Source organism: Spermophilus citellus (assembly GCF_964194105.1).
Source record: "Spermophilus citellus genome assembly, chromosome: 3".
NCBI classification, from domain to species: domain Eukaryota; kingdom Metazoa; phylum Chordata; class Mammalia; order Rodentia; family Sciuridae; genus Spermophilus; species Spermophilus citellus.
Window position 1 is genome coordinate 116129941 of NC_138184.1, and position 142859 is coordinate 116272799.

At 47.4% G+C, this 142859-nt stretch overlaps 2 protein-coding genes across 9 annotated transcripts in view; both read left to right on the forward strand.

Moving 5' to 3' along the window:
* The first annotated feature begins 697 nt into the window (after positions 1–697).
* On the forward strand, positions 698–69677 carry KREMEN1 (kringle containing transmembrane protein 1). 5 transcript variants are annotated; one of them, XM_081283646.1, is made up of 10 exons: positions 698–965; positions 22423–22585; positions 26818–26909; positions 49401–49525; positions 56895–57048; positions 59649–59783; positions 61720–62052; positions 62860–63021; positions 64313–64397; positions 66694–69677. In XM_081283646.1, the coding sequence occupies exons 1-10, from the start codon at positions 869–871 to the stop codon at positions 66860–66862; spliced, it is 1515 nt and encodes a 504-aa protein (XP_081139772.1). In that variant the 5' UTR covers positions 698–868; the 3' UTR covers positions 66863–69677. The 5 variants fall into 5 exon arrangements, with proteins under 5 accessions (XP_081139772.1, XP_081139771.1, XP_081139773.1 ...); XM_081283645.1 differs by having other exon boundaries at positions 699–965; positions 62860–63069; XM_081283647.1 differs by having other exon boundaries at positions 699–965; positions 62860–63018.
* Positions 69678–112827: 43150 nt separating this feature from the next.
* Positions 112828–142859, forward strand: part of EMID1 (EMI domain containing 1) — a 42683-nt gene continuing 12651 nt past the window's right edge. For 2 of the 4 annotated variants that reach the window (XR_014020887.1, XM_081284741.1), the window contains exons 1-13: positions 112831–113044; positions 120218–120331; positions 120675–120778; positions 129431–129514; positions 130455–130516; positions 132204–132324; positions 132598–132648; positions 132730–132819; positions 133387–133533; positions 134464–134553; positions 134685–134737; positions 135156–135218; positions 135318–135362. Coding sequence is in view for 3 of the 4 variants with exons in the window: in XM_081284741.1 (XP_081140867.1) it covers positions 112944–113044; positions 120218–120331; positions 120675–120778; positions 129431–129514; positions 130455–130516; positions 132204–132324; positions 132598–132648; positions 132730–132819; positions 133387–133533; positions 134464–134553; positions 134685–134737; positions 135156–135218; positions 135318–135362 (1125 nt within the window). In the remaining variant the exon portion in view is untranslated. Of the gene's footprint in view, positions 113045–120217; positions 120332–120674; positions 120779–129430; positions 129515–130454; positions 130517–132203; positions 132325–132597; positions 132649–132729; positions 132820–133386; positions 133534–134463; positions 134554–134684; positions 134738–135155; positions 135219–135317; positions 135363–142859 lie in introns of all 4 variants that reach the window. The other 2 variants (XM_081284739.1, XM_081284740.1) reach the window with 2 other exon arrangements.

Genomic DNA, 142859 nt, shown 5'->3' on the forward strand with positions numbered 1-142859 from the left:
TTCTATTTTGCGAATGGCAGAGGCTCAGGTCAGGAAACTTGCCCTAATTGACATAGTGCGTGATAGATTCTGAACAAGAGCTCACGATGCCGCCTCCTTTGTAACTAGACTTGACTTGGAGAAAGAAACTCCACATTTACCGAGTCCCTACTGGGCGTGCATGAATGTTTGCATGCATTATCTCATTGAGTACAATCGCTTTGGGGAGTAGTTGCTTATCATCACTCCCATTAAACAGAAAAGAAAATTTGAGATGAGAGTTATATTTCCTTCACGCCGGTCCAAGATCTTACAGGTGACTGAGTCAAACATCACAGGCTGACTCCAAAGCACCCTTTTGTTAACCACTACGATAAGCCAAGCAGGAGAAAGAGGTTTGCAAACTGCCGTTCTGATTATTACCGCTGTGGTTGATCCCGCGTGGGTCACGACCCGAGTGAGGGTGGAGCAGGGATCACAGAGCGCCCGACCCGCTTCAGCCGGGTCAAACGTCCGCTAGGGGACTCAGAGGCAGGGCCCTGACCCCGCCCCTCACCTCCTGGCCCCACTCCTTGGTCGGTCGAACAGGTTGCACGGTGGGGCGGGTCCAGGTGAGGGGAGGTGGGCTTGGCCCATAATGTGAGTGGCAGGCGCGGGGCGGGACGTGCGTGCGTCGTCAGCTCCGCCCCTCGGGCCTCGCCGCGGAGCCAGGCGGGCCCCGGGCGGCCCGGGCGGTGGCGGCGCTGGGGAGGGCGGGCCGGGGCGGGGCAGCCGGCGGCCGGGGCGGGGCCACACTCGGGCCCCGCGTCCGGCTCCCATGGCCGCCCCCGGCTCCCGGCGCTGCCCCCTCTCCCCCGGGCCGCGCCCCGGGGCCCCGCACTGACGGCCCATGGCGCCGCCCGCCGCCCGCCTCGCCCTGCTCTCCGCCGCCGCGCTCACGCTGGCGGCCCGGCCCGCGCCCAGCCCCGGCCTCGGCTCTGGACCCGGTGAGTGAGCGACCCCCGGCATTTGCCCGGTGTGGAGCCCGCCCGAGGGGCGACTCGGGCCTGCGGGTCTGTGGGGCCCGCTCTCTCCCTCGCGGGTGCCTCCCGGGAGCACTTCTCCAGGCTCCTCAGCGACGCCCCCAGGCCCGGACGTCCTCTCCTCCTCAGTGCCTCCCGGACCCCTTCGCCAGGCTCCTCAGTGACGCCCCCGGAGGAGACGTTTCCTCTGCCTCGCAGCTTGGGACCCGCTGCCCAATCCCTTCAACGATTACCCCTGCGCTCGGGATCCAGTCCCCAAGTCTCGGCGACGTCCCCGGGCCGGGACGGCTGCCCCTCCTCGAGGCGCTGCACCCCTTCCCCAGGACCCTCAGGAACACTACCCGGGGCCAGGATCCCCTCCCCGAGCCTCACTACGACGCTCCCTGGTCCCCCTTTCCTCCCCTCCAGCCTACACCGGTGTATCCCGGCGCCTCTCCGTGCAGGAGCGGGTGCGGAGGCGGGAGGAGCGGGCACCGAGCTCCTCTGCTCGTGTCCCAGCTGTCCCAGCTTAGGCGACACTAACTTCAGCCTCGAGAGCTGGTTTCGCGTTGACTAACCTGCCCTGCTAGAGGCAGGTCCGGGTCCCGGGAGTATCCCCTGTTCCCAACCAGGACGCCCCCTGCCTCCTTAGCCCCTGGGGCTCCGCTTTGAACTTCCCCAGGACTCAGGTGACTTCCGATCAGTGAGAGAAAAGAAGAAACAAGTGATGGGAAACTTCTCCCTAAAGAACCTAGGGTGCTTCTCCTAAGGGTGTGCAATGATGAGTCCAACTCTTGGGTAACCCTATAGTTTAAACAGGTTACCTGCTCCCCAAGCCAAGGCTAGGTCTTCCTGAGGTGGGTCCCTGAATCAGGACGGAAACTGGGACTTTGCTTAGCTTCCATACACACCCTTCCTTGTAGCAGAATCCTTTCCAAGTTGAGCAGGCAGGAGGATGTTGGCTGGCTCGATTATGTTTCTCTGCAGGTTGTTTGGGTGTTGAGTACATTTGTGAAAGGGAAGGAAAGAGTTCATTACCAGTCTGCCTGAGTAGGGAAACCGGTCTCTGGTTCTTCATCCAAAATTTCAAGCTGTGATATTTGAAAAAGAATATTTTGCTGGTGGAAGATAACTCCAAGTTCCTTTGTTTACTCAACTTGGATTACTGAAAATCTAGGACTTAGTGTTGTCACTTACTGTAGTTACTTTGGGCCGTGCTTTTGGTTTTCTGAGCCTTACATTCCTCATTTGTAAAGGGGGTGAATGGTGATAATTCCCTTGCAGGGTATTGTGAAGATTAAATGATATACTGTAGGTAACACCCACATACAGATGGCAGTCAATAAACATATTTTAATAATACTTTTTATAATGCTTCACAGTTCACCTCATTTACCCTGGGAATGCTTGTGAGCTTCCTGTCTTATGAATCCTGTAAAAGGCAAAGTTTGTCTTTAGATCAGTACAAGGGTCTCAGAGCTGTAAACCTGAGGCTCAGTAAGTGGTTTCAGAGAGATTGCTGCTTTCTATGGGACTTCTACAATCTGATCACTTCTAGTGTTTGCTTTATGTGAGGAGTGAGGGAGGGACATTCTGAGAGCCAGGATATGTCAACATAACTGTAACCTAGTAACCCCTTAGCTCCACTTTGCCATCTGTGTGTTCAGGATTTAATGTCCTCTACAGAGAGGGGGGGGGGGGATAGACTGGTTCCTCTTCTGGAAAGGGCAGAATAATGGCTCTGGAAAGTGTAAAGTGAGCCAATTCTCTATGCTTGTTGCAAGGTGAATCTCCCTGGGTACCTTTGCTTTGCTAGGTCAAATGAAGCAACTCTTACATAGTTTAAACCCCCAATCCTGTTATGCTTTTATTAGGAGTCTGGGGTAAAGGCAAGTAAATGCCATTGTGAAACAAGTTGTGATAAGAGGCCCAGGTTTTCAATTCAGAATCTCACCATCTTGGTTTCTTACCATTCTGATTCATGAGTGCTTTTGTGACCTTTCCTCTCCAGTTCCAGAAGCAGTTTTAGAGATATACCACATAGTCTTCAGCATCACATCCCGTCAAAAGCCTACCCACTAGTTTTTTAAATCCTTTCCAATAAAAAACACGTTTTACACTGAGGATATGCCAAGACTGCCATTTCATATTTTGTGATACTGTAATTTTCTCTAAAATTTTGTGGATGGAAAAAATTATTCCAATAGTTATATTCTGCACAATTTTGTAATATTTAAATTACTGGTGGTTTGCATTTTTGAATGCTGACTTTATAAAAACAGTTAGCTCATTCCCCATCAATGCTACTTCTAATTACAGTGTGTAGGCAACCCCAATTGATCTCCCTTCTCTCCATTCTTCCTTTGAGATTCTCTTTCTTCCTTCACACTTATAAGAAGTACAATAGAGGTTAATGGTAGGATCTAGACTGTCCTCTAAAAGAGGAAGGCAGCCAAGACCAGGGGACCAATGGGCTTCATGTACTGGGCTCCCCTTGGGAATTTACTGACATTTAATGGAGAGTGATAAGTTTTTGTGATCTTGCTACTTGAGTTCTTTGTATAAGGCACACTGCCTAAGGCAAACCACTTTCATGGGTGTTTTACCACACTGGGAGCTATTAGGTCTATATCAACAGAGCTCCTCTTAGATTAAGATTACCTTTTATAAGTATGTAAATTGATGTTCATTCCTCTCTAACTCTTCAACTGGCCTGCAGTATGTCTGGCCATAAAACCTATGATACCTAACAGAGAAAGCTTCATACTCTCTGTAAAGTCCAGTCCCACTCAAGGACTTCATTAGTGCTAACAACATTACCTTTGCACGATATGGTGTCTGAAGTAGAGGGGCTGGGGTGGTGGCTCAGTGGTAGAACACTTGCATAGCATGTGTGAGGCACTGGGTTCAATTCTCAGCACTGCATATAAATGAATGAAATAAAAAGGTCCATCAATATCTTAAAAAAAAAGAAACACAAATACTTAAAAAAAAAGAGTGGAGCAGAGCAAAAATGCATATCAGTTACTTGTGTGCTCTGAGTATTTTAAGATACACCATTTTGACCTGACACCAGAGATCTCTGACCCTTTTGTGAAAATTTGTTTTGGCCCTTAGATAACTTACATGTTTGACCTATGAAATGAGCCCTTTTATAAATCTTAAAGCAAAAAAGCATTTCATTTAGGCTCATTGCCAATCAACAGTGAGTTGGTCCACTCAATCTAGATATTATTGATATACTCATGGTTCAGTATAGTTGGACCAAAAGTAATAAATGATTAAGGTAGAATAGATTGCTTTAAGTAGCTTCAAGATCTCCAGATTGGATTTATTTTATTTTACTTTATTTTTTGTACCTGAAATTGAACTCAGGGTGCTCTACCACAAAGCCATATTACTAGCCCTTTTTCCTTTTTTTTTAAGTTGTAGATGGACACAATATTTATTTATTTTTATGTGGTGCTGAAGATTGAACCCAGTGTCTCATACATGCCAGGCAAGTGCTCCACCACTGAGCCACACCTCCAGGCCCCTTTTCCCTTTTTATTTTGAGACAGGGTCTCACTAAATTATGCAGGCAGGCCTCAAATTTTCTAAACTTCTGCCTCAGCCTCCTGAGTCATTGGGATTATAGGCATGTGCCACCACACCCAGATAGATTAGAGATTTTGATATATCATCTTCAGTTTAGAATTTTGGGGCTTGGAATGCCACCTGAGGCTCTAGGTCAGATGTAGGCAAACATTTTTGTAAACAGCAAGACAGTAAAGTATTTGGGTTTGGACCACATACTGTCTCTGTTGCAGTTACCCAACTTTGACTTTGTAGGGCAAAAGCAGCCATAAACAGAATGTAAATGAACAGGCCTGATTGTATTCCAATAAAACTATATATATTTAAATATATGTGTGTGTGTGTGTGTGTGTGTGTGTATTTTTTTTCAGTACTGGGGAATGAACCAATGGATTTTCTACCATTGAGCAATAGCCCCAACATCCTTTTATATTTTACTTTGAGACACAGTCTTCCTATGTTGCCCAGGCTAGCTTTGAACTTGCTGATCCTCCTGCCTCAGCCTCCCAAGTAGCAGGGATCACAGGCATGTATCATTGTGTCTGCCTTCATATAATTTTTTATATATCACAGAATATTACCTTTTGATTTTTATTTTCAAAATGTAAAACCCAGTCTTAGCTTGTGGGCCATATAGAAGCAGGCAGTGGGCCAGATTTGCTATAGTTTACCAAGTCCTGCTCTAGGTCCATGTGTACTGATTTTTTTTTTCGGCATGCATTGGTCTGGAAAAGGTGACTAGGAGGCTTGATTTTGGTAGTGGATAAGCTTTGTACCATTTACTGTTGGCTAACCTTAAGATACATGTAGATCCAGGTGTAGTGATCCAGGTATAGTAGTTCCACTTACTCAAGAGACTGACAGGAAGGTGGTTTGAGGCCAGCCTAAGCAACATAATGAGACTCTTAAAAAGGAGAAGAAAGGGGCTGGGATGTTGGCTCAGTGGTAGAGCACTTGCCTAGCATGTGTGAAGCACTGGGTTCAATTCTCAGCGCTGCATATAAATAAATAAATAAAATAAAGGTCCATTGACAATAAAAAATAAAAAAGGAGAAGATCGTAGCAGATCGGGAGGCTGAAACAGGAGGATTGCAAGTTCAAAGCCAGCCTCAGCAAAAGCAAGGGGCTAAGCAATTCAGTGAGACTCTGTCTTAAAATAAAAAAATAGGGCTGGGGATGTGGCTCAGTGGTCAAGTGCCCAAGTTCAATCTCCAGTACCCAAAAAAAATTTAAAAAGGAGAGAAAAGATACAGACTGGAGAAATAGTTAAAGTGATAAATTCTATATTTTATCACATTAAAAAAAAGTTGCAGTTGGGGGAAATGCTCATACATTCGGATCTTTAATGACTTTCAAAAAATACTTTAAAGGGAAATTCAGTATGGTTCAGTGTTCGCTACATAAAGAAAACAGTGCCTGCCTGAGAACCGACTTATAGTTTGTCCAGTTAACTATGGCTACAGATGTTGGTTGGAACAGACCCTTGAGAGATCTGTTTCTCAGAGAAAAGCCCAGGCAGCAGGTGGCATCAGCCTGGAGACCTAGAAAAACAGCCAAGAAAGAAAGAAAGAAAGAGAGAGAAAGAGAGAAAGAGAGAAGGAAGGAAGGAAGGAAGGAAGGAAGGAAGGAAGGAAGGAAAAACAAGTATCTGTCACTTTTCTAAGCCGTTTATTTTTCTTTGCATGGTTCTATTGTCATATTTAAAGTGGTCTTCACAAAACAACAATGTGCTTAGCATGGCCGATTATTTTGTTTTAATTAAAACATTTTTGAAAAAACAAAATGAAACATTCAAACATACCAAGTTGATTGTGTTTGTACTGTGGAACAGTTAATGCAAAACACTTGAGAGAGACGGAAGTTTGGATCTGTAGTTTTTGCCTCCCAAATAAGGACAACTTAGCAGGAATTAAATGTGTCCCTTAGAAAACTACCTATACAGGGTTGGAGGTGAGATCTCCTCAAGCCCTGGCACCACTTGGCAGGCCAGTTTCTGGTTGGCTCACTGTGCAGCCTCTGCGTGACTGACAACCATGACTGACATTTCTACTATATTCCACTTGACCTTGAGACTCCAGCTAGAACCAGGAGGTATTGTCCAGGAGGAGCCTTCCTCAGTCACTCTAGTTTTTCCTCCCTCTCTTGTCATCATTGTCTTCCTCCCAAGGTGACAGCACTTTTTCCCTAGACCTCACTTTCTGAAACACGGTCTGGATTCAGACTGAACAGGGAAAGTAGAGAGGCCATTGTAGAAAAGTTGAGAGGGATGTCCTTATAAATAACCACTCTACAGAATCTGCCTTCTCCCTCTAAGGAGATCTCCACCCCCCCTCCCCCAATCCTCTTTCTAGGTAAACACTGCCTTAGCCTGGACTAGTCTGGAGAGGAATGAAGTCGGGGGTAGGAAGCACCTGGGCACACAGGGGTTTTTAGGCCACTTCACAGGCAAAGTTGCCTCTCTCCCTCCCACTTCTACAACTGTACCCTCTTGGGGCTGCCCCATCCGCTGGGCCCAGATTCTTATTTCCCTTGCCATGGATTTAATTCCTGGCAGGGAGCCAAAGCATTAAACTTTTATTGTTCAATTTACCACAAGGGCGGGGCCCTGCTTCTAGTGGGCTGAGGAGGCTGCAGCCGCTTCCAAACCCGAGTGTCACACCACATTAGCAATTGCAGACTTTGAGGGCTGGATTTCTTTCAATTTGGTTAGATACTTGGTTAGAACCAGAACAGTATACTCACACTCCAAGTTTTAAAGCTAGGAAATGGTAAAAACAGCGTAAGCAACTTTTAAAGATGATTCATGATGGTTGTAGCCATGTATGGCTGACCCTGCATGGTCTCTTTATATCTTCCAAACAGATAGATTAAATGGCTGTGCAGTTTCTTTAGTGTCCTAAAGTCGCATGACAACATGGCAACCAAGTAGTTCTCTTTTAGAATAGCAGGGACTGTTAACCAATCCCATCACAGTATGTAAATTACTTGCTGCTGTTCAATCTATAAAAATTCATCTTCAAAGAAAATTATTGGGCTGGTAAAAATATTTTTAATAATGACCACAGAAGCCATATTTGTTTTTCTTTGATGTTCTTCCGAAGACTCTTCTGGTTCTAATCAGATTGTTCCCACATAAAATACAGTGGAAATCTACAATAATAAAATCCCTATTCCTATGTCTATGGGGAAATAAACAGGATGGGACTGTCTTTTTAAGGGACTTTCCCCTCGCCTTTCCCCAGACTCAAAGCCTCTATTACTGGTGGGTGTTTTGGCATCAGTTAAGGGCCTTCAATCCTTCCCTCCCTCCATGTTTTGCTCTTTCATTAAAGTGTTTCTGTTGTCTAATTATATCCTTTCAATCAAATTAGAGACTGCAGCATCTGGTGAGGGCCCTAACTGCTGCCATCTGCACCTCGTATATACAGGCCTTTTCAGCTGAGAATCACTCAACTTCCAAATGGCAGGAAGAGATTTAGAAAGAGTTTAGTTGGAGAGGAGGTTAACTTAAAAGGAACGTCTTCAAAGGCTGGGTGCTACGCCCTGCTTGCTATGATGTATGCACAGCCATGCAGAGCTTCCTTGGCTTACCAAAGAATCTTCCCTAGGCCTTCTGCAAGATGAAGAGGTTTCTGATTGTCTTAGCTGAAATGACAGGCCCTCTCCTCCCTGTTATGATTTTGGAGGAGCCTATACCAAGCTGAGAATGTCTCCCTTGAGAACAATCTTTTGTTATGTGAACACTGGTTAATGAATGTGACACTTTTTGTTTATTTGACCATTTCTTCTAACTCAGTGATTTCAACAGAAGGAGATTTTGCCCCTAGGGGACGTTTTGCAATACTTGGAGGAATTTTTGGCTGTCACAATCAAGGGGGTGCTATTAGCTGTCTATCAGCTAGAAGCCAGGTATGTTGCTAAATATCCTAGAATGCACAGGGCAGCCCCCCACACCAAAAAAATATCCACTGTAAAATATCAGTAGTGCTGAGAGTGAGAAACCCTCACTATTATTATCATTATTATTATTATTATTATGTCCTTCCTTTCACCATGGCCTAGGAGCAGGCAACTCTGATTAACATTTTTTTTTTTCCCAATCTTAAGAAAGTAGATTCTTCATTGTCCACATCTGGTTTCTTTAGCATTTCTATGGACAATGTTTCAGAAACCTAAATGGAGTAACGAGGCCTGTGATTGACTTTTCTTTCCACTCTCTAGAGTAAAATTGCCAGATTAAATGAAAGATGTTCAATTAAATTTGATTTTCAGTATTTGGGAATACTTAGCTTAAATAAGCATCCATACCAAGGTTGGGTGCTTGGAGTTTAAGGTGATCAACTTCTCCAAGATCTGTAGCAGTAGAGACCATGAGACTTGTTGTAGATCCCCTGGCTCCTATGGGAGTATAGTGCTTTTTAGCCTTGACACAGCCTTGCAAGTTCACCTTTTGTCATTTTTGGTTTTTTGTTTTTAGTTGTAGTTGGGCACAGTACCTTTTTTAAAAAAAAAAAAAACAAAACTTTTTTTTGTTTAAATATTTATTTTTTAGTTATAGGTATTGCAATATCTTTATTTTATTTTTATGTAGTGCTGAGGATCAAACCCAGTGCCTCACACATGGTAGGTGAGCGCTCTATCTCTGAGCCACAACCCCAGACCTGGGCACAATACCGTTATTTTGTTTATTTATTTTTATGTGGTGCTGAGCATCGAACCCAGTGCCTCACACATGCTAGGCGGACGCTCTATTGCTTAGTTACAACCCTAGCCCCTCATTTTTTTTTTTAAGAATTGATTTATAACAAATTGAGATATTACCCATCAGAAAGCTGGACTTGGCACTTTAAAAATATCTCATGCTTTCTGTTTCCTTATGTGAGAGCTATCTACTGTGAAATTATACTTCAAGATTGAGGAGCTATTTATAAGTAAATATATAAAGTAGATCCATTTGTTGTCACATATTACTTAAGTAGATAAATGCTTCATATCATCAAAGGGTGATAGAATGTGTTCCCTTACTAGCAGTCAAATCCATCAAGGTACTTTGATTTTCTTAGATTTCTGCTGAGCCAGTGACTTCTCACTGAGTCCATTCTTCAACTAAATCTTGATTTAGTCTCTCTGTATATGTTATAGATTTAGGGGCCATTAGATTAATGGTCTTCGTTTTTTCTTCTTTTTTTCTCAAAACTGTCAGGCCTGGGGTTGTGGCTCAGTGGTAGAGAGTGTGCTTAGCATTCATGAGGCCCTGGGCTCTATCTCCAGCACAGAAAAGAGAGAAAAAAAAAATGGGGATGGAGGGAAGAACCCAACTATCTTTTGGGTTTTAGTTTGATAACTTTATGTGTTTATAATATCCTAAATGATAAACAGAAATTCTTCAAGTACTACTGCATATGCGTGGTGGCTATTCCTGGCAAAAACACATGTACTTCACAATGACAGCCATGGCGTGTTTTCCAGTGGGCCCTGCTTAGGGAGAAGGGGAGCGTATTCAAGATGAGAGACAGATGGGAACACCAAGCCAGATGGGTACCCAAGCCACTGCATTGTGGCCTTCTCTGCCTCAACAATTATTTGTTTTTTAAATTTTTACTTAAAAAATAATAATGCTCTTCTGTGTTTTCATGAGTCTAATGAAAAACTGTACTTACTCTAAGTCCTATGCTTACTATAGGTCCAGTTTTCTTGGAATGGTCTTTTGAATAATTAAATATTTCATCTGTTAATAGAAATGAATAAATTAGAGATTCAAATAGAAGCCCTCAAGTCCCCTTCCAAAAGTATAAATTCCATAGTTAAAATAATTTCAGGCTGGTGCTGTGGCTCAGTGGTATGTTTGCCTGGCATGCATGAGACTCTGGGTTCGATTCCCTAGCACCACACAAAAAAACAAACAGAAAAACCAACCTTTAAGAAACATGGTCTTTTTTTTTCCTTGTTACTGTTTTTTTTTTTTTTTGTGTGTGTGTGTGTGTGTGTGTGTTTGTGTGTGTGTGTGTGTGTGTGTGTGTGTGGAGGGGGGGTGCTGGGAATTGAATCCAGGGCCTTGTGCTTGCTGTGCGCGCATTCTGCCTTGGAGCTGCACCCCCAGCCTCCTGTGAGTGTTTTAAGGACACTGTCTCCTTAAATGAAAATAAAGATCTAAAAGGTATTTTAATGGAAAAGCTACTGATGCTTAAAAAATTACAGTGATTATTTATGTGGTAATTCTACTTTGGGCAAAAGTGCAGCTGGTTCGATGGTCATTTTGCACAGTTAATACATAATCCAGGAACATAATACATGAATATCTGTCTTGATTTTAGATGGCTGGATTTATGGTTGATTGAATTTATGGTGCTTAAAAAGAAACTAAGGTAGATTAATTATAAAATGAAATGTTAGTAATTGTTTTCAAGATGTCCTTTAAAATTTTTCATTATGGCAAATTTAGATCATGTACCAAAAAATAGGAGAGTGTAAAGGAAGTCATATATGTTCTTTTCCCAGCTTTCACAATTATCAACCATGGCCAATAGCTTTCATCCGTGCACCCTGACCTTCCCCCAGGTTACTTTGTAACAAGTCTCAGATAGCATATCATCTTATCTGTAAATATTTTATGTATCTTTAAATTAGGAAAACTTTTTTCTTTCTTTTTTTTGGGGGGGGTACTAAGGATTTAACATAAGGGTGCTTAACCAGGTTGACTTCAAACTTTTAAATCTTCTACCTCAGCCTCCCAAATCAATGGGATTATAGGCATGTTCCACCACCCCCAGCAAGAATTCTTTAAAAAAGAATAATAATAAATAGTACCATTATTGCGCCTAAAAAATAAATAATTCCTCAGTGTCATCAAACATGCAGTCAGTATTCAAATGTTGCTGGTTGTCTCATCAGTATTTTTTTATAGTTCAGTCAGGATCTAAACAAGGCAGTATTTAGATAGTATGAGTCTTAAGTCTGTATTAACCTTTAGGTTTCCCTTTCCCCCTCTTTTCTTTCTTTCTTTCCTTTTAGTTGTAGATGGACACAATACCTGTATTTTATTTATTTATTATTTTTATGCAGTGCTGAGGATTGAACCCAGTGCCTCACACATGCTAGGCAAGCACTCTACCACTGAGCTACACCCTGGCCCCTTCCCCTCTTTTTTTTTTTTTTTTTTTTTTGTTGCAATGTATTTGTTGAAGATGCAATTTTTCTTTAAGCAAAAGGAAGACTTAAATGCTTCTTCAGAGGGAAGGCCCTCCCTCCATAGAATCTCCATAGAATTCTTACTTCCATTGGAAAAGCAGGTAGAATAACAAAATTTTAAGCCTGGAAGAGATTTTTAGTCATCTGTTATTTCCAGTTACGTCACCCCGGACTTTTGAATCTTAGTTCCATTTTGTTAGATCTTGAAATTGTAGATGTTTGAGTTTAGACTAAAGGGACATTGAGGACTTTCAGGGTCAAATCCTCCCATTTTGCAAGTGAGGAAACCAGAGATAAAATCTAGGACCCAAGTGTCTGGGTGGTTTGCTCAAACCATACCTTGTCAGCTTATGTCTCATTATCTAGTGTCATTTCTCCTTTATGCTAATGATTCTCAGTATGTACTGTGTGTGTAGCAGGGTCCCTCCCTACAGCTGTCTTCTCCCTATTGTAGATCTGATAACCTCCTCCATGTGATCACAGAAATCACTGCTTTTGGGGAACAGAGATGTCACCTCTGTAGTGTGTGGAAAAGGGTTGGGAACCACTGCCTTCCCAGGGTTATTTGTCCCTATATCTATCATAGGGTTGTTCAGAGCAGAAATCAGCATCCTGTAGTGCTTTGAAGTGTCTCAGGGTAGGGGCAGCTTATCCAGGAGTTTGGGCCTTGAGGATGACCCCACAGGTTCCCACTGGGCAGCAATCTGTAGTTGAAAGCCAACAGAGAGTAGCAGGTGTGTTGTTGAACATTTGACAGCACTGTCAGGCTGCACTCTAAACAGTAAGAGGAGCTTTTCCACCTAAAGCTTTGCACTTCTGTAAACTACTTACCAAATGTCATAGACATTAAAAAAAAAAAAAAAAAAAAAAAAAAAACAGGAGACATTCCCAGTGGAAAATGTTGTTTGCTGTCTTATATTAAGATGCTGGAACTGAATTTAATGTGTATTGCTTCATGTTGATTCTAAAGTAGGCCAATACCAGCCAGATTCTTCCAACGTAATATCAATAGAGAAGCTAAATTGTCCCAAGTAGGACAGAGATTAAACTTTAGTGGCCTAAAACAAAGATTCTCACAAGCATCACATATAGAGATCCAACCAATTCTATCAAAAAATCAGGAATCTTCTAGACTCAATATGAGAAAAATATTGTTTCTCAGTAGTATGGTTTTAGACAAATAATGTGTTGGTCAGCTTTCCATTTCTATGACAAATACTTGAGATAATTCACTAATAAAGAGAAAGATTGCTGAGCACAGTGGCGCACGCCCGTAATCTCAGTGGCTCTGGAGGCTGAGGCAGGAGGATCTGTTCAAGGCCAGCCTCAGCAACTTAGTGAGGCCCTGTTTCTAAATAAAATACAAAAAAGGGTTGGGGGGCTGGGATTGTGGCTCAGAGGTAGAGCGCTTGCCTAGCACATGTGAGGCCCTGGGTTCCATCCTCAGCACCACATAAAAGTAAATAAGTGAAATAAAGGTATTGTGTCCAACTACAACTAAAAAATAAATATTTTTTAAAAAAAGGGCTGGGGATAAGGCCCCTGAATTCAATCACTGGTACCAGAGAGAGAGAGAGAGAGAGGAGATTTATTTTGTTTTAAAGCTTTGGAAATTCAGTTAATGATCACTTGACCTTGTTTTGGGCCTGGGGTGAGGCAGCCCATCATGGCAGTAGCATTTTATGGGGCAAACTGCTCACTTCATGGGTAGGAAGTAAATATAGGAATGAGGGCATGTCCCCAGTGACTGAAAGACCTCCAACTAGGCCCCATTTCTTAAAGGTTCCACCACCACTCAGTAATGCCCGGGGCTGGGGACCACACCTTGACCCTTGGGGGACATTTAAGATTCAAACTAGTCAGGCATGATTACAGGTATTGCACACCTGTAATCTCAATGGCTCGGGAAGCTGAGGCAGGAGCATCATAGTTCAAAGCCACCCTCAGCAACTTAGTGAGGCCTTAAGCAACTCAGTGAGATTCTATCTCAAAATAAAACATAAAAAGAATGGGGATGTGGCTTGGTAGTTAAGCTCCCCTGGGTTCAATCCCTGGTACCCCCCCAAAAAAAAAGGGATTCAAATTACAAACTGGGTGTGGAGGCGCACACCCATACATCCCAGCTACTTGAGAGGCAAAGCAGAAGAATCACAAATTTGAGGCTAGCTTGGGCATTTAGGTAGACTCTATCTCAAAATAAGAAAATTTAAAAAGTCCTGGTGTGTAACTCAGTGATAAAATGCTTATGTAGCATGTGGGGGCCCCAGAACTGAAAAGAAAAAAATTATAGCATTATGTTCAGGACTGACTTAGTTATAGAGCTTCATAGAGAATATTTTCTTCAACTGTATTAAGTCTTATTAAGGAGCAGATTGTCTTTTAGATTAACTGCTGCACTAGCTCACATGTCAAGTTTTAGTTGTTTTAATAGAACACCTTTGTACAGTTTTATTACTTTCTTTCTTTTTAAGTCCGGAGGTCTTTTAATTTTTTTGTACCTCATATTCCATGAATTCATAAGGACTAGGTTCTAGCAGCTCAGTTTCTTTCATTGTTTCTCACAAAGCGAGCTTCTCTGTGAGGGAGCAGGCTGGTGCTTCAGTTGAACCCAAATACGGTTCACTCTGGCTTCCTTCCTTTTCTGTTCATTTTCTTCATACATTTAAGGACATCATCTCTGCTCTTGGGGTGGTCAGTGTGCTCAGTGCTCATATTAACCCTCTCGGCAAGAATATTGCCCTTCACTTGTTTGTTTCTGACAATGCCAGTGCATTGGGTCATCCTGTAGAGGACAGCTTTGCTAGGGTCCTGTTGTGGGTGTGCCTTTTTGAGTATAGCCCTTTCCCTCCATGTCTACCATGTCACCTTACTTGTAGATTTGCATGTACATTGCCAAAAGAACAATTCCATGCTTTGGAAGGCCTTCATGTTCATCATTTAGAGGAATTACTGGAAACCGTGGTTCCAGCTGAAAGGATTTATTATAATTTTAAAGAGATGAACTTTAAAAATATGGTCCATGTACTCAAGAGGCCAAAGCAGGAGGCTCCCAAGTTTGAGGCCAGTCTAGACAACTTAGGAAGACCTATCTCAAAGTAAAATTTAAAAAGGGTATAGGGATGGAGCAGGGGTTGTGGCTCTGTGGCAGAGCTCTGGCCTTGCACATGTGAGGCACTGGGTTTGATCCTCAGCACCACATAAATAAGTAAAATGAAGGTATGTGTCCATCTATGACTAAAAAATTATATATATATGTGTGTGTATATATATGCATATATGTATGTGTGTGTGTGTGTATATATATATATTTTAAAGGGTATAGGGATGTAACTTAATGGTAGAGCATTTGCTTGTACCAGGCCCTGGATTCAGTTCCCAGTAGGAAGGGGACGTGGATGTACATGTATAATTTGACTGTTTTTGTTTTTCTTAAATACTAGGGATTGAACACAGGGGTTTTCTTCCACAAAGCCACACCCCCAGTCCTTTATAGAATTTTAAAAAATTCTTATTTTGAGACAGTTTGAGCAGCTCAACTCTCGCTGAGTTGCTGAGGCTGGCTTCAAACTTGTAGTCATCCTTCCTCAGTCTTCAGTGGCTGGGATTAAAGGTATGTGCCAACATGCCCATCTTTTTTTTTTTTTTTAATTTTAATATTTATTTTTTAGTTCTCGGCAGACACAACTTGGTATGTGGTGCTGAGGATCGAACCCGGGCCGCACGCATGCCAGGCGAGCGCGCTACCGCTTGAGCCACATCCCCAGCCCTGCCCATCTTAATTTAACAGTTTTGCTCAACTCAACTTGTATTTTCCTCACGTACAAGTATAAGTATTGAATTTTGTGATTTTAGTAGCATATATAAATGAAAATATATTTCATCATATTTACAGCTGAAAGTTTGATTAGGAAATGCCTGTTTGCTGCATTATATCATTTAAAAAAATATTTATTTATTTATTTTTTAGGTGTAGATGGACACAACACAATGCTTTTTATTTTTATGTGGTGCTGAGAATCGAACCCGGGTCCCGCCCGTGCTAGGCGAGTGCTCTACCGCTGAGCCACAATCCCAGCCCCATTATATCATTTTTCTTACCTCTTATTTATTAACTGCTAGTATTAAACATAGGATCAAACCATATATGTTTTCCACCCTGATGGCAGCCTGATAACTTTAAACAAAATTGTGATAGAATGATGTGCCAACTGCTCATTGTTACACTGTATTTTTATAGCTAACTATTTTTATGCATTAGAATAAGCTAAATTATTAAGATAATTTTATTTTCAAACTTATAATACAGTCTGATTATTTTTATAAAATTACATAATAATAATTTTTGTACGCCCTACTTTGTGCTAGGTACTTTACTTACACATCCTCCAGGTTTTATATATATATATATATATATATATATATTTTTTTTTTAGTTGTAGTTGGACATAATATCTTTATTTTATTTATTTATTTTTACGTGTTGCTGAGGATCAAACCCAGAGCCTCGCACGTGCTAGCGAGTGCTCTACCACTGAGCACCAGCCCCAGCCCCACATATCCTCTAGTTCTTCCATCTCCCTTGAGCTACAGATAATTTAGCCCCCACCACCTATTTTGCAAGCAAAGAATCTAAAGTTCAGTTTATAAACCATAAAACTGAGTGAAGCCTGATTCTTGAGCTCCTAACATGTGCTTTCCATACTGGGTCACTTTGTTGCTAGATGGCTTCTTGATAAGAGCTTTCCTGGCTTTTCCCCTAACTGGGAGGCTGTACTTTCTCAGTCATTGTTGCTAAGTTGGAAATGCTGGAGGGCCCCAGGGCTCCAGCCCCAGATGACCTCTCTGTCCATACACAGTAATCTTGTTTTGTTCACATGGAAGTGCTGGGGATTGCCACATTTCTAGCTCTAGCCTTGGCCTCTTTCCTCAGTTCTAGCCTCGTGTAGCCATCTGCATACTCATGTGCTCTCAGCTTTCTGAAAGGTGTCTCGTACTTCACCCATCCTAAACCAAACCTTCATTACACTCCCCAAACTCCGCCCTTCTGAGCCCTCTGTAGTATGGTAAATGGCATCCTTCCTTGCTCACTAGTTTCTCAGGCCCAAATCCTTGATGTTCTACTTGATGCCTCCTTCTCTCAGACTAGATTCAAACTCCTGGCAAATATTTTTTGGCTCTACCTTCAAAATATATCTAGGGCTGGAGGTATAGCGGAGTGGTAGATCATGTGCTTAGCACGTGCAAGGCCCTGGATTTGATCCCTAGCACCAAAGGAAGTAAAAGAAAAATATGTAGAGAGTGAAAGAATATATTTTGGTATCCCACAGCTGTCAGCCTAGTTCAGACCACTCCTTCTAGCCTGTCCTTCTACAGAAAGCCGCTCACTGGTCTCTCTGCCTCTTACTCTCTATAGTTCTCCTCCCAGCAGCTAGAGTTCTGTTAAAAGATAAATCAGATTATTCTGCTTCTTTGCTAAAAATTTCTAATGCCTTCCCCTCACAATTAGAACAAAATCCAAACTCTACTTTATTTAGCCCTCAAGACCCTCCGTATCCCCACTCAATTATTCCACTGCAGATAAGAGGAACAGATGTATAGTCCCCCAGACCTGTGAGAACTTTGCCCTTGTTTGGGGTCTTACTTTTGCCACGCCTTCTGCCAGTAATGCTCTTCCCAGCTCCTTCTCTCAGTTTGTTCCTCCCTCACCCACATCTCTGCTCAGATACCTGCTCCCCTCTAGGCCCTCTCTTGCCATCCTGTCTTATAGCCTTACCACTATAGGATATTAAGTTTGATTGGTTTATTGTGAGCCTGTCTCCCCTGTTAGCATATGAGCTCTGTGAATATGCGGTATTTGTTCACCACTGTGTTTCCAATGTTGTGAACAGTGCCAGACACATGGTAAGTTCTGAATAAATATTTGTTGAATTAATGAATAATATCCTGGATATTAGGTCTGTTGCCTTCACTCATTCTCTTTCACTGGATACATAAATATACAAGGAACCCTGTGCTTTTTTTATTTGTTGGTTGTTTAAAGCCACTCCTTACATAACTAGCCAAAGATTATGTCAGCTTCGTAGCAATAGAAAATAAGGGAGGGGAGGGTCCTCATTACCTAGTGCACACCCCAGTGTTCTGATGAAATCAAGATGCAGAGATAACTTTAAATCCAGGACACCCTGGTTTGTTTTTCTTTTTTTCCCACAGTGTATGTGAACTGGACAAGTCTGGTTTAAAAAAAAATAATAGGGGCTGGGGTTGTAGCTCAATGGTATAGAGCTTGCCTAGCACACCGAGGCACTACACAAAAATAAATAAATAAAAGTATTTTTTAAACGTGAATAACTTGGGCTGGAGACACACCTCGGTGGTAGCATGCTTGCCTAGTATTGTGAGACATTGGGTTCAATCCCTAGCACTACATAAAAATAAAGAAAATAAAGGTATTGTGTCCATCTATGACTAAGAATATTTTTTAAAAAGTGAATAACATTTAAAAATAATAATAGGGCTGGGGTTGTGGCTCAAGCGGTAGCGCGCTCGCCTGGCATGCGTGCGGCCCGGGTTCGATCCTCAGCACCACATACCAACAAAGATGTTGTGTCCGCCGAGAACTAAGAAAAAATAAATAAATATTAAAATTCTCTCTCTCTCTCTCTCTCTCTCTCTCTCACTCTCTCTTTAAAAAAAAATAAAATAAAAAAAAAAATAATAATAATCATTAAAATCTGGCACAGTACCTCAATTTCCCTAGTGTAATTGAAAATAAGATTGAGTTCCAGGAAGACAGACCAAAACAGACAAGCCTGCACGTTCCCATTCCTGCTTTCAGATGACATCTTATCCCCATTCATGAGTATGGTCACATGTATGGATGGCTGCCACATTCTTTTGTATTACAAATCAAGTCATCCGAGCCTCTGGGAACATGACCTACAGGTTGCTGTGGATTGTGGGGCTGCCCATTGGTCGGCCTGCATTTCTGGCTCCTCACCACTTCTTTTTTTTTAAATTTATTTTTTAATGTATGTGTTTAAAGTGTAAAACATGTTGTTTTTATATGTAAGATCTGATAGGAGAAAAAGATATATTAACACATGATAATTAAAATTCTAGCAATTGGCAAAGGTTGGCTTGGTGTTCTTAGAATCATCTAGTCTTAAGGCTCCCAAAGCTGATGATGTACCAGAATCACCTGGGCAGCGGGTTTTTTTTTTTTTTTTTTTTTAGAATTTTTTTTATATTTATTTTTTAGTTCTCGGCGGACACAACATCTTTGTTTGTATGTGGTGCTGAGGATCGAACCCGGGCCGCACGCATGCCAGGCGAGCGCACTACCGCTTGAGCCACATCCCCAGCCCTGGGCAGCGGGGTTTTGTTGTTGTTTTGTTTTTGGTACCAAGGATTGAACCCAGGGATGCTTAATCACTGAGCCATGTCCTTAGGCCCTTTTTATTTTTATTTTGAGACAGGGTCTCACTGAGTTGCTTAGCACCTCACTAAGTTGCTGAAGCTGGCTTTGAACTCTCGATTCTCCTGCCTCAGCCTCCTCAGCCTCTGGGATTACAGGCATGCATCACCATGCCCAGCCAGGCAGTATTTTAGTAATGCAGGTTTTCAGATTCTACTCTAGCCCTGAGGTTGGAATAGGGCTGTGGTTTGGTCCATACCATACATGTTCATATTGTTTCTTTCTACTTTTCCCACCTCTCTGTCAGATCAAATGCAGTTGCCCCATGGTATCCATAGGGTATTTTTTCCAGAACCCTAAGGATACCAAAATCTGCTGATACTCAAGTCCCTCATATAAAATGTCATATAACTTGCATGTAACCTGTACATATCCTCCCATATACCTTAAATCATGTTGAGATTATTTTTATTACCTAGTACAATATAAATGCTATATAAATAGTTGTTATACTGTACTTCTTAGGAAATAATGACAAGGAAAAAAAAGGTCTGCACATGTTCAGTTGCAGATGCAATGTTTTCTCTGAATATTTTGGTTGGTTGACTTGGTAGATGCAGAACCTTTGGATATTCAGGGCTGATCTTCTACTCTTATTTTTTTAATATTTATTTTTTAGTTTTCGGCGGATACAACATCTTTGTATGTGGTGCTGAGGATCGAACCGGGGCCGCACACATGCCAGGCCAGCGCGCTACCGCTTGAGCCACATCCCCAGCCCCTACTCTTTAAAAAAAAAAAAAAAAATTTTGTTGTAAATGGACACAATACCTTTATTTTTTTTATTTATTTTTTATGTGGTGCTGGAGATAGAACCCAGGGCCTCACACATGCTAGGCGCTTGCCTCTCTACCTCTGAGCCACAACCCCAGCCCCTGATCTTATATTCCTAGTGATAATAAGTGCTCTAAACAAAGGGCAGGAAAAGATCAGTGGAGATGATGGAAGGGCTTTCTGAGGAGGTGACATTTAGTCTGCAACAGGAAGTATTAGAGGAAGAACATTTCAGGCAGGAAATAGCATGGTGTGTTCACAGAATTAAAAGCAGACCAGTGTGGCTGGAGCATGGCCAGGGACTAAGGGAAACCTCAGTGCCAGGGGAAGAAGGGGCTGGGGCCACATCACACAGGCCCTGCAAACACCGTGAAGAGTTGGGATTTGTTCCAAGGGCTTTTGTTCCCCTGATATATTTGAGTTCTGTCTGGAGAATAGAATGTAGAAGAACAAAAGGGGGAAATTGTGAGGCCTAGACAGTTCTGTGGCAAGTGGGACTAAAACAGTGGCACTGAAGGTAGAGGGGAGGCGGCAGTTTCAAGGTACAAGGACTTGCAGGTGAATGGGGAGCGTGGGGAGGGAGAGGATGGAGAGTAGGCAGACTCAAGAGGGTACTGCTAGAGGTAGTGTAGGGTGGGTATCCACTTGCCTCCTTTGTAAATGGAGTCACTGAAGGGTCCCCTTCTACTGGGCTGGTGGTGAGTCTTCATCTGTAAAGCTCCTAGAATGGAGCTTGGCACACAGTAAAGCACTGTGTAAATATCAGAGCCGATGTGGATGACAGTAATTAGTCCAAAGTTGCACAGCTGGTCAGCAAGTCCCCAAGAAGAAGCCAAAGCTGAGCCTCTTGGTTAGCGTTTGCTGTGCTGTGCTGAGCTGCCTCCTTCAGTTACCTTTGAACTTAGCTATGCACACCCTGTGGAGGCCTGGCTGTCATGGTACACGACGAGTCCCACTTAGTGTAACATCTGAGTGTTGCACCAAACTTGATTAAATTGCTGATGTTTTCCATGTAGCCTAGATTCCAGATTCTTTTGGCTATCCATAAAATTCTGCCATTCCAGACAAAACACAGGTCCTGCATGGTGGGAGGAAGGGGGAACTGAAGGGGAGATGTGTGGATAGTTTTTAAATATTAAAAGAAATACATTCCAGGGGCTGGGGTTGTGGCTCAGCAGTAGAGTGCTTGCTTAGCACGTGCAAGGCGCTGGGTTTGATCCTCAGCACCACATAAAAAAATGTAAATAAAATAAAGGTATTTTGTTCAACTACAACTAAAAAAAAATATTTTTAAAAAAGGAAATACATTCCATAATATCAGTGTGCTCATGTCGTCCACACGCTGCATAGGCATGGGTAGGCATGTACCCTCACCAACAGGAGGCATTGTTCAGAGTCCTTAGGATCGGAAGTTACAGGTCACTGCATGACAGAAGAAGGAAACAAGGAAAGCTAAGAATGCTAGGGTAACTCCCCCAGACTGTCAGGTTTCTAGTGATACATCTTGGAGAAGTGTTTGAAGTGCTTCTCTCTGTCAGTTTCAACTAAGTTAATTTTAAAAAATCGCTCTTTGTACTGTGCCTTTCTCATGAACCTCTGTGAGTTTAATGCATACAATATGTGGGTGGAAGCCTGTCAGCCTCAGTTCCCATCCCTCCAGAGTCTGACAAGCAGATTTTAGAAGCACATGATTGCACCTGCAAGGATTTGCCACGTTATGAAATGGGGCCTGAGACTACTTTCTGTGCATCCTATAGGAAAGACTTTCAGAAGGAGGTGAGAGAAGATTCCCCTCTGGTCTTTCCTTGCTCGGGCCCACTGCCTGTTTTGTTGCACCTATCTCCAGACAGCATGGGGAGGACTGTTCTTCATTATCAGGGAATGTGAGTCAGTCCCAGATTTGTGTGATTGGGATTCCAAAGCATTGCTGTATCCGATGGTCTTATTAAATCCAAGTGTCAGTGCAGCCTTTTAGACTGTAGGGGAGAAGAGCTCAGTTACAGCTGGTGACCTGGTTCTAGTTACCACACAGAGACACTGGCGAGAGCAATGACCCCCTCCGAGTACCCAGAATTCTACAGGCATGGCTGTTACCAACTGTTCCCAGATTTGGGGGTTTCCTGGTTCACTTTATAGGCTTCAGTACATCTCAGCTTCCTGTTTATATCCTAGATAGGATCTGTATACTTTAGGGGAAAAATGTCCTAGTGTCCCAACAAGCTAGTGCCAAGATTAGCCTAGCATTTCCAGGGACCTTCTTTCATATTTACTCGGCTCTAGCACTGTTAACTGTGGAGTGTTCAGGATCTAACAAAGCACTCTTCATTTCCAGTTTGGTCCAAACAAAACAGATAAAAAACATCAACCAGAGAGGGAGTAGACTATAAATGTTGCCAGGAAATTAGTCTGCTCTGTCTTTTCTTTCTCTAGAGTGTTTCACAGCCAATGGTGCCGATTATAGGGGAACACAGAACTGGACAGCACTGCAAGGTGGCAAGCCGTGTCTGTTCTGGAACGAGACTTTCCAGCACCCGTACAACACTCTGAAATACCCCAATGGGGAGGGCGGCCTGGGCGAGCATAACTATTGCAGGTAAGAAGGGGCCACGGGACTGTAGAGATAAGTCTTTTATCTCTTGTTCTAACCCTGCTCTTGCTAAGGAAAATGTTCTTGCTTCCTTTGAGCCAACTTAGAAAACCTTTCTTGTCACGATTTTCTAAATCTTCCCACACCATAGACAGACAGACAGACAGACACATGCGCGCGCGCGCGCGCACACACACACACACACACACACAAATAATCTGTGACTATTTTCAACCTAATTGCTTTGATATTTACTAGCTTTTAGAGCACTGCTGTCCTGTCTGATCACTAACTTGTCACTTTGGGAGGGTTTTCCTAGTTGGCTACCAGTGGACAATTCACAGACTGCAAAGCTTCTGAGGCTGGTGAGAATGTACTATTCAGACTGTCTAGGACCCGAACCTCCCTCTGCTTCTTAGCAGGAGAAGCTGACTGCCAGCCAGACAAGGATAACTTGGGAGCAGCTGTATCCATCGGATTTGTGCTCTTTATTCCTTTTCAGTAGACTAAGGTGTTTCTTTACTTTTCATCTCCTGTCTGACTTTAGCAAGGGTCATGTGGCGTCATCTCTCCCCTACACACACACCTGCAGATGGGGTTTGGCTGTGTTGCCGAGGCTGGTTTCTGCCTCAGCCTCCCCCTCCCAAGTAGCGGGGCTATGGGTGTGTGCCACCATGCCTGGCTAGCAAGAGCTCTGGATTTCACATCCATTGTGCTTCAGATGTGTATTCATGATCTCCTGGGGAGATGATCCTTGGCTTTGATCAGGTTCTCCAAGCTATCTGCGATGAAAATAAGATAAGAATCACTGTTATGTAGGGACCAGAGCAAAGATTCTTAACACCTTTGGTTGTATCTTTTAGCTACTTACCCCCAAGATCCTGATTACATGACTCATGGTTCAGCAATGTGTTGAATTTAATCATTATTAGGACAGGTGCAAAGGCTGCCTCTTGAGCCATGAGGCCAGGGGAAAATGATTGCTGAGCTACACTCTGTGTCCCGGGTTCTGTAAGTATGTTGGCCTCTCAGTCATATGGCCCTGTTGACCCAGCTGAACCAATACCTACCTGTGTTCCTGCATTGCAGGGGCCACGCTGTTTACCTCTGCCCTCATGTGCCTTTGCTGACACTCTAGGGCCCTCGTGGTTGCCTGGCGTCCCCAGGCCTGCGGTCCCTGTTTTCTTCATATTGCCCCTCAGCTCTTGCCATCACTTCTGTCTTGGCTTATGTCCAATGACCATCCCCCCATAGTTGCTGCTGCTTTATTTTTTCATTTATTACTATGGAAGTATTAAAATTTGTTCCAAAATCACAGATATCTGTTGCTTAGATAAAGTCTCCCATTTTACCTCTTTCCTTGAAACCCTCCCCACCCAGTCCTACTATTGTACATGTGCTACCTTTCAATTTGCTATCTTTGTATTTTATAGTTAAAGTTATATATGTTCACTGAACAATTGTTTCATTTTATTTTCAAAGTTGTACATATTTAATTTCTTGCATAAATAAAAAAAAATTAGTCACTCTCTATTTCTGGCATATTACCTTCCCCTAATTTGCTATTCATAGGAATAGTTGATTTGGGCTGGGAAGGATGTTTAGGCAGAGAAACAAGTATTTATTATTTATGTTTACATAGTTACTTATCTCGTTGAACAGCGAATCTCCTTTTCTTTTTCTTGTTTGTTTTGTGTTGTATTTTTGGTGATTAAGTCTTGCTAACCCTGGCCCTAACCCTTAGTGTCCCAAGTGTAGCTGAGATCATGGACAGACGCACTGTGCCTGGTTGCTGCTGCTATAGTTTCTTCTCCTTCTAGTGAGCTGGAGATTGAACCCAGGGCTTCTAACATGGCAGGGCTTTACCACTGAGATATACTCCCAAACCTCTAAAGTGTCTCTTAGTAGTAGACTTTTGGTTTATTCTACTACTCTCTTGCTTTCTGTCAAGCAGGTCTTCTCAGAAGAGCTCCTGTTTTTGTTTTTTTTTTAGGGTACTGGAGATTTAACCCAGAGGCCCTTAACCACTGTGCCCCAGCCCTAGCCCTAGCCCTTTTTATTTTGAGACAGGCTCTTACTCAGTTGCTTAGAGCCTTGCCAAGTTACTGAGTCTGGCCTTGACTTGCAATCCTCCTGTCCTAGCCTCCCAAACTGCTGGGATTACAGGCATGTGCCACCACACCCGGCAGAACTCCTGTTTTTAAATTTGACTTTCAGTTAAATTTTAAATTTCCAATGAGACTTTATTTATAATTAAATAAATTTATAGTTTATTTATATGAAAAAGTTTTGTGTCTTTTTTCCCCTGGTAGATTAGTACCCATTTCTACTCACAGCCTTCCAGAAACACACAAGTAAATATCTATTAAGAGATCAGTGAGGGCCAGGAGCACCTTTCTCCTGAGCCCCAGCCAGCTGCAACCCTCTCCTTTGATTTTATGGAATGTACCAGACCTGAATTACCAGTTTATACTTCAAAAAAGGGAGGCTGAAATTGTTGATTATTATCCCATCAGAGAGTCCAGGCCTTTTGTTTCAGCACTTAGAGTGAAGTAAGGATAAATTTGCTTGTTCTTTATTTAAGCTATTCTGATGCCTTTCAGAGTGGCTTTGACATTGATAATAAACAGTTGTTTTCTAAGGGCTTTACCCAATACTACATCAAAGCTGAACACTGAATGGAGGGAGGAAAATGACAGTGAAATACTGTTTAAAGAAGGGCTTTGTACAAGTTCTCCTACTTTGATTTCTCAGCTGTCACCCGACACCATGTTTGTCTTGTGTGACTTTTCAGACCCATCACATCTGAGATGTCTGAGTTGGCAAGTGATGGGAATGTTCTTCCCTGGGCTGGGCTGGAGATATTTGGATTAGAGGGAAAGGCAGAGACTGGGAAGAGCAGAGTTGGGGCTGGCACCTGCCTTTGGGCACAAGAAATAAAGGGACCCTTTGTGCCTCAGGGAAGCTTATCTTTTGGACCATACAATAGGCTTATCCCGCTCAAGCTTGATAGGGGTTGCTCCAAAGCTCCCAGCAGTGGGGTCTTTATGCCCATTTCCGTCCTAACTGGAGCGTTAGGTTTCCAGTATCCTGAGTCTAAATAAAAGAACCTTGGGAAGTGGTGAAGAGAGGCGAGGCTTCTCTGTGTGTCCAGTAGTCCTTGCCATTATTTGATCCACTTCAGCGGCATCACATGATGTCTCTGAATTGAAAAGATCCTAAAGGGCATTTATGCCAAGCTGTTCTTATTTAGAAATGAGAATAAATAAATCTTTAAAAAATATTGCTATATTGTAAGTTTTTGCCAGGATGACAAGAACACAGGTTCTAACTGAAACTTGGCACTGTTTTCTTCAGAATTTCTAAGTAGTCAGTGTTTGGGGTAAGAAATAGGACCCATTTCTGTCAAATGTGAGATGACCAGCTTGTTCCTAGTGGGAACTTGCCAGTGGGGTCTATATTTTGTGAATTCTTATTTTACCTTTTAAATATTATACTATTGGAGTCAGGCATGGTGGTGTACAACTGTAATCCAAGCAATTCGTGAGGCTGAGGCAGGAGGATCACAAGTTCAAGGCCACCCTAAGCAACTTAGTGGGACCCTGTCTCAAAATAAAAACTAAAATGGACTGGGGGGCTGGGGCTGGGGCTCATCAGTAGAGCACTTGCCTAGCACGTACGAAGCACTGGGTTCGATCCTCAGCACCACATAAAAATAAATAAATAAATAAAGCTATTAAATAAATAAATAAGTAAAATAAAGGTATTTATTTAAAAAGAAAAAAAAGGACTGAGAATATAGCTCAGTGTAAAGTACCCTGGGTTAATCCCCAGTACAAAACAAAAACAAAAAAACACCTCCAAATGCCAAAATGCCATTCTGTGTCAGTTCACATCCCATTAGCTTTGTGTTCACTCAGCTGTTGAACCTCCACCTTCTGTGTTCCCAGTGTCTGGCACAGTTGGTTTAGTGATCAGTTGTCCTCATTATATCTTGGTGAATTTTTTGGAGCTTTGCTCACTTCTCCCCAGCCCCAAGAACATGTCAGAGTGGATAGGCTTCTCCTTGTAGTATTAACCTGTTTTTCCTTCTTAATAAGAGAGGACATTGAGATATATGCCAATTATTAGAAATAACCAGGACCCAAAGCAATTCTTTCTCTGTAAAATAGAAAAGCAATGAGCCAGTAAACTTAAAACATCAGCAATGTTATCAATTGTATCCTTTTCCCCAATAGAAACCCGGATGGAGATGTGAGCCCCTGGTGCTATGTGGCAGAGCATGAGGACGGTGTCTACTGGAAGTACTGCGAGATTCCTACGTGCCAGAGTAAGACTAATGTCCCACTGATGATGTACAGGACCTGTGCACTAAGTGCAGAGTGGAAGGTCACGGCCAAAGGACAGGTAGTTCAGGTTGGCGGATTTCCTGAAGTAGGTGCAAGGAGAAGCCATCCTGGGCTGAGGAGTTTTATTTTTTGAGGTTTTTCAGAAATAGGGATGCCCATTTCCTCAGCACCCTATTCCCTGGGTTCCTGGGATGGGTAAGCCTAGTGAGAATTCTTAGTTAATTTCCTCATGTTAATTCTTTCATAGTTAGAGAGGGCAATAGCTCAATATCAGGCTGGTGTGGGGGAAATTTGCACTTTTTGTAATGAATTTGGGGAATAAATTTTTTTGGAATGAACCTTCTTAAGCATTTTGAAGCTAAATTATGAAAACATGTTATTATTTGGTTTTGAAAAGATCCCCTGAAAAATGATACTTAGTAAATAACTTGTTAAATACTATACAATGCCCATACTTTACCCACATTAGGGTAAAGTATTCTGTTGATTTTTATGATAATAATTCTTAATGACTTTCTTTAGCCTTTTTTAAAAAGACCTGTTTTATAACTGTTTCATTCATTTATTCCTGTATTCAGTGTTATTATATGCAGGGTACCAAGGCAAAAGGACACTTAGACCTTTTAGAGAGTATATGGTATAGAAGAATCTTAAAAAGAAACAACATCTGGGCTGGGGTTGTGGCTCAGTGGTAGAGTGGGCTTTTGCCCTTGTAGGCATGAGGCACTGGGTTCAATCCTCTGTACCACATAAAAATAAATAAATAAAATAAAGTCATTGTGTCCATCTACAACTAAAAAAATATTTAAAAAGAAACAACATCATCATCATTATCATTATCATTACTTGGTATGGTACCAGGGATTGAACCCAGTTCATACCTAACAAATCTAAGCCACATCCCCAGTCTGGTTTGTTTTAGTTTCGAGACAGTGTTTCTCTAGGTTGCTCAGCTCCTCACTAACTGCAAAGGTTGGCTTTGAACTTGTGATCTGCCTGCCTCGGCCTCCTGAGCCACTGGGATTACAGGCATGTGCCACCCTGCCCAGCAAAATAATCTTTAAAACAATGTAGAAACAAAACAAAAGAAAAACAAGATAGAAAATATTGTAGAAAGATGTTTCAGAAGGTTTAAAGTATGGAAACTAAAATGAATCTGGTGCTACAGTTATCCCTCAGTCTCTGAGAAGGACTGGTCCTAGGAGCCCCAACAGGTACCAAAATCCGTGGACACTCAACTTCCTTATATAAGATGTGTAGTATTTGCATATCATCTATATACATTCTCCTGTATGCTTTTAAATTATCTCTAGATTACTTATAATACCTGATACAATGTAAATGTTGTATAGGTAGTTGTTACATTGTATTGTTTAGGGAATAATGACAAGAAAACAAATGTACATATTCACTGTGGATGCAGTTTTTTTTCCCCAAAAATGTTTTTCATCCATGGTTGGTTGAATCCATGAATGTGGGACCCTCAGGTATAGAACCTGAGGATAAAGAGGGACAACTATATAAAAAAATTAATAATGTAGTATTTAGAATACATACAAATTTTTGATATTTTGTGTGTGTTTGGCTCTAGGGGTGGAACCCACTTCACTGTGCTATACCTCCAGCCCTAGAATGTATTTTTAAACAGGGAATTTAGGAACAGGGTTGTGAGCTTCCTAAAGCCGAAGAAAAAGACAGTTCATTCCTAACAAGTCTGCAAGCTTATTTTTTCCTTGTTGTTTCATATTTTTCTTTGCCCTGCAGCTCTCTCACTGCTCAGATCAAGAGGCATGTGCACATAGAGTGACAGGGCGGTTTGCAGGGGCCCTGGGCCCTGGGCCCCTTCTCCCTCAGGCCCCGAGCAGCAGTCTGCATTCTCATGCTTCAAGGAAAAAGAAAGGGCTGCTGAAGCTGCTGCAGGCCAGCTCTTGCCTTCCCTAACTCAAATGCCACTACTGCCTGGCCTGAGGCCCCGCTTCACCATCTTCCAACTTGAGTGTGCCTTAATTCAGTCCCCAAATTGAGAAAACTGTAAAGACCAGAAGAGTGGGCTTTTGCCCAGTCTGCTTAATCAAATTTCTAAAATGAAAAAACATCTCATTCCGTCTGGCTCTAGTTGTGTAAAGAAGAAAGGGGCAGGGGAGAGGAAAGTAGATTTTCCTCGGTCCATTTGTTCTACACAAAGATGGTCTTTTACTACCAGTCTGTGTCATTCTCTCAGGAATGACGAAGAGTGGATTTCAATCTGGGCACTTTTATGTGGAAAGATAATCTTTAACTCACATTTATAAAATATAATTTGGGCCAGTAGGAGCTGATTCATGTGGTCATTGAAACTAGGTTCCAAAAGAGTAAATTATAGCAAAATAATACATACCACCTAGCATATCTCTAATTTGTAATATTTCCTCACTGACCCAAAGAAAAAAATTAAATATTTTTTTTCCATTTTTTTATTGCACTTTGATAACCTTCTCAAATGCTCTAGGTAAAGAGACTTGTAAAAGTTGGGAATAAGAATAGCACCTCATTGTGGGGTTGGAGGGTAAGTGGTGTCTAGCTTTGGTTCTTTGGAAAACCCTTTGGTTCACCTTGTGGTCACCAGGGCGCTCCCCATTAAGCCGAACCTCAGACCTGGAATCTGGCAGAATATTGTGCTTCCAGTGTGTCTGCTTAACACAGATGAGGAAAACCTCTGTGCTCTCTGCAGCAAGAGAGCTTGGTAATAGCCTGGTGGATTTAACAGAGATGCAGTTTGCCTCTTTTAGGCCAGTGTTGCCCTATTTCTGGATGTGGAGTCATACTTTTCATGATTAATACTAACCCTCTGTGTAAAGCCCACTGTTCATGATTAGCACTGAACTTGTCATACAGGAAAAGGCCTGTGACATGATCAGGTTCCTGGAAAGTTCATATCTGAATATAACAGGCCCAGCAGGAGCCAAGGGGAATGAATGTTTAGGGACAAAGCAGAATGGGGTTGAATGGTGGGCCATTGTGTAGAGACCGGAATCTCTGCCCCTTGGCTTCTTACGAGAAGGCCTACAACAAGCAGGAGGCAGTGATGAAGTACGGTTCAAAAGGGGCAAAGAGAAGTTTGAATGGTGCTCTTGACCTACGGAGCATGGATCAGAACTTACTATTAAAAGGAGAATAACTCTGAGGTAATTGGATTTGGCCCTCAAATTGTTTCTGCCAGTATGTTTCTTAGAAAACTCAGTTCTTATTAGAGCCAGGAAAAATAGATTTTAAAAGCAAATTCCAACATCATCGACTTTAACATCCCTCTAGATCCCATCCTCTAGATTTCATGGTCCTGTTGGGTTTTTTTTTTTTTTAATCTTTATTTTGTATATTTATTTTTATGTAGTGCTGAGAATTGAACCCAGTGCCTCACATGTGCAAGGTGGGTGCTCTGCCACTGAGCTACAGCCCCAGCCCTGGTTTGGTTTTTGAGGGGGAGGCCTAAAATCCTTTCCATATTTCTCTTTTATTACATAATCATCCTCACCATTGTAATTCCTTTCATTTCATTTCTTTTGAGGGACATTTTGTGTGGACCGTATATGCCTTTGCTTTACTCTTGTTTTACCTGTGGGTTCTTCATAAAAGTTTTGTGATGATTTTAAAAAGTGAATTGCATAATTGTGAGTGGGGGAGTGGTCTATAAATAGCATTTAAAGGAAAATATTGTTTTCTTCACATAGCTGATTTGATCCTAAGGACACTGGCATGAGAAATTTACCTTCTCTTTTTTTTTTTTAGGTTTATAATATTTCTAAGTAATTTTATTTAAACGGGCAAACTAGAGGGCTAAGTGATTGCATTTGGAGTGTTGAGACCATAGGTGATCAGTTTTCTCCCTCCTAGTATGCTGTGCTAGGGTATAAGTATGTCAGGAGGTATTAATCCCATCATCAGACCATGGGGTGTCCAAAGTCCTGGGATCATTTACCACTGCCAACAAGCAGACTTGACCGGGAATCTTCAAAAGGAAATGGCATGTATGCAGAGTGGGGATTGATGGTCCATTCCTGTTCAACTTCTGACAGATTTGGAGGTCTAGTCCTTGATCGGTTTCCCCTGTTGCTTTAGGGCTGCATAAATCTTGCTTGGTCGACAGTATGTAAGACCATATTAGTAGACTGAAAAATAGGAGGATGAAGCAGGGGAGGCTTTTGGAAGCAGCATCAGTATTTCTCAAAAGTCAGAATGATTGCCTCACAAGGTCCTTATGATGCTGAAGCATCTCCACAAGTAAGGGTGGCCCCTGAGGTGAGCGAGGTTCCATGGCCGGAAGTCCCCCCTACCTTCTCATTTTTGAAGCTATTTTTTGTTTGCTAAAAAACATTCACCTAGGGCTGGCGTTGTGGCTCAGTGGTGGAGTGATTCCCTGGCACGGGTGAGGCACTGGGTTTGATCTGCAGCACCACATAAAAAAATGAATGTATGAGGGACTGGGGTTGTAGATCAGCAGTAGAATGCTCACCTCGTACATGCAAGGCCCTGGATTTGATCCTCAGCACCACATAAAAATAAATAAATAAAGGTATTGTGTCCAACTACAACTAAAAATAAATATTTTAAAAAATAAATAAATGAATGAAATAAAGATATTTTGTTCATCTACAACTAAAAAAAAATTTTTAAAAAAAGAAATTCAGCTATAAAAATTTCTTTTTTCTTCTCTCTCTCTGTCTTTTTTTTTTTTTTTTTTTTTTTTTTTTTAGAACCAGGGATTGAACTCCAGGACATTAGCCACTGAGTCACATCCCCAGCCCTGTTTTTGTATTTTATTTAGAGACAGGGTCTCATTGAGCTCCTTAGGGCCTTGCTAAAATGCTGAGGTTGGCTTTGAACTTGCAATCCTCCTGCCTAAGCCTTCCAAGCCACTGGGATTATAGGTGTGCACCACTGTGCCTGGCAAAATTCATTTTTGAGGTACAGACATTTGACTATAGACTGATTAAAATTTTAAATTAATGTTATAATATTTTATTTTATATTTATTGATTTACAACTCGACTGGGAATTGAACCCAGGGATGCTGTTATCAGAGATACATCTCCAGCCCTTTGTATATTTTATTTTGAGACAGGGGCTTGCTAGATTGCCCAAGCTGGCTTCAAACTCATGTTCCTCCTGCCTCAGGCTCCTGAGTATCTGGGATTATAGATGTGCATCACTCCACAGCTTAGAATATTTTAAATATTTTTAAAAATACACAAGTATTCTAGGCATAGTGGCATATATGTATAATCCCAGGGACTTCAGGAGGGCGAGGCAGAAGGGTCAACTAGTTTAACACCAGTCTCCGAAATTTAGCAAGACCCTAAGCAACTTAGTGAGGCCCTGTCTCAAAATAAAAGATAAAAAGGGTTAGGGATGTGGCTCAGTGGTAAAGTACCTTTGGGTTCAATCCACAGCATCAAAGACAACAGCAACAACAAAACATAAATGTAACATTCAGAGTATTTAGATTGAAATATGTAACATGATTAACCTAAATTATGTTACTTTTTTTTTTCTTTTTCTTTTTGGCCATACTGGGGATAGAAACCAGAACCTCACCCATACTAGGCAAGTGTTCTACCACTGTGCCACATCCTCAGTCCGGTCACATATTACTTTTACGTGTTGCTCACAAGGATCTGAATTCATTGTTATAGTTCGTTATTAAAGTTTTAGCTATTAGCTAGGTTTGGTGGCATATGCCTGTAGTCGCAGCAGCTTGGGAGGCTGAGGCAGGAAGATTGTGAGTTCAAAGCCAGCCTCAGCAATTTAGCGAGGCACTTAGCAACTCAGTAAGATCCTGTCTCTAAATAAAATATAAAAAGGGCCAAGGATGTGGCTTGATGGTTAAGTACCCCTGGGTTCAATCCTCAGTACCAAAAAAAAAAAAAAAAAAAAGAAGAAGAAAAAGTTTTAGCTATTAAACTTATTAAAACTATTAGTTATTTAAAGTTATTAGAACTATTCATTATTGAAGTAGTTATTAAAGTTAGATATTAAAGGTCAAGGTTTAAAATCACAAAAACTTGAAACATATTTAGAAGTTAAGCTCCTTAAGCTCTGACCATATACCAGACCTTGTATCCATGGAGGATAAAATGATGGTGTAACCTGCCACTTGTAGAGAGCCACCATTCTAGGACATAAGACAGATCCATGAACAGAGGAGCACATACAAAATACTCCATGGTGACGTGAGCAAAAGGTTGGGATCACTAAAGAGTGGGATCTGCCCAAGGAGGGGGAAACAGGGCCACCCGTTTGTCCAAGAAGTAGGGCCTTAGCACAGAGCTTCTTAACTTTAAAGTGTATTCAGTCACCTGAGATCTCATTAAAATTCAGATTCTTTTTCAGTAGGTCTAGAGTGTGCCTGGGAGTCTCCATTCCTTACCGACTTCTGGGATGCCAGATGCCTGCCCAGCTGTTCTCAGTAGTGAGGGTCTAGGTGGAGGTTTGGGTGGAGCAGAGGTAGAGAGGTCTTGGAGGCAAGGAAACAAATACTCGTGCTCGCTGATGAATTCCAAGCAAGTCAGTGTTGTGGAAACATAAATTTTAAGAAGGAAGGAGCAAGAGATGAGCTCTGAGTAGATAACCATGAGACCAGGTAAGGGGTCTTGTGGTCTGGTAGGAGCCTGCACTTGGTCCAGGAGGCTGAGGAGATGCTATATGTTCAAAGGACACATTCCTCCGTAGCTCCTGAAGCCTGTACTAGGGATTTGGGGTGAGCTTTCTCCTTTGTAATCCATGATAAGTGTCCTTCACAGGGACCAGCTCTCAGAGCATGCCAGCAAAGGCACCTTGGCCACGTGGAATCCCGGGTCAGTCTCAGCTGGTTACCTCAAGTTCTCTTTAGCTAAATAAATGTCCTGGTCTGGTTAAAATAGATTTGTTTTCCTCAGCTGTTAGTATTTGCCTTACAAAAATGCAGCCCCCTAAACAGGATTTGAAAGCTTCCTATTGGGATCCCTAGTAAGGAGTTTCAAAAGCTGCCTTAAAGAATTTGAGTAGAAAGCCAAGGGTGCTTTGGCAGTGGTGGTCAGGGCGGTCTCTCAATTGTAGAAATGTTTTCTTTCTGTCAGCACTTTCTGCATCTTGATGTCAGCACTGCTGTTCAGTATTTTTCACTATTGTCAAGTGCCTACCATGTACAAAATATTCACATTTACGTTATCTTAACTTTTTCAGCAATTCGGGGAAGTCGGTAGTGTGTCCACTCTCCCTCCCCCATTTTATAGATGAGAAAATCTGTAGCTCCATGGTTAGGTGCTCTGTCAAGGATTGTACTCAAACAGGATTTGAATCTAGGATTCTCAGTAAGCCTAAGCCGAGTGCCTTTTCCTTTTAGTACGTGAGAATAGCCTCCCTTCCTTTATTTCTAGACAGGGGCTCTAAAGTTGGTGCGGGCTACCACTGAGGTCTTTTTTCTTTTTTTCCTGTTGGGGATGGATCCCAGGGCCTCGCTCATGCTAGGCAAGTGCTCTACCACTGAACTACATCCCTAGCCCCTGAGGTCATTCTTTAGAATTTTCTTTGTGGATTGTTTGGGAATTAAAGTTTGAAATTCAGATAGTATGCTGAATTATTAAGATTGCCTTTTTGACATTGTGGAAAGCAGAGGATTAACTCAGTGGCGACAGAGGGTCTGCAGTCCATGCTGTTAGCTCTAAGTCATTTTCTTTTCTTCTTTGGGTTTGGGAAATCCCCAGCCCCAGGAGCAAAGCAGGCTGCCCTGGTATCCAGGAAGCATTTACTGCACAGCAGAGCCCCCCTTTAGGAGGCTGGGCCTTCTCTGCAGGGTGTTCCTGCCCAGCTGTTCTCAGCTGGGAAAGGGCTCCCCAGCTTGTACCCTTTGCCCAGAACACTGCATCAGCAGCTTTGTGCAGGCCTCAGGGGCTTTCCTGTCACTTCGTTTCACTGTTGTGGTTGAAACTCACCTTCTCTCTCAAGACATAGCTCTGTTCATCATTTCTGCTTTGCAGCCAAAATGAAACCTCCCACTTTCCTCAGGAGCTAAAGCAATATTGAAAGTGACAGGAATAATACAAATTTTGTGGTCCCTCTTCTGTGTTTCAATTATAATTACTTACTGTTTTTGTCCAGTTGAAACCTTTATGACTACCCAAATTGTCCTTGTCAGAATCCTGTTTTAGTGTTGATTGTTCTTGCTCTCTGTGAGTACTTTTGTATTCCTAACTAGACTAAGCTGTTCAGAGGCAGAAGCCAGGGTAGCTCTGGAATTCCTGTGAAGCAGAGATTAAATTAGAGAGGATTTCTGTGGACCTGCATTTGCATAGCAGGCACGCTCATTTTACATGGATTGTGTGTTTATTTGTAGAGGGGTGATGATGGAATTTATGGTTCTTCCCCCACCCCGCATCCAAGCATCTCCCTGGCAGCCACTAAAATAACCATATATTTTATTAGTCTTCCTCCACCCAGCACAGTAGAGGCCAGACCAGGTGCTCTCTAAATATTCTTTCCTAGTCCTATGAAGTCATATCTCTTCCCATGAGATACAATACAAGCTACTGGAAAGAATGTGGGCTTCAGAATCCCTTGGCTTAGGCTCAGATCATTATTCACTTAATAGCTTTAGGCAGAAGGACTCTTCTCAGAGTCTTGGTTTTCTCATCTGGTGTCCTGATTATTTTGAAGACTAAATGAATAAAATGCATGCAACCCCAAGTACAGGACCTGGCTCATACTAGGCATGAAAGTATCAGTAGGTACAGTGGTGGTTTGCTTTCCCCTGGGAATGGATTACCATTGGCATATTCCTGCCATCTGATTCCCAGAATATGTTATTGATGACCTGATTTTTCTTTTTCTTTTTTTTTTTGGTGGGGGGGTACTGGAGATTTAACCCAGAGGTGTTTTACCACTGAGCCACATCCCCCGCCCTTTTTATGTTTTATTTTGAAACAGGGTCTTGCTAAATTGCATAGGGCCTTGCTAATTTGCTGAAGGCTGGCTTTGAACTCACAATCCTGCTCAGCCTCCCGAGTTGCTGGGATTACAGGCGTGAGCCACCACACTAAGCCCGATTTTACTTTTTGGTCATACCTTTTTATCCTACTGACTTGGGGCTTGATATGGTCCTTTAGCTGCTGCTTCAGCGGCCAGTTCACAGGACCTTATGTAGCACTCATCTCAGGGGACTCAAGAGCCCCCACATTTGTTGTTGTTGCTGTTTTCTTATTTTTTTCCCCCAGTACTGAGGATTGAACACTGAGTGCTTGACCACTAAGCTACATCCCCAGCCCTTTTTATATTTAATTTTGGCACAGGGTTTTGCTAAATTACTGAGGCTGGCCTTGAACTTGATCCTCCTGCCTCAGCCTCTCAAGTAGCTGGGATTACAGGCCTGTTCCACCTCACCCAGTTTCCTCTAATGCAGTATTATGGTTTCATATCCGGTATGGACTCCGTTATTATTATTATTATTTTTAAATATCTTTGTAGTTGTAGATGGACACAATGCCTTTATATGTTGCTGAGAATCTAACACAGTGCCTCACGCATGCTAGGCAAGCGCTCTACCACTGAGCCACAACCTCATCCCCAACTCCGTTACTTTTTATAGCAGATGTTATTTAATTCCCCATCCCAATAAAGACTTTTTAAACCAAATGGACACTTTTTCCTTGACACACAGAATATTCTAAAGCACATTTGTAATTTAAAAAGGAAGAATCATTCAGATCCATAAGGATGACTTTACTGAGAATTTTTACACTAGCACTTGCTTGTAAGGAGCATACATAAGCATAAGAAAGAATTCCTTAATCTTCTGATGTAATTAGAATTCAGAAATCTGAGTTATAAATGTAGAATAAAATTGGGAACTAGCATCCCAACTATATGAATAAGTGTTAAATTATGAAACAGAGTGTCGAGAGTGTTCGAAGACAAGGATCTCAGTAAGGATCGTGGGAGTTGGGAGAAAGGTGACAGGGCTGGATAGGGCAGGGAGCACTAGGTTAGGGCAGGCTGACAGAGGCTTGAAGAGCATGGGATGATGTGCATGTGGACTGGGATCCAGGCTGCCCGGAGTGGCCAAGTGGACTGAAAGGAACCAGATGAGACCTTGGAAGCCAGAGCTGAGAAGACGGGACTGACTTGCTGAAAGCCTTCATCTAAGAAGAGGAGCCCAGGGTCCACTTCCAGGATGGACTGGAGAAAGGAAGGCTGGAGAAGAGAGGATGGGTGTAGATTCCAAACCTGGGAATAAAGGTCTGGTCCGCAATGGCAACAGTGAGATTAGACAGGAAAGGTTAAATCCAAGCCGCGTTTACAGGAGACTGAACTTGATGACAAGTGGAATATATGAGGGATGAACAGCAGGAAGAGTAAAAAATGACTCTGCGTCTTCTTGCCTGGGATGTTTGTGGTGTTCCTGAAAACAAAACAGAACAAAAAACAGCCCAAGTCAACACACTGAGCTCTTCTTCTCAGCTGTATCATTCCTTTTGAACTTGGACCGAACTTTTGTCAAGTAGGGTGTTTCAGTTGTTTATTACCAAATGATAAGCCACCTCAACCCGAGTGACTTGAAGCAACAACAGTTTATCACTTCCCCCATGTCCATGGGCTGGTGGAGTTTCAGCTGCAAGGCTCCCTGCTACCTTCACCTAGGCTTGATGAGGTGGTTGCAGTGGGAGCCCTGCCAGACCTGGAGGTTCGAGATGGTTTCTTGCCTCTGCTCAGTGACCTCTCTGCAGCAGTGTATTCAGGCTTCTCATATGGTGACTGGGTTCCCTCACAGAGGAAGCAGAAGCTGCCAGTCCTCCCAAGGCAAGAACTCAGAATTTCACAATTCACGAAAAAGCTGTGCTTATTTCTGTATATAAGTGAGTTAATATGAGACTCAGAGGCACAAAAGTAAGGCTGCCAGAAGAACCAGAGTGACCAACAAGGAGCATTTTATGTATAGAGATTTATTTATTTATTTGGGTACCGGGGTTGCAACCAGAGGTACTTTACCACTGAGCTACATTCCCAGCCCTTTTTATTTTTTAAAAATATTTATTTTTTAGTTGTAGTTGGACACAATATCTTTATTTTATGTATTTATTTTTATATGGTGCTGAGGATCAAACCCAGGGCCTCACACATACTAGGCAAGTGCTCTATCGCTAAGCCACAACCCCAGCCCAAAGCCACAACCCCAGCCCTAGCCCTTTTTATTTTTTATTTTGAGACAGGGTCTTGCTAAGTTGCTTAGGGCCTGGCTAAGTTGCTGAGGCTGGCCTTGAACTTGTGACTCTCCTGCCTTAGTCTCCTGAGTTGCTGGAATTACAGGCATGTGCCGTTGTGCCCAGTTTAGAGAGAAATATATAGCAGTAGGTGAGGCCATGTTGTGATAAGACTTGGACCAAGATGGCAGCTATTGGGTGTGCAACAGATGTTGCAGACGGACAGAACAGAGTGTAGGTGCTCATGGTCACAGGCTGGAGAATATGGTGGATTCATACTGAACCCATAAATTCTGTGAATGAAGTGTTGAAAATGATTGGTCCTCTCACAGGACACCAGTTGCACCATCTCATGTGTTCTTATTCCAGAGAGGGAAGAAATGAGCTACAAAGGCACCAGCCTAGGACCTCTGGGGCAGAGCATGATATCAACACAGGGCTAAAGGACAAACTAAGCAGAGCTAGACAGTGTGGTGGTACATGCCTATAATTCCAGCCACCTGAGAAGCTGAGGTAGGAGGATTGTAAGGTCAAGGCTAGCCACAGCAACTTAGGCAGACTGTGTCTCAAAATAAAAAATAAAATGATCTAAGGAATGTAATTCAGTGTTAGAGCACCCCTGAGTTCATCCCCCAGTTGCAAAACACACAAAGCAGAGCTTGTGCCTGTAGTCCCAGCGACTCAGGCTGAGGAAGGAGGATTGCTTGAGCCCATGAGTTTGAGGATAGTCTAAGCAACATAATGAGACTTTGTCTCAAAAATAAAATAAATAATTAAAGCACAGGAGTTGTGTCTGAAGAAGTAGATTTTACTTTTAAGAAAAAAATAATAAGCCAGGTACAGTGGCACATGTCTATAATCCCAGGGGCTAGGGAGGCTGAGGCAGGAATATTAAAAGTTCAAAGCCAGTCTCAGTAACTTATCAAGGCCCTAAGCAATTTAGCAAGACTCTGTCTCTAAATGGAAAATTTTAATCAAAGTGCTGGAGATGTGGCTCAGTGGTTAATAAGCATCTCTGGGTTTACTCCCTGATACCAAAAAATAAAAATAATAATAAAAGGAGCTCTACAGAGCTAAGAAAAGTTTTCTAAAACAGAGGACAAGAACTTATTCTGGTTTCTTAAAGCAAATGTCCCAGATCCGATCAGAACACTGGAAGAGAAAGCATAGCATCTGTCAGGGGTGTTTCTTATGTGAAAGATCATTTGAATTCAATTGAACTTTTGCTGTCTTTGGCATGCCTTCTGTTGGATGAACTCACCCAGGCTAACCTGAGCAAAAGGAATTTATTGGAAGGACATTAGGAGTAAATCACAGAACCTAAACCCTCCATCCCAAGTACCTAGGAAGGTGGCATGCCCTTCTCACCACCTCTCACTGGGCCCCATGGAATCCCTTCTCTGCCTGTCTCTTAGCTTGGCATCCATTCTTCTTCCTCTTTGTATATCAGCAGGATCAATTCACTTGTCCACTCATGTGGTCCAGGCGTGAGTTTGGGATCCTCAACTCGTACTTGACAGATCCTTACAAGTCTAGTGTCTACAATTCACTGACTAGATCCCAATGCCAGCTTCCTGGGAGAAGGAGCCTGGTGACCCCAGTGTGAGTCAACTGTGGCCAGAGGATGATGGGTCCTTTGACCTGTCCCCAGCCAGAGGCAGTCATGGGAGTGGATTTTTTGAGAAGGTAACATGAGTAATAGGTGGTTCTCAGAGAAGGACTGTTGTCCCAGGAGCCCCACCCCACTCCCCCATGGTGGTGTGTGCAGCATCTTCATAACAAAGCCACAGTTATATCCGAGTGTTATGGGTATTTAACCAGCCTGCCTGGTTTCCCAGAACCTCCCTGTGAAAGTAAAAGAATAGGTCTGGGGTTGTAGTTCAGTGGCAGAGTGCTTACCTAGCACATGTGAGGCCCTGGGTTCTATTCTTAGTACTGCATATAAATAAGATAAAGGTCCACTCACAACTGAAAAAAAAGAAAGTGGCACATGTCTGTAATCCCAGGGCTAGGGAGGCTGAGGCAGGAATATTGAAAGTTCAAAGCCAGTCTCAGTAACTTATCGAGGCTCTAAGCAATTTAGCAACAATCCAGTTCCTGGATTAATCTGAAGGGTGGACTATCTCCCCACAGCTGCCTCTAAAATTTTACCTTGACCAAGAACTTTGAAAATTGCAAGAGAATTTTGTATAGTAGTCTGTACTTATCCATGGTTTCAATTTCTTCAGTTAATCGTGGTAAACCATGGTCCAAAAATATCAAATGAAAAATTCTAGAGCTGGGCATGGTGACACATACTTGTAGACCCAGCTACTCAGGAGGTTGAGGCAGGAAGATCACTTGAGCCAAAGCACTATAGTGAGACCCTATCTCTTAAGAAAAGAGAAAAAAAAAATTCTAGAAACAGTCCATAAATTTAAATTACACTCCACTCTAAATTACATGTTGAAATCTTGCACCATCCTGCTCTGTCCCAACTGGGATGTGCATCATCCCTTTGTCTAGTGTATCCACATTGTTTCTGCTACCTGCCCATTAAATCACTTGATAGTCATCTCAGTTATCAGATTGACTGTCACAGTATCAAAGTGCTTGGGTTCAAATAGCCCTCACTTAATAATGGCTCCAAATCTCTAAAGTAGTCATGCTGGCAGTTTGGATATGCCAAGAGAATCATAAAGTGCTTCCTTTAAGTGAAAAGGTGGGGAACGTTCCCAACTTAAAAAGGAAAGAAAAAAAATCATATGCTAAGGTTGCTATGATCACAGTAAGGATGAATCTTCTTCTGTCTGTGGAATAGTAAGTAAGGAAAAAGAAATGCATGCTAGTTTTGCTGTCGTACCTCAGACTGCAAAAGTTAAGGCCACAGTATATGATAAGCTATTAGTCAAGATGGAAAAGGCATTAAATATGTGTATGTTTGTAAAGGAGGGAAATTACAGGGTTCAGCCCTATCTGTGGTTTCAGGCATCCACTGGGGAGTCTTATTCCTTGCAGATAAGGGGGGATGACTGTACTTAATTGTCATGAGTTTTGAAGCCTCAACTATGCTAAACAAGGGGTCCATTTTGTATGTTAAGATGATTTTTTAAAAAGTGCAAGCAATGAAGCCTCTTCGGTGAAAGGAAAAATGCATGACCAGGCCACAAGGACTTTAAAGTGGCCTTGAAAGTAAGAAGGAATTTGAGAACAAATATCCTTTTTCAAATGGACTTTTCCTCCCTGTTTCTGGGAAGAACACAGGGTGGGACCCAGTCTGGAAATCCAATCGGTTGACCAGTAATGCTTTTGAAGACAATATGACGTGTCTTCTCTGGCGAGACTTGGAGCCACACTTTCCAGTACGAGTCAGAGGGCAGTGGCACCCCTCAGAGGCTGATGCTGTTTTAGAGGCTCTCCTCAGGGTGCAGAGTGTTGAGGGACCCACATGTGTAAGAACTCAGCCTTGGGCTGGAGTGTGGCTCCGTGGTAGAGTGCTTCCCCAGCATGTGCCAGGCCTGGTTCCATCCCCCATCTCCCCCCACCCACCCTGGGAGGGTGGGAAGAGGTTAGGGGGGTGGCCACCTTGGGAATCTCAGGGAGTCACTTTCATTTAGCTTGCGGGCCGGCCCTAGAAGAAAAGAGGGAGGGAACATCAAGGAAAAAAATCCCATAGACTTTACCCTGGCCTTCCATTTCCAGCATGCATGTCCCTATACAAGTCCCTTCACACTGTTAAACTGGTCTTTGTCCAATAGGAATAATGTCCTTTCTTCTGCTTTCCCAAATAGGGCTAGTGCTTCATGTAAGATGACACATGTGAAGTGCACCGTATGTTAGACAGATGTAAGAGATTAATACTTTAGTGTCCAGAAAAACTACTTTCTGATGTGGCTGCCTTTGATTTTGTCTTTTAAATCAATGCTTTTTTACTTTTTTATTACTCAGCAAGTTGTCCTTGTTTGTGTGGTAAATGATGAACCCTTATTATGTATAATGATAGTAAACTGTTTTTATTCAGCACATAGCATCCTGCCAAGCTTTGTAGTATTAACTTTTAGAAATTTATCTCATTTTTTTTTCACAAGAAACTTTTGAGGGCTGAATTCTCCTTCACTCCACTCTTTATGAAACTGAGCTTAGAAAGATCATGATAGAAGGGCCAGATAAATCCTAGGGTTTGTCTCAATGCAAAATGCCATCTGTAATTGACCAAATTATGGTGCATACCTATCTGAGTATACCACAGCGGATTCTACCTTTAATGGATATCTATAAAGCACCAGTTTACAAAAGCACTAAATAAAATAGACCAGTAAGCAGAGGAAGGACACAGGGGGAGGGAGAAGAGGAGGGAAAGAAGAAGTCCTGGGGGCCGAAATGGAGCAAATTATATTGCATGTATGTATGATTATGTCATAATGAACTTCACTATTATGTACAACTATAATGCACTAATAAAAAATAAAATAAGCACATTAAGGGGCTGGAGTTGTGACTCAGTGGTGGAGCATACACCTTACACGTGTGAGGCACTGGGTTTGATCCTCAGTACCACATAAAAACAAATAAAGGTATTGTGTCCTTTTTAGTGTCCATCTACAACTAAAAACAATTTTAAAATATAAAAAAGCACATTAAAAACAAGGGGCTGGGGCTGTAGCTCAGTGGCAAAGTGCTTGCCTAGTACATGTGAGGCACTGGGTTCGATCCTTAGCACCACATAAAAAATAAATAAAATAAAGGCATGATGTCCATCTACAACTGCAAAAAAAAATTTAAAAACAAACAGATAAACAAAAAAATGCTGACTGCTCCAGACACTCAATATGTTGCTCAGGCTGGTCTTGAACTCTGAGTTCAAGCGATCCTCTTGCCTCAGCTTCCCAAGTAGCTGGACTATAGGTGTGTGCTACCACACCTGGCTTATTCTTAATTTTTATACAGTTCTAATAAGCTCCATAGTTTTGTTCTAAGTCTGTGAAGCAATTAAGAAGAGAATAAGCAGGACTGGGGTTGTGGCTCAGTGGTAAGAGTACTTGCCTAGCATGTGTGAGGCGTTCTTAGCACTGCATATAAATAAATAAAGATCCATCAAAAACTAATAAAAATATTTTTTTTAGAAAAGACGAGAATAAGCAGACTGCGAGCCTGATAGTAGTAGATCAGTAAGTGGTAGTAAGTCATTACAACTAAAAGGGGCATCTCAGAGATCTGAGGTTCCAAGCATCGTTAATAGTGACAGCAACTGTTTTGGACTAAATGTTTGTGTTTTCCCAAAATTCATATGTTGAGTCCTAATCCCTAATGTGATATTTGGACATGGGACCCTTAGAAGATTATTAGGTTTAAATGAGGCCATGATGGCTTAATATTCTTATAAAAAGAGGAAGAGCCAGGCACGGTGGTGCAAGCCTCCCAGCAATTTGGGAGGCTGAAGCAGGAGGATCACAAGTTCAAACCCAGCCTCAGCAACTTAGCGAGGCCCTAAGCAACTCAGTGAAACTCTGTCTGTACATAAAATGTAAAAAAAGGGCTGTGGATGTGGCTTGGTGGTTAAGTGCCCCTGGTACCAAAAAAAAAAAAAAAAGGAAGAGAGACCAGAACTCTCTATCTACACCATGTGAGTACACAGCAAACCAAACGGAGTCAGCAAATAAGAAGACAAATTAACTGCTAAAGTCAGACACAAGAGCGTACGTAAAAGGAGCACACCAGTCTGGGGCCATTTTGGTGAAGGATTTTTGATGATTTCAAGTCACCAAGAAAAATATAAAGTAAATTAAACTATGTTAAATTTTTAAAAGACATATCTAGTACATTTTGGAAAGGTTTCATCCAAAGTGATGATGATGATGATGATGATGATGATTTTAAGTTTTATAGGTAACTTTTATGGAAAGCTCATTTATCCAAAACAGTTTCTAGATAGTCAAAGAAGACAATGAGCAGGAAAGAATCAAAAACAATGAGTACTAGCTTTAGTGGATGCTGTTGTATAGATGAGCTCAGCTTTTCACCTCCACCTCACCCTATCACTTGATGCTGCCTAAGAAGGACCTTTCCCACTTACCCCGTGATTTTAGCTTGTTCATTCAGCAGAGTCACAGAGCAACTGCTGTGTGACTGGGACCAGTTCAGTAGTATGTTGAAGATACAAGTTGTTCATGGTTATTTGGGGAGAGAAGCAAGTAATAGATGTTTGGAATCGAACTCAGCATAGACTGCTGTAGGACCAAACGGCATGGCCTGAAACCCTCTGTTTTTTAGGGAGGTAGGGTGGGGAGGCCGTGAGGGCCACAGAACTTCAAGGGGAAAAAAAGAGAGAATAAGCAAGCTCATGATTTTCAGATTGCAGTCTTAAGACTTAAGGGGAGAATATTCTCAGCACAGGGAATAGCAAGTCCAAACATCCAGAGACCAGAGAGCAAGGTGTGTTTGGAAACTTGCAACCTGGTTGTCGTACAGAATGAGAGTCAAGGGCTAGAGGGGAAGGTCATGCTGGTGGGGGGAGGCAGGGAAGCAGCACAAGTGGGGTGCGGCCTTGTGTACAGTACAAGAAAGGCTGGACCTCATGGAGGTGGGGAGCAGCCAGGGAGCTGTGGGATTTGGGGCAGAACCTCATAGCTCTCCCACCACTGCTGCCTTTCCCTTCCTCTGTCACTGGTCATGCTTGCTACTTACTGTTCCTGCAAGGACAAGGTTGTTCTTGCCTCATGCTTTTGCACTTGCCATGCATTCTGCCTGGCATGTGCTGGAAAGATTATTCTGGTGCATGTGCTTCCTAAATGAGAGTGGGAGAGCCTAGAAATGGCGATGGAATAGGAGTCCCAGGCTGTGGTCTAGGAGGGAGGAGACGTGGGTCTGCATTCCAGGAGTGGCAAGGTGGACTGTGTGAGATTTTCAGGAGGCAGACTTGACACTGTTTGTCACGGGATGGACTTGGGAGGCAAGGATGGTACCTCAGGCCATTGATGTTCAAACCGGCGAGCACAGCAGCAGGGTGCAGGCTGATTCCCAGCAGTCCGCCCTCATGGTGTGGTGGGACCTCCCTGCCTTGTTGGAACATGAGCTGTCTGGATTTGCTCACCAAATTGTTGGGAATAAATCTTATAGATTCCAGCTGCAAACCGTAGCCTTACTGATGTCTAACTGTAACATTTATGACTATGTGCCTTAGGCTTTCTGTAAACTAATACATAATAACATGCTTATTTGTGAGCATAATAGAATAAATGAAACAAAAATCAGAGTAAGCGACCAAAATGATGATGATCAAGTAATTCTTATTAAGAACCATTTAACGTATGGTGCAGGTTTCCATATGTAAGTTCCCTTTAACAAACTCATCATAACTCCTATGCCCCTGAATAGAGATGCTTAACTCTTTGCAATTGTTAAAACCCTAAGACCCAGACATTCCCAAGTAGGGCCCCCACTGAACACTGGACTCCTGCCGCCGGAGCTATTCTGTTTACATTTGCTACTATAGAGATTTGGTTTGTTTCCGAAAGATGCATTTTAACATTTGTGTGGTGAGCCACATTTGTTATATTTGAACCATGTGTGACGCAAGGGAGAAGGGTAACCACTTGGCTCAAAGGGGGAAGGGTGAATATTTGGGTTAGCAGAGTACTTCCTGCCAATTTTAAATGAGCTGGTTTGATAGTTAAAGAAATAAAAAGTGTGTGTGTGTGTGTGTGTGTGTGTGTGTGTGTGTGTGTGTGTATTTTTATGTACTCAAAAGAATAACATGGAGCTGGGTATGGTGGTACATACTTGTAATCCCAGCAACTCAGGAGGCTGAGGCAGGAGAATCCCAAGTTTGAGGCCAACCTCAGCAACTTAGTGAGGCCCTAAGCAACTTAGCAAGACCCTGTCTTTAAATAAAAAATTAAAAAAGGGGGGCTGGGGATGTAGCTCAGTGGTAAAGCACCCCTGGGTTAAATCCCCAGTACCACAAAGAAGAAAGAAAAATAATAAGTTAATGTGGAGATAAAGCTGATTAAACTGGACAGTGCTGTTTTTCAATCTTAAACATAAAGGAACAATACCATTTAAGACTCTGCATGGGTGTCACTTTGGAATTGATAATACATAACTTTCAACTGACCTTGAAGTGCTTCTAGGACCAGAGGTCATTCGTGCTTAATCAGTTATATAAATTATGAGAAGCCAGAGAATGGGAAAGGACTTCACTAAATAGTAGAGTGATTCCAAAATTAATAACACCAATGTAAAACTAAAGTCCAGAGTGATTTGTCTATGACCCACAATGAGTTCATTCCTTCATTCAATAAATATATATTTAGTCTGTGTTATTTAGATGTACTAGTTATCTATTATTGTGTAACAGATTATCCCAAAACTTAGTAACTTAAAGAAGCCCACATTTATTTTCTCACATAGTCTATGAGTTACAAAATCTGGCTCTGATTTAGCTAGGCCCTCTATATCAAGGTGTCTCACTAAGCTACAGTCAATGTGTTTGCCAGAGATGGAGTCTCACCTGATAGCCCGACTGGAGAAAGACCCGCTTTCCAGTTTATACAGTGGTCAGTAGAATTCAATTCTTTGTGGACTGTTGGACTGAAAGTCTCAGTTCCATGCTGGCTGTTAGCTGAAGGCCACTCTCTGTTCCTTGCCAGATAGCCTCATGGTGTATTGCTTTGTTCAGGTATAGAAACTGAGAAGGCAATAGAGTCTGCTAGCAAGACAAGTCAGTCTTCTGTAACCTATCAAAGAAGTGATAGCCCATCAATGTTGCCATCTTCTGTTGGTTAGAAGCAAGTCACTGGTCCCACCCACAGTCAAGGGGAGGGTTTGAACATTAGGAGGTAGGGACCTGTCTTAGGCAGTTTAGGCTGCTTATAGCGAGATACCACAGACTAGGTGGATTAGATAGTGGACATTTATTTCTCACAGTTAGAGAGGCTTGGAAGTTCAGGGTCAAGGTGTCCAATGATTCAGTGTTTGGCAAGGCCCCCCTCTTCCTGGTGTGTTGACAGCCATCTTTTGCTGTTCCCATATATGGTGGAAAGAGAGAGGGCTTTGGACTTGACCTCTTCATTTAAGGGCATTTAATCCCATTGTGGGGACTCCACCCTTATGACCTCATCTAACCCAGTTTATCTCCCAAGGGCCCTTCCTGCACGGACCATCACACTGGGGAGTCAGGCTTCCACTTACACATTCGAGGGTGGTAAAAGAGAAAAACATATTTTTCCTATGTATTCACACACTTCACTTCTGACAACAGAAGTGTCTGTTATTCCCAAATCAGCCACACCCTACCTGCCTTCAGTTACCACTCAATCTCATCAGGTGATTAATTCATGATTGGGTTAAGGCTCTCACAACCCAGTCATTTCCCTTCTGAACCCTCTTGCATTTTCTCACATTTGAGCTTTTGGGGGACACCTCACATCCAAACCATAACAGCATGATTATTAGCTCCAGTCTCCCCTTCCTGAAGAAGGGGGATGGGACTGAAGGTTGCAGTCTTACCACGGCTTGGTCTTCCTACTGGTCAGCCCATCCTGAGGCTGTTCAGGAGCCCACCAAGAGCTGCCTCATTAGAACAAAAGATGCTCCAATCCACCTGTGAAATTCCAAGGGATTGGGAGCACTGTGGAAGGAACCAGGGGCAGAAACCAAATGCATATTTCTTATTACGTCATCAGATATACAAACATCTAGTCCATGGCAGGATCATTGAGGTCTATCTTTGAAAGTTGTCTACCACATTTGGTACCTTTATTCTCAGATTCAGCTTTTTAATTTTTTTAAAATTTGTTCTAATTAGTTATACATGACCACCTTTTAAAAAATATCACTTTTTTTTAGTTGTAGATGGACACATTACCTTTATTTTATTTATTTATTTTTAATGTGGTGCTAAGGACCAAGTCCAGTGCCTCACATGTGCTAGGCAAGCGCTCTACCACTGAGCCACCACCCCAGCCCTCAGATATAGCTTTTTTACTAGACCAAACCATCTGATGTGCATTTGTGAAACACAACTTTGTGCTCACTGTGGTAGGCTGAATAATGACCCCCCCCAAAGATGTCCATGTTCTAAGTCCCCCGAGTCTGTGAATATATGACCTTAGATGGCATAAGGGACTCTGCTGCTGTGTTTAAGGATTTTGCAGTGGAGAAATTATCCTGGATTATCCTGGGTCTAATATAATCATGTTGTCCTTACAACAATGAGAGGCAGAATCTGAGCTTAAGAAGGCAGTGTGACAGTGGACGTAGAGGAGGGAAGGAAGGTGATGACGGCCCCAGAGAGGAATGGTGTAGCCATCAGCCAGGAGATAGGGGCAGCTGCTAGGACATGGGCACGGCAAGGAACAGGTTCTACCTTGGAGCCTCCAAGAAGGACTCCAAGAAGGACACCTGATGCTAGCCTGATATTACCCATCTAGTACTTCTGACCCCTAATGGAAAGATAGTAAGTGTATGTTGTTACAAGCTAGTAGGTTTGTGGTAATTTTGTCTCAGCAGCAGTAAGAAACGTATTCACTCACCAAAAGATCTCAGGGAATCTCCACCAATGGCAATTTTTTTTTTTTGGTGGGGTGTTCCAGGGCACTTGACCACTGAGCCACATCCCCACTTAGTGCCTCCCTTTTGCTGAGGCTGGCTTTGAACTCAGAATCCTCCTGCCTCAGAGGCCTCCCGAGCCACTAAGATTACAGATGTGTGCCACCACACCCAGCCCTCTCAATACTAATAAGGTTTAAAAAGCATCGTAGGGCTGGAGTTGTGGCTCAATGGTAGAGCACTTGTCTAGCGTGCATGAGGCACTGGGTTCAATCCTCAACATCACATAAAAATAAATTTTAAAAGTTATCAAGTCCATCTACAACTAAAAATTTAAAAAAAAATTTTTTTTTAAAGGGCTGGGTTTGTGGCTCAGTGGTAGAACACTTGCCTGCACATGTGAGGCATTGGGTTCCATCCTCAGCTCCACATAAAAATAAATAAATAAAATAAAGGTATTGTGTCCATCTACAACTAAAAAAAAAGTATTTAAAAAAAGCATCTTAGAGTTTGTTTAAGAATCTCATATATTCTTCAGAATAAAACAAAAACATGGTTTTTAGCATAAAATAGAGGCGCTTCCATTTTTAAAGCTGCTGCTAGTTTATTTATACTTCAGGAGTGGAAATATTGGCTGAGATAAAAGTACCTGGCACAATTTGCTTTTTCTTCTCAGTGATTCACAGCCAGATGTTGCAAATTTTTTTTCTTTTTCTTCTTCTCCCATCCCCTCTCTAGTGCCTGGAAACCTTGGCTGCTACCAGGATCATGGAAATCCACCTCCTCTAACTGGCACCAGTAAAACATCCAACAAACTTACCATACAAACCTGCATCAGTTTTTGCCGGAGTCAGAGGTATAAGGTAATGATCCTGTGGCTGTGTGACTGTAGGAAAAAATAGACAAAAGTGCATTTTGCTGAGCTGACTTGAAAATATGTGCAACTTTAGCACAAAACAAAACCTGTCAAACCGTGTAGCTCTACTTTTCTGCCAAGGAACAATGAAAGGAGGAGTGGACTTGATTCAGGAGTGTGAGGCAACACTTTTGTTTAGAGACTGGGAAAAGAGGAGAGGAAAATCCCCAACAGCTGCTTCCCCGTGTGACCTCTGACAGAGTTAGGTATCCGCTCAAGAGTGTTATGCAGGGACATCAATGGCTTCACAGAGAATCCGAGAATAATAAGACAAGGTCATGGTTTACTTCCTAGCCTGTTCACCAGTCCAGAATATTTTCTCTTCTTCCTATCCATCCCTTTATCTGAAATTCATCTCTTCATCATTGAAGTTCAATAATACTACTGTTTGTTACATCAGAAAGAGAGAAAAAAATCCATTTCCTTTCCCTCCCTTCCTCCCTCCCTCTCTTTTTTTCCAGTTCAGTCTAAAGGCCACTAAACAGGCTCGAGGGAAGAGGATAGCCTGACTAGGTTCAGGGCCTATGTGAGGCAGGTAGCAAGGCATTTGGCTCAACCTCATCAAGTGATTGGCTGCTTGCATAGAGCTTGAACATGTAAATGAACAGATCTAGGATAATGGGAGCCAGGTTTCTTCTTGTTAGAGAAGAGAGTTACAAATGTGGAAGTCAGGGAAACAGGAACAAAACCTATAGTGTTGGATAGGGATTGGATTAGAATAGGGCATGGTTTTTGATATATAGAGAGTGAATATAGAAAAAAATATAAGTGTGTATATGTGTGTGTGCGTTGTGTGTGTGTATTTATATACATCACATATAACACACAACACGCACACACACACACACCTATATGCTTTGTTCACTGAAGAGCCTGCAAGCAGTGAGATATCAATAGCAGAGAATACATTGAACACCTAAATTTTGGTTTCTAAATACTATTCTCCACTAAAAAGAAGCATCTTGGAGAAAATTACTGATTATAGTGTTGATTCTGAGAAAGTACAAGATGAACCTGAAACATCTTATGCAGGAAAATCAAAAGGATACAGGAGCTACTTAAAGGGGCTTCTACCAGCCAAATCTGGCATAATTTGTGCTTCTAACCAAATAATGATAGTAATAAATATACCCCATTTTATAAATAAGAATCTGCAAACCCACACTAATGGATGAATGAATTAATGCAAGAATGAAGAAAGTTATTCCTTACTAGAGATGTAAATTAATAAATATAAAGAAATGTTGGAATTAGAAAAATCACCATTTGGCAACCATCACAGTAATAATCAACTCAGAAAACAAGTATGAAGGTATGTAAATATTCCAAATCCTCATCTACTAATGAATAAGTATTTACATAGCCACAAGAATCTACCTACAAAATACTTACTAATTATACAGGGAAAACAATTGATTTTACTAGGGAGAAAACTGTTTTATGCTATCTTACTCGTGGTCAAAGTTAGTGAAACGAGTGATATCACAAAAAGTAGACATTGTATCCCACCTTACAGGGCAAGAGCTGTGGTGATACTTCTACCAAAAATGGTTAGAAGGAAATATCAAAACAAAGTACATTCTACAAAAATTTTGAAATCACAAGGCTCAAATCTTTTTGGCTTTGTGGGCCAAACTAGTTATTGTGATAACTAATTATTCAATAAAGTTGAGTAGTTGATAAAGAGATTGTGTGGCCCACAAAGCCAAAAAGATTTGTCATCTGACCTTTTATAGGAAACGTTTTCCAACTCCTGCTGTAGATCAGTGGAATCTAAGAGTCCAGAAATAGATCTGCACTAATGCGGACAATTGATTTTTGACAGAGGTGCCAAGGTAATTCAGTAGGGGAAAGGATTTTCAACAAATGCTTCTGCAGAAACACTAGGACTCTTCCCCGCCCCTACCAGGGATTAACCCCATGGATAGCCACATCCCCAGCCCTTTTTTATTTTTTGTTTTAAGACAGGGTCTTGCTAAGTTGCTCAGGGCCTCGCTAAATTGCTGAGGCTGGCTTTGAGCTTGTGATCTTCCTGCCTGTGCCTCCCAAGTGGCTGGGATTACAGGTATGTGCCACCACATCCAGCTAATACTGGGACTCTTTGTGAAGAAAAATGAACCTTTATCCTTGCATAATCATAGACAAAAATTAACCTAAAATTATATGACTGAAAAAAGTCCTATGGCTTAAGAATGGATGTATAGACCAGTAGAATGGAATTGAGAGTCCAGAAATAAACCTACATGTTAATGATCAATTGGAAAATAATTTTTTTTTTCTGTGCTGGGGATAGAACCCAGAGGCATTATGCTTACTAGGCAAACATTCTACCACTGAGCTATACCTCCATCCCTGGTCAATTAATTTTCAACCAGAGAACTAAGATCAGTTGATGAGGAGAGAAGAATCTTTTCAAGAAGTAGTACTTGAACAACTGGAGGTCCATACGCAAAAGAATGAGTTAGGACTCTATTGCACACATCTAAAATAGATCAAAAACCCAAATGTAATTAAAACTATAAAACTGTTATAAGGAAGCATAGGTATAAATACGCCTAACCTGGGATTAGGCAATAGTTTCTTAGTTATGATACCAAAAGTACAAGTAAGCAAAGAAAAATAGAAAAATTGGATTTCCTCAAAATTAGGGTTAAGGTTAGGATTACTTTTTATGACACTAATAACAAAGTGAAAAAGCAACTTATAGAATGAGCGAAGATATTTGCAAATCATATATCTGATGAGTCTAGTGGTTAAAATGTATAAAGAACTCTCACAATTAAAATATGAAAAGACAGTCCAGGGCTGGGGCTGGGGCTCACTGGTAGAGTGCTTGCCTAGCACATGCGAGGCGCTGGGTTTGAGCCTCAGCACCACATAAAAATGCTATATATATAGAGAGAGAGGTGGGGGGGAGAGACAGTCCAGCCAGGCCTAGTGGAACACACCTGTAATCCCAGCAACTCAGGAGGCTAGGTAGAAGAACAGAGTTCAAGGCCAATTTGGGCAACTTAGACCCATCTAAAAATAAGGCGGGGAGGTGGGGTGCCAGGGATGTTGCTCAGTTATAAAACACTCCTAGTTTTAATCCTTAGGACCAAAAAGGAAAAAAGACAATACAGCTTAAAAAATGGGCATGCGCTATGGCACACTCCTCTCATCCTAGTGGGCTCGGGAGGCTAAGGCAAGAGGATCGAGAGTTCAAAGCCAGCCTCAGCAACAGCAAGGCGCTAAGCAATTCAGTGAGACCCTATCGCTAAATAAAATAAAAAATAGGGCTGGGAGTGTGGCTCAGTGTTGAATTCCTTTGAGTTCAATCCCTGGTACCAAAAAAAAAAAAAAAAAAAAAAAAGGTCAGAGAACTTGAATAGATATTTCTCTATAGGAGATATTCAGTGTCATTAGTCTTTAGGGAAATGCAAATCAAAATCACAAGAGATACACTTGCTACAAAATCATAAGAGATACACTTGATACAACTAGATTGGCTATAATTAAGGACAATAACAAGTGTTGGTGGGTATGTGGAAAAATTAGGACCTTCATATGTTGCTGGTGGAAATGTGAAATAGTGCAGCTGCTGTGGAAAAGTCAAGCAGTTCCTCTAAAAGTTAAAGCAAAATTTTCTCATGACCCAGCAATTCTGCTTCTAGGCATATACCCAAGAGAGTTGAAGACACATGTTCACACACAAAAAATCATACACAGATGTTGATTGTAGCATTATTCATAAAAAGATAGAAACAACCACTCAAATGAACATCAATTGATGAATATTGGGTAAATAAAATATGAAATATATATACAATAAAACATTACTCAGGCAGTATAAAGAAATGACATACTGATGTTTGCTACAACATGGGTGAACCTTGAAATGTTATGCTAAATGAAATAAGCCAGAGACAAAAGGCCACATGTTATGTAATTTCATTTATATGAAACATACAGAACAGGCAAACCCCTAGGGACAGAAAGTAGGTTAGTTATTGTCAGAGGGTGTGAGATGGGAGGAATCAGAACTAATTGAAATCAGTACAGGGACTCTTTGGGGTGTTAAATGTTCTAGAATTAGATAGTGATGATGGTTGAACAATATTGAGTATACTAACAACTACCTAAATGTACACTTTAAAATGGTAAATTTTATGTAATGTGAATTATATTTCAGTTTTTAAAAAGAGCTAAAACAACTAAACTGCTAGGGGAGAAAATGTGGAAAATCTTACATTGGGTTAGATAAAGATTTTTTAAATAGAAGACAGAACCACAAATAAGCAAAATTCAATAAATTGGACTTATCAATATTAACAATGGAATCTAAGAGTCCAGAAAATGGAACAAAGTTAAGAAAATGGAACACAAGCCACAGGAGAAAGCAGTTGCCGAATCTCTATATCTGATAAAGGACTTATATATAGAATATATAAAGAATCTAACAACACAATAAGAAAATTCAGTTTAAAATGGACAACATGCTTGAACAGATGTTTCATCAAAAAATGATATATGGCTAGTCAATAAACACATTTAAAAAGATGTTTAGCATCACTAGTTCTCAGGGAAATACTAAAAGAACTAAGAATTGATAAGGATGTGGAGCAAGTAGAAGTCTTATAAACTACTGTTAGGGCCAGGCACAGTGGCAGACACCTATGAACCAAGAGGCTCAGGAGGCTGAGACAGGAGGATCACAAGTACAAGGCCAGCCTCAGCAACTTAGCAAGGCCCTAAGCAACTTTGTGAGACTCCCATCTCAAAAAATCAAAAAGGTGGGGTTGGGTCAGTGGTAGAGCACTTGCCTAACATGTGTGAGACACTGGGTTCGATTCTCAGCACTGCATATAAATAAGTGAATAAAATAAAGGTCTATCAGCATCTAAAAAAATATTTTTAAAAAATCAAAAAGGCTAGGGATGTAGCTCAGTGGTATATTGCCCCTGGGTTAAATCCCTAGTACCCCCTCCCAAAAAAAAAAAAAAAAACATAAACTATTGGTAGGAATGTAAAATGGTACAACCTCTTTGGAGAAAGTTTCTTATAAAGTTAAATATATACCTACCTTACTATTCAGCAGTACCACACCTGGATATTTACCCAAGATAAATGAAAAGCTATGTTCATAGAGACTTAATCATTAATATTAATAATAGCATTATTCATAATAATACCAACCTATAAATAACCCAAATGTCTATTAACTAATGGATAGATAGACAAATTGTGGTATTGTATATCCATGCTGTGGACTACTGCTCAATGATAAAAAGAAAAAATATACCTGCCAACCTGAATAAGTCTCTAGAACATCATGCTATTGAAAGAATTTTAGCACAAAAGACTTTATATTGAGCAAATAGATATTGGGTCCTAGATCTAAATCTAAAATGTAAAACTACAAAAGTTTTAGAAGAAAATCTTTTTTTTATAGAATACTTTTTTTAAAAAGTTTTTATTTATTTTTGTGTGGTACTAGGGATTGAACTCAAGGTCTCATACAAGCTAGGCAATCTCTCTACCACTGAGCTACAGCCCCAGCCCCAGGAGAAAAAAAAAATTTTTTTAATTTTTCTTAGTTATTTATGGACACAATGACTTTATTTTGTTTATTTATTTTTATGTGGTGCTGAGGATCGAACCCAGTGTCTCACATGTGCAAGGCAAGTGCTCTGCCACTGAGCCACAACCCAGCCCCAGGAGAAAATTTTTGACCTAGGTTTAACCAAAAAGTTCTTAGGCATGATACTAAAAGCAAGACATGTAAGAAAAAGAACTGATAAATTTTAATTTTAACTTTATCAAAATTAAAAACTTTAGCTCTATAAAAAATACTATTATGAGAATAATAAGACGAACTACAACCTGGAAGAATATATTTAGAAATAATTTATAACCAGAATGTGTAAAAAAGCAAACAAACACACACTCAACAACTATTAAAACTAAGTAGTGGGCTGGGGTCGTGGCTCAGTGGTAGAGCATTCGCCTAGCACATGTGAGGCCCTGGGTTCGATCCTCAGCACCACATAAAAAAAAAATAAATAAATAAAATATTCTTTAAAAAAAACAAGTAGTAAAAAGCTAAACAATATAGTTTAAAAATGAGCAAAACCTAGATAGATAACTTCACAAAAGAGGATATAGGGATGGCAAATAATCATATGAAAAGATACTTAATGTCACTGCCTTTAAAGCCATGCAAATAAAGACCACAGTGAGACACCATTACACAGGTATAGAATGGCTACGATGAAATAGACAATAAAAAATGCTGACAAGGAAATGGATTTGTGCAAACAAATAATTGCATACATCATTATTGCAGATGCAAAATGGTAGTCATTCTGGAAACATTTGGCAGTTTTTTTTTAAAAAAGTTAAATGTAGGGGTGGGGTTGCGGCTCAGTGGTAAAGCGCTTGCCTTGCACATCCAAGATGCTGAGTTCAAGCCTCAGCACCATGTAAAAAGTAAATAAATAAAATGAAGGTATTGTGATCCAGCAATCTTATTCCTACTTATTACCTTAGAGAAATGAAAATCTACACAGATGTTTATAGCAATTCTATTCAAAGTCATGAAAAACTAGAAGTAATCCAATAGATGAATTAACTATGGCAAATCTATGCAACAGACTGTCAGCAATAAAAAAGAGTGAACTTTTGATACCTTTACCAATTTGGATGAACCTTGAACACATGCTGAGTGAGAAAAGCCAGTCTTAAAAGTGTATGTTCTGTATGATTCCGTTTTATTACATTTTTCAAAAAGACAGAACCAATATTAGAAAACTGGTTGTCAGTGATTGTGGGAGGGGAAGGGTCTTCTATAGCAATGGTACAAAGAAACTTACTGGGATGGTGCAACTGTTCTGTACTGGTGTTTGCACAAATCCATGCAAATATTGAAATGTATAGAACTGTCTACCAAAATACTACATAGTAATATAAAAGATGGAATGAAAAGTTTAACTGGGGCCTATAATGAGCTTACCTGGCACAGGGTAAACAATATGTTTAATGGTTATTATTATAAATGTTTCAAATTTATGGAATTTTCTCCACCTTAAAGCATAATTAAATACAGTAGAAATGCCAACATTCAAAAGGATACCCATTGATGGGGAGATAGGCTGTTGGTCTATGGTGGTGTGCAGCTACTAGTCAGCTTGGGATTAAGAGAGGGGCCAGGAGAGGTGGCAGGGGAAGGGTGGCCTGGGAAGATGAGGATGATTGCTGGGGCCGACCCTGCCAGGTTCCTCCGGGCCACCTGACACCGCTGATAATGCTGCCCGTGTGCTGCTTCTTTGTTGTGGCAGTTTGCCGGCATGGAGTCAGGCTATGCCTGCTTCTGTGGGAACAATCCTGATTACTGGAAGTATGGGGAGGCAGCCAGCACCGAGTGCAACAGCGTCTGCTTCGGGGATCACAGCCAGTCCTGTGGTGGTGATGGCAGGATCATCCTCTTTGACAGTAAGTATGCCTTGCACCCATCACTGCCCAGGGCACAGGAACGCTTGGACCAGGGCAGCAAACCTGCCCTCTCTTCCATGGATCCATTCGTTCACTTGTCAGTGCCATAGGCCAGGCACTGCCCAGGCCCTGGGAATACAGCATGGAACATTCAGACTCAGCCCCTGCCCTCTAGAAGGGAGGACAGATGGTTGACAAGTGATCCACTACTCATGCTGAGCACTGTGAGGTGGCGTGGCCCATTGTGAGCTGCTTAGAAAACCTGGAAGAGATAACCTTTCCAGTTTTACGTTACTTGCCGTGGCTCACTCTGCCATGCGTCTAGTGAGAAAACAGGAGCAGAGTGTATGGATTTGCTTCTTCTTTTTTTTACCTTAAATTGAATGCAATGTTAATTCAAAGAGGGAGGATGGAAAATGGACATTAAGTGTTGATAGTGATATGGAGAAATTAGCCCCTTCTACATCACTGATGGAAATGTAAAATGATGCAGCTGCTTTAGAAAGCAGTCTGGCAGGACCTCAAAATGTGGGACATAGCCAGGAGGGCATAGTGGCACAGACCTTTAATCCCAGCAATGCAGCAATGCAGGAGACTAAGGCAGGAATAGCGCCAGTTCTAGGCCAGACTCAGCAACCTAAGGAAACACTGTCTCAAAATGAAATTTTAAAAATGGCTGAGGATGGAGCTGGGAGCACATCCCCGGCCCCCATTTAACCCATTTTCATTGAGCTCCAGCTATATGTCAGATAAAGTTATATTTTTGTGGTATAATACCTTTACTAGAGGTATCAAATAGAGACAGTCTGTCTTAAAGTGAGCCATTTAGCAAGTATCGCCTTTCATACTGAAAGTATATCTACAAGGTAGTTAATACTGGTATACAAATATGCACTAAAATGAATTAATTATAATGAAAATAATTACTATTTATGGAGTGCTGGCTGTGTGCTAGACTTGATTCTGAGTGTTTTTTTTTTAATATTTTGTGTTATTAAATTGTCCCAACAACCCTGTTGATAAGAAAACTAGAATCAAAATATGAAGTAAATTACACTTAAGCTAATGAATGCCAGAGCCAAGATTCAGATTGTTTTTAGTCACTAGAATCCCTATTATTAACAGTAATAAAATAGGTCATAATAACTGAACCATTTTCATGCTTTAAAAATATGTGAACAGGCCAGGTGTGGTGTACACCTGTCATCCCAACCAGGGCAATTTAGCAAGACTCTATATCAAAAATAATAAGAGAAAGAGACTGGGGACATTTCTGGTTTAAAAAAAATTTTTTTAATAAAAAAAAAATTCCCAGGTGTTCTGGTTATTTTCAGAGTGGCCTTTCAGCTCTGCAAAAGCTGCCCATCTCAGACTGCATCTACCCAAGGATTGAGAAGGGTTGACTATATCAAATGACCAGCATTAGGTTGTGTGTGTGTGTGTGTGTGTGGTCATTTGATATAGTTACATAGATGCGTTTTGTTTTGTTTTGTTTTTTACTTTGTTTACCTTCTGTGTTTCATTTTGAATAATTTCTATCTACCTATCTTCAAATTTATTCTTTCCCTAATTCTGTCTAGTTTGCTGATGAGCCCATCAAAGGAATGCTTCATTTCTGATATTGTTTTACTTCTACCATTTATATTTGCCTCTTTTTTATAGTTTCCGTATCTCTGCTGAAATTTCCAGTTCTATTTTTTCACTAGGTACTAACTGCATCCATCGTGTAGTCTCTGTGTCTGGCAGTTCCAGCATCTGGGTCATTAGCAAGTCTGGTTCTGTGGTTGGTTTTATCTCTTTTTTTGCGGTGGGGGGGGGGAAGCAGTGTGGTGCTGGGGATTGAACTGAGCCCCACCCCCAGCCCTATTTTGTATTTTATTTAGAGCCAGGGTCTCACTGAGTTGCTTAGTGCCTTGCTTTTGCTGAGGCTGGCTCAGCCTCCCACTCTGCTGGGATTACAGGTGTGCGCCCTGGCCCCGCTGGCTTTCTCTCCTAACAGTGAGTCTTATCCACCCCTCTCTATGATGCTAAGGGCAGTAGCCTTTTCACCTGGGCTGGCCTGCTTAGTGTGCCAATTAAACCAAACTGCCAGCAGTGGTGCCAGGCTTGGGTTTTGTTGTTCTTGCATCGCTCTCAATGTACACGAAGCTTCAGAGTCCTCTGGTGCCGGCTGCTGCTATTACCTGTGCTTAGTGTGGAGCCTGAGGTGCCAGTGGGTTTGCTCAGTGTGCTTTTCCCATCGTCAGCACTGAGCAGTCCCCTCTGTGTCACAGAGGGGCTCTTTCTCCACTTTCTTTTCCTTCCTCAGAGGTGACTCTGGTGCTTGTAACTTGGTGCTGTGCTCTTCGGGGAGGTCGGAGGAGCTTCCTAGTCTCCCTGCCCCATCCTCAGGACATGATATTGAGCTGCAGGAGGGAGGCCTTTTTAGTGTTCCCGCACACGTGTTCTCTCCCTGGATGCCAAACACTGTCTTGGTTTGTGGTGGACCTTGGGAGTTTCCCGCCTGTCCCCAGGAGTGGCAGACCTCTGCTTTGCTGGATCCTGGGCCCAAGAGGCTCAAGGCAACCAGAGGCTAATGCCTTTGCTTCTGCTTTCCCTAGAGCAGTGGATTCTTTGCCTGGTTATTTGGCAAGAGGAAGGAGGGGTTTTGCATCTATCCTTCTCCAATGAGCCAGGAGCAGGAGGGCTTGCTGCCCTCTCCAGCATCGGAAGGCCTTTGCATCCTTTGAGAGGAGGTAAAGGATGCAATTACTGTTTCATGCTTGTCTCTCAGTGGCAGCCTGTCACCTCCTGCACACCTTTGCCACCAAGGGGCACGCTGACTTGCTGCCTGATCCCAGTCACTCCTCACAGCATTTGATGGATGCCTGTGCAGAAGAGCCTGCAACAGAATGTGTCTGGGGCTCACGGCTACCCTCAATTGAAAGGGAAACCCATACCCAGTCTTTAAGAATTTGTTAAAATTCGGGCCTGGGGATTTAGCTCAGTGTTGGAGCACTTGAGTAGCACATGTGAGGCACTGGGTTCAAGCCTCAGCACCACATTAAAAAATAAACAAAATAAAGATATTGTGTCCATCTGCAACTAATATATACACACTTTTTTTTTTTTTAAAGAATTTGTTAAGGGCTGGGGTTGTGGCTCAGTGGTAGAGCACTTGCCTGGTATGTGTGAGGCACTGGGTTTGATTCTCAGCACCACATATAAATAAATAAATAAATAAAGCTCCATTGACAAATATATGTATTCATATAAAATTTTTTAAAAAAAGAATTTGTTAAGGGATGAGGTTGTAGCTCAGTGGTAGAGTGCTAGCCTAGCATGTGTGAGGCACTGGGTTGGATCCTCGGCACCACATAACAACAAATTAATTAAAGGTATTGTGTCCATCTACACCTAAAAAAAAAGTCTTAAAATAAAAGAATTTGTTAAAATTCTGGCTGCTAGTATGGCAATATGTAAAAACGTGGATATGTAACCGATGTGATTCTGCAATCTGTATACGGGGTAAAAATGGAAGTTCATAACCCACTTGAATCAAATGTATGAAATATGATATGTCAAGAGCTTTGTAATGTTTTGAACAACCAATAATTAAAAAAGAAAAAAGAAAAAAACATATTCAACAAAAAATTGCGAATTAGTAAGAGAAAAAAACAACAAAACAAAAATTCTGGCTGCTTTCTTCTTACTTGCTTCTGTGGAGGTCACCTCTTCCTCCCATATTCTGTCACAGATGAAACCATTTGTGTGGCCTGACTCTCCTTGGAAGAGCTTCTTGCTTTTTAGAGTTATAGGATGAGAAATCAATGTATTCTTTTCTTTTTTTCCATGCTTCAGATTGGACCCAGGGCCTCACAAGCTAGGAGATACATCCCAAGCCCTGGCAGCATATTCTTGTTTCTCTTTGTGCCCCACAGGGACACAGAACTTTCCTAAAGCCTGCTTTCTAACTCCCCAGCCCCCTGCTGCCCCCCAAGGTCTTGTTTATACTTCACCATGTAAGAGAGGAAGTGGTTGTGTCTCCTTCCTAGAGCCTGCCAATCAAAAACAGGCGCCCAGGGAAATCAGATGTGCCCAGTCAGAGCAATGAGAATCTAGGATTCCCCCAGGCAGAAAGTCATTTCTTGTGCCAGTTTCCTGCTTGAGAAATGAGTGTGGACCCCTCCTGTGCTGCCCCTCTGGGGTATCGGGGACACCAAGCAGCTGTGGAGCCATTCCTTTTCCAGAACTTCACCTCAAGTGCCTCCCCTGCCAAGAGATCCCCGTGTTTCCACATGTCCTCGAGCCATCCTGGGGTGCAGGAGCAGGTGCTTTCCCCAGCCTGGACCTGAGAGAAGGGAGGAGCCTGGAAGGGAAGGGTGGGATCAGGTGGCCCTGCCAGTCCCGCACCCAGACTCTCTGACTCCAGCACAGCCTAACTGCTGTGCTGTGTGCTGGTGCTCAGGTCTCCTGGGCCAAAACAAAAAAGTCTCCACAGTCATTTGTTCAGGGTTTAAGTGTTTCATTTTGTGATTTGATCCTGAAACCTGAGAAGGTCTGGCTTTAGAGATAAAACAGTCCCCAAATGGGTCACATTGCTTAGGAAGAGTTCTGTTTGTGCCAGCTTTGGAGAGCGAGTCCAGTAGCCAAGACCCAGACCCAGGCCTGCTGTCTCCTTGTCTTCTGCAGCTCTGGTTGGCGCCTGCGGTGGGAACTATTCAGCCATGACATCCGTGGTGTATTCCCCGGATTTTCCCGACACTTACGCCACAGGACGAGTCTGCTACTGGACCATTCGGGTTCCGGGAGCCTCCCACATCCACTTCAACTTCACCTTGTTTGACATCAGGGATTCTGCAGACATGGTAGAGCTGCTGGATGGCTACACCCACCACGTCCTGGTCCGTTTCAATGGAAGGAACCGCCCACCTTCGTCCTTTAATGTCTCTCTGGATTTTGTCATTTTATATTTCTTCTCCGATCGCATCAATCAGGCCCAGGGATTTGCTGTCTTATACCAAGGTGAGACACCCTCAGCCTGCGTGCCTCAGCTTGTTTTCCCACGAGGGTGACTTTCTAACCAAGTGGTTCTCATCAGGTGGACAGGAGCTACTGACTCCACCCCAGATTACCCCAGCACTACAGCCCCCTCCCCCCTCCCCACCTCCCGTTGCACAACTTGATAATGTTTCAGTTTTGCATTTTAGTAGCTTTAATGACAGTTTTTGTGGAAGGGCTAAAAGAATAATGAAAAGAAAGAGCTGAGATTGGTAGAATTGAGAAACTTGCAAGAGGTCACTCAGTCCATCCTCCTGCCTCTAAACTTCCCAGCCAGTCCCAAAGACTGGTTGATCAGCTTTCTTCAAGCCCTTCTAAAGTGGAGATGTCCCCTGTGGCCCTCTGGTGTGAATATATGTATGCTAGATGTGACTCTTTATCAACACCTGAGAAACATGGAAGGTGTGAACCCTCATTGAGGTAGTGTGTGCAGCAGATGGCTGGGAAGAGGCCTCGCCTGCTGTGGGACAGTCGTGAGGAATAGGTGGGATTGGGGTCTAGAGATAGGAAGAAAGAGGGTCTTCCAGGCAAAGGGAGATCTGGCTGCCAAGCACAGGGTTGGGAAACAAGAAATCATCTAGATTCTTCCCTCTGCCTCTTGCAGGCCCACAGCCAGAGCCTCACGGTTTTGCTTTGGGACCAGCAGGACCAGTGGAAGGAACCCTACCCAGAGCAAAAGGCCTTCTCTTTATAACTAAGGCTTCCTCCTTCACCTTCTGCTTCCTGTTGTGTCCATCAGCTTTCCCCCCATAAGCCCTTTTGATCTTCCAGCTGTCAAGGAAGAACTGCCACAGGAGAGACCCACTGTCACCCAGACGCTGGCCCAGGTGATCACCGAGCAGGCCAACCTCAGCGTCAGTGCTGCACGCTCCTCCAAAGTCCTCTACGTCATCACCACCAGCCCCAGCCACCCGCCGCAGACCGTCCCAGGTAGCAGTTCCTGGGCACCATCAGTAGGGGCTGGCAGCCACAGAGTTGAAGGTAGTGCTCTTGGCAGTTACAGAAACAAAAGAGCTCTTGGGTGTTTCTCATTCAGAGGCAGGTTGGGGTATAGCCTTTGTGACCTCTGCTTTGTCCTGGCCTTGGAGATAAATGTTCTCATTAGCAGTTCCTTTGTCCCTAGGAAAACTCGCTCACTTCCAAAGATACAGTCTATGTGCCTTTTGTACATTGTGATTCCTTAGCTAATTGTGTCTTAATAAATCATAATCATAGATAATCATAGATTAATCTTTGTAGAGCCCCAGGTTGTAATTCCAATGGCATTTGCAAGAGCTTCATTCATTCATGCATTCCAAAGATCTACAGGGTCTGAAGATGTAGCTCAGCAGAAGAGCACGTCCCCAGGTGTGAGGCCCTGGGTTCGATCCCTAGTACCAAAATAAAAGGATAAAGACACATGTGGGGCTTGGCGTGTAGCTCATTGGTACAGCATGTACTTAGCATGAACAAGGTCCTGGGTTCAATCCCTGACACCAGAAAAAAGCCAAACGATAAATGAGTGCTTCTGTGGAGGCCAGGCCCTGTCCTAGGAACTAGACTGTCCACTGACCCAAATAAATCCCTGCCATCCTGTGACCTCTGGGTGGGAAGAAAAAGACAAGAAGCAAAATTAAAAACCTGATCATGTTAAGAGCTGTGTCATGTAGGAGAGGGATGGAGTGGTCTTTAGTTCTTCAGCTAACTTGGCTGGGTGCGTACTTGGCTGGGTGCGTACATGCCTGGTCCCATTTTCTGCAACAGAACTAGCACCTATATGAGCTGCTAGAGCTGGAGAGGACTGTTGGTGCTGGCAGCCTAGAGGTTCTCACGTTTCTCCCCTGTGCCTGACAGGACCCACCATGGAAGGTCAGGGAGGAGGCCTCTGCTATGCTCGTTCCTTGTCATTTGGTGGTGGATTTCATAGATCACACACCTCGTTGCCTGAATGAGAAAACTGAGGCTCAGAGACTTGATGTAACTCGGTGGCACAGTGACTCCTGTGGTAGAGACAGAATGTACCCACCCTCTGACTCTGAGTCCAGTGTGCTTTGTATCATACCGAACAGGGCAAGGTACTGAGAAAGCTGGGGTCCATGCTCAGCCCAGCTTACAGCTGCCTGCTGCTGTCTGCCCCCCATCTGCCATGGGGGCTCCTTTTAGATCTGCACCCCCAAGCTGCAGACCTCCTTTGGACCTTGAAGCACAAACATGTTCAGTGGACCCTTGTCTTTTGCACTTGTAGGATGGACAGTGTACGGCCTGGCGACCCTCCTCATCCTCACGGTCACAGCCATTGTTGCAAAGATACTTCTGCATGTCACGTTCAAGTGAGTACAAGAGAGTGCTGCCCGTTCCAGGAAGGGGAAGCCTCATAATGCCTTTTCTTCTGGGCTTCGTTTGTCTGGGTGCAGTTGTCACTTCAGAACACGATTCCAAAGTCCTGAGTCCTAGACATTCCTCCTCCTCCTCAGAGTGAAAAGTACAACTGGACAAATCTCACTAAGTAAGGTTTGAGGGACGGAGGGATCGAGTTTGCTCCTGTGTCCACGGGATACAGTTTCAGTGGCATAAACAGCAACAATTTCCATTTTTTGGCATGTGCTAGTTCTTTATTGTGATATTTATGCAAGACTAAAGATTCCTAGGAAATACCACACATACTTCCTGACGTCTCCTGGAAATTGGGAGACAATCTTAGGAAGAGAATTCTAACGTTTTAGTAACCATTTCTTAATAATTACCTTAAAACAATTATTTGAAGGCTGGGGATGTGGCTCAAGCGGTAGCACGCTCACCTGGTATGCGCGGGGCGCTGGGTTCAATCCTTAGCACCATATAAAAATAGAAATAAAGATGTTGTGTCCACCAAAAACTAAAAAAAATAAATATTAAAAAATTCTCTCTCTTTCTCTAAAAAAAAATTATTTGAGAAGCTTAGAAGCATTATCCTTCAATTCTGACCAATTGGGGCAGAAAGTTCTTCTTCCCTTATTTTGCTGCTCAGGTTTAACAGTTCCACTTTCCAGGAAAGGGGCAATTGTGGGTGCCATTGATGTTTGTGACTTACAGAGACGAGTTCTAATTTGTTCTAGGCCTTGACTACCTTCTTTTAGTTCCTAGTCCAGCTCTTCCCATTACAAGGTCTTCCGGAACATTGATGTCCAGTGAAAGCCCCTTTTGGGGGGACCTTCTCACTTGCCCTCTGCCACAGACTTTTTTTTTAATATTTATTTTTTAGTTATAGGTGGACACAATATCTTTATTTTATTTTTATGTGGTGCTGAGGGATTGAACCCAGTGCCTCACGTATGCTAGGTAAGTGCTTTACCTCTGAGCCACAATCCCAGCCCTTTTTTTTTAAAGAATGATTTTTTTAGATGTCAATGGGCCTTTATTTTACTTGTTTATATGTGGTGCTGAGATTTGAACCCAGGGCCTCACACATGCCAGACAAGCATTCCTCTGCTGAGCTACAACCGCAGCCCATGCCACAGACTTTTTATACATTGAACACAGCCTCCTCTGTTGTCTTGTAAAGGCCACCTTTGGTCACTCTGGGATGACCTTACCTAGACATCTTCACCAGAGACTTGACATTTTTCAGTAGAAATAATGACCTTATTGTTTACTAAGCTCACTCTCATCTCTTTTACACACACACACACACACACACACACACACACACACACACAGAGTTGTCCTTCAAAATCCTTGGATGCTCAAATCCCTTATATAAAACAACAAGGTATTTGAATATAACATGCACATTGCCCTATGTACTGTATGCGTATAATATCTAATGTAATATAAATGCTATGTAAATAGTTGTTACACTGCATTGTTTAGGAAATAAACAATGGGAAAATAAGGAAAAGCATCTGTACATCTTCAGAATAGTTTCTTTTTCCAACTATTTTCATGTGTAGTTGGTTGAATCCACAGTTGCAGAACCTGTGGGTTTGGAGAGCCAACTGTATACATAGGTTTTAAAGGTCAAAATTCACATATTCTGGGGAAGCCCCTCAGGCCTAGTTCTGTCTTTGTGTCCCCTGCAGCAACAAGAGAGCAGGATACTTCCTGTAGGGTCAGGTGTCTCACAGCGTGACTGAGGCCCTAAAGTATGTACCTAAGTCCCCTCTGTTGGAGACCTTCTGAGCTGCCCTGCCCAGTGACCTTGGAGACTGACATCTGGAGTGTGCTGGGGCTGGAGCTGAAGGTGAGGGAGGATACTGCTTCAGGCAGAGGAGTTTTGCTCTTGCCCTGTTTTAGATGGGTGAGCTTCCAGTCAATAGCATTTGGGACAGAGTTCTTTAATTTAAAAAGAATAATTTGAAAATTCATACTCTCCCAGGCCACCCTTTTCCAGATTTGAAGAATTCTGCCAGTCAGAAAGTCTCTTATTGGTGCTGAGAAGGACTCTGCCCTGCTGCCCTTGCCTGCTGTCTGCTGGCTGCATGTCATCCACACAGTAGTCCTTCAGATATTTAAAGCTGGCCCTTAGGTCCTTCCTGGAACCCCAACCCACTGTGCATCCCGTTTCTTAGGACAGGTGTCTCATGAGATGGCAGATTGTTTGGGGGCTCTCTTCTGATCTACTTGAACTTTGTGGTTTTTGTTTGGCAGATCCCACCGTGTTCCTGCTTCAGGGGACCTCAGGGATTGCCACCAACCAGGGACTTCAGGGGAAATCTGGAGCATATTTTATAAACCTTCTACTTCAATTTCCATCTTTAAGAAGAAGCTCAAGGGTCAGAGTCAACAAGATGACCGCAATCCCCTTGTGAGTGACTAAAACCACACTTCCCAGAACTCGAGGTCCCTCTTGGGGCTCAAGGTTGTCGGGGTCGACCTCCCCTGTGGTTCTCTGACCGACTCTTCCCTGCCTCCCCTCCACCTCAGCCTTTTGGGGTACCCTTCAACACATTGAGAAGGGGCGCCAAGCTGCAGGGTGAGCCTAGTCCACTGCTCCTGCTTCACCAGCTGCGCTTAGGAGAGAGACCCAAGGGCTCAGGGCCAGGCCCTCCCTGCGTGTCTCTCTGGTCTAGCAACTGGGGGTGTCAGGACCGGGCTGAGATGACAGAGATGGCCACGCTGACACTGGGCTCAGGTTCATTCTAGATGACTGTTGGGTGATGGGTAGGTTTAGCATATGTTGAGTTTTTCTTGCTTCTTTATTTTGTCCACACCCAGATCAGTTTCCCCTGGTCTTCACAGTTTGGCACAGGACCAGACTGGGAGAATTCTCAGGTTCTTTTGAGGGCTGGCCTGGTCATGTACAAGCGTGGACTCCTGGGCATTAGCACCTGCCAAAATGTAAAGGGAGTCGGTGCTCCATACTTGCACTGGAGGTTTGCTCTCTGGGTGCTAGGCTAGGGTGGCCTGGAAAGGCCTGAGAGAGGGTCTAGGACCCCCATTCATGTCTTCCACACACAGGCTTCTCTCTAGAGGTTTTTTCCAATAGCTCACTGACCTATAAAACGTCCACTCATTCTCACGCCTCAGACTCTGCTGGGAGCGTCCTGGGCCCTCAGTACTTATGGATTGGATTTGTCCGCCTGGCTCCCCAGATGCCCTGGGTCCTGTGGAACCCACTCCAGGCCATTTTCTCCGCTCTCAGCCAACTCTCAGTTCAGAACAGGGAGTATAAAGACTGGCCCAGCCTCTGGGCAGCGTTGAGTGAGACCTGGGATGACAGTGCCTGCTGCAGTGTCTCTCATTGTGAAAGAAGGTTAAATAGATATATACCCTGAGGGCTGTGTGCTCTGCCCCTTATGGGGACTGAGAGGCCTCAGGAGTGACTCTGTGGGGCAGAAGAAGGTTCTCATCCCTGGCAACAGGCCACCTTGTCCCTCACACAGGGAGGCAACTGCGGAGATTGGTGAGGGGAAGGGAAAGTTTGGGACTGGAGGTCCTTGGAGGATAGGCCCCGAGACTGAGATCTCCAGCTGTAGCAGTGCTGGCCGAGAGAGAAGGCATCTTCAGAGGTCCCCGCTATCTGGAAGCTGGCTTTGCCCACAGCAGCTGGAAGAGTAGCCTGTGCCCTGAAGGGCCGCTGTCAAGAGTATGGCTGTCCTATGGGCACTCCGTCTGAGTGCTTGCTGTGTTTCTGGCTTCCTGGGTGCCCTCCTGGGCACTGTGCCTACCTCCCCCACATCCCCAGGCCACTGCCTGCTCTGGCTGACCTGGGATTCCCGCAGCCCATTGAACCCAGCTGCTCCTGGGAGAATGGAAGGTTGAATGGGGCCAGCTGAGAAGTGTCTGCAGGGAGAGAGGACATTCGGCAGTGCCAGGCCGGGGGTGCTCAGAACCAGCAGGTGGGGCAGTAAGAGGGAGGTGGGCAGTGTGTCCACAGGCAGGCAGGGTGCTACCCCAGCAGCCGAGATGCAGTGTGCTGAGAGCCCCGCTCCGCTCGCGTCCGTCTCCGCTGTCTGGAGGAAGGGTGACTATGCCAGAGCAGCTGTCCGCAGGCCCCTGGGCCTAGAGACAGGCCTTCACACCGAGTATCACTGGAAATAGACTGCCCGGCCTCTCTGCTCCTCGCTATTCATGGCTTTTGTGGAATCTCCTGTCAAACACAAGTGCCAGGTGTGTGCGCTCACCCAGGGCCCCGTGCTGTGAACAGACCCTCGCACAGCATGACGGGAATGTGGATCCCAGGAAGGGCTCTCCTGGCCAGAGGCATTTCTAACTGCCCCAGCTAATGCTGGTCACTGGGCTTGGCCTCCTGGAAGCCACCCCCCATCTGCCTCCTCACCCTCCACATCTCAGGATGCCAGGCCCTAGCCAGCACGTTATCTGAGCTGTGGCCCCAGCAGCCCCTCTCTAGAGACCCCAGGAAGGGCAGCAGTGCCCCGGGCGCCTCCTCCGGGTGGCCTGAAACAGCCCATACCTCCAGATCCCCTTCCTCTCCAGGGAGCAGCCCTAGAAACCCAGCCGCACCTCACCATAGCGTGGGGGCAGGGCTGTGAACCGTCCCAGGCCAAAGCTCCATAAACATCCGACTGTGGCCTTAGAACCTGTCAGCAGCATTCCCCAGAAGGCCCCTAGAGCCACTCAAACACCCAGGAAGTAAAGGACCCCAGAGGAGGTGAGGTGGGTGTCCAGGAGCACGCACTGTGGGAGGAAGTAAAATGCCTTGAGAAATGCCTGGAGCTGAGAGGAGAGTTAGGAAGTGACTGGAAAAGGGCGGCCCTGAGGCTCCGACCACGACACAGCGGAAGGCTCTGAAAGAGGCAGGGTTGTGCCCTGAAAGCACAGGAGGGGACAGAGCGTAGGCCTGTGAGCCTTCTCAGCCCTGGGCACTGCTGGCACCCAGGGCTGCCTTCTCAACATGTGCACCCACAGAGGGCCCTCACTAGCCATGCCTTCCACCTCCTGGGTGACTGCACCTCAGCCCTCTGGGGACCAGCTGCCTGGTGTCCAGCAGTGTCTCACAGTGTCCTTTGCCCTGGGAGAAGGCAGCAGGAGGCATAGGGTGCACTCTGTTCTTCCCCATCTGTTCAGTCACTTGCAAAGCAGAGAATAAACAGGAGTGAACCCCCTGCCTGTGCCCATGTCGGCAAGGACGGGTGAGGCCTCTTGGGCATGAGTAAGGTGACCGGGCGGGCGTGCTGACTTCTTCAGTGTGGATTCTGGCTCCAGACTCCGGTCAGCTCCAAGTCCACAGAGATCAAAGCACTTGTAAGTACAGCTGTCCTGGCCCTCGGGTTGAACCCCGTGGCGTGCCTGGGCCCCGAGCCAGCCTCACACCCATTGTCGGCCCAGGCAGGAGTCTGCCTGACCCCACTCAGGATCCAGATTCAGCCGCTGGGCAGACACGAGGGCACGCAGCATTGCCTGACCGCCACAGGCACCGTGCACTTAGTCTTCACCAAGCACTTAGCAGAAATGGCCTCCAAGACCCGGCCTTCCTGTCAGCTGAGGCCAGGCCGGGTCTCCCCAGTGACCACCCCGCCTCCATATCCGGGCACCTGGCTCTCCTTGGGTCCCGGTCTCCTGGGAGGCGGGGCGTTCGCCGTCTGCTTTGTTACTGCCTGGGTTCCGCCTTTCCATTGTTTCCTCTGTGTCTTTGTTTACCCTCCTCACTGTCTACCTCCTGGCCAGGCCTCAGCTTAGCTGCCCTGGTTTGGGGTGTTTTCCAAACCTCCAGCCACAGAGACTCCCCTCAGACTGGACAGCTGGGGAGACGGGGCTTCCCCTCTGCCCGCAGGCCCCTGGCGCCACCGCCCGGGCTCCTGTCTCCGCAGCTGGAGCCGAGCACTGGCTGGACAGAGAGGACAGGCAGAGGCGGCTCCTGCTTCACAGGGGAGGTCCCTAGGCGCACCTGGAGGCCCTCCTGCCTGTGCAGGGACCCCAGGGGGTTCTCATTGCACCAAGACCCTCCACATCCAAACTCACCCCCAGCAGGGACTTTGACTTTGGATGACAAGGCTTTATTTGTAAATATTCTCTTAATATGCAACTTTGAGAACAAAATAGAAACATCATGTATTTTAAAATATAAAATGAAGTGTGACGCACTGTATACAATTTAATATATATTTTTAGGATTTTGTTATTTAAGAAAATGGAATGTAATGGTACTTAACTTTTACAAAAGAGAGAAAAAATGTTATTTTTACTGTCTGAAGAAAATAAATATTCTCATGGTTGTAGAAACAGTGGTGGGCCCTGGGCTGTCATTTTTCTGGGTGCTCCTCCAGATGACCCACAGGAAGGTGTGACTGTGGGATTCTCAACTCTTCTCAGTCAACAGTCCGCCCCGTTGGCTGGCTCTCTCCTGGTGCTGTCTTGAAATTTCCTCTGGTCTTGTCACAGCTTTGACTACTGTTGATCTTCAGCCAGGAGGGTCTGAAAGGCAGGACTTCCAGATGGCTGCGCTGCCCCGGGGTTAGGGAGGAGCACCAAGCTCTGACCAGCGGCCGGCACCTCGGAGCACACGGCCACCCTCAGTTGGACCCTATTCTTTAATATCAGTAGGAGCACCAGGTGAGCGCCAGGCTCTCCCTTGAGGTGCCATTGTATCCAGACATTCCTTTACAGCAGGCACGTTGTCCCTGTTTTGCTGATGAGGGACAGTGGCTGAGAGCGCAGCCTTGGAGGGAGCCTGCGGGGTCACGTCCTCCCGCCATCAGATGGAGGCCAGTGAGATCAAAACAGGAGGGCACCGAGGGCTCGAGTGCAGGAGCTACATCAGGTTCCCAAGGTAGAGATTTCCTCCTTGCCTTTTGGAAAACCAGACGGGGTAGAACGGGGGTGAGGAGGCCGATCAGGGGTCTCGCAGGTACACAGGCCCGTGAGAGCAACAGAGAGAGAGGTGGGCCGCACCAGGCCAGGGCCTCAAGGCTCAGGCCCACCCCCCACTCACCACTGAAGGTGTGACCCTGACCAGTAACCTGCCAGGTGTGCCCTCCCTGGGAGCCGCCAGGTGATCCCCAGACTTGCAGTCTGACCACCAGTCCACTAGTGGCAGGGGCTGCCTGCCGTCATCTCCGGCAGCGAGTGTGCACACGACACTGTGCAGAGCCCCACCGCTGCCTCCTTCATTGACACAGGTGTGTCTGTCGTTCAGGCAAACACTGCGTCAGCCAGGGATGCATTGAGGTGCGGAGAGGTGTGTGGCAGGGGTGTAGGTGCAAGCCAGTCATTCCCAGATGCTTCTCCACAAGGGGCATCGCCTTGGCTTGGCGTTTGTACCCTTCCTTCGCCATTGTCCTCCCATTAGATCATGGGACAACTCCTGTCCCAGGCCTGACGCTGCTGCTGCCCTGCAGTGTGATGGCACCTTTAAAGACGGCTTCGCCTGACTGTTTATCTTCTCTGAACTTGCCTTCTCTTCCCAGAAGCTCTTTCCTTCCATGAAGGAAAATATTTTTCATGGCAGGAAATGGCTGGTGGAAAACAAACGGGGTGGCCTCGCTGGTGAGTTTCTTAGAGACAACATTGGGCAGCAACAGAAAAATAAATAAACGCCACTAGAATGTGCAACTGTCCTGCCTGAGAGCCCCATTAGATCATGGGACCACAGGGCCTGGAAGAGACCCCTAGACACATTTGAGTGGACTCTGGGGACACTGATCTTAACTTCACGTTGCCACCACCCCTCCTCTCACACCACCCTGGGGACCAACAGGGCAGCACCAGCTTCGTCCTTTGTCAGGCAGTCGAAGGCGCTCCATCCTGTGCAGAGGAAAAGGGCTGGACAAAGGTGACATTGCTTTGAGCTTGGAGGTCACATGACCATCTCTTCTCCCCACTAGGTCTGTGAAACTGCGGACAGCCTCCGAGACACAGAACTGGGGAGCTTTTGTTCCTCCATAGTGGGGTTGGGTCCCCACAGGGGATTGTTTTTGCTCAGCCGAAAGGGACACTTTGGAGATAGACTATTTCGACCTCAAGAAGCAACAACATCTGTCTGTAGCTGGTCCCCAGCTGTTGTCTGAAGCCACCAGGCCCCACTGAATGGACCTATGCCTGGCCACTGGGGGCAGGCAGTGCCAGGTTGGGCTGGATGTGGACCAGCCTGTGTTCAGGAGGTCCATCTCTATGACAACCCCACTGCAGGGATGTCCTGCACCCTCTCCGTGGTGGTGGCTGAACCCGTGAGCTCTGGGCACCTGGGCTGGGGAACTGGGCATCTTAGGGGGAAATCTTAGGTCCTCATTCCTCAGAAGAAAACAGAAAAGTCTGAAACCGAACAGGCTTTTGCAATAGTGAAACTGCAAATTCCATTTATTTCACAATTAGGAGCATCTACCCTGCATTTGTCCCTGCCCAAATGAAGCCACTGAACTCATAAAAACATAATTGGGGATCTGGGCATGATGGCACAGGCCTGTGATCCCAGTAACTCAGGAGACTGAGGCAGGAGGATCGCAAGTTCAAGACCAACCTCAGCAATTTAGCAAGGCCCTAAGGACTTGAGGTGGGATCCTGCCTCAAAATTTATAAAAGGGCTGGGAATGTGGCTCAGTGGTTAAGTAACCCTGGGTTTAATCTCTAGTACCAATAAACAAATAAATAAAACCTACACCTCTTCACCTATTTGAGTACACATACTCCTTTGAGGATCAGATGAAGGTCTGCAGTCCCTTCTTCTAAAAAGATCCCCCACCCCCACAAAACTTCCCATGACAGTTCTGGTGACCCAAAGATCCCCCAGATTTGGCCACATTAAGCCACAAACATGGTTATTTGAAGGTTAAAACCAAGGCCAAAATTGGTAATAACAGTTAGAAGGCTGAGGCAGGAGGACCACGAGTTCAAAGCCAGCCTCAGCAACTCAGAGAGACCCCGTCTCTAAATAAATTTTTAAAAGGGCTGGGGATGTGGCTCAATGGTGAATCATCCTGGGTTCAATCCCTAGTATCTTCTTTTTTAAAAAAAAAAATGAGGGGGGCAGTGTAACAACAACAATAACCATGGATACATTTTTTAAAAATATTTTTTTAGTTGTAGTTGGGCACAATACCTTTACTTATTTTTATGTGGTACTCAGGATAGAGCCCAGGGCCTCACACGTGCAAGGTGCACACTACCGCTGAGCCACAACCCCAGCCCAACCACGGATACATTTTACTGACCACTTATTAGCATTTATGCCAGGATTTGACAAACTTTTTTCTGTACGAGCCTAAATTCTAAATATTTTAGTATTTAACATTTTAGACTTTGCAGGCCCTCTCGTCCCTATCACTACTAAACTCTGGCAAGGGAGACTGTTCTCTGGGACCCTACATCGTCACCACACGCCAAGCAGCCATGAAGACAGCTCCATGAGGCTTGGAAGGTGACCCGGGCCCCTTTGTTATTAGTCACATAGCTGTGTAAACAAGTGAGCACAGTTGTGTTCCAGTAAAACTTGGATGTGGAAACTTGAATTTTACATAACTTGCACATGTCACAAAAGACTATTCTTTTTAGTTTGTATTTTTCTCTAACAATTAAAAAATGTGAACGCCATTCTGAGTTCAAGGACCATAAGAAACAGGAGGCAAGCCCACAGGCCATCTTGGTTTTTTGGTTTGATTGTTTGTTGGTACTGGGGATTGAACCCAGGGGCACTTAACACTGAGCCCCATCCGCAGTCCTATTTTGTATTTTATTTAGAGACAGGGTCTCACTGAGTTGTTTAGGGCCTTGCTAAGTTGATGAGGTTGATTTTGAACCTGCGATCCTCCTGCCTCAGCCTCCAGAGCCTCTGGGTTGACAGGCCTGCGCCACTGCGCCCAGGCCATTTTTCACATGTTATCTTATTTAATTCTCACAGCAACTGTGTGGATTTGGCAGTTTTTAATCCCCCTTTGTCAGGTGAGTCAAATGAGGCTCATAGAGGTTAATAACTCACTCATGAAGCACAGGAGTCAAGACTAGCACCCACCTTCAAGCCTGTTTGTTCTCCTGAGAGACAACATGGGTGAATTTGTATTGTGGAGAAAGGGAAGAAAAGACAGTGGGGGACCCTGGTGCCTTGGCCCTGGGAGTGGCCTTGGCCCTGGGAGTGTGGGGACAGCGCTCCTCCTCCTCCACTCTGCCAGAAGGGTCTGCACAGCAGGGAGGCAGCTGGTTTCCTGAGCTAGTCCTTGGCTCCCCTGCAGAGGCTTCAAGGACACAGCCTCAGATCCAGGACAGCTGGCAGCCTCCACATTGTTCTGCGTCTCCCAGGTGCTCTTAATTATAACCAGTTTGCCACCCTCAGCAATTCCTTGTTCCCCTTTGCTAATACCCATGAGTTGGAACCGTCCCTGGACTCCCAGCCAAACACTGGGCTGAAATCACTTCCCTTTCCCATGTAGAGAATCCTCCAGTCTCTTAGGGACTTGCTCTTCTCAACGAGGTGGGCATACTACTTGGCTGGGATTTGCCACCCAAGTCTCCAAGGGGGAGGCGGACCCTGCTTAACTTCTCCAACCCTGGCTGACTGGCAGAGGCCTGCGGTTCTTCTTGGGTGCTCTTCCGGCTTCACCCCAGTCTTCTAATGTGCAGCCTGGGCCTGAGGCTGTGGAACTTTCCATCCCAGGAGCAGACTTCCAGCTTGACTGGGTGTTATCGGAGGCTGAAGTTTCTGGAAGCTGGGATTGAGGGTAGTGGCCTCATGTGGGGAGGGAGGACAGGGCTTCATGTCACACCCTGTGTACATAACCTTGACCAAGTGACTTGGCCCTTAGAGAACCATTCAGGACTGGGAGCTCTGGACCACGGAAACCTGGGCTCAGTCTGGGCTTTTCCATCTCTACCCCAGACCTCAGTCAGGTTACCTTACCTGTCTAACCTCCATTAATTCGTCTCTAAAACAGGTAGAACAGTTTCTCATATTTTGCTCAGTCCCTGTCCATGAATCCTCATTGCAATTTAATGATTGTTAGCAGTAAATTAAGGATGACAGTCTGGGAAGGACTCAAAGTGACAAGGGCCTGGCCCATAGTCCTGATCTCACGAGTGAGGCTGAATCACAAATCAGACATCGCAGGGACCAATGAGAGCACATTACGCTTAAGTGAGTCCTGCCTGAGGATCGAGGCCATTAACCAGGCTCCAAGCTAACAATGCACAAAGGGCAGTGCTCCTTAGAAAATAATTCCTGAGCCGGGTGTGTTGGTGCACACCGGTCATTCCAGCAGCTCTGGAAGCTGAGGCAGGAGGATCATGAGTTCAAAGCCAGCCTCAGCAAAAGTGAGGCACTAAGCAACCCAGTGAAACCCTGCCTCTAAATAAAATACTCAAAAAGGTCTGGGGGTGTGGCTCCTGAGTTCAATCCCCAGTACCAAAAAGAAAAAAAAGAGAAAAAATAATTCCTGATTTGGTTCCTTTAAGTACTAGTTTCCTCCAATATACTCAATACATGGCCCCATTTTTATAAGTGTTTGCTGACCTTCACCTTGTCAGAAATATATCCAACTGGTGAAAATACCCTTCCCTGCAGGCTCCCTGCAGACAGCAATTTCATTGTCTGTTGCTTCAGATCAGGGAACAAATACAGGGTTTTGGATGTCCTCCTATTTCCAAGGCTCCAGAGAGGCAAACAGGCCTTAGCCCTGGCTCAGCTCTTGGCGGCCTGGCCTCCCCTAGGGCACAGCCCCCAGCCCCCAGCCCCTGCCTACCCGCTCAGCCGGTTCCTGCGGGGCCCTCCGTGCTCCGCCTTCCTCACCAGCGCCACCCTGTGGTGAGACTGGAGGTCTGTGGGAAAAGGACGGCCTCGAATCTCCACCAGCAAGCAACAGGTGTTTCTTGGCCTCCACACCCTAGTCCTGCACTTGCCCCAGCCCTCTCCTTGTCATCCTGAAAACTTAGAAGCGCTCTGATTGGCTGAGGTTGAGACCCCAGAGTCCTGACAACAGAACGTGTTAAGAGCTTCCTATTTTTCCTGCTTATCAAATGAACTCAGTCCATTAGCAAGGGAGGGATCAGATAAGTTATTCTACCTCCACAGTGTGAGATTTTATGTTGACGTCAAAATTAATGTGGTACATTTGCAGATACCCTATGAGGATATCCTAAGTGAAGAAATGAGGTCATAGATAAAAGCTTAAGTATAATACCACTTTCTTTTCTTTTTCTTTCTTTCTTTCTTTTTTTTTTTTTTTTCCTGAGGCAGTATGTTACCAAGGCTGGTCTCAAATTCATGGGCTCAAGTGAGCGCCTGCCTCAGTCTCCTGAGTAACTGGCACTACAGGCACATGTCACTGTGTCCACCTTTGCAAGATTTGTAAAGAGACTGTACATGTACAATATGTCTTCAAGGGCACAAGGCAAGCCTGGGAAGTCTGTGCCTGACTCTGCTTGTGCTCACCTCTGGAACAGGAGGAAGAAAGGAAGGGGATGGGAATGCTCACATTTTATTTGCTGTATTTTCACGTGGCTGAGTCTTTTATATTCATGAGTTGCATGTACTATTTTGAAAATAAGATGCGCACTCATTATTTAAAAAAAAAAAAAAAAAAAACCTTGGGAAGCATGAAAAACGAAGAGCGACTTAAGTCTCTTCATCACAGTACTCAGAAGAAAGCACTGTCACAGTACTGGCTCCAGCGCGTGTGCTTCCAGAACAGTACAGGAGCATTAAGGAGCGTCACTTGCCCTGCTTGGACAAGTCACTGGGGCCTGGCCAGAGCCACTGAACTGGACATCCACTTGCTACCCAGCACCACCCACACCCAGCCCTGTCCCCCACCTGAGTCACCCTCCCCAGGTACACGGGGCCTCCCAATGGTGGTTTTTCCCAAGGGCCCGCAGAATATCCCATCCACAAGCCAAAAGGTCCTTCTCTTTGTTAACTACAAAATAAACATCTCCAGGCCTCCTGGGCCACTTGCAGTACAAATGTTTATGCCTTTGGAAAGAGGGAGGAAAGGAGAGAAAGAATGAAAGGCTTTTGCAAGTTCTCCCCAAGCAGATGGGCGCCAAGTCAGCAATTAACCCAGAGCCATTGGGTGTCTGATCTTCCGCCAGTGGGCCTGCAGCAGGTTGGGAGACACTGAGGAGGGTCTGTGCTCTAACTTGGCGTCTGATGGTCCTTCCAGACTTGGAATACTCTCTGGAAAGGATTCGGGCTGCGTCTTTGAAACTCTAAATTAGGCATGAGGGACTCACCCCCAGGAAGAGCAGCCGCAGCATTCATGAAACCCTCGGGGTTGGGACCCTTGAGATGGATGCAATGGGGCCTAACTTGCCCACACTGGTTGTTTTCATGGTGAATATTTACTAATGCCTAAGGAGCAGGTTCCCTACTGAGCTTTGCACACCAAGTGTTGTTTGATTTGACCTGTGGGACCAGGGAGAACAAGGGGGGCAGCTGTCATCTGAATCCGTCATGACCCTCTCGGAGTCCTATCATGAGAGGCTAGGGACCCAAAAGCATCGACCTTCTCCATCTTTCCATTGGGGAAACTGAGGCCCAGTTTGTAGCCGAGTTCCATCTGTTAGCTTTCTGTCCCTGTAAGCAATGCCCGAGATAATCAACTTATAAAGAAAAAAAAGTTTATTCTGGCTCATGGTTTTTGGAGGTTTCGGTCCATGATTGGCTGACCCCGTTGCTGTGGGTGAGGAAACACATGGGGAAGGAGCCCATGGCAGAGCAAAACTGAAGAGGAAGGGAGCCAGGCCCTAGAACCCCCTTCAAGAGCACAGCCCCCAGTGACCAAGACCTCCAACTAGATCCCACCCTTACAGGTCCCACAGTCTCCCAATAACACCAAGCAGGGGACCCAGATTCAATCCCCTGGCCTTCAGGGAACATCCTAGATCCAGATTGCGGCAGCTTTACCTTCATGGTCAGTGACATTCCCGTGACTGCATGGAGACAAGAACCAGACTGGGAGACTGAGGAGCAAACAGTCCCCTGGTTTGTTCCCTGGGCCTCAGGCTAAAAGGAGGCATCGTGCAGCTTTGAAGGGTGTTTCTTGCTTATGCAAAGTCAGCCATGATGCTTCCATCCTGCAGCTCCACCATCAAGACGTAAAGTGTCTCCCACAGGCAGGTGGGCGAAGGGAGGGCAAGGGGTCTTGGAGAGGTGGCAGGGTGAGACCTGGGAGTCAAGGACCCACCTCTTCCCACATCCCGTTGGTCATAATAGGCCACATGGCTTTCAAGAATACAAGGGCCCTCGACAACAGACTTGATAAACACGAGGCGTGTCCCAGAAGCCCAGAGTCTCGTCCTTCCAGCAGACCTCAAGATTGTTGCTCAGCACATGAGGGGAGCAGTAGACCCTGAGCTGGGGAAGTAGACTAGGCCCCCGTGGGACACGCCGCACAGGGGACAGGTGGAAGGGGAAGTATTGGTCTGCAGGCCAGGCTCGTTGTGGCCCAGGTCCCTCAGATCAGTTCAGCTCTATTCATCCATTTCTGTTACCATAAAATACTTGAGACCAGGTGCTGCTCCTGTGCAGCCAGCCCTGCGGCCAGGGTCCTTCCCAGTCACCAGTCCCTGGTTCTTAGAAGTCCCCGGCGCCCTTGCCTGCTCCTCTTCCCCACCCTCCATTTCCATTTCCCAGGTCACTCTTCTTTCCTGCAGAGCTGACCAGGACTCCCAGCTAGTGTGGCCTTCCCTTGGCACCTTCAGAGCTATCAGGATTCCCTTGACATTCATCTGGGGGACTCTGGCACTGTCTTGCCCTGGAATGTCCCTCTTTGGCTGTGGGTGCTGTTATGGTTGGGTGTGGTTTGTCCCCCAGAGCTTCACAGGGTGGAAGCTCGGTCCTCAGCATGGTGGTATTTGTTGGGAAAAGTATAAACGGCAGCCGTACCCCAGAGAAAAAAACCCCAACATGGCGCCTAAGGACTTCTTCTTCCTACCTTCTTCTTCTCTGCAGTGGCGCGAAAAGTTCCCGCCCTTGTGAACTCTCCCGCCGGCGCCAATTTCAAATCTCACTGGCGGGGAACCTTAGCCCCAATGAGAGCTAATTCCTGGGCGCGGGAGCTGATATCTGGAAGAACTTGCCAACAAACGGGTGGCCTGCCATTTATCTAAGTCCTACCATCTCCCCTTTAGTCCTATATAAGCACACAGCTTTTGCAATAAAATTGGAATTCTCCCGGCGAAGTGTCTTTGCGTGGGGAATTCTTTCAGTATTGAGCTGTGGGAGCTTTGAGAGGTGGAGCTTGTGGACGGTGCCTAGGTGGGGGGTGGGGGGCATCACCCTCCAAAGAGGTGAATACTGATCTCTTGGAGGGAGGGAGTTCTTGTGAGATTTGGTTGCTATTAAGTGAGGCTACGCTACCCCCATGCACCTGCTCCCTTATGCACGTTTTCCTTTCTGTTCCTCCACCATGTTTTTTTTTTTTTTAATATTTATTTATTTTAGTATCGGCAGACACAACATCTTTGTTGGTATGTGGTGCTGAGGATCGAACCCGGGCCGCACGCATGCCAGGCCAGCGCGCTACCGCTTGAGCCACATCCCCAGCCCCCTCCACCATGTTTTGATACAGCCAGGGAGGCCCTCACCAGGGCTCAATGAGATGGATCTGCCCAATCTTGGACTTTCAGCCTCCAAAATGTTGAGCTAAATAAATATCTTTTTTCCTTCCAGAACCAGCTATTGAACCCAGGGTGGTCTACCACTAAGCTACACCTCCAGCCCTTTTTGGATTTTTAAATGTTGAGATATGGTCTTGCCTGAGCTGGCCTTGAACTTGTGATCCTCCTGCCTCAGCCTCCTGAATTGCTGGGATTACAGGTGTGTGCCACCACACCCAGCCTAATAAAACTTTTTTCTTCATAAAGTGAAAATCAGTTCATCCTCACAAGAATAGGTTATTATAAAGCAAGAAGTGCTTTTTTTCCCTACAATGCTAGGGATTGAACCAGGGACACGTGGCAGTGTGTCACAGATCTTTTTATTTTTTACTTTGAGATAGGGTCTCACTGAGTTGCTTAGGACCTCACTAAGTTGCTGAGCCTGGCCTCAAACTTTCGATCCTCCTTTCTCAGCCTCTGAAGCTGCAGGGATTACAGGTATGTGCCATTATGCCTGGCAAGGTTCTCTACTTCACTTTACAAAGAAAGGTACATTCAAGGATGCCTGTTTATTTTTTTCAAAAACAAACCTGATGTGGAGACATTACAAAAGTAGGAAGTAGATTAGCTAGCCCAAATCAGAAATGATCATTGACTATGGTGTAAGGGGGACCCTCTTCAGGTCTAAGAAGGTTCCTGAGGAACTGATGGAACCAGTTCTTTGTTTCATCGACTAGAACCATCTAAGGAAAGAAGGAAGCTGGTACAGGGAGCTCAATCTAGTTTGGTAATAGAGACTTGCTGTCATTTACTGAGCAGTTACTATGTGCCAGACACACATGTATTAGTTACCTTCTGCCGTAAAAACAAATTATTCCAAAATTTAGCCACTCCATGGGCTGTTTGGACATGCTCAAGACATGGTGGCTGGCTACCCCCAGAGCAAGTGACCTAAGGGAGAGTGAAGTGGAAGCCACAGTGTCTTCTATGACAGCCTCAGAAGTCACACTCCATGGCTTTCATAATTTCCTGTTGGGAAATCAGCCCTAGTCCACGTGAGAGGTACCTGCACCTGGGGTGGGGATCCTTGGCCACACTCATGTTACCTGGATGATTTCATTGTTCCTCGCCACGGGGTTGGTCATATTCTCTCCACCTCAAAGGGGAAACTGTGCACAAGGCCAGGCAGTTAATACATAGCAGCCCTAGGATGTGACCCCAGCTGTCCTTGGACACGTCTGAGCCCTCTGCAGAGGAGGGGTGACAGAATCAAGAACTAACAGACGCTGAACTCTGGGGGCAAGAGGCGCGTCTGTCCGTTGGAGGGTCCTCAGGTCAGGCATCTTCTCTCCAGCTCTCCTCAGGCTGCGGGAGCTTGGCCCTCGGAGGCCGTCAGTGAGCAGGGCACAGGGAAGGCCACTGCCTCTCTCCAGCCCCCCTCACTTCTGCCCCAGATGAGGGGCTGCCATTCAGAATGGGCCAGACCCCAGGGTGGCCGCTGGGTCTAGTTTACTAATGGACAGGGTCCCTATTAGAAGACCCACCACACCCGGGCACCCTCCTGTCCACACACGCAGACGTCTGACCACCCACACACATGCACGCACTCTCCTCCCCGACTCTGCCTGGGGGTGACCAGATGGCTCCTTTGTCCACAAATATTTCCCAAGCACCTGCTACACACTTGGCATGGTGCCAGGGAAGGGGACCCATAGCATTAAACATAGACGTGGTCCCTGCTCTCTTGGAGCCTGTGGCTGTGCACCTTAGTGGGGGGCTGATCTTCTGGGGGTCACTTTTCCTCTGGCAACACCTGCAGCTCATTTACCCCTTCAATTCAGCTTTTGGACACAGGCATGGGGGTCTCCCCACCAAACCTTGGACTCCTGCCCAGTTTTCCAGAAACCCACATTAAGGCATCCATCATCTGTCTAGTTAAAAAAAAAATTGGGGGGACTGAACTCAGGGTTACTCAACCACCAAGCCACATCCCCAGATCTTTTTATTTTTTATTTTGAGACAAGGTCTTGCTAAATTGCTGAGGCTGGCCTCAAACTTGCAATCCTCCTGCTTCAGCCTCCCTAGTCACTAGGATTGCAGACTTGTGCCACCATGCCCAGCTAGTTAATAATATTTGAGAAACTTTAGTATCTGAGGAAGTTCTAGATACCTACCCTCTTGACTTTCAGTCACAATGAAATGGAGCATTCAGTAAATCCAGCAAGGGAGATCAAAGATTTTTCCTGTTCTTTCCCTCTTGCCTCAGATTATGCTAAGCAACTGATCAGGCTGGTCCTGCTTCCTGTCTTCTGTGGGTGGCAGTATTTTTTTTTTTTAAATACTTAGGCAGTTCAGGATTCTGCAGTGTGAAACTCACCTGGTCTCAGGGGCAGCCTGGAGGGAATTTCCTCAAAACACAGTTGGGCTCTGAGTGGCGGGTGACTTCAAAGGGCTGAGTGGAGAGGCCTTGCCTACCTCAGACAGGAACACTGAGCTCAGGACAGCCCATCACACTGTGGCGCTCTGAGGCAGCCCCAGGGTAATGGTCAGCAACACCTTTCTGACCTGGGCTGGGACCCTCGAAGGTGAGTCCCCCTGGAGACTGGAGCTCAGTGGTTGGGCGCTTGCCTCCCTCGTGGGAGACCCTGGCTTCGTCCCCAGGACCAAAACAAACAAACAAAACCAGAAGCCAACTGCACCCAGGAAGCACCACAGACAGCAGAGGGAAGAGGACTCCCACAGGCCTCCAGCCCAGGTAGCCAAGTTCCCCTCTGGAAGGCCACAGAAAGCCACGCGGGACTTGCTCACGATCAACAATCACAGTTGACTAATGCCAAAGGGGAATGTGTCCCCGTGACATCAGGGGAATCTTCCAGTGACATCAAAGCCCCAGGTCCAGAGTCTCCCAGAACAGAGTGGTGTGTTGGTTTCCTGTTTATCATCAGGGACCTGGTGCCTGCGTCTCGCTGGGGGGGCCTCAAAGGAAGCAGGATTTGGACATTCCTGCAGCTGTCAGCTGGACACCATTCCTGAGGACCCCAGCCTTGGTTACTCTGGTCACAGGCCTTTGGCATCAGTGAGTGACAGGGGCTCCCAGCGACAGTCAGGCATGGTGGGCGTTGGTGGGTGGCCCTGGGGGCCCCTGGGACAGCATGTGGAGCGTGAGGGGAGCTGGCCACGCCATCTGTACCCAAGGCTGCTAGGGCACCTCTGGTCACAAAGGCCTTCCTGAATGACACGTCCAAGTGATTTAAACTGTCTGGGCCATGCTCCAGACGGTCTGCCATGGACCGCCAGGACGGGAGTTCCCCAGGTCCTGACGCAGGCTCCCCTGGCCATTCAGGGCGCGTGGCCCTCACCTCTGCTTGTACCTTCCGGGACAGGAGGTTCATGCCCTGGGGCTCCTGCCCCAGCCCTGGGCAGTCCTGCTGTTCCTCCATCTGCCTCATGGAGCCCTGGTGACCCAGGACTTGTCCAGCCTCCGGGGCCTGCCCTCCCCGGGCCCTGTTAGTGACAACAGTCCTCCTTCAAACTAGCACGGCCACCAGCGATGCAGCCCCACCCAGGCCCCAGGCGCTGGGTCAATGCCTGACTGCACAGGCTCGAGTCACCTGCCACCAGCTACAGGACAGGACAAGGTCCCCTCCACCTGCGCCACCCCCACTGCAGTCCTGGCCCGGTCCGCAGCTCCCCTCTGGGCTCTCCAACTGTCCTCCCCTCGCCCCTGGACGCCTCTGCTCCCTCTTTCCGAGACTGAGGCCCCACCCCCAGTTTGGACATCCCACCTTCTAAGAAGCTTTTGGGGACAGGTACTGTGCCGGTCCCTTCTGAGTCGAGGGTGGTTAGAGGAGAGGGGCTGACTCTCCATCCCTCCTGCCCCCACTGCTTGCCGCAAAATCCCCCCCAATGGCAGCAGGTCCAGCCTGAGATTCCAGCTCTGCCTGAGTTCTCAGGATGACTCTCCTCTGGGGACCAGGGACTCAGAGTCTCTGCGGTCTGTCCAATCTGTAGGGTCCCCAAGGTTGTCTACATAATCTGCAGGGCCAGTGTGAAAGGAGCAAGCCCTCATTGTGGGACATGCCCAGGACGTGTCCCATAGGAGAACATTCAAACTGTAGGAAGAGGGCTGGGGACGTGGCTCAGAGGTAGAAAGCATGTCTGTCACACAGGAGTGCCTAGGGTGGATCCCCAACATCACAAAAAACATTGAACAGTTTACGAGTAGTCAGGAGAGTGACAACAGAGCAGGCCAGGCGCAGCGCAGCACCTGTCATCCCAGCAGCTCAGGAGGCTGAGGCAGGAGGATTGTGAGTTCAAAGCCAGCCTCAGCAATTTAGCAAGGCCCTAAGCAACTCAGCGAGATTCTGTCTCTAAATAAAATATAAAAAAGGGCTGGGATGAGGCTCAGTGGTAAATCACCCTGGGTTCAATCCCTGGTCCAAAAAAAAAAAAAAAAAAAAAACCTTCTGAGCTCAGGGCCCCGCGTAACTGCACGGGCCTCATGTTCTGATGTCTCATGTTCCTCCACGCCTGGCCACTGTCCCCTCATGAACTTCTGTGCAGGGAAACCATCTCAAAGCCTGACCCTGATGGGTGCACTAGCTACCAGCCACCAGCCACCTGGCCCAGCCCAGGTGGGGGGCTGCGCTGTCTTGGCGCTCTGTGGACCTGGAGGGCAGGGCTGGGTCTGCTGTCTGGATTCCTGTGCCTGGTCCAGTGTCAGGGACACAGAGGGGGCCTGTGGGCTGGGGGATGAATGTGTCCCACACAGGGACAGAGTGTGTCAGTGGTGAGGACAGGCCCTCCCAAGTCCTCCCTGACACTCCCCAGTGTAGGTCACGGGAGACTCGGGGGGCTTCAGGCTCGCTGTGCTGGGGGAGGGGGAGGACTGTGAGGGAAGGCGCAAGGTCGTGTCGTCCCCCACCCCCCCCCCCCTGCGCAGGGACAGTGGCGATGGCAGTAAGAAGAAAAATGGCCTGGGGTCTGCTTCTGCCTTCCATCCTCTGAGGACCGCCCTGGGAGGACCCAGGGCCCTGGGGGAGTGTTTATTCCTAAGTCCAGAAGGGAGGACATGCATTCACTTCAAAGCCCCACCTGGCCCCAGTAAAGGAAAGGCTTTTCACGACACTGGTTAAAGATGGTGGCAGAGCATCCCCCACCCATAGTTCCAGCTCCTCGGGAGGCTGAGGCCGGAGGACCACTTGAGCCCAGGAGTTGGAGGCCAGCCTGGGCAACATAGCAAGACCCCATCTCTTAAAAGAAAAGGGCGGGGGTGTCGCTCAGTGGTGAGCATTTGTCCATCATGGCCCAAGGCCCTGGGTGAGTCCCAGCACCAAAGAGAGAGAGAGAGAGAGAGAGAGAGAGAGAGAGAGAGAGAGAGAGAGAGAGAAATTAAAACGGGTTGGGGCTGGGGCTCAGTGGCAGTGTGTGAGGCACTGGATTCCATCCTCCACATCACAAAAAAAAAAATAAAATAAAATAAAGGTGGTATTGTGTCCATCTACATCTAAAAAGAATATTAAAAAAAAAAAAAAAAAAAAACAGAACAGGAGTCTGAGGGACTGTGGCTGAACCAGCCGACCAGGATTCTTGCTGAAGATGGGCCAGGTGATCAGACATCACCCGAGGGAAGCAGGAGATAAGGGACCTGAGGAGATAGAGAGGGGACATCGGGGCGGGGACGCTGTTAAACTGATTTAGCAGGATTCTTGCCAGAACCAGACACTGGAGAGGAGCACAGGGCTGGGCTCAGGCCTCTGGGGAGTCTCAGGGAGCCTGGGCGGGCGTGGTCAACGAGAGGGTCCCCACCATGGCTCCAGCCCCGCCCCTCCTGAGGGCATGGTGGCCTGACTTCCTTCTTCTGTCCCCTCCCCAATGTCACCCCACACTAGCTTTTGCCTGAAGTGAGGGTGGGAGGGTTCCCTTCCCCTTTGGAGTTCACCTTTTTTGGGGTTACAAGGGATTGAACTCAGGGGCACTGGACCACTGAACCCCATCCCCAGCCCTATTCTGTGTTTTATTTAGAGACAGGGTCTCACTGAATTGCTTAGGGCCTCGCTGTTGCTGAGGCTGGCTTTGAACTCACCATCCTCCTGCTTCAGCCTCCTGAGCCGCTGGGATGATAGGCGTGCATCACTGCACCCAACAGAGTTGAGTGTTGAGGTTCACACCCTTTCAGTTGAGGTTCTTACTTGCTGCCTGTGGGTGGCCTCCTGTGGACAGCCTCCCCTCCCATGTGCCTGAAGCCCTTGTCCACTTCTTCCCATGCACAATCCCAGCCCCAATTCTGGGCCAGGCCTAGGGCCCACTCCATTTGAAGGTTGTTGATAGAAACTCTGACAGTGATGAATCTATGCAAAATGGGCTACCTTAAATTATCTAAATTTCCGCCAGATTTCCCTTATACTGCCCTCTCTTTGCTCTTTTTTTTTTTTTAATATATATGTGACAGTGGAATGCATCACAATTCTTATTACACATATAGAGCACAATTTTTCAGATCTCTGGTTGTATACAAAGCATATTCATACCAATTTGTGTCTTTATACATATACTTTGAATAATGATCTCCACCACATTCCACCATCATTGCTAACCCCATGCCCCCTCCCTTCCCCTTCCACCCCTCTGCCCTATCTAGAGTTTGTCTATTCCTCCCAAGCTCCCTCTCCTTAACCCACTATAAGTCAGCCTCCTTACATCAGAGAAAACATTTGGCATTTGATTTTTGGGATTGGCTAACTTCACTTAGCATTATCTTCTCTAACTCCATCCTTTTACCTGCAAATGCCATGATTTTATTCTCTTTTATTGCTGAGTAATGTTCCATTGTGTATATATGCCACATTTTTTATCCATTTATCTATTGAAGGGCATCTAGGTTGGTTCCACAGTTTAGCTATTGTGAATTGTGCTGCTATAAACATTGATGTGGCTGTGTCCCTGTAGTATGCTGTTTTTAAGTCCTTTGGGTATAGACTGAGGAGAGGGATCTCTTCCTGTTCTTAAGGTTGCATAATGTCTATCAGTCTCTCCTTAAAATAACCGAGTCTTCTTTTGCCATGCATATTAACTGCTGAACCTCTCTAGTAAAATTTTCATTTTAATGTACTCTTCAAATCCAGAATTTCTATTTGTTACTACTTTATAATTTCTATCTCTTTATTCATAGTCTCTATTTGATAAGACATTGTTATTTATTGTCCTTTCTTTCTTTCTTTCTTTCTTTCTTTCTTCCTTTCTTTCCTTTCTTTCTTTCTTTCTTTCATTTTTTCCTCCAGTACCAGGGATTGAACTCAGGGATGCTTTACCTCTGAGCTACATCCCCAGTCGTTTTTGTTTCTGAGACAAAAACTAAGTTTTTGTCTAAGCAACTTAGAGTCTATAAGTTGCCCAGGCTGGTCTTGAACTAATGATCCTCCTGCCTCAGCCTCCCTAGTAGACGAGATTACAGGCCTGTGCCACCATGCCCAGCTCCTCTCGCTCTTAGGACATGTTCACAAAACAGTCATGTCGTTACTCCATAACGACATTTTGGTCAGCAATGGAAGACATGACATCCATGACAGTAGTCCCACAAGGTCCTGTCACCTAGTGACGTCACCCATCTTAGCTTGCGTGGCTGCACGCTATGACGTTTGCGCAAGGAAACTGCCTCATGATGCGTTTCTCGGAGTGTGTCCCCGTCAGTCAGCAACATGTGATTGTAGTCGCTTTGAAGCCTTTGCTCAGCCTGAATCTGGACCCTCTTCAGGTAATTTCTGTTGCCTCTTTTCTTTTCCTATGTATAGCCACACTCCTGTTTCTCTTCACGTCTCCTGAGTTTTTGTTAAAAACTGGACATTTTAGATAATAGGCAGTCTCATTCTAAACACTGATCTCCCCTATTTCCTCGTACTTGTTATTGTTTGTTGGTTTCTTTGTTTGGTGGCTTGGCTGGACTGTTGGTGTGAAGGCCATGTCTCTGAGGTGTGCTGGCAGCCTCTGGCTTCAGGCCTCACAGGAAGCACTTGGGCATGTGACTGTCATAGCAGGGCTGTCTTTGTCTCTTTCTTTCTCTGATTTCTCAGTCAAGCTATCTGCCTCTGTCGGATCACACCTAGCTAGTAGCCTCCATTTATGATGGATTGCTCTTGGGTTTTTGACAGCGCCCTGGCGTATCAATTGCTCCATATCTGATCCAATTAAATTCAAGCCCCTTTGCATGGGTCCTCCTGGAGCCAGTCTTTGAGGTTTGTTACAACCCTAGGAGGGTTCTTCTTTGTCTCTTTCTCACCAGAAAACTTGTTGCCATCTGTGGTTGAGCAGGTGACTCTCATGGAGTTATTAGCGCCCTCTGAATGCTCACCACCAAACCTCCAAAGTTTTCACCTTTAAGCTTGAATTGCTCCCCACTGAGTCCCAAAAGAAGTCAGTTCCCTTGGGAGAGCTTCCTCGATCTCTGGCTTACAGCCGTCCTCTCCCTCTGCACAAAACCTCTGCACACCTGCTCTGGATCTGGGGGAAGGGACGGCAGCCTGATGGTCTCAGGGTGACATCCTGCTTTGTGAACAGGATGCTGGGTTGGGCAGTGATTTCTCAGCTTACCATCCATGGCTTGGAACCTCTGTCCTATAAACGGGCTGGAGTAGAGACCATCAGGTATTTCTCGGCCTGCTACACCTGGGCAGAGCGTCTATCCCTCCAGGTGGCCCTGGGGAGGAAGAAAGCCCTAGACCTCCAGCCACTTTTGCCTGGAAGAGAGACTTCACAACACAGAGCTGGGGGATGATAAATGTGGGTGCCCTGCCCTTCCTGAGGAAATCTGCAGCCCTCAAAGAGACCGGAAGGAGAGAAAGAGGTGGGGTGGGTACGTGGTGTTCTTGGCTGGGACCTGGAGTAGGACTTCCATCATGCAGAGCTGAAGGGGATGAGGAGGGAGCAGGTCACGCCCCAGATGCCCTATTAATTTTCTTGAATAAATGCTTCTCCACTTGGTCAAGCAGGCTCAGCAAGTGCTCTATCTCTGAGTTATAATCCCAGTCCTTGGGAAAATTGTCAGAGACATTAAATGATTGTGTTTTTTTCCCCCAAATATTTTTTTTTTTTTTTGCCAGTTGTAGCTCAGTTTCTCTGGGGAGAGGGTCTGCAGAGCTCGCTATAGCACTGTTCCTGAAGTTGTCTCTGAATATATGGTATAATACAGCAAAAGAGCAATGCATCACCACCAAGCGAGGATTCTCTTAGGAAGGCAATATTAAAGTTACTTTAATATAGGGAAAATCCACTGGTGTAATTCACTGTATGCACAAATTGAAAAAAATAAAAATCACAAAATTGTTTTAGTAAATGCAGAAAAACCACTTGAGAAAAATCCAATATTCATTCCTATCCTGAAAAGAAAAAAAGAAAAAGAAAAGGAAATTATTAAGCCAGTAATAGAAGGGAAACTGCTACCTAATAAAGGAATTAACAAAAAACCCCTACAACTAACACCCTATTTAATAGAGAAAGACTGAAGCCCTTGCTTAGCATGCTTGAAAGTTTTTCCCTAAGATCATGAACAGGACAAGCCCACCTATTCACACCACTGTTACCCAGCATGGTACCCGAGGTTCTAGCCAACATCCTCAGGTAAGAAAAGGAAGCAAATGGTGTCCAGACTTGAGACAAAGAAAAAACAGTTTTGTGGGTGTGGTGCCTCACACCTGTAATCCCAGTGGCTTGGGAGGCTGAGGCAGGAGGATCACGAGTTCAAAGCCAGACTCAGCAATTTAGCAACACCCTAAGCAACTCAGTGAGACCCTGTCTCTGAATGAGATACAAAATAGGGCTGGGATGTGGCTTAGTGTTTGAGCAACTCTGAGTTCAATCCCTGGTACCCACCACCCTGCAAAAAAAAAAAAATAGTTCTATTTGTGAGTCTGATGGAATTTACAAAAGCTACTACAACTAATAAGTGAGTAGAATAAGGTTGCAAGATACAAAGTCAATATACAAAAATCAATAATATTGCTAGTGACAAATAATTGGAAATTTTAAATTTTTAAATTGTATTTATGATCACATAAAGATATAGAGGGCTGGGGTTGTAGTTCAGTGGTAAAGTGCTTGTCTCGAATGCGTGAGGCACTGGGTTTGATCCTCAGCATCATATAAAAATAAATAAAGATATTGTGTCCGACTACAACTAAAAAAATTTTTTTAAAAGAGATGGAATATTTAGGGATAAGTACCACAAAAAAAGTGTATTAGGATTGTACAATGAAAGCTATAAAACGTCATTGAGATAAATTTAAAAGGTTTAAATAAGTAGTTTATCATGTTCAAAGCCAACCTCAGCAAAAGCAAGGCGCTAAGCAACTCAGTGAGACCCTGTCTCTAAATAAAATGCAAAAAAGGGCTGGAGGTGTGGTTCAGTGGAGGGCCCCTGAGTTCAATCCCTGGTACACCCCCCACCTCCAAAAAAAAAAAAAAAAAAAAAAAAGAAGAGAAGAAGAGGAGGAACAAATTTGAAGGACTTCAATAACTTAACTTGAAAACTTACTCTAAAGCTACAGCAGGGCTTGGGGTATTGCTCAGAGGTGGAGCACTTGCTTAGCATGCTGAGGCCCTGGGATCAACCTCAGCTCCACAAAAGGAAAGAGGGAAGGCAGGAAGGAGGAAAGAAAGAAAATCTACAGCAACAGAAGGTGCTGAGATGACTAGATACTGTAGTGGGCTGAAGGCAGCCTCCAAAAGATAAATCTACATTCTAATGTTACCTAATCTGGAAAAAATAACTTTACAGATGTCATTAAATTAAGCATCTTGAAATGAGACGGTCATCCTGGTTTATCTGGGTGGACCCTAAACCCAAAGAAAAATGTTATAAAAGACACCCAGCTAGGAGCAGCCCCGCACACCTGTAATCCCAGCAACTCAGGAGGTTGAAGTAGGAGGATTCCAAGTTCGAGGCCAGCCTCAGCAACTTAGCAAGTCCCCATCTCAAAATAAAAATGTAAAAAGGACTGGGGATGGAGCTCAGTGGTAAAGCACCCCTGGGTTTAATCCCCAGTACCAAAAAAATAAAAATAAATAATAATAATAATAATAATAAACCCAAATGTCAAACCTAAAGTATAAAAACTTCTCGAAGAAAACAGGAAAAATTTGTTTTCAACCTTGGATTGTGCAAGATTTCTTGGATCACAAAAACATGATCTATAAATCAAATATCAATAAACTGAACTTCACTAAAATTCAAAAACTCTTTTTTTTTGAAGACACTGTTGAGAGAATGAGAAGAAAATTTATACTTTGAAAGTAAACATCTGTCTGATAAAAGACTTAGATTCAAAATATAAAAAGAACTCTTAAAATTCAACAATATAAAAACAAATCATTTTTTCATTTTTACAATTCTATAACACAGGGCCTTGTACATGATAGGCAAGGGCTCTACCACTGAGATACACCCCCCATCTCAAAATGAATATTTATTTTTTTGTATGAGGATTGAACCCAGGAGCACTTTTCCACTGAACTACACCCCCCAGTCCTTTTTATTTTTTATTTTGAGACAGGATCTCACTAAGTTGCTGAGAATGACTTCAAAATTGTGATCCTCCTGCCTCAGTTTCCCAAGTTGCTGGGATCACAGATGCATACCACTGTACCTGACTCCAAACAATGATTAAAAGGATGCTAAATGGGGGAAAATTGGAACATATACATTACAAAAAAAAAAAGATGAAAGGCAAATAAGCACATGAAAAGATGTTCAATATCACTGTTCATTAAGGAAATGCAAATTAAAACCACAGTAAGTCAGGCTTGGTGGTGCATGCCTATAATTCCAGTGACTCAGGAGGCTAGGGCAAGAGGATCACAAATTCAAGGCCAGCCTCAGCAATTTACCAAGGCCCTGTCTCAAATTAAAAAAAAAAAAAAATGGCTGGGGATGTGGTTCCACCTCTGGGTTCAATATCCAGTACCAAAAATAAATAAGCAAATAACATGTTAAGACCATGACACATTTATTAAAATAGCTAAAACTGAAGTGACTGGCAATGTCAAGTTTTGGTGAGGGTGTGGTCAACTAGAGGTCACCCTGACTATTTTACAACCACTTTGGAAAATGGTTTGGCAATTTTTTTTTTTTTTTTCTGATGGTGCTAGGGATTGAACCCAGGGCCTGGCGCATGTGAGGCAAGCATCTACCACACCACGTGAGCCGTATCCCAGCCCCTGGCAATTGTTTTTTGTTTGCTTGTTTGTGTGGTACTAAGGATGAACTCAGGGGTGCTTAACTACTGAGCCACATCCCCAGCCCTTTTTTTAAAAAAATTTACTTTTTATTTATTTTTTAGTTGTCAGTGGACCTTTATTTTATTCATTTATTTTTATGTGGTGCTGAAAATCAACCCAGTGCCTCACACATGCCAGGCAAGCGCTCTACCACTGAGCCACAGCCCTAGAGGGGTCATGCTAAGTTGCTCTTTGAACTCATGATTCTTCTGCCTCAGCCTCCAGAATTGCTGGAATTACAGATGTGAGCCACCCAGCTGTTTGGCAGTTTTTTTTTTTTTTGTTGTTGTTGTTTTGTTTTTGTTTTTAAAGAGAGAGAGAGAGAGAGAGAGAGAGAATTTTTAATATTTATTTTTCAGTTCTCGGCGGACACAACATCTTTGTTGGTATGTGGTGCTGAGGATCGAACCCGGGCCGCACGCATGCCAGGCGAGCGCGCTACCGCTTGAGCCACATCCCCAGCCCCTGTTTGGCAGTTTTTTGAATAGTTCGTGTATATCTACCCTATGATCTCTCAATTCCACCTCTAGATCTACTCAAGAGAAATGAAAACATATGTCAACCCAACAACTTTCATGAAATAAATAAACATAGCAGTATTATTCATAACAATCTCAAACTGGAAATGACCCAAATGGCCCATCAATAGGTTGTAGAGCGGGTTGGGATTGTGCCTCCCCTAGCACGGGCGGGACCGGGGTTCGATCCTCAGCACCACATAAAAATAAAGGCATTGTGTTGTGTCCATCTACACCTAAAAAATAAATATTAAAAAAATAGGTTGTAGAGCATTCTTAGGGGTTAAAAAAGAAGGAATGAACTATTGATAGATACAACAATGTGTGTGAATCTTAAAATAATTATAATGAAAGCACATACCAAAAGAACATACATGATATGATTCCATTCATATAAAATTCTGTAAAATGCAAAATACTCATAGTGACTGCTATGATTTGAATGTGGTTGGTCCTTCAAGGGTCCCCATCATGGTGGTATTAAGAGGTAGTGGAATGCACAAGGCCCTGGGTTCAATCCCCAGAACCACAACCCCGCCACACACACACACACACACACACACACACACACACACATAGTGGAAGCCGGACTCAGTGGTGCACTGTAATCCCAGCAGTTTGGGAGTCCAAGACAGGAGGATCACAAGTTCAAAGCCAGCCTCAGCCACAGCAAGGCCCTAAGCAACTCACTGAGACCCTGTCTCTAAATAAAATGCAAAATAGGGCTGGGGATGGGGCTCAGTGGTTGAAGGCCCCTGGGTTCAATCCCTGTACAGTCTCCCCCACAAGAAAAAATAAGTAAAATAAAAGATGGTGGAACCTCTAAGAGTTGGGGCCTAGAAGAAAGGGGATAGGTCACTGGGGACACTGCCCTTGGAAGACACTAATGTGGTTCTCACAGACACTGGCAAGGACCTATGGGAGTGGGTTATTTTAATGCTCTGGCTTGTCTCACTATGCAATCTTATCTGCATGAGGCCATTTCCCTTCCCATCTCTCCACACCACTGGGAGAGCCCTCCCTAGAAGCCACATTAGATAAGGCTACTGAAATTTTGAACTTTCCGCTTCCAAAACGTAAGTTAAACCAACCTCTTTATAAATATTCTGCTCCAGGTGTTTTGCTATAGCAATAGGAAAAGACTACAGTAACAACATATTCCTACCTCAGGGCCTTTGCATAGGATGCTGCTTTACCCAGGAGCACTGGTCTCCTCACCCTTCTCTGATTAATTCCCTCATCCTTTAGTTTTCAGCTTGCAAAGATTTTCTTTGACCTGTAACCTCCCTTCCCCCAAGCCCTGCTACCTAAGTCAGGCAGGTGCCTGTCAATCTCCTCCAGGTGGCCTGCCTCCTTCCCTGGTTCACTCATCACGAGGCTCAGCTGCACTGTTATGCGACTGTGGCTTTATCTAAGGCCTGTGTTCACAGCAGCTTGTGCTCACTTCCTGCATCCACCACACAGACCCAGAGCGTGGGCTCCGAGTGGGCGCCCAGGGAACGTATGTGGGACGAGTGAGGACATGCCCTATACAATACCCCGGGGAGGCTCGGGCCACAGAGCAGCCATTGAACCTCCTGGGGATTAAAGTCCACCACGTTCCACCCGGCAGGAAGAATTCAGAGCTGCCATTAATTCAGACTCCACATACATGATTGTGACTGAGTAAGACATCAAGACAATCTCGCTCTTTGTTGAGGCTGTGGGAGTCTTAGGGACAGGGAGAGAGAAGCCAGTCTAAAATCAGTCGCTTTTTGAAAACCATCAGCTCAAGAAATTAAGGATTCTGCCAGCGTGCCCTGAATTTCTGGGCCCAGCAATTAATTCCTTCTAGATTAAAGGATTGTTGTGTTTCTGATACATTATTATGCGGAGTGGGCTTGCTGCGAATTTCAAACTTTAACCAGCATCCTCATTAACTGGGACTTTTTATCTGTGTGCAATTTCTAGCAGGGACCGGCGGGTACAAAGTGAGCTGAGGCATCCCAAACTGCATCCAGGGGGCATCCTGAGGCCCATTCAGCCACTGCCCTGCTCCTTAGAACACATGCACTGGCCTGACCTGGTCCAGTGCCCCCTGGATCTCACCTACCGTCTCCAGCTCCCAGGTGAGGAGATGAAGGCACAGGCCGATGACCCCGCTGCCCAGGCCAGTGGGGGACCCAAGTCTACCTGATTCCCAGGCCCTTGCCTTCCACTGTGGCCCTCTGCAGAAGGCCGGGCTGGGCCTTCGGAGCCACTCTCCATCCAAGAGCTATTCTGTCTTGGGCCGGTGTCCAGAACTGCTCCTGGCTGGGAGTGAGGTTCTCTGAGGAGCAGGAGGCTGAGCCTGGGTCCAGGGCTCCACCCTTTGAGAGCACCCCACACTTTGGAGCCAAGGAAGTCACCTTCTGCCATCCATCATGAGCAGGTTCTGTCCCGTCTCCAGCTCAGACCCCCTTCTGCTAGACGTCTGGTGGTACTGGGGTTCTCTCAGGCCCAGTCCAGCCCCTCAGCATCAAAGCAGGAGCTTGGAGGGGGACGTTTCCAGGACCCCCATCAGATGTTGGCTGAAGCACCTCAGGAGGAGCCTGGGCACCCCCAGAATTCCAGCAGCCCCCCACTGGGGTTCACACAAGTTCGTACACATTTAAGCTCAGTTATTTCCTCACCGGAGCCCCAGAAACCAGCGCTCCCGGCTGAGGGCGGCCCCAGGTCAAGAGCCAGGCCATGGCTCCCCTGCGCAGCGGGCTGCTTCTGAAGCCCTGAGGTGTCCTTCTAGAACCTAGATGCTCAGGGGGATGGGGTCAGGGCTCTAGGGGCTCTGACATCCCCAGGAAAAGTGCCCCCTCCCGCTCCCCAGAGGAGGGGCAAGGAGCCAGGTGGCCCCTGAGCACAGACACTGTCCCTGTACCTCCTTCCTGCAGGACCCTGGTGTCCACCTGTCCGTCAGCCACATCAGCAGAAGGCTTCTCGGGGCTTCCACTCAAGTGGCTGAGGGCTCCCTCAGGGTTAAGATGATTAGGTTTTCCTCAAACACAAAAATCCGTCACCACACACTCACTGATGTTTCAGAAAATAATGATGAGGCCGGGCCTCAGCAGTAGAGCACTCGCCTAGCACGTGTGAGGCCCTGGGTTCCATCCTCAGCACCACACAAAAATGAAATAAAGATTTGTGTCCATCTACAACTAAAAATAAATATTAAAAAATAATAATAATGAATGGAAAGCAGGATGGAACTTCAACAGAAAATGACCCTACGACCCAGCAATTCCACTTCTGTGTATATCACCCCCCCGCCCACCGCAAATTGAAAACAGGATCTCAAAGGGACAGCAGCCAAAATGAGAAGCCAGCCCGCGGCCACCAGGGGATGAAAGCTCATCAAAACGCAGCACGCAGCTTGTCCCTGCATGGACTCAGGTTCAGCCTTGGAAAGGAGAGAAAGTCTGACCCCCGCTGCCACACGGGTGCCACAGGGCAAGGAGCTGAGGGAGCAAGAGGTCCAAGGGGATGGAGGCCCGCGAGTCCACCCAAGAGGCCGTCCAAGAGATCAGACTCAGAGACAAAGGACCCGGGGGTCTCCAGGAGCTGGGGGCCGTGGGGAGCCAGCTGTATTTAGTGGGTGCAGAATTTCAATTTTACAAGATAATAAGAGGCTGGGGCTGGGGTTAGAGCGTTTGCCTGGCATGTGTGAGGCACTGGGTTCGAGTCTCAGCACCACATAAAAGTAAATAAATAAAGGTATTGTGTCCATCTACAACTAAAAATCTATATTTTATAGATAGATAGCTATAGATATAGATATAGATATATGAACTGGGCGTGGTGGCCCACGCCTGTCATTCCAGCAGCTTGGGAGGCTGAGGCAGGAGGATCGTGAGTCCAAAGCCAGCCTCAGCAACTTAGCAAGGCCCTAAGCAACTCAGTGAGACCCTGTCTCTAAATAAAATAAAAAATAGGGCTGGGGATGGGGCTCAGTGGCCGGGTGCCCCTGAGTTCAATCCTCAGTACCCCCCACCAAAAAAAAAAAGATGAAAAGAGTTCCGGAGATGGATGATAGTGTGGTGGCTCAATATCATGAATGTGTCTGATACCACAGAACCATATACTTCAAAATGGTTTGGAGAGGGGCTGGGGCTGGAGCTCAGTGGCAGAGCACTTGCCTAGCACATGTGAGGCACTGGGGTCAATCCTCAGCACCACGTAAAAATAAATAAAATAAAGGTTAAATTGTAAAAAAAAAAAATGGTTAAGACAGTGAACTTTATGTCACAGATATTTTACCAAAATAAAAGACTATAACTCATTTAAAAATCTAAAGAAAATGCTGATCCAGCTACAGCATGGATGACTTGGAAGACATTAGGGAAGTGAAATAAACCGGCCACAAGGTGACAAGCACTGTGTGTTTCCACTTACGTGAGGAAATGAGAGTCAGAGGGCATGAGAAATTTTTTTTTTCTGGTACTGGGGATTGAACCAAGGGGCTCTCAACCACTGAGCCACATCCCACACCCTTTTTTTCTTTCTTTTTTTTTTTTTTTAGTTGCTAATGGACCTTTATTTTTATTTATTTATTTATTTATTTATTTATTTATTTATTTATTTATTTATATGTGTTGCTGTGCATCGAACCCAGTGCCTCACACACACTAGGCAAGTGCTCTACTACTGAGCCCCAGCCCCAGCCCCAGCCTACCCCCTTTTTTTAAAAAAAAAAATATTTTTTATTTGTTGATATACCTTTATTTTTGATTTATTTATATGTGGTGCTGAGGATGGAACCCAGTGCCTCATGCATGCTAAGCAAGCGCACTGCCACTGAGCCACAACCCCAGCCCCCCAGCCCCAGCCCTTTTTATGTTTTATTTAGAGACAGTGGGTGATGGTTTCCACTAATGCATACATGCTTAACCCCATGTGCTTACAATGGTCTGTTTTGGGCTATGAAGGTGCTATGGTTTGGATGTGGTCTGTCCCCACCAAAACTCATGTTGACATTGAATTGCCACTGTGGTGGTATCAGAGTTAAGAGGGACTAGTGCAGGTCTCAGGGGACTGTGCTAATTCTCATGGAAGTGAGCGAGTTCATACTGTCACGGGAGTGGGTTGTTATAAAGCGAGGCTATCCCTCGTGCTGCCTCCCTTTCTTATGGGGTAGTGCTCACCTGCCCTTTCACTTTCCACCATGAGTTGTCCCAGCACAAGGCCCTCACTGGTGCCAGGTGCTTAGACTTCCCAGCCTCTTGAACTTTCTCTGCTTTATCACTGACCCATTCTCTGGTATTCTGTTATAGCCACAGAAAACAGACTAAGACAGTATATTTTTCCACCATTTAAAAAAAAATTACAATCCCCCTTCATGGAGCATCCTCTTATTTGCCTTATCCTATTGAATCCCGACAGTAACATTTTGAGGTAAATTGTTTTTATTTTATAGATATGAAAATCAAGACAAAGAGTGACAGAAGCTGCCAAAATCACTCGGAAAGTGATAGGGCCAGCATTCAACCCAGGACCACTGACTGTAGGGCCTGCTGTCCCTGCCCCCCCACCCGCCACCTTCCCAGAGCGCTAGCCGTGGAGGGAGTGACCCTCTTCTCTGGACACTTTCCACAACTCTGCTCAGATTCCCTGCCAGGGGACAGCAAACAGGATCCAGATGGTGGCTCCCCACTGACTGGGACAGGCCCTAACTTGAAACCCCTTTGCCAAAATTTCCAAGTATGTCCCAGACGTCTGCTGTGGAAGTGTCTGGTGCCCTCCTGCTGGGCGCTGGGTAGAGAGGAGCAGCGCCCTGGCCACAGGCCTGGACGATGACTGGAGGCTGGAGGGGGTGGCAAGGGCACCTAGCGCATCTCCTCTGAGCCCCGGGTGTGCACCTGCAGGCCCCGAGGGGCCCGGGGTCCTCGGAAGGTGAGATCCATCTCGCCCCTACCTGTATCCATCTCCTGGGCTGCTGTGCCCAAAACCTGAACAACAGAAAGCTGGGAGAATCTGTGCCCTGACTCTCCTCTGGCTTCTGGTGGCCTCGGCATTCCCTGACATGATGTGGCCTTCTTCTCTCTGTGTCTCCTTCACGTGTCCTCTACGGACGTCTGTCTCTGTATCCAAATTCCCCTAAGTTAAATAAGTAGGCACAGTTATAGGGGAAGAGCCTCCCACCCCTACCCCCTGTGACCTCATCTTAACTAGATCATCTGCAAAGGCTCAGTTTCCGAATAAGGTCACATTCACAGGTCTGGAGTTAGGACTTCAGCATCTTTTGTGGGGGACACAATTCAAGCCATAACACCATGATGTTGTTACTTTTTTCAGCTACCGGTGAAGCTAGTGGAGATGGTTCTGAGGATCCAGGCCCTTTGCCAACAGAAATGGTATATGGTATTTCACACACTCTCTAAGGTTTTATGATTTTTTTTTTTTTGTACTAGGGATTGGATTGAACCCTGTGGCTCTTAACCACTGTGTGCCATATCCCCAGCCCTTTTTTTTAAAAATTTTTATTTAGAGACAGGGTCTCCTGAGTTGTTTAGGGCCTCCCTAAGCTGCTGAGGCTGGCTTTGAACTTGCAATCCTCCTGCCTCAGCCTCCTGAGCTGCTGGGATGACAGGCGTGCCTGGCTCTTTCTACAAATTTATAAGCAAGGCCACTGTGTGCTGAGTGCTTGCTGTGTGCCAGGCACTCCCACCGTGCACTCCTAGGTCCTGGCTGCAGGGTGGCTGCTACCATGCCGTCTCACGGGGAGGAGCCACTTGCCCAGTCTCAGGGATGATCATTCCCATCTGTGGGGTCCAAATTTTCCCCACAGCCTCTCTGAGCAGTGATTCTGATTCCTGAATTTCCTCCCAACCCTGAACACCCTCCCCACCCTTGGCTGCTGCCCTCCATCCCAGGTGACTCCAAGTAGGAGGAACAAGACCCAAATCTGTTTAGTGGAGTTGAAGGCCAGGTGCCATCCCAGAGGCTCAGGAGACAGAGGCAGGAGGATCGAGAGTTCAAAGCCAACCCCAGCAACTCAGTGAGACCCGAGCAGCTGAGGAGGGTATTTGTACTTCCAAAAAATCGCTAGAATCTGATGATCTCCTTCTATCCTGGTTAATTCCCCAGGGCTGCTGTCACAAATCACCACCAACACAGGGGCCTCAGAGACAGAATTGACTCTCACGATTCTGGAGGCCAGAAATCTGAAATCAGGGTGAAACCTGCAGAGGGGATCCTTCCTGGTCTCTTAAGAGTTTCTGGTGGCTCCAGGTGTCCTTGACTTGTGGCCACATCACTCCAATCTCTTGCCTCCATCTTCATATGACCTGCTCCTTTTCTCTGCCTGTCTGTCTTCTGTGTCTATCTGTCTGTCTGTTTCTCTCTCTCTTCTAGGGATTCTGAGGATTGAGTTCAGGAGGGTTCTACCATTGAGCTACATGCCCAGTCCTTTTTAATTTTATTTATTTATTTTTTTTTAAAGAGAGAGTGAGAGAGGAGAGAGAGAGAGAGAGAGAGAGAGAGAGAGAGAATTTTTAATATTTATTTTTAGTTCTCGGCGGACACAACATCTTTGTTGGTATGTGGTGCTGAGGATCGAACCCAGGCCGCACACATGCCAGGCGAGTGCGCTACCGCTTGAGCCACATCCCCAGCCCTTAATTTTATTTTGAGACAGGGTTTTGCTAAGCTGCCCAGGCTAGCCTCCAACTTACAGTCCTCCTGCCTCAGTCTCCTAAGTAACTGGGGTCATTATTAGACTTGGGCTCTCGTGCTCAGCTCTATCCTTGGATTTGGGGCACACCCAGGTAACTTCGTTACCTCTCAAATCAGGTTACATTCCCAGGTTCCAGGACATGAAGGTCTCTTTTGGGAGGCCACCCTTCAACCCACCACGCCTCCCTAGCCCCAACTGCTGTCATCCTGGCTGGGACGCGGGGACCCAGTCCCTGGTCTTCAGACTCCAGGCCCCACAGACAGAGAATACCAGACCCACATCATCCCCACTCCTCAAAGTCTCCTAGTGGCCCCCGGGGCCCCAGGAGCAGCTCAACTTGGCTGCCCAGGCTCCCTCGGCCTGGCCCTGCTGACCTGCGCCTCCCCTCCCCAGAACCCTGACCTCTACTTGGTTCCTGCTGCCGTCTGAATCTCCTCTGGCCTCCTGGCCTCTCCCTGTGCCTGGCTCTCTCTCCTCAGCCTTCACCTGGAGGCCTTCTGCTCACCTGGGGCCTCAGGGTGGAGGCCCCTTAGCCTCCAATGACAACCTGGGCTGTTAAGGGTCCCTTGGGGCTGACTCGCTGGCTGTCACAGCAGGTATAATGGGGACTCATGGTAATGAGCTCTCAGTTCTGGGAGCCCAGACCTCATCGCCCACTTTCAAATTGCTCACCACAGAGGGATGCTGGGTGTTTCTGGCCATGCGACACGAAGGTCCAACGTGGCCGGACCTTTCCCTCGGCCTCCACTGGGGCCCGTCGTCCCCCCTCAGAGTGCTGGGGAGCACTCTCCCCCCCTTTAAAGAGTTGAGAGTTCTGTCTGAGGTCTGTGTGGTTTTAAGAAACCCCTTAGTCAGCTTTTATGCTGCTGCGACTGAAAAACCTGACAAGAGCAATTTTCAAAGAGGAAAAGTTTATCTGGGGCTCGCGATTTCAGAGGTCTCAGTCCACAGACGGCCACTTGCATGGCTCTGGGCCCAAGATGTGGCAGGCCATCGTGGCTGAAGTTTGTAGTGGGGGAAAGTGGCTCAGGACATGGCCACCAGGAAGCAGGGGATGGGGAGACAGCTCCCCTCACCACGGACAAAATATAAACCTCAGGGGCAGGTCCCCAGCAACCCACCTCCATGACCCTACCCTACCCTACCCACCCAGTTAACCCCTAGCAGTGGATGAACACACTGATCAGGTTAAAGCTCTCATAACCCGATTGTGTCATCCCTAAAACCTCTTGCATGGTCTCACACATAAGCTTTTGGGGAACACCTCATATCTAAACCATCAGAGACACTCTGTGCCCACCAGTAGTCACTTCCTATTCTCCTGACCTCTCCCCCAGGCTCCCTGGAAACCACCAATCTGTTTTCTATCCTTGTAGATTTGCCTATTCTGGATATTTCATATAAATGGACTCACATAATATATGGCCTTTTATGCATGGCTTCTTTGATTTAGTATAGTTTTCAAAGTATATCCATGTTGTAGCATGCATCAATACTTCATTCCTTTTTATGACTGAAGACTATTCCCTTGCATGGATAGGTTTGTCTATTCCATTCATCTGTTGGTTTGTTTTCACCCTTTGGCTATTATGAATAATACTTCTGTACCCACTCATTTGCATGCAAGCGTTTGTGAGATCGTATTTTTATTTTCTCTCATTTATACACATAGCAGTGATGCTTCAGTCAGTCTTTTTTTACTGCTGTGACTAAAGGATCCAACCAGCATGATTTTAGAGGAGGAAGAGTTTATCTGAGGGCTCATGGTTTCAGAGGTCTTAGTCCATAGAAGGCCAGCGGCGTTGCTCAGGGCTTGAGGTGAGGCTGCACATCACGGCGGGAGAGGGTGGCACAGGGGTGCAGCTCACACCACAGCAATCAAGAAGCGGAGATGCCACTGCCAGATACAAATATGTACCCCAATTCACACCCCAATCCCCCTCCTCCAGCCACGCCCCACCACTTCACTTACCCCTCAGTTAATCCCAGCCAGGGGGTTCAATCACTGATTGGGTTAAGACCCTCACCACCCAACCGTTTCTCCTCTGAACCTTCTTGCACTGTCTCACATATGAGCTTTTGGGGGACACCTCGCATCCAAACCACAACAAGTGGTGGACATATTTTGGGGAGGGGTGCTGGGTGCATGTATTTTTTAAGTTAAAAATAATATATATTCTTTGTGTGTGTGTGTGTGGTGCTGGGGACGGAACAGGGCCTCACGTCTGCTAGGTAAGTGCTCTATCACTGAGCTATGTCCCCAGTCCCCAAGTACCTTACATCCTTCATTAATTACAGAAAAGCCACCTTAGAGATCACCAAACTAATAAGCTGGAAGTAAGAAAGTGTTGTCACACCCGTAGCGCCCACAGAGCCACCTATCTGGTGGTGCAGATACCAGAGGAATACCCTGCAGGTACTCCTTTTCCCATGTTGACTCACAGGAGCGTGACGGGGCAGCCTGTATATGGAAAGTGTGACAACTTGGGCCCTGTGCAGAAGGCAGCCCTCTGATCCCATGTGTGACAATCAAGAAAGAGCCATCTGATTTATTAGAAATAAAATCAGCTTTGACTTCAAAGGAGAAACAACTAGGAGTTAAGAAAAAGAAGGAGGATCTTCAACTGTGTGGGGTGGGAAGGATATTCAGCGGGCTTGGTCCTCCCTGTTCTCTGGCAAAAAAAAAAAAAAAAAAAAGCACAAAACCCCAAGAAGTCATTATATTAAGGTGGATGGATTACTGGATTACGGATTAGTCACTTTCTTGTTAAAAACTGTTTTAGTGATAGTATATTGTTATTATAATGTTTTACCACTAAAAAGATTCTAAGAAGCCACTGAGGGATTACCACCAGTGAGAAAGAATGATTGTGTGGAACTCAGCAATTCTTAAGAAGAAATCAGCCAAAAGGGCTTTTTTGCTCCTTTATAGTTTTTTTTTCCCAAGAAGAGGCTGGCTAAGACGGAGCCCCAACCGGCAGACAGCCGCAGACTTGAGGTAATCGTCTCATTTCTAAGATTGAGGTTCGCTTAGGAGCACATGGGAAAAGGCAGGTAAGAAAAGGCAAAGGCAGCTTCTCTCTTGAAAAAATTGTGAAACACAGCTGGGTGCTGAGGCGCACCTGTCATCCCAGTGCTCAGGAGGCTGAAGCAGGAGGATCTGAGTCCAAGCCAGCCTCAGCAAAAGTGAGGCGCTAAGCAACTCAGTGTCTCTAAATAAAATACAAAATAGGGATGGGGATGGGGCTCAGTGGTCGAGTACCCCTGAGTTCAATCCCTGGTACCCCTCCCTCCAAAAATAGTTACCATTTAATAGAAAAACATACTCATCTGCTCATTCTGGAGGTACCAGAATGCCTAACATAAAATACGCTGCTTTCCACTCCTTCGCCCAGTGCAGACATCACTAGCTGATCACGGCTCTTTTTGACGAACCTAAAGACTGTCTCTGTATCCCTTTCTGTTCTCAAAAGGCAGTTTCTAGGAGGGGATCAGAGACCACACACAGGGTAGGAAAGCGGGGATTCGGGTCGGTGCAAAACAAAGACGCCACCTAGTGGTGGGTATTCCTAATTGCAGGCAGAGTGACTAGAAAGCGGACGGTCCTGGAGCGGGCGTGGCAATGCGGAGCTGGGAAAGGATGCTTGATTGGTCTACAGACAAGATCTGCTTAAAGAAGGGTTTTGCATTTCAATCTGGGTTTTCCTTGCTTTAGCCCAAGAAACTAACAGAAGCATTTCAGGGAACAGTTGGTAGCAAAGGCTCTTTAGAAAGCCTCCACATTCTTCTTGGAGGCAGAATGGTCCCCCATATTCTTTTTGACAAGGGTTGATGCTCCCACTTCCAGGCCATCCCACTTTCCCACTCTGTACACTACGTGTTTCACTCTTTGACTTCAACATGGGTACTATTTCCTGAGCACTATATGAGCAGGCTCTTTGCAAGACAGTCATGCCTTATTTACGTGCTCCTCATAACAGCCTACCTGGAGACAAAGACTCTTATCCCCATTTTCCAGGCAAAAACACTAAGTCTCAGAGAGGGAAAGCCACTTGGCCAATGTCACTCAGCAAGGAAACATAAGTGGGATTAAAACCTTCTCTTGGCCAAGTAGGACCCTTGTTGGGACCCTCCCTGACAACAGGCCACCCTGGTGGAAGCAGGTCAGCTATGCCCCTGGGAATGTCCCACCAGGACTGGGCACAAGCAGCTCAGATTGGCCTAGAGGCCCCTCTCTGGAGGGAAATGGGCACCAGGCAGGGTCTCAGACCTGGGCTAACCTGACTTGCCTGAACCAGAGTTTGAATCCAGCTGTGCAACTGCTAGCTATGCAGCGGCTCAGGACCCTCCCTTTCCCTGGTGAAAGACCCCCTGGGGGTCGCTATGGTAATGCTGGCAGCCAGAGGGTCAAAGACTAGTGCCAGCACAGTAGGAAGTGGGTTGGTGTTGACCCCTCCTCCCCCCTGCCCACCCCCTGCCCCCCTTTGGTGCTCCTGTTAGGACTCAGCCTCCCTCTTCCTCCTCTCTGTCCTCCCTTCCCCCTCTTTCTTTTCTTCCCTGTGAGGACGCAGCCAGCTTAGGCTTCGTGTGACTCCAGCTTCAGACCTAGGGCAGGGGGAGCCCTGGATGTCTGTTGGCCTCATCTTGGAGACAGACACTTCCTCCAGCCATGGCTCCCACTTCCCATCTGCCTCTGAACAGCCTCCATTCTGCTATGTCCCAAGCAATTGTGGGCCCAGGGCCAGGCCTGCAAGGGCCCAGGGTCCTTCCTGGGCCCCCCGGCCGCATTTGGAGGCGCTGGCCTGAGTCAGCCCTGGTGCTGTGGATGCTCTGCCCGCCCTTCCTGTCCTCCCTTCCTGTCCTCCCTGGAGGTGGAGATCTACACAGAAGCCTCATCCCATCACCCACGGGCTGTCCCAGGCTGCTGGCAATTGCAGCCAGGCTGCACCTTACACACACACACACACACACTTTCTCTCAAACACAGGATTTAATTCTTAGGGCACAGGGTGACCAAGCTATGCATACTTTTTGGTATTAACTTTTACGATCTGTGCACAGGATTCACAAAATGAAAAGCACCCTCAGCCCCTCAGCTGAATAGTTGGTCATCACCGATTTCTTGTGAGTTCTTCCAGAGAGAGTGGGTGCACCATTTACCTACTTAGGGGTGTATCTTCCTGCAATTTTCCACAAGGAGCAGCATCCTTGACACACGGTGGCACTAACTGCTTCAGCTTTTTTTTTCATCTAACCCTTGACCTTGAGGGCTGGGGATGCAGCTGGGGTAGAGCTTATGCTTTCTGTCTCCAGCACCGAAACCCAAAACCAAACCAAACCTGAAAATCATCTTGGAAAACAGTTCACCTCAAACACTGAGACCTACGCCACATACACATGTACTTGGAGATGCGGAGAAAAGGGAGAGAGGGCTTTGTGTGGCTTCACTTCGGGGACCTGGTCGTGTGAGCATCCTGGAATGTACTTACCCAGACCTGGACGGTGTAGGTCCAGTTGTGCTCCAGTCTTGATGCAGATGAGACCCGTGGTAAATGCAAAATGCACAAGGCTGCTGCCAATGTAATGTGGCCAACCCTTTCTCAGCAAACCTTTTTTTTTTTTTTTTTTTTTTTGCAAGAGTACAAGGGATTGAACCCAGGGGCCCTTGACCCCTGAGCCCCATTCCCAGCCCTATTCTGTATTTTATTTAGAGACAGGGTCTCACTGAGTTGCTTAGTGCCTCCCTTTAGCTGAGGCTGGCTTTGAACTCGTGATCCTCCTGCCTCAACCTCCCAAGTCTCTGGGATGACAGGCGTGTGCCACTGCGCCCAGTTGTGGCTGGCTATTCTATATATGCATATACTACATGTCATTGGTACATCATTATTTTTAATAGTGATATAGTATTCCACTGAAAGATGCACCTTAATTTTCTGGCCTCCTATGATGGGCAGCTAGGTTGTTTCCAGGTCTTTTGCTGCTATAAATAGTGCTGCAGTTAATTTCCTTGGGTCTTTTGTAAATAAACCTGTGAGAAACTTTCTGGATGTGAACTTGCTAGATAAAGGGCACATACATCATACATTTTATTACTTATTACTAACTACGCTCCAAAGAGAACCCATATGGAAGTGACATTTCCCCACACCCTTGCTAAAAATTTTAAGTCCCTACTACCAGTTTTGCAAGGTGTTATCTCATGATTTTCATTTTCGTTGCTTTTCTTCTGGGTAAAGTTGACTTCCTTTTCATTCTGAGCTAGTTGTCTGTTCATGACTTTTGTCCATTTATCTGTTGGGTCACTGATCAAATACTATTGATTTGTAAGAGCTCTTTACATATGGAAGAAGTTAGCCTTTTTATCTGATCCATATGTTGCGAATTTCCCCAGAGATTAGAATTTTTATCTGTGCAGAATTTTTTCTTGTAGACCTTAAAGTATCTTGTATAGATTCTGGATTAATATTTTTTCCCAGAATTCTTAGAAAGATTACAAAAAGGATCTGGCATCTAGGCCTATTTATGATCCCTCAGGGAAGTGAATAAATCATCAGATAGCTCCAGCACAGAATGCTGTGACTGGAGAGGCCCAGTGGACACATGACCCAGCCTTGGGGATGTGGGACACTTTCCTAGAGGGAGGGGGAGAAATCTAAGCTGAGACTGAAGGGTGAGTGGGCACTGGCAAGCAGAAGATAGGATGGGTAAGCCCTGTGGTTGGCTGGAGAGCACAGGGTGGGGACGTTTGGTGTCCCAGGGTCTGGGATCAGAGGGGGGATATGCAGTTCTCAGCAGAGGGAGTGGGAGGCTGTGGAGACTGCCTCGAAGGAAAGACCCCGCAGCACTGGAAGGGTGTGACAGGAGGGGAGCATCGCTGTACCCACAAGGGCACACAGAGAAAGCCAGACTGAGTGCTGCAGAGAAATGGATTCCCAGCCAGGACTTGATCTTCAGTGGATGGACAGCTGTCTGGGGGCTCCTCCTGGAGCCATGACTTCTGCCTCCCAGGGCTGTCCAGGCATGATTGACACCAGCTTCAGGCAGCCCAGAGCCCGGGGAGCAGCCAGTGCCGGGCAGAGAAGGCGGTGGAGGAAGGACAGGTTCCCCACCTTGGGGGGCATGCTGGGGATCCCGGCGAGGCTGGAGCCTGTGTCGTGTGTGGAGGGTGCTTGGCGGGCACCCTGGTCCTGCCCTTCTTCTCCGGTTCTCAGGGGAACAAAAGATCAACACTGGGGTCCTCTCCCCAAAGTACCCCTCTTTCTGCGTCTCTTCTTCCATCTCTGTCTCTCCACCCTCCTTCCAGGTCCATCTGATCTCAGGAACTCATGGTCACCACTCCAGACACATCCAGTAGGCAATGGCCTTCAATTCACTGAGTCTGGGAGATGGGCACTTCCCGTACGGACCATGTTCCTAGACCCCTGGTCACCCCACACACACCAGCCTAAAAGTGTACCACCAGCAATTTAGGGTTTCAAGGGGGAGGAATCTCTGTTATCACCCCTCCTCCTGACTATAAACAACACCAACACATCAGTCATTCACACTTTAGTATGAATGAACCAACAGCTCCTCCCTGTACACCCTTGCTAGATGGATGCTGCCAGAGACCTCACTAGTTCATTTTTTCAGGAAAGGTATAGAAAGAGAAGCAGAATAAAGGACCCCAGAGATGCCTGGTGGTGCAGGGGTGCCGGGGGATAGAGATCAGAGGGAAGGATTTGGGAGAAAGTACCCAAGGAAGAGAAGTGGGAACAAACATTGCTAAGAAGACCTCTCTTTTCTCATCCCTTCACAGGCAAGAGAGCAGAGTCATATTGAAGTCCCCAAGTCCTAGTAGCCAGGCATGGTAGCTCACGCCTGTCATCCCAGTGGCTTGGGAGGCTGAGGCAGGAGGATTTCGAGTTCAAAGCCAGCCTCAGCAATGGTGAGTCCCTAAGCAACTCAGCAAGACCCTGTCTTTAAAAAAATAAAAAACAGGGCTGGGGATGTGGCTCAAGCGGTAGCCGGCTCGCCTGGCATGCGTGCGGCCCGGGTTCGATCCTCAGCACCACATACCAACAAAGATGTTGTACCCGCCGAGAACTAAACAATAAATATTAAAATTCTCTCTATATATACCTCTCTCTACCTCTCTCTACCTCTACCTCTCTCTCTAAAAAATAAAAAAAATAAAAAATAAATAAAAAACAGGGCTGGGGATGTGGCTCAGGGGTCAAGTGCCCCTGAGTTAATACCCAGTACCCCCCACAAAAAATCATCAAGTCCTCTTAGCATTATCCAGATGGGGAAACTGAGGCTCAGAGAAAAAGAACTCTCTCTAGATGGCACAAACATCCAGGTCACCTAATTCCACGCCTAGGCACCCTGTCCTGCCACGTTTGATTGTGCCTGACCCCACCACCACCCCAAAGACTCACAACTGTCCTCCCAGGAATTCCTGAGGGGGGCGGGGAGGCCTTGCGAGCCCTAATTTACGGCTTTCCGACAGCTTCCTTCCTCCCCTCGCTCCCTTCCAGCCCCCTTCCGAGCTGCAGGGACCGAGGGAGCTGGGTGAGCAGGGCAGAGTCACAGAGCAGAAATAATGCTGCCAGGCAGCTGCAGGCCCCGGTCCCCTGGCGGCCCTGCCCCAGCGGGTGTCTCCTGCTCTGAGTGGAGGGGCAGCAGGGCCAACCCCTGATCAAAGGCCCGGAGAGCAGCCACTATTCCCTAACCTGGAGGCAGGGGCAGGGAGGCCCTGCCTTTGTCTGAGGAGCCTCTGAAGACTGCTGGGGCGTCCAGGGTGTCCAGGGCCGCCCCAGCCATCAGGCCTGGGCCCCTGGGGCTGCGGCCAGGGGCTCTGGGCATTTCTCGGCCCCCTGGGCTGCGGCTCACCTCTAGACTGGGCAGGTGTAGGTAGGGGTCACCTGGGCACAGGAGCTGGGGGTGAGCAGCACTGGCCATCCAGGGCACCCCCACCAGGGAGGTGTCCAGTGGGACAGGGTGGGAGGAGACAGGACGGAGGGAGTCACTAGGGAAGGAGGCCGCGGCCAGGCTGCTGTGTGGGGGGAGAGAAGCATTTCCTGTTTGGACTAGGCCGGGTGCAGGGGTCAGTGATCTGTACCCGAAGCCTGCTTCCCAGACCCCATGACAGCCTGCTGTGGGGACACATGTGTGCGTCTCTGTGTGGTCCACAGTGTGTGGGTCCAGGTCCGTGCCCACGTCCATATGCTGGAGCCCAAATCGGAGCCACGTTCTCTCATACCCCAAAGAAGCCCCCCAGTGGGGCTCAGCCAGAGGGTGGCAGTGAAGCCTAATGGGTAGCGCTTAGGCGCATGCCAGTCACCCATGAGCCATGGGCTTCGAGAGAACCCCTTGACTCCTGAATTCCACACCTGGGGACAATAACTGCCACCCGGGTGGCAGAGAGGAGGACAAGAGGCAGTGAAAGCAAAATGCTTAGTGCAGTGCCTGGCACAAGGTCAGCGCTCAGAACGGAAGCTGCTGTCGCTACTGGCCGCTGTGGTTTGGTCTTGGCAGCAGAGGGGGCCAGGTCCCCAGGGGGGAGGCCCCGCCTGCAGGGACAAGCAGGCCCCAGGCCTCAAGCCAACCAAGCCCTCTCCTCCCTTGTCTCAGCAAACACTGAAACGTCCACGACCAAGCCCAGGCCCCGCGGCATTTCCTGCCTTTCCCCTCCGCCAGGAGAGACCAGAAGCAGCCGCCCTCCACCCAGAGGGTGAGCCCTTCTCCAAGGTGCTTCCACCGCGTCCTGGGACCCAAAGCTCTCACACTCTCCCAGGAGTGTGGACTGTTGAGCCAGGGGGATCCCAAAAGACCCCATGGGGTTGGATGTGGTGGCACAGGCCTGCAATCCAGAGACCGGGGCAGCTGAAGCAGGAGGGTGGCAAGTTTGAGGCTGGCCTCAGCAGCTTAGCAAGACCCTGTCTCAAAAGGTAAAATAAAGGGGCGGGGTGTAGCTCAGGGGTAGAGCACCCTTGGGTTTAACCCCCAGGATCATAAAGAAGAAGAAGAAGAAAAGAGAAAACTCTATGGTGTACCCTTGTTTTTCCAGCAAGGAAATGAGGCTCAGAGAGGGGAAGTGACTTGTCTCAGGTCACACAGTCCTCAGTGATTGTTTTGGAATTGAGACCTAGGACTATGGGACACCAAGCCTGTGTGGTAGGGTCCCAGCCTTAGCAAGGGCAGGCCACTCTTTGATGCTAAAATGTTGAAAGAGCTTTTACCGAGAGGGTCCCTCACTGGGAAAGGGATCTTCTACAGTAGCCGGAACCTCCCACAAGTTTGGTGATGCTGGTTAAGGAATGCTGAGCATCTCAGCCTGTTGTTAATTGCCTCCTCGTGCTGTGGTACCAACCGGAGTCTCAGACACCTCTCTGTCCCTCTAGGTACCCCAGGACAGAAGCCACTGCCTGTGGCCTTTCCTTTCTCAGCAGCCACATGCTCTTCAGAGTGTCCCTTGGGGTGATGGACTTTGCTGCAGGCCACTTGACTGGGGTCTTAAGTAGGTCACGGATCCTCTAGGGACATGACATCTCAAGAGTGACAAGTCATGGGGGGTGGGGTGAAGTCACTGATCTAGCCGGGTCAGAATCAGGGCTCACCAAAACGGAGCTTCAGCTCCTGGGATCAGTGAGACAGCACACAGCAGGTGCCTAACAGGGCAAAGCTGGCACGGGGGTGATGCTGTTGGAAGTGGGGAACCCTGGGGAGACCGTGTGAGGCAGGGGACATCTCCATCCTGCCCACACCCCTGTAAGAAACCTGTAACTATCCTCCTTAAAAAGAGAAACTGAGGTTCAGAGACGGGCAAGACTTGCCCACGCTAACCTAGGCAGAATGGCAGAGCAGGGCCTCCCATGCACCAGACAAACGTTCTGCCCTTGCGCTACACTCCCACTCCTGGTCTTTCCTCCTTGGTTCATTCATTTGTTCATTCGTTCCTTCCTCCCTTCCAGGGTCTTGCTAAATTGCCTGGTTGGCCTTGAATTTGCAATCCTCCTGCCTCGGCCTCCGTGGGATTACAGAGACGTACCACTACTCCACTCCCTGTGAACCCAGCTCTTACCACTAGCCCCCTCCCAGGACGGGGAGTCAGTGCCCTCGATGTGAGCATAAGGGTGATAACTCTGCCACTGGGACTCAGGTCCAGAACGCGGTGCTCCCACCACTGAGGCAGTCCCCAGGAACCAGAGTGGGCTGATAGAGCCTTTCTGGCACAGAGTTTGGACCTGGATAGTGGCAGCAAGAACAGGCCCCCAGTGCACAGCTGAGAAAAGCAAGGGGTTCACCAGTCCAAGACTGCCTCACACAAGCCAATGCAGACAGTGGGTGGGGTCGGTAGTAGAGAGTATCCTGGGAGGTTGGGGGTTCTGGATCTCCTCTGATAGTGAGAGCTCTAGCCCCGCCCATCCCCACTCAGATCACACACACCAGACTCGCACCCAGACTCGCACACAAACATGCATCCCGTGTGCACACGTCGACTGCCCCCGTCCACAAACATACATTATACATGCACACACTCACAAACTTGCATACACCTTTTCTGGACACATAGCCTTACCCCTAGAAGCCCACTATGTCCCCAGGTGGAAAAAATCACACTGTAAGACAATCCTTACTCTGTTACAGATGGCAAAACCCAGATCAAAGTGCTTGCTGTCCAGGGTCTTCTGAATAGTGATTAAGAGCGGAGACACCTTCCGTGGTCAGGAGATTTGGATTCAAGTCATAATTCAGCCAATCACTGCCAGGGTGTGTTGGGTAGATGACATCTCCTCTCCGTGCCTCGGTTTCCCCATCTGTAAAGTGGGAATAAGAGAGGGCAGGTCAGTGTACACATGGGATCAACCAAGGGTGACTAAGGAGTGTCTGGATCTCAGTTTTCTCACCTGTAAAATGGGGACAACTGCACCCACCTCGCACAGAGTGATCTGAAGATTCAACGTAATTTCTGATGAGAGGAAGTGGAGGTAAGGTGCCCAGTACGCAATGGTACAGGCTGCTTGGGACCCTTTGTTGGAAGGATGGGCGCGTCCCTAGGTTTCGGGAATTGCATTCCGCAAAGCTGTGGAGAAGGATGAGTCCCCAACATCATGAGCTCATGCACGGTGGGTTCGGGTGCCGGCTCGTCTGGGACAGTGGCCGGGTCCCAGTTTTCCAATGTAAACCCGACAGTGCCCCGCCCCCCAAAGAGCCACGCGGTGCCAGGCGCTGTGCGCCGGCTCAGGTGGGCACCGGCGGGCCTCCTGGAGGCGGCGCCGGCCCCCCGGGCTCCTTCCGGGTTGGCGGCGAGGGCGGCGCCGGGGGCGGGGGGCCGCGCCGAGGGGCGGGCGAGGCTTGGAGCGCGCGCCGCCCTCGCGCCGCGGTGGGAGCCGCTCGGCGCGTCCGGGGCGCAGGCTGGGGGCGGCGGCGAGGAGCGCGCGCGGAGGGCGCCGGGCGGGCGCAGCATGGGCGGCCCGCGGGCCTGGGCGCTGCTCTGCCTCGGGCTCCTGCTCACGGGAGGCGGCGCCGCGTGGAGCGTCGGGGGCGCCCCGTTTTCTGGACGCAGGTAAGGGCTCCCCCCTCCGCGCACTGCCAGCCCGGCTTGGGGGCCAGGAGTGCGGGGACATCCCCGTTTCCGTGCAATCCCGGGATCGGAAGGCGACCCCCTTCCGGAGCTCCCCACCTCAGTGCCAGCCTGGGAAGTGGGGGCACGGACCCGGGCCACCCCGTTATCTGAGCTCTCTGACCGAGGCTCCCAGGAGTGCGGGGTCCCCTACCCAAGTGTCTGGAGCCCTCAGTGTCCTCATTCACTCCCTTTCAGCCCAAGAGCCCGACAGGAGAGGTCAAGGGAGCAGGGATGGAGAAGAGGTCCCCCAGGACTTGTGTCGCCCGAGCCCTGGCATATGGGAAAGAGCCAGGACACCCCCACCTTGGCCAACCCTTCAGGACCCCCTTCCCTCTTCTCCTGCTCCTGGCTTTTTTTAGTGCCGGGGATATTTATTTCCCTTAGAGGAAGGACTAGGGTGGAGTTTCAGCCCAGTGGGTCAGTGTCAGAGGCTCCCTGGGGACCTGGCATTTTGGACAGAGACAGGACAGAGCAGTCTGTCTTCCTGCAGCTCTTCAACGGCCCCCCAAAGCCAGGAACATTCTTTCTGCCTGCTTTATGGACTATCTCCGTGTATCTGGCACTGTGGGGCCCTTTGTATAGTGTCATCATTAATCCTGCAAGGACTGAGGGAGCTAGGGAAAACTGTCCCCATCCAACAGATGACCAAACTGAGGCCAGAGAACTGGCATAATCTTCTAGGCTCCTGAGCTATTCATGGAAGAGTGGCAATTCAAAGCTGTCTTTTTGGCCTTAATGAACCTGCGCTGGCCCCTGATCTGCCTGCAGCCCCTGCCCCTGCCCGGGTCCCCGCTTGAGGGCCAGCTGCCGTTGTCCAAGGAAGACAATGTGGACTAGCCAGGCCTCTCCAGGCCTTTTCATCCCATTCAAAGGCCAGCCCAGCCCCCAACCCCTATGGCCTCAATTCTTTAATTCTTTTCAGAAATTCCCCTTTCCCAGTGGTCAGGGGCCAGCAGGCTCCTGCTGGGCTAGCAAAAGTAGGTGACATGGGCAGGCCTGGAGGATGGAGGAGTCCCAGGCATTCAGAGACCAGAAGAGCAGTTGTCTGAGACAGGGACAGGCATGTGTCAGCATGTCACAACCACCACCTACCGCGGGCTAACCATGCCTGGCTCGGTGGGGGCACCTGGCCTGTCTCTGTTGCCCCCAGATTTCCCAGCTGCCACTGGACACACACTGTGTATGGTCCCTGTTTCACAGAGGAGGAAGCCAAGGCCCAGCAGGGATGTGAGCTCTCGGGGTCCCAGATGTTTAGATGACAGTGCTGATGAACTTGGAATTCTCTGTGTCTGGCTCAGGATGACGGTTGAGGGAGCTTAAGGCCCAGCGTCCCCTCCAGCCAGGCCAGCGCAGGGCCCTCCAGACTGAGCTCTGCACCCCTAGGTTTTCCTGGGTTTGGAACAGGACAGCAGTGGTCTAGACAGGTATCTGGTTGTTGCTGAGGACTATCACCCCATCTGTTCCCAGGAGGCTGTCACAGCGGCCTGAGTGTCATAGTAACCCTGCAGGCAGTGCTCTCGCTCCTGTTTTTAGACAGGGAGACGGAGGACTAAAGAGGCCCTCCCGGGGGGAGAGAGGGAGCTTGTCACCTTGGGGGACTAGGAAAATGGATAGGTCATGGTTAGGAGTTAGGGGTTTTATTCCTGGCTCTGTCACCCACTCCTGCATGACAAAGCATGGATCCCTTCATGGTCTGGGTCTCAGTTTCCCCTTCTGTTCCTCATGCCCCAGCCTTGGGGTGTGTTCTGAGAGTGAGCAATCCCTTGTGGGAGCAGCGGGGGCCTCTCATACAGTGGTTCCTGCTGTCACCAACGTTAGGTAGAGTAGACACCTGGTGCTGGAGGAGTCATGGTCCTTGGCTGCCAGGGCCGTGCCTTGTGGCCCGGTCCCAGCATTACTGGAGACAGCCTGAGGGTATCATACCCCATCTGCCCTCCTTCCACCCCCAGCCAGGCGGCCCCAGCACCCCTTGGCAGCCAAGGGACCAAAGGCAGAAAAGAAGCTTTGTGCCTGAGGGTGGGGGGGGGGCTGGGAAGGCATCCAAGGGGCCGCCCCTGGTCCCAGGAATTTGGTGAGACTTTGAGACCCCCAGACCAGGGTGCCCAGGAGCTATGCAGAACTGCCTTAGTTCACAGAGGCCTCTGCAGCCCCCCATCCTTGATGGGGCTTCTTCCTGCCCCTCTGGGGCCCCTCCCAGCCAAATCCCCGTTTCATTGAACTACTTCTGTCAGCACTGTGGCCTAGAGTTCAAGTTGTCACTGTCATCGTCACCAGTGTCCTGGCCCACAACTCTAACCCCTGCAGTCCTGGGTCCTTTGGGCAAATCCTAGTATCAGGGAGAGTCAAGAGCATCGGATGGCATCGGCCATCGGCCCCAGCTCCTCTCCGGGGCTCAGATCCCAGCCCTGTGGCCGCATGGGTAACCAGGCAGGTGCCTTCTCTGTGTGAAAGGCAGAGCCCAACAATCTCCCCCACAGTCAAGGGGAGAACCTTGTGAAAAAGGTACTGTGCTCATGTCCTTGAGCCCCGGGGAAGCCCCTGGACCACAGCTGCTGGGCACGGGCCCAGGTCTGCCTGGGGCAGCACAGTCCAGGAACAAGAATGAACAATAGCAGTGGCCGCTGAGCTCAGGGCTGAGCGTGAACCCTCCCCTGCCGCGGGCCAGGCTGCTGTCCCCATTTGCAGATGGACAGAGCAAGGTCAGAGAGGGTCAGGACCTCGTCCAAGATCACCAACTGAAGAAGCAGCAGAGCTAGGACTGGAACTTGGCCCCCAGTGTGGGGTTCTGGCTCTCGTCACCCCACCCCACCCCCGCTGTCTCTGTCCTTTCCTCTCTTTTCATAACGGCCCTTGGCCCCGGGCCCGCTTGGCTGCCTCCTGAAATTAGCCCCTATCACTGTTCCGGATCACAGTCCTGGGCCCGGTGGAGACAAAGTCCCTGGGGCCCGTCGTGGCAGGGAGTGGAGGGCGGGTGTGTGGGGGACCCTCGAGGGGGTGGCCAGTGCCAGGCTGAGCTGGTCTGGCCTGTTTTCTCCCTTCCCAGCGGCCTCTAGGGGCCCAGGAGGTGCTGAGTGGGCAGAAGTGGCAGGCCCAGGGGGGACCTGCTCTCCCTCCCAGCCCCTGCCCTGGCCCTATCTCACTGCCCAGCCCTGACAGCTTATGGCTGATCACAACCCTAGGAAAGGAAGCCCTTGGGGTCAGCAGGGACGGAAGCAAGGTGTCCAGGTATCATGCCCGTTTCTGGAATCCTCAGGACGGGGTCGTTTAGTCATTCGGCTGCTGTCCTGAGCACCTTGCACTGTTCCACGTCCTCACCTGGTCCCAGGCCATGCCCTCCTTCCAGCCAGAGAGGGAAAGCTAAGGGCTGCTTTGAGTGGCCAGGGGGGCCCTTGGAGACACACAGTCCAGCCTGGGCTTCTGGGCTGAGTTCTGAAGGATGAATAGGAGTTTGCAGGCAGAGGGATCCCCATTTGCAAAGACCAGAGGTACCAGCTGGGTGCGGTAGCATACACCTGTCATCCCAGCAGCTTGGGAGGCTGAGGCAGGAGGATCGCGAGTTCAAAGCCAGCCTCAGCAAAAGTGGGGCTCTAAGCAACTTGATAAGACCCTGTCTCTAAATAAAATACCAAATAGGGCTGGGGAAGGGGCTCCGTGGTTGGGTGCCCCTGAGTTCAATCCCTGGTACCAAAAAAAAAAAAAGATCAGAGGTGCTAGAAGGGGCGACAGGAGTGTGAAAGATGAAGGGTGGACAGGGGAGCTTGGAAGGCAATGGGGAGCCATGGTGGACTTCAGATGCCATGGTGATCAGCAGCAGCATTAGGTGTATGTTTTACAAAAAGCTTCCTGCGGCTGTGGAAAGTGGACCCTACGGCAGGACCCCATGGGGAGCTTGGGCTAGTGCTGGGGGCACTGGGGATGGGAGTGGTAATTGGTGGCCCCCAGTTGGAGGGGGCGACCGGCTGACCTTGAACCCCACCTGGCTTCAGTGTTCCCTCCTGTAATAAAAAGTTCCCCAGCCAGCCACCACCTTCCTGTCACCTAAGCAGGGGATTCAAGCAAAGTCCAGTTGTGGGAAAGAAACCAGGGAGGCAGGCCGGGACTTCATATGGGAGCTTTTCGTTAAGGAAGAAGAAAAGAATCGTTTCTCTAGGTCCCCTTGGATAAAAGGGCAGCCTGGGCAGTTGTGGGCAGTCAAGCCCCACCCTCCCTCGCCTGGTCCAGGGACTGGGAACCGGGGAATGTGCGCATGCGTGGGTGGGCTCACGGCTCTGTGCGGACATGTGGACATGGGCCACAGAGAGCATCAGTGTTTGGAGGGGCCTTTTCCAGTCTGTGTGTGAGTGAGGGGTGGGCACGTGGGCGTATACTCCGGTGAAGGCACGCGGTCCTGTGAGGGTGTGTGGCACGCGCACCTGGCATGGAGTTTCACCCTGTGCCCAGAGCCCCCTCCTGTATCTGGAGCTCCCAGCTTCCTCTGCCCAGGTTGCTCCCTCCCTCCCTGTCCCCTTCGCCCCTGCAGCCCTGGGCCAGCCTGGGGTGGTCACACAGGCCCCAGGGATCTTCCGTGCCCTCTGAACACGTACACCAGGTATTTTGCCCTTGGGGAGGAGGATCCGCGATTCTCACCAATTTCCCAGACTTTCTTATGTCCCCACCCTCCAAACAGAACCCCCTAGGCTCAAAACTACCGCCGTGGGGACCCAGCTGCTGAGGTCAGGTCTCACTGTGATGCCCAGCTGGTCCCCAACACCTGGGCTCCTGCGGCCCTTCTGCCTCAGCCTCCGGAGAAGGAGCTGGGACTACAGGTGTGTGTCCCCGTGCCTGGCTGGGGAGTACCACAGAACGGGAACCTGGCCGTGTACCTCGGTGGCTCCCCGACTCTCCAGCTCTGGGGACTTGCTGCCCACCCTGTCGTGGCTCCTCCCATCAGGCCTTTGTGGGGGGACATCGGATTCTCCATCTGCCACCCCCTCCCTTCAAAGCCCAGCTGTGGGGTCAGCTCCGTCTTTTTCCACTCCCACCCGAGCAGCCCTGATGTCACCCACCCTGGATGCCACCGCCTTTTGGACCCCCGTCGGGCTGAATTCAGCTGGTGATTCATGCCTGTCCCTCTCTTCTGTTATGAGAGGACGGTCCCCCACTTCAGTTCTCCTCAGGTCCCCTCTGTGTGACAGCCAGGAGGTACAATCAGTGTTCCAAGCCTGGAGGACTGACTTCTCAGCATGCTAAAGTGCTAAAAGCACATCGCGCTGCACATAGTAAGCTCTTACTGTATGCTGAGAGTACTTACACTGCCCTCCGGGGATGAGCCAGAAAGGCACCCCCCATCTTAGAGGGGAAACTAAAGCTCTGGGAGGGGAAACACCGGCCCCCATCCCAGCTGGTGCCAGAGGAGCCAGTTCTGAACCCAGCAATGCAGACGGCCCTGGCTGGCCTCGTCTCCGTCCCAGGCCTCGGCTCCCCTGTCCCCCCCCCGAATCTTTGTGAGCCACGATCCATGGCGCTGTGAAGTCTCCAGCCTGGGAACCTGCTGACCCTGGATTCAAGGCCACGAAGGGCAGTCTGGTGGAGTGGGGGACCCGCGCTGGGAAAGGTCACCTGAAACCCTCCCTCGTCCTCAGCCCCTGCAGAAAAACACAGGACCTGTGACCCCGGGCAGGGCTGAGGGCTGCTGAGCACCTGGAATGTCCCGGCCACCACAGAGGCATCCACACCACTGCCGTCCAGCCCTCCCCCCATCAGCCCCACAGTCCATGAAAGAAAAAGCCCTTAGCCAGGACCAGGACTTAGTCAAGTTAGTTTGTGGGACCCTGGGGAAGTCCCCTCCTCTTTCCAGGCCACACTAGAATCAGTTCAGAAGAAAGAAGCGTCCTGGGGGCGGGAAAGTCGGCAGAAGGGACAGTTCAGTTTGCCTTTTGCAATGGCAGAAGCTTGACAGGGCCCTTGGCCAGGTCCCATGGCCCAGGTGACAGGTGCTTAGTGTCGCATCATTGGGAATGGCACAAAACTGGAAACAGGCTATAAATAGCAACCAGACCACCAGACACACAAAACCATACCCTGTGACAGAGCCTCAGGCCTCTGCATACTGACCTGAGAACCAGCATCTTGTCAGGGGGAAGCAGGAACAAGCATAGGCCAAAAAATTTAGTCATTCAGCAACTGAACTTCCGTTAAAGTAAGAGGGAAGCCAGGCACAGTGGCACATGCCTGTCATCCTCGTGACTCAGGAGGCTGAGGCAGGAGGATCGCAAATTAGAGTCCAACAACTTAGCAAGACCTTGTCTCAAAAAATAAAAAGGGCCGGGGGACGTAGCTCAGTGGTAAAGCCCCCTGCATTCAGTCCCCAGTACCAAAATAAATAAATGAAGGAGAAAAAGAGAAAGAGCCACACAGATATTTGGTTTTACAGGCACATGTATAAATACATATGTGCATAAAGTTAGGGGGAAAATTACAGTCTCCTATCAAGTTTGCTTCCTCTGGGGGCAAGGAGAGCTGTCTGTCCATCCACCTCCTATACTGAGAGCAGCCTCCGTTGACTGTGGTCAGTGGGTGCCAGGAGCCGCACCCCAGGCTGTCCCCTTGTTATTTTAGATTCTTGTCCTCTGAGTGCCATTCACAGATGGGAAGACTTGGGGTCTGGGGCGTCCAGAGCATTCCTGGGTGGCCCAGTCTACGGCTGGAACTCAGGTCCATCTGACCCCAGAGCGCGCCCTCTTCACTCCAGGCAGGAAATGTTCCTCCTAGTGAGTAGGTGAGGGTCTCACAGGTTTCAAAGTATGTCTCAAAAGGCTTCCGCCCCGAGTGGGAGACAGGAAGTGGCACAGGGTGGCCGAGGTTGGGGGGAGAGACTGAGGAGGGAGAGCTGACGATGTGCTGTCCCCTGGCTCCCCCAGGCTCCTGAGCACCCCCAGCAGAGCCACCTCTGGGGATCCACCCTGAGCCTGTCCCAGTCACAGACTCCCCAGGGTCCCAGGGGACTGAGCTTGGGGTTCTCTCTGCCTGGAGTCGGGGCCCCTGGAGAGGGCACAGATCTCTCTGTCCGTCCTCCTGGAGTCCTGGGCAGGGTGCTCCCTGCACTTGAGCTTCCTCCCTGTGGGTCTTTTTCAGGAACTGGTGCTCATACGTGGTGACACGAACCATCTCGTGCCATGTGCAAAATGGCACCTACCTTCAGCGAGTGCTGCAGAACTGCCCCTGGCCCATGAGCTGCCCGGGGAGCAGGTAAGAGAGGACATGTGGAAGAGTGGATGGCTTTCCCGGAGGGCCAAGGCCTGGTGGGGAGCAAAGGTGGCCTAGCACCAGGAGGAAACCCTGGAGGGCTTCCTGGGGAGGATCGCCATGCACCTGCCTTCCCGCCTGCAGGGGCCTCCGTCCTGTTGCCCAGACCCCCTTATCTGTGGGGCTTAGTGGAAGGGCTCAATCCTGGGTGCAGGGGAGAGACTCCAAAGGGGCCTGGAGGTGGCAGAGGGTCTGAAGGATCTGGCTTTGTCCCTGTGGGTCTCAGGGCAGTGGGGATGGCAGTGGGGGGACCCCTGTGAACCAGGCCTCCTGGACACTCTTTCAGCTACAGAACGGTCGTGAGACCCACCTACAAGGTGATGTACAAGACAGTGACTGCCCGCGAGTGGAGATGCTGCCCTGGGCATTCGGGAGTGAGCTGCGAGGAAGGTAGGACTGCCTGCCTGCTGCTTGGGGCCCTGTGACAGCAGCCAAGCAGGTCCCCCGGGTGCATGGGAGCATTAAACAGTTGCTAAGTCAGACAGCGCCCACGCACGACACCATGCCCAGAAGAGCCTGCTGCACAGAGCTCTGGATGGGGTACTGCCCAGACATATTTGGGGCCTGCTGAACCCCTCACAGTGACTGCTTGCCTCTTGGAAGATGCTCAAGGTCCCTGGAAAAATTTCATGACATGTTGTGTCACTCACATCTTAAGTCATGTCATCTCAAGTGTTCCTCTCAAACTTGGTGTATGAGTCAGCTTTCCCGCACTATAAGAAAGCATCTGAGATGACCCACTTACACAGTAAAAAAGGTTTTTATTGCCTCACATCCAGTCCATGATCAGTTGGCCTATGTGGCTTTGGGCCTCTGGTGAGGCAGCCCATCATGACAGGTGCATGCCTTGAGGCCAGAAAACAAACAAAAGCAAGGAGGGGTCAGGACCACTCTGTCCCTTTCAAGGGCACACGCTAGCAACCTAAAGACCTCACACCAGGCTCCACCTCTCCAAGGTCCACCACTTGCCTTTAACACCTGGGCCTTTGGAGGACATGCCAGATCCAGATGCTAGTACTGGGGGAAGCCCATCCAGATATTTCCCAGGACATGGGAACGAGCTTCACCTGGAAGCAGAGGGTCACTCTAGTCAGTGGGTCAGAGAGGGAGGAATGCTGATCCCGCCCTCCAGAGAAGAGACAGGCTCGGGGAGGTGCTTGACACTCAATCCCTATGTGTCAGGGTTGGGATTCAGACCCTGCCCACCTGCCGCACTCCCTCAGAGACTCGGGATGGCCCCTGGGTGCGAGAGCGTGTCCTGTGCAGAGGAGCCCCTCCCCCCCACCCTGAGTGCAGGTTGGTAGCTTGGGGCCAGCTCTGTCCTGGAAAATGACCACACACACTGCCCCCTGGGGAGCTCTTGCGGCCTGGCTGACCCCACAAGCAGCAGATGTGGCAGCACCAAGAGCTGAGTTCCCAAGCACAGCCCGAAATGGAATGGACTGGCCTTGGGCCAACCCAAGGACCCGGCCCATAGGCACCTTGAGGGAAGGTGCATCCAGGGCCCCAGCAGCACAGGGATGTGGCCGTCAGTTGTATGATGTGTCCCAATTCAAGAAGCAGAGACATGTGGAGTATGGTCCCTGAGTCAAGGGAGCGTGGTGCCCACGTGCTGTTGCTCATCTGTGCTGCTATGAGGGTAGCCCAGTTCACAAATGGGGTGACTGAGGCCCAGAGAGGCAGAGTTGAGAGCCCAGAGTTGCACAGGAATGAGGCGGGGACAGAACTCTCCAAGAAGCGGGCCAGGGCCAGGGCCTGAGTGGCGATGCAGGCCTGTAATCCCAGCAGCTCAGGAGGCTGCAGCAGGAGAATTCCAAGTTCAAGGCCAGCCTCAGCAACTTAGGGAGGCCCTGTCTCAAAATAAAAAAGGGCTGGAGATGTAACTCAGTGCTCGAGTGTCCCTGGGTTCAGTCCTCGGTACTAGAGGATGGGGAGAAGAAGTGGAGAAGGGAGGCGGTTTGGTGGTTTTGGGGTGACGGGAGTCCCCAGGGAGTTGGGGAAGAACAGGGTGGCCAGAGGGAGAGGGAGCCCCAGTCGTGTGCTAGTGTGGGAGGCCAGGGGCAGGCTTCTGGAATGACACGTGTGTTTCCCCTCCTTTGTGGCCCATCCTAGTGGGAGAAAGAGGGGAAGGCAGAGGGCCCAAGGGACAAAGGACCAGCCAGGGGTGGCAGCTGCCCAGAAGGCCACAGGGGAGCTGTGGGCGAACTCCCCAGGTGTGGAGAGGAGGCCCCACCGGAGGGCCTGTGCCAGGCAGAATCCGCCCCAGACAAAGGCCACTTTGTCCCTGGCTCCTTTCCCAAGGGCAGACCTTCCCAGTCTCCGGGGCCTTCCTGGAAGGCAGAGGGCAGGTGGGGGCAAAGTCAGTACCCTTGACTCCAGCTGCTGGATACCATGTGTCCAGGGGCCAGGGCTGCCCTGGGGCCTCAGGCCCAAGCCAAGGGACAGGATCATCCAGGGTTTTGCGGGCCAGGCCAGCTCTGCCACACGCCAGCTGAGTGGCCTTGGGCCAGGGACTCCCCACTCATCTTGGTGCAGTTGTGCAAGAGCGCCGGCTGGGACGTTCCTCCCGTGCCCACTCAGAGGGAGGGGTGCCTTCCCGGAAGGTCCCCAGGCCGCAGTGTGCACTAGCAACAGCCTGGGGTCCCCCACCCGAGCCTCGGCACCCTCACCGGTCGCGGTCGCGTCTGCTTCCCAGGGAGTTGCTGGGATGGAATGAGGCAGTGAAGATGCCCCGCCCCGGGAGGTGCACGGTGATTGACAGGATGGGCGGGGCCTCTGCTTGATGATTGACAGGATGGGCGGGGCCTCTCCCCACCCACAGGTTGGAGCTAAGGAAAGGGAAGCCGGCCAGGGGGTGCCTAGGCCTGAATATTCTAGAAAGCTGGTCTCATGAAGCCCTGGGTAGTGGAAGCATGGGGTCGTTGCTGGCCCATCCCAGGCTCTGCTGCACCTGGATCCAAGCTGGACTCCCCCAGCTCCTTTCCTGCTGGTGGCTGCCCTTGTGGCCTACTTATTGCTGTGACCTGACCCTGGAACCACAGATCTGCGTCACCAGGGGCTACAGGGTCCAGGGACACCTGGGATGGGCCACAAAGGAGGGGAGACACACGTGTCATTCCAGAAGCCAGCCCTGTATCTGCATTGTGTTGCATGGTGCTGTGTGACCTGAGGCATCTCACTTACCTCTCTGAACCTTGGCTTCATCTGTAAGTCACCTGGAATTGAGAAGTGGGCAGTCATGCCTGGCATCCAGTAGGTGACCCATAAATGTCCTCCTTTCTCCTTCTGACCCCAGTGCTGGGGATTCTGTGGTGATCTGGCAGATGGCCCTGCCTCCCATGGAGGCTCAGCAGACATGCCTCATGTCTCCAGACTTGGCTGTGAGGCTGGCGGGTCCCCCCCCACTTAGCCCCGATTCTTATCTGCAGGACGGGAGGGGCACTCTGACAGTGAGTGATGGTGTCTCTTTTGAGGGTCATGATGTCCCGTGAGGATGGGGCAGGCCCCCTATTACAGGTAGGGAACCTGAGACTCAAAGAAGTGAAGGAACTGACCTGGGGTCACTCAGCATGCAAGAGGCAGGATGGAGACCGTTGACCATTCATTCCTCCAGGCCTTAGGAGAGGGGCATGGGACTGGGAGGGACCTGGCCGAGACTCTCACATGAATTCATGGAAACAATGGAAGAGAAAGGGCCAAGGCCAGAGTATACCATAAAGCAGGGCGGGGCAGACACAGGCCTGTCTTGAAGGCAGAGCCCAATTATCACCTTCCCTGGACCTGGGCCCAGGACTCTGCTGAGGGTGGGGCTGCTGCAACCTCTCCCGTGTTACCCTGCCTCTGGGCACTCTCTTGCCTAGTAGCCCCATCTTCCAGATGATTAAAATGAGACTCAGAGAGGGTGCTGGCCTCACATAAGGTCACACAGCAAGTGAGCATTGTGGCCAGATTTCTCCCCAGGACTCTGATGGGCTCCTACAATTACTAATGACAGGGCTGGGGATGTGGCTCAAGCGGTAGCGCGCTCGCCTGGCATGCGTGCGGCCCGGGTTCGATCCTCAGCACCACATACCAACAAAGATGTTGTGTCCGCCGAGAACTAAAAAAAAATAAATATTAAAAATTCTCTCTCTCTCTCTCTCTCTCTCTCTCTCTCTCTCTCTCTCTCTCCTCTCTCACTCTCTCTAAAAAAAAAAATTACTAATGACAAAGGCTGGTGACAGGCACTTGAGTGCTTACTCACCTCCATTGTGCCATCCTGTCATGGCATGGCACAGAAGGCCCAGGTGTAAAAGGTGTAAAAGTGAGGCTCTGAGAAGGGAAGGCTGTGCCCAGGGCAGCAGCTGTGAGCCCAGGAGCTGGGTTCAAGGCCAGCCAGCAGGGCTCCAGTTGGGCTCTTTCCCTGAGGACACCCCAGGGGTGTGTTCAGACAACCTGGGGTGCTGTGACACTGACCGAATCCAGTCTCCGCCCAGCATCTCCCAGATAGAAGGTCGGAGAGGCTGGGGGCTCACCCTGCCCTCCGATGGGACCCTGGAGCTGAGCTGCTCTGCTTCCCCGTCCCGTGGTCCGCAGCCTACGTGCCCCGTGTCCCTCACGGCCTCCTTCTCGGGGAACCAGAGAAGGGACACTTGCCTAAGATCGCGCGGTCTCAAGCCTCAGAGCAAAAGCGAGGGGGGTCCCATTCTCCTTCTGGGGACCCTTTGGCCTCTGGGGCTGGGGACCTCCCAGCCAGGGGCAGGGGCAGAGCCAGGCTGTGTTTTCTCTGCAGACTCAGAACCCTGAGGGCTAACTACTTCATGCACCCCCATTCCTGTCTGGAAGGCTCGGCCTCCCTGCCTCCCCGCCTCCCCAATGGCCCATCCTGCCCATCAATCAGTCGGGGCGCCTGCTCTTGGCTTCCCCATCACAACCCAGCTCCACCCCCCCTCCATCTGACCCTCTGCCCACGCTGGTCTAACCCCACTCAGCTGTGGACGTGGCAGAAAATGAGTATCCACAGACAGGTGCCGTGGCGCACGCCTGTCATCCCAGCCCCTCAGGAGGCTGAGGCAGGAGGACCAAAAGTTCAAGGCCAGCCTAAGTAGCATAGCGAGACTGAGGCCCTGTCTGTAAACAAAATACAGTCAAGGGCTGGGGCTGGGGCTCCGTGGTTCAGGGCCCTTCAATCCCCGGTACCAGAACATAGCAAAGTGAGCACCCGCAGACTGGACGGAAACTTCACCCTCCCCGAAGAGGGAGCCAGGCCTTCCCAGAGGCCCCCTGGTCTGGCCGGAGGGTTCCTGGACCTCCTGCTCCGCCTCTGACCCTGACTCCTCTTTTCTGCCACCAGCTGGCAGGGAGCAAATATTTACATTTGCAAAGTAAATTCCCACAGACCTGGGGGGCCTGGGGCGCTGCATCCCCGTGACCTGTGGCCACTGAACTGTGCAGACCTGGGGGTGGGGGTCAGAGGAGAATGAGGGAGCCCCTCTCCTGAATCCTTTCCTGGGGAGAAAGTCACAGGGACAAAGTCTAGGGACCCCCAAGGTTCTCACACGCCCATTTCCAATTTGGGGCCGGCTTGGAATCCCAGCCGTCCTCGTCCTGCTGCGTGGACAGGGCCAGCAGCCTTCCCGGGGCCTCACCGCTCTCACCTGTATCACAGGGTGTCATGAGGATCCCATGAGAAGGGACATAGCCTTGGCACTGGGTGGAAGGACGAGGGGTTGTCTGGGGACCTCAGTGTCCCAACTAGGGGACCAGATTAGAAGCTGCAGAGGGCACAGGCCTTGTGGGGGTCAAGGCATGGAGTGCGGGCACTTCAATGGGCGCTTTGGTACTGGTGAGTGCCCTGGAGCGTCCAGGAGGGCTTCCTGGAGGAGGTGACACAGGAGCCACCGCTGTAGGAATTGGGGAAGGGCACAGTGTACATGGGAGTGTAGGGGATGGCAGTTGGGACCTCCAGAGTGTTGGGACGCGCTCTGGAGTGGAGCTCAGGTCTGTGGCTCTGGGACCAACCTTCAGGGTCCTCCTGGGATGGCAAGGAAGGACCTGAGAAGGACCCCCAGGTCTGGATGAGGGGCTGTCTGCCCACCTAGGCCTGCCTCAGGGTCCCTGGCCAAACACCAAGGAGGGGTGTGGCCCTCTTGTCCCCAACCCACCGTTGCTTCCTTCCTGGAATTTCTGTGCCGAAGCGCCTTTGACCACCTGATACATCTTCTAAAGTGCTTCTGTATGTTTATCAGAACTGGGGGGTCTTTGGGGTTGACTTTTAGAAATCCTGAATCCAGAATGAACATTTCCCGGGTTTGGTTTGCTTTTCTTTACGGTCCTAGGACCTCGGTGCAGTGTGTGCTGGATGAACTTCCTGGCGCTGAGCACCTTCTTTTCTAATTGAAGTCACAGTTAGTTGGAGCCTCCCCGTCTGTGGGCCCTGATGGCGCCCACTGTCTTTCTGTTTGTTTTTCTAGTTCTCTCTGATTCCTGGAGAAATGTCCCAAAACAAAATTGGTTGGGAAAGGATTTCCAGCCACAAGTCCGCCGACGAATAATGGGGGGACACTGTCCCGTGACCTGAGGACATTTATACTCCTCTCCGAGGCCGCTGTGTCTGTGTGCCTGTGTCTGTGTCGTGTGCCTCCTTTTCGTTGGCTTCCTTGAAATTGTTTTTCAGCCCTTGCTCCGTGCACTAATCAACAGAAGTTTCACTGAGGCCCCGGAGGTCCTGCTGAGTGCCAGGCACTGGACCCAGGACAGACCAGGTCCCTGCCTTCGTGGGGATGGTATTCTGGTCAGAGGGGCAGACGATTGGCGATCAGCTCGGAAACTGGTCCAGTCAATGACATGTGGAAAGCGCTGTGGGGGGTGGGGGTGGGGGACACTAGCAGGGAAGTGGAGAGGGCCAGAAGAGCCAAGGCTTTATTATAGAGAACACTCATGCTGGCTCAGGGCCAGGCGGACGGCAGCTGCTTTGGGTCAAGTTTCTGCACAGAGCAATAAGATAATATTTTGCATCTTTTTTTAATATTTATTTTTTAGTTGTGTTTGGACACAATACCTTTATTTTATTTATTTATTTTTATGTGGTGCCAAGGATCGAACCCAGGGCCTCGCACGTGCTAAGTGCGCGTTCTACCGCTGAGCCACAACCCTAGCCCCGTATTTTGCATCTTTACCTGGGAGCAGAAGGGGTGAAGCAGGCTTGGCAAGACTGTTTCTCTCAGGCATCAGAACTCTTGCTGGACACTGGGCCACCCTGCCTAGGAGCCCCCCTGAAAAAAAAAAAAAGTCAGGCCCTGGAGTCAGACCTACCTGGGTTCGGATCCAGGCTGGAGAACTGCAGGGGAATGAGAGAGCCACTTCATTTCTCAGCCTTGGTTTCCTTCTAAGGGAAAAGAGAGGAAGAGTCTCTAGCCAGGTGCGGTGGCGCACGCCTGTCATCCCAGTGGCTGGGGAGGCTGAGGCAGGAGGATCGTGAGTTCAGAACCAGCCTCAGCAACTTATCGAGGCCCTAAGTAACTCAGTGAGACCCTGTCTCTAAATAAAATACAAAAAAAGGGTTGGGGATGGGGCTCAGTGGTCGAGTGCCCCTCCAATCGAAAAAGAAGAGCCTCAGTCACCCATTCATCTGTTGCACGTACAGCCTCTCCATCTGTGAAGACTATATGGCCCTAGCACATTTGCAAAAAATGAAATAGCCAGATATATATACGGGAAGGGCTTAGAAGTACCAGAGCTGATTGGGAGTACGTGCTAACCAAGATTGGGCTGGGGTATGAAGCACCTAGCACCAAGGCACTCCCCTGCTCAGAGGGCCCCCAGTCCCTGTCCCTGTCCTGGGCTGGTAGGACTGGGGAGATTTGCCCCTGCACCCAGGCAAGCTGTAGGCCCTTGGGGACCGTGTGCTGAGGGAAGCGGCTCAGCCTGAGTGAGGGCCTCATGGTGGGACCCAGAGCAAGGCTGGCAGCCTCCCCGCTGGGGGCTGGCCAGAGGGACCCGTCTGGTTCCAGTTCCCGGCGCCTCTTGCTCCTGCCTCAACCCACAGCCCAGGTCTCAGCTGCCAGGCCCGCGCCTTATTTGGGTCCTGTCCCCCCTGCACACCCCTCAACAACACTGCATAGCCTTAAAAGGCAGGCCCCTGGGCAGGGGGGGCTCTCGCCACTGCTCCATAGAGAGCCCTCCAGCTGTGCCCTTCGCCTCTGGCTTGGCCAGCCCATCCCTCCAGCTGTGCTGAAAACCAGGCCCCCAAAGCCAGGCCAGCCGGCTGGGCTGCCACAGGGGTGGGCTCCTGGAACCAGAGCCAGCCGCCCTCTGGTTTTCATTTGAAGCCAGAGCTGGATCTCCTTCAGCCTCCTTACTACGAGGGCCAGGGCGAGAGAGTGACGGTCACAGCCCAGTTTACTGAGTGTCTCTGTGTGTGAACAGTGAGCTCTTTACACCTATCGCCATCCTCAGGCCTCACACCAGACTGGGAGGGACAGAGGGCTTAGGGTCCCATTTTACAGATGGGAAAGTAGGCAGGTCCAGAGAGGATGTCACACAGGTCAGTAAGCGGTGGGGCAGGAACCCAAGCTTTGATAACTCCAACTCCCTATCCCCCCACTTTTTTTTTTTGGTACCAAGGATTGAACCCAGGGGCCTGCAACCACTGAGCCACATCCCCAGCCCCCTTTATTTTCTATTTTGAGACAGGGCCTTGGTAAGCTGCCGAGGCTGGCTTTGAACTCTCGATCCTCTTGCCTCAGCCTCCCCAGCTGCTGGGATTCCTGCGTGTCACCGCGCCTGTCTCCATAACTTCTAACTTAACCCTTGTAGCCCCCTGAGGTTGCTGGGGAAGCCCAGCCTCATCCTCACCCCACTGCCAGCTCCTCTCACCAGCCCATCAAGTGGTCAGTCAGTTCCAGCTGGGCTGTGTCACCCCAGGGAAATAGCTCCACCTCCCTGGGCCTCTCTATCTCTCAGGGAGTAGGAATCTCTGCTGGGATACGGTGGCAGGCAGGGGCATGTGCCAAGGCAAGGATGGCACAGGCCAACGGGGTCCTCCCCCGCCCCGTTCCTCAGTTGCAGGCACCTCTGGCTTCAGGGAGTCCACGTGGGTGGGCAGCACCGTGCGGCGGATGGCGCTTCAGCCCGCAGCCTTCGCAGGTGAGTTCTGGGGCGACCATGGGGGTGAGGCCGAGAGGGAAGCCAGGGCAGTGTTGCAATTGCCCTGAAAGCCGGCTGTCCCACAGTGGAGGGTCAAGGGCAGGCTAGAAAGAGCCTCAAGGGGAAGAGGAGGGAGCCCAGGCACCCTGAGACCGTGACCCCTGGGCTCCTGTGGTTGCAGGTCCAGGCCCCCAGTCTCGTCTCCTTTTCTGACCATCTTCAGTGAGCAAGTCCCTGAGCCAGTGCTTTCTGTCACCAGCTCGTTTAAACCCCACAGCTGTGCACACCCACTCCCAAGAGCTTGTCTTCCCATTTTAAAGAGGGGGAAACAGACCAGAGAGGAGCCCTGCCCTGTCCTGCCCCACGTCTTGCAGCCACCAGGGGGCAGCACTGGGCGTGACCGCTGTGCTGTGCTTGTTGGGCGCTGGCTGCACCTCGCTGGGCTCCTCTGAAGGAGCCGAACTTGCAAATCTCCAGATGAGGCCACAGCTGTTGGGAGTAACTTAGGTGTCTTGCTAAGGGGTCTGGAGGAACTGGACTGGTCCTGTGAGAGAGTCAGAGGGTGGTGCCTCTGGGGCCAGCCCTGTCTAGACTGTGATGCTGGCGTCCCCAAAGCTGGCAGGTCCATGTCCCAGCCCCACCCAGCAAAAAACAACAGCATTTCCTGCCCTGGCTTCTGGGAAGAGGGTCATTTTGGACCAGACCTCCCACCCTGCCCTGGGAGAAACAGGTCCACTTTGGAGGCTCCAGAGTTGAAGGAATCCCTTGGGGATGGTCTAACCTATCCTGGGCCTGGGGAGATTCTGTAACCCCTCCCCCCACTGGAATTCCTCCTAGGTTGGGGTCTGTCTCCTCCCTCCTTTGTCCCCGAGGCTCAGGGCTCTTAAAGAGGGAGAACCTGGGACCCCAGGACCCAGTCCCAGCCTCCTCCCCCTCACAGGTTGTCTCAACTGCAGCAGAGTGTCGGAGCTGACCTCGAGGCTGAAGGTGCTGGAGGCCAAGGTGGGTGAGCAGCTCCCTGCTGACCCCCAGCCCGAGGGCCCCTGGCCCCTGGCCCTTCCTGTACCCCCATGTCCAGCCTGCAGCTCTGACCTTCCACAGGGCTCCCCGCAGACCAGGCAGCACTTTCCAGTCCCTGCCACAGCCGGCCATTGGTTCCCCCCAGCTCCTCGCCTGTGCTGGGTGCTGTCCCCAGGAAGCCCTCTCTTCCTCTGGGAAGTCATGAGGCTCCCCCCCCACCAAGGCTGCCCAGTGCCCACCAGATAAGCGCAGACACTGAGCCAGCTGCAGGATCCCCTCCTTGCCCCCACCTCCTTTACCACCCCCACCATCCCATCCTCCAACTTCAAAAGCAAAACACCTACTACACCATTATTTTGAGATTAAAAGTCTTTAAAAATCTTAGAATAGGAAACAAAGATTCTAAAGAAAGACTCAGAAATGTGGGCCTTTGGGGCTGGGGATGTGGCTCAAGCGGTAGCGCGCTCGCCTGGCATGCGTGCGGCCCGGGTTCGATCCTCAGCACCACATACCAACAAAGATGTTGTGTCCGCCAAGAACTAAAAAATAAATATTAAAAATTCTCTCTCTCTCTCACTCTCTCTCCTCTCTCACTCTCTCTTTAAAAAAAAAAAAAAAAGAAATGTGGGCCTTTTTTTTTAATGACTCAGCCTGGTTTTTATGCCCAGGTTGGTAACTCCTGGGCTTCAGCAAGCTCCCTGAGTGGTCAGGACTACAGTATATACTGTCACTTTTTAATCATTTTTCTTTCCAGTTTTTTTTTTTCTGGGGGTGGTGGTGGAGAATTTAACCCAGGGGCGATTCACCACTGAGCCATATCCCCAGCCCTTTTTATTTTTTCTTTTGAGTCAGGGTCTTGCTAAGTTGCTTAGGGCTTCACTAAGTTACTGAGACTGGCCTTGGACTTGTGATCCTCCTGACTCAGCCTCCCGAGTGGCTGGAGTTACAGGCTGTGCCACGGTGCCGGCTCCTTCCAGATTTTCTGGACATACATAGTAGACGTGTGTATACCTTGTATATTCTTTGCTCCACTGTCCCCTCCTCTGGAACTTCATCTTGTGGAGATGATCAGATGTGAACATGTTTCCCTACAGTTGGGAAATTAGAAAACCAGGGGCCAGAAGGAGTAGCTGCATGATTACAGTAGCTGCTATGAGGACAGCCCCACATAGTCCCACAGTCAGTGGCTCAGGGTACCAGTGATGTTCCAGAGTTGTCTTCACCCTGGTCCCCAAAGTGGATTTGGTATTTTATGTCAGACTCTTCCAAACTTCCCTGCAGATTTAGCAACACTCCTGATGGTAGAGACAGTGCTTAGCACACCCAAAGGCTGGGCTCAATCCCTAGCACCAAAAAAAAAAGCAAAACTCTTCAACCCCCTGTGCAGTTTCAGCAGATATGACAAGCGTCATATTATTTATGGAGATTAGCATAGAAAAAACTGCTTGGTCAGCAAGCACCACAAGCACAGAGCCCCATTGGGTGGCAGTGACGATGTGTGATGACTTTCCTGCTGTGCATGTTGTGAATCGTACATTTTAAATACAGATGCTTGTCATGAAGCTCTGGGCCCCTAGGAGCAGGGGTCTCCGCACCCCACAGGGCCCCTCCGCTGGTCTGTGCCTGGAGAGTCCCTGGAGTCCCCCCCTCCTATCTTCCCTCTCTATAGGTGGCTGTGCTGACTGTCCCAGGGCGGGCAGTGCCCTCAACGCCGGCTACCCCTGAGGACCCTTCTCCACTCTGGGGTTCCCCAGCTGCCCAGGGCAGCCCTGGAGATGGAGGCCTGCAGGGTGAGTGGATCAGGCAGGGAATGCATGCCTGCGTGGGAATCAGAGGGTGAGGTTCTGGTCGCACCCTTGCTGTGCCCTACGAGACCTGTGGTGGACCTTAGCCCACTAGACCCTGGGGGTGCTCTCAGGGGCTCCTAAGCTCTGCAGTCCCAGGAAGCTGAGAGCCCCCCAGCAGATCCTGCCTGGATGGAGATGGTGACGGAGACTCTGGATGACTCTCCTTCCCCCCCACCCAGCAGGGCCACTGACCCCTGCCTTCCCCTCTCACACCAGGGCTACCTGGAACCAGAGAGAGCATGAGGGCCCTGCCGCTCCCTCAAGATGGTAGGTGCTGCCTGGGGCTCAGGGCCACAGTGAGGGCCAAGAGCAAGTAGAGCTGCCAACCTAATGTTCTTTACTCCCCAGACCTAGGGGGTCCTCGGGGGCTGCCTGGGCCTACCGGTCCCAAAGGAGATGCTGGCAGCCAGGGCCCCACAGGGATGAGAGGCCCACCAGGTAAGCACCCACCATGCCACCAAAGTCCCCTGCGTTCTAGACCATCCCTCGGGCTGGGTGGACCCAGGCTGGGCCTTCTTGCCTGGCTCTGACTCAGCCAGGGTGGCCTGGTCCCTTCTATGGATTGGCTGTCCACCCGCCAGCCCTCCAGGGACAGTGCGGCTCACGCCTGGCCCTCTGAAGCCCAGTCGTGGCTACTCTGCTGATCTTTGGTACTTGCACTCACCAGGGTCTGAGCTGGGCATCGGGTGAGGTTAGCCCAGTCCCTGCCCTCCAGGAGCCCCCAGGTCAGTGGGAGAAGGGGCCAGACAGAGGAGAAATACTAGTCCCCACCCCGTGACCAGGGTCCCTAAGGAAACCTGGGGACCTGGGAGCCCTGATGAGGAAACCCAGGTCATTCTGGAGGGGATGCAAGTGCTATGTCCATGCCCCTAACAGAGAGCCAGGGAGGGCAGACCTCGGGCTCCAAGCCCTGCTGTGCCAGCTGCCCGGGCTGCCAACCTGCCACTCTTGAGGCCACACCCCCTGCCTACTGTCCACCTACCAACCCCTGCCATCTCATTGCAGGTCCCCAGGGCCCCCCAGGGAGCCCTGGCCGGGCTGGAGCTGTGGGAACCCCTGGAGAGAGGGGACCTCCAGGACCACCAGGGCCCCCTGGTCCCCCGGGACCCCCAGACCCTGTTGGGCCATCCCAGGCCAGGATCTCCCAGCATGGTGAGTCCCCCAGGGTCTGGGCAGGTTGACGTGGGGGTGATGAGGCTGATGACAATTGCCGTGGTGCCCACTACTTACACCTTGCCTGTGCCAGGTGTCTGCAGGTTCCCAGTGGTCCCCATCTGGTCACAGAGGAGGGACACTGAGGGCCAGAGAAAGGAGGTCACCTGCTATGAACACACAGCTGGGACATGGGGGGAATGACTTCAGATCTAGGTGCAGGGCCACCAGGCAGCAGGCCCTTCCCGAGCCTTGGAGCTGGCCGGAGTCCAGCCCTCCAGAGCACCAGGAAGTCCAAGGCCAACAGCAGGAAGAGAGCTCTGAGACTCCCAAGGCCACGATTCGGGCCCTGTGCTGGGAGAGGCCCCAGCTTCCCCACCAGGCTGGGTCCTGATGTGGATCCCTGGCCTCCTCCTCTGGAGCCCAGCCCGACCCACACCTGTGCTTCCAGGGTCAGAGCACGGAGAGCCAGGCCCATCCCCATCTCTGTCATGGTCCAGAAGTGTGGCTGGGCCCCGTTCATTCATTCATTCTCCCCATCAGTCATCTGGTACTCACTCACTACCTATTCTACCTCTCAGCTTCCCTGTGGCAGCCTCCCAGAACTCTTAGGATACCCGTGCACAGAAGCCAGGGACATAGTAGGTTGTCAATAAACAGGATCTTTTAGGATGAGTCCCATTTGACAAGTAACAGTCCGGGCTCAGCAAAGCCAAGAGTCTTTCTGGACATTACCAGCTGGAATGCAGTAAGTCAGACCCAGGGCTCCCTGCCTCTGGTCCTTCGTGGCCCACACTCCTTACTTCTCACCCTGGGAGCAGGTGCCCATTGGCACCTCTGTGCTGCCGGTGCCCCATTGGTCCATCAGAGCTGACTTGGCAGAGGTTAGGGTGACACAGCTCTGCTCATTCATCATCTCTCCTCTCTCAGGGGACCCATTACATTCCAACACCTTCACTGAGACTAGCAGCCACTGGCCCCAGGGACCCCCAGGTCCCCCTGGTCTTCCAGGGCCCATGGGTAAGTTGCGTCCAGGCCTGGCATACGGGATGGGATTGTAAATGGCAGTGGGACTGGGGCTGTGGCTACCAGGGGGAAGTTGATGGCATTGTACTCTGTTCTATTCCTGAGGACATCCTGTCTGATTCCAGGTCCCCCTGGACCTCCTGGTCCCACAGGTGTCCCCGGGAGTCCTGGACACATGGTGAGTCCTTCTCCGAGTGTCCCTACCCATGTTCCCACCCATCCATCCATCCATCTGTTCGTCCTTCCTGTAATTCATTCTTTCAACAAGCACTTACCAAGCATTTGATGCACAAGCTACTTTTCATAAATTTTCTAATGCAATAAAAAGCAAGGATGGTTGTCACCTAAGGCTGAGAAAAGTGGAGATCCTTGTCCTAGGGCTGTGGCCAGCATATGGCAACATCTGCAGGTGGGGTGGGGACTGACGGACTCCAGGGCCAGATTTTTTAACACTGTTCTCTATTAACTGCCCATTGTTTTGGGTGTAGGGTGAGGCCCAGGCTGGGCTGGGGTTCCCTCCCTGACCCCTCTGCTCCCAAGCCCCTGCCCATTCTCTCCTACCCCCCACAAAACTGAGGCCCTGTCTTATTGCTCAGGGACCTCAAGGCCCCACTGGACCCAAAGGAGTCCCTGGCAATCCAGGAGAGAAGGGCGAGAGAGTGAGTACCCACATGGCCTCAGGTGGGGATTCTGGGGGTCCAAGGGCCCTAGGTCAGAGCCCCTGACAGCTAACTTCAGTCTCTCTTCCTCCTCTACAGGGACTACGTGGGGAGCCTGGCCCCCAAGGCTTCACGGGGCAGCAGGTAAATGACAATATCTGCCTTATAAGCACCCCCCAGGATCCCATAGGCCGCACCCCTGCTCTGGGCCCAGCCCTTGCAGCCACGGCCTCTGACCTTCCTGTCTGGACCAGGCAGCTCCATTCTCTGGGTCGCTCCCCGACTCTGGGACCTGTCATCCTTGTTGAATCAGGCTTCAGACTTCACTCTGGCTGTTCAGGACTCTTTCTTGTTCTCTTTCCCTGCACATCTTTTTGACTCTTTTTGTACTTCCAGTCTGTCCAAACTCTGATTATACATTTGTCCTTTTTTCCCTTTAATTCAGTCAATCTCTGCTCTTTGTATTTTGAATCTTTGTTATTAGGCACCTACATGTTTTGGATTTCAGTGTTTCCTTGGCCTTTTTATCTTTATGGAAGTAATATCTTTATCTCTGATAATACTTCTTGTCTTGAATTCTACTTTGCTTACTATTAAGTAGCTACATCAGCGTTCTAATGCTTGGTGTTTACGTGGTGCATCTTTTTTGATCTAGCCTAGGAGCACTTGACCACTGAGCCAGATCCCCAGTCTTTTTCTTTTTTATTTAGAGACAGGGTCTCACGAATTGCTTAGGGCCTTGCTAAGTTGCTGAATCTGGCTTTGAACTCAAGATCCTCCTGCCTCAGCCTCCCGAGCCACTGGGATGACAGGTGTGCACCACTGACTGCATCAGTGCAGTCTATGCCTTTGTATTTAAAGTGCTTCTCTTATAAACAGCATGTAACTTGAGTCTTGCTTTTTTCAAAAGTAGGACTTTTCATTCATTTCTATTTAATAATATGCATAATTATTGATATGATTCTGTTTAAGTTTTTGTCCTATTTATCCCATTTGTTCTTTGTTTCTCTTCCCCTTTCTATTATTTTTTTCTTCTGGACTGAGTACGTTTAAAGATTTCATTTTACCTTCACTAAAATATTTTTATTAGTTATAGATGGACACCATACCTTTATTTTATTTGTTTTTTGGTTTTTTTGTGTGTGTGGTACCGAGGATTGAACCCAGTGCCTCACACATGTTAGGCAAGTGCTCTGCGGTTGAGCTTCAGCCCAGCCCACTAATAACTTATTTTTTTTTTAGTTGTAGATGGACACAATATCTTTATTTATTTATTTGTTTACTTACTTACTTAATGTGGTGCTGAGGATCAAGCCCAGACTTCATGCGTGGGAGGCAAGTGCTCTGCCACTGAGCCACAACCCAGCCCACTAATAACTTTTTAACAATGACTGTTTATGTGACTATTTTCACAATTGCTTTAAGAATAACAATATGTGTCATTATATGTGCCCTTGTCATATCACAATTTACTTGAATTCATATCGTAGCACTTCATGTGTAAGTAGGCATGTTAAAGATAGATAATTCTGTGTTCACCTCCTGTTTTCCTTTGTGCTATTGATGCTCTGTATTGTACTTCTACTTTTGTTATAAACCCTGATACGTTATTTTTTTTCTTGACAATGCTGAGGATCAGACCCCGGACCTTGCACATGCTCGGCAAGTGCTCTACCACTGAGTTGCACCTCAAGCCCAACATTAGTATATTGTTTTAAGTAGCCAGTTGAGAGCTGGGTGTGATGGCACACACCTGTATTCCCAGCCACTCAAGAGACTGAGGCAGGAGGACTGCAAGTTTGAGGCCAGTCTGGGTAACTTAGTGAGATCCTTTCTCAAAATAAAATAAGAAAGACTGGGAATCTAGCTCAGTGGTAGAGCACTTGCCTAGCATGTGCAAGGTCCTGGGTTCAGTCTCAAATACCCCCAAATAAATAAGTAAATAAATCATCAACTTTTAAAGAAGAAGACAAGGTATAGTCCTAGCCTACTGGTAGTGGTGGTACATGCCTATAATCCTAGCGACTCAGGGAAGGATTGAAAGTTCAAGGCCAGCCTGGGTAACTTTCCAAGACCCTCAGTAACTTAGTGAGACCCTGTCTCAAAATGACAAATAGAAAGGACTGGGGATGTAGCTCAGTGGTAAAGCACCCCTGGGTTCAATCCCCAGTACCAACCAAACACACACCTGGGGGTGTAACTCAGTAGTGAGAGTCCCTAGGTCTGATCCCCTGTACAGGAAAAAAGAGGAAAAAAACCCTATCAGCCTTCCATATCTATAGATTTCATATCCCCAGATTCAAAGAATTATGGAGTAAAAATATTTTGGGGAAAATTGCATCTGTATTGAACATTTTTTCTTGACATTATTTCCTAACATTACAGTATAATGGCTATTTATATAGCATTTTCATTGTATTATGTATTAGAGGTAATCTAGAGATGATTTAAATAATCTGTACACATAGGAGGATATATGTAGGATCTATGCAAATATTGTATTATTTTATGAGGCACTTGAGAATTTGTGCATTTGGGGATCCACAGGGAACCCAATCCCCAGTTACCAGGGGATTAGTTCCCCCATGAATAGTACATTTATATTTACTGATTTACTTACCATTTGTAGTACTCTGTACCTTACAGTGGATCCAAATTTCTATCTAGTATCTTTTTCCTCCAGCCTAAAGAAATTCCTTTAGCTTTTTTAAAAATATTTTTTAGTTGTAGATGGACATATCTTTATTTGTTTATTTTTATGTGGTGCTAAGGATCGAACCTAGTGCCTCATACGTGCTAGGCAAGAACTCTACCGCTGAGCCACAACCCCAGCCACTTCCTTTAGCTTTTCTGGTATTGTTGGTCCTCTGATGACAATTTATCTAAAACTGTCTCTGGGGTTAGGAGTGTGCTTCAATGATAGAGTGCATGCCTAGTATGATTGAGGCTTGTGGTGTGTCCCATAGCACCACAAAAGTAAAAATACAAATAAAATAGTCTCTATGTTATCTTAATTTTTTTTTAAAGAGAGAGTGAGAGAGGAGAGAGAGAGAGAGAGAGAGAGAGAAAGAGAGAGAGAGAGAGAGAGAGAGAATTTTTAATATTTATTTTTTAGTTCTCTGCAGACACAACATCTTTGTTGGTATGTGGTGCTGAGGATCGAACCCGGGCCGCACGCATGCAAGGCAAGCGCGCTACCGCTTGAGCCACATCCCCAGCCCCAGTTATCTTAATTTTTTGCAAGATATTTTAGCTGGGTATAAAATTATATGTTGGCAGATTTTTTCCCACTTTAACGTTTTAAAGATGTTGTTCCATGGTTCTGACTTATATAAGTTTCTCTTGAGAAATTGGCTGTCATTGTTACTCTAAACATAATGTGTCTTTTATATATAATGTGGCTTTTAAGATTTTTCTCTTTAGCCAGGCATGGTGGTGCACGCCTATAGTCCCAGAGGCTTGGGAGGCTGAGGCAGGAGGATCACGAGTTCAGGGCCAGCCTCAGCAATTTATCAAGGTGTTAAGCAGCTCAGTGAGACCCTGTCTCTAAATAAAATACAAAATAGGGGGTTGGGGCTGTGGCTCAGTGGCAAAGCACTTGCCTAGCATGTGTGAGGCACTGGGTTCGATCCTCAGCACCACATAAAAATTAACAAACAGAATAAAGGCATTCTGTGCATCTACAACTACAAAAAAAATTTTTTTAAATACAAAATAGGGCTGTGGATGTGGCTCAGTGTTTGAGTGCCTGCCCCTGAGTTTAATCCCTGGTACCAACCAATAAACAAACAAACAAACAAAAAAAAAAAAAACCAGAGGCAAGTTTTTATGTGGTCATAAATTTTCAGTTCATTTGGTGTAAATACCGATGAGCATGATTGCTGGATCATATGTTAAAGGTGTGTTTAGGTTTTTCTTTCTTTCTTTTCTCTCTTTCTCCCTCCCACCCTCCCTCTTTTTCTTTTTTCAGAGAAAGGATCTTAGTTGTGTGCACTGACACATGCCTATAATCCCAGCAACTTGGGAGGCTGAAGCAGGAGAACCACAATTTTGAGGTCAGCTTGAGCAACTTAGCAAGATCCTATCTCAAAATAAAATTAAAGGGCTGGGGTTATGGCTCAGTGGTGGAGTGCTTGCCTTACACATGTGAGGCAATGGGTTTGATCCTCAGCACCATTTAAAAATAAATAAATAGAGATGTTATTCATCACTAAAAATAATATCTTTTTAAAAATTAAAAAAATAAAATTAAAAAGACTGGGATGTAGAGCACCCCTGGGTTCAATCCTCAGTTCCATCAGAGAGAGGAGAGAGAGAAAGAGAGAGAGAGAGAGAGAGAGAGAGAGAAACAAATACAAGGTCTTGCTGTGTTGCTTAGGCTGACCTCAAACTCCTGGGCTTAAGAGATCCTCCTGCCTTAGCCTAATGCACAGCCAAGGCTTTAGGCACAAACAACTGCACCCAGCTTAAGAGGGGATAAATTTCTGAGGCTGGCTTTGAACTTCCTGCCTCAGCCTCCCAAGCCTCTGGGATTTTAGGCATGTACCACCATGCCCTGCTAAAGAGAAAATCTTAAAAGCCACATTATGTATATAAAAAGACACATTATGTATAGGGTAACAATGATAGCCAGTTTCTCAAGAGAAACTTTATATAATTTAGAACCATGGAACAACATCTTTAAAATGTTAAAGTGGAAAAAACTGCCAACATATAATTTTATATCCAGCTAAAATAGCTTGCAAAAAAATTAAGATAACACAGAGACTATTTTATTTGTATTTTTACTTTAGTGGTGCTGTGGGACAAACCACAAGCCTTAAGTATACTAGGCATGCACTCTATTATTGAAGCACACTCCTATCCCCCAGATAGGATACTGTCAAATTGTCTTCCAAAATGACTATTACCATTTTGCATTCCCACCAGCAATGGATGAGAGTTGAGGTTGCCAGGGTTTGGTGTTGGTCCTATTCTGTATTGTGGCTATTCCAGCACGTGTATATTGGCAAATTATTAGGGGGTTGTTTTTGTTTTATCTCATTGTTGTTTCAATTTCAGTTCCCTAATGATGTGTGATGTTGAACACCCTTTTATACCCTATTTGTTGTCTGTATATCTTGTTTGGTAAGGGTGTCTGTTCAAGTCTTTTGTCCATTTTTGATTGGGTTTTTTTTCATATTGTTGAGTTTTAAGTTCTTAGTTCAGGATGTCTTTTGCAAATCTCTTCTCCTAGCTTTTGGCTGGTCTTCCCATTCTCTTAATAATGTTTTGTATAGAGCAGTTGTTAGTTTAGTCCGTTTATCAATTACGTCTTTTCATGGATCATGCCTTTGGTATCATGTCTAAACATTATGGCATATGAAAGATCATCTAGGTGTTCTTCCATGTTATCTTCTAGGAGTTTTGTAGTCCTGTATTGATAGGTCTGCGGCCAATTTTGAGTTTATTTTTGTGAGGGTGTAAGGTTTCATGTTTCTCAGCTGGGTTCTACTCCTGGGCTCAGGGGATCCTTCTGCCTCAGCCTCGAGAGCTTCGGGGTTCATTGTAATTATTTATTTGTTTTGCATGTGGGTGGCCAAGTGTTCTAGCACTAGTTCTGGAAAAGTCTGTCTTTGCTCCCTTGTTACCCTTGCTCCTTAGTTGAATATAGGTTCACTATATTTATGTGAATCTCTTTCTAGGGCATCTAGTCTGCCCCATTGGTCTAGTTTTCTGTTCTTTGACCAGCAAATTGCTGTCTTGATTAGTGCAGCTTTATAAGAAGTCAGGCAGCATTAATCCTACAACTTTATTCTTCTCTCTTAATACTGAGTTCACACTGGTCGTGGTGGCACATGCCTATAATCCCAGCTCTTCAGGAGGCTGAGGAAGGAGGATCCCAAGTTTGAGGCCAGCCTCAACACTTACTAAGACCCTCAGCAATTTAGGAAGAGTCTATCTCAAAAAGAAAAATAAAAAGGACTGGGTAAAATGGCCAGTACTCAGTACACCCCCCCAAAAAAATACTGAGTTGTCTATTCTGGGTCCTTTGCTTCTCTGTAAAAGCTTTAAAATAAGTTCATTGATATTACAGATTACCTTGCTGGGATAGACACACATACTGAGGATTAATCCCAGGGGCACATTACCACTGAGCTACATCGCCAGCCCTTTTATTTTGAGACATGGTCTCATTAATCTGCTCAGGGCCTCACTAAGTTGTTGAGGCTGGCTTTGAACTTTCAATCATCCTGCCTCAGCCTCGCAAGCCTCTGGGATTACAGGCGTGCCAACACACCTGACGCATTAATTGATTTCTTTTTAATCTTTATTTTTATGCAGTGCTGAAAATCAAACCCAGGGCCTCACACATGTGAGGCGAGCACTATACCACTGAGCCACAAGCATTAATTGATTTTTGAATGCTGATATAATCTTGCATAATGAGATAAATTTCATTCACTGATGGTGTATACTTAGTTTTATATGTTGTTGGACTTGATTTGCTAATTTTTTTTTAAAGAGAGAGTGAGAGAGAGAGAGAATTTTTAATATTTATTTTTTAGTTCTCGGCGGACACAACATCTTTGTTGGTATGTGGTGCTGAGGATCGAACCCGGGCCACACGCATGCCAGACGAGCTCGCTACCGCTTGAGCCACATCCCCAGCCCTGATTTGCTAATATTTTATTGAAGACTTTTGTGTCTATGTTTATGAAAGATATCAGTTTGCAGTTTCTTGTAATGTCTTTGAGGATGATATTAGAGTAATCCTGGCCTCATAAAATGATTTGGGGTTTGAGGGTGTAGCTCAGTGGTACAGCACATGCTTAGCATGCATGAATAATTTTAATTTAATTCAAAACATGTTTACATTTCTCTTGAGATCCCTTCTTTGACCTATGTGCTAAAGTATGTTACTCAATCTCCTAGTATTTTAGAAGTTTCCAGTTATCCTTCTGTAATGGATTTCTAACTGAATTCCATTGTGGTCTGAGATAATCCATTGTATGATTTCTATTCTTTTAAAATTTGTTGAGGTGTATTTTACGGCCCTTTGTCATCTATCTGGTGAATGTTCTTCTTAAGCTTGAGAAGAATGTGTCCTTTGCTGCCATTGGATGAAGTAGTCTCTAAATTTCAATCATACACCATTGATTGACGGTGCTACTGAGGTTAACTATGTCTTCGCTGATTTTCTGCCAGCTGGGATCGATCCATTTCTGATAAGCAGTGTTAAAGTCTTCAGCTATAATAATGGAGACTATTATGGGATTCAACTGTTTTTGAAGTTCTTGGTGAAGTTCTCACTGAGGATAGAACCCGGCCTCTTACCTGCTAGGCCAGCGCTCCACCACTAAGCTACTTTGTTTTGTTTGGAGAGAAGTCCTCACTGAGTTGTCCAGGCTGGCCTTGAATTTGCAATCCACTGGCCTCAGCTTCCAGGGTCACTGAGATTACAGACCTGTGCCACCACACCCTGGGTTTCTTTTCTTTTTTAAAAAAATTTATTGTTGTTAGACATATATGACAGTGGGAGGTATTTTGACATATTATACATACACATACTATAACATTCTAATAGGACCCCATTCTTGTGGTTGAACAGGATGTGGAGTCACACTGGTCCTGTATTCATATGTGGACACAGGAAAGTCC

Excerpts from the sequence above, each read along its gene's own strand:
- KREMEN1 (XM_081283645.1), top strand. The coding sequence starts at position 869 with ATGGCGCCGCCCGCCGCCCGCCTCGCCCTGCTCTCCGCCGCCGCGCTC. Across the intron at positions 966-22,422 it reads CGGCCTCGGCTCTGGACCCG|AGTGTTTCACAGCCAATGGT; the intron begins GTGAGTGAGCGA and ends TTCTTTCTCTAG. Across the intron at positions 57,049-59,648 it reads CAGGATCATCCTCTTTGACA|AGCAGTGGATTCTTTGCCTG; the intron begins GTAAGTATGCCT and ends TGCTTTCCCTAG.